The sequence below is a fragment of the Stenella coeruleoalba genome (assembly GCF_951394435.1).
Source record: "Stenella coeruleoalba genome assembly, chromosome: 1".
NCBI classification, from domain to species: domain Eukaryota; kingdom Metazoa; phylum Chordata; class Mammalia; order Artiodactyla; family Delphinidae; genus Stenella; species Stenella coeruleoalba.
This window is the reverse complement of record NC_137169.1, coordinates 19,229,537-19,370,985: the sequence shown is the minus strand read 5'-3', so window position 1 is coordinate 19,370,985 and position 141,449 is coordinate 19,229,537. Positions and strand designations below refer to the sequence as shown.

The window sequence follows — 141,449 nt, the reverse complement described above, 5'->3', positions numbered from 1 at the left end:
ATGAGGGCCAGCCTTGCTCAGGGGCCAAGGCTGTGAAGTCGAAGCTCCTGTTCCAGCCCTGGAGTCAGCGGGCTCTACAGCCCCTTCCCCAGAGAACGTGCTGGGGTCAAGCCTTTGCCAAGATGCGGCTGCCCTGGGGGATACCCAAACTGGGCAAAGGTTTCTATAAACACCCTCCTGATACCATGGGAGGTAGGTGGGCAGATCGGAGCCGAGCTGTGGCGGCTGCAGCAGAGGTGGGCGGAGAGTGGGAGCCAGCACTCTCCAGAAAGCATCCTGGATTGCCCCTCTGGTGTCAGTTGTGAAAAACAGGAAGTAGAAAAGAAGTAACCCCACACTGATTTCCAGGTAAAGAAAGGGGCTTGGGCAGGGCAAAGTCTTTACTGAGGTTGGCCTAAGAAGAAAATAATTTCTTCCTAAAACTGGGAACTGGCGTCCTCCAGGGAGCCTGTAGGCCAGGCTGATCACTTTCCCAAGCCTTCTGAAATGAGCTTCATGGTGAAACTGACCTCCCCAAAGAGAAAGCTCTTAGGAACATCTGGGCCTCACTCTCCTCATCTGTAAAATGGGCTGTCGTGAGCACGTACCACAGGGCCCAGCTCTCAGCACCAGACAGAACCCCGATCCTTTTCTCTTATAATAGCGCTTGAGGCAGAGGGGCCCGGGCTTGCCGCCACTCCCATTCCCTCCATTGTACAAAAGGAAAGGAGGCACAGAGAGAAGTGGCCTGGCAAAGATCACCCAGCAAGGCATTGGTACAGCTGAGACTGGTCATGGGACCCCTGCCCTCTGCCTGCCCCCATCCCTGACCCGTCTCTACCCTCACCCCTGGGGGCGAGGGCTGGTGTCAGCAGAGCAAAGCCTGCTCTGGGCCCACAGCAGTGGCCCTGGGGTACCTGGGAACCCGGCTCACACTCTCCCCCCACTGTCACCTCCACCGGCTCCCAGTCCCGGCTGGACCTGTGGTCGAGACCCCAAAGCCACAATCAGCTGGGCATATTGATTGGGGACAGTGCCTGAGCCCCCTGGGTGGGCAGGGCTCTGAGATGGGGTGGGAGGGGCTGGGCCGGCCCTCTGGGAAAGCAGTCAGTCTCCGCTGAGCCCTGCTGTCCGGTGCGCAGGGGCCTGGGGCTTTGGAAGGACAAGAGGAAGCAACTGGCCAGGTGCCTTGTGCTGGTGGTTAACAGTGACAATGGCCAACAGTCATCAGGCCCACACACTGCTCTCCACATTTCACCCGGGTTTCCTTATTGAATCCCCACAATTCTTGGACTAGGTAATACCATCCTCCCTTCTTTACAGGTGAAGAAACTGAGGCATGGATTGAGGGCCCTGCCCAAGGACACACAGAGAAGCAACAGCAGAGCCAGGATTTGAACCCAGGCTGCCAGTCTCCAGAGCCTGAGCTATTCGTGCCTACTGTAACGGGGAAATGAGGGCCCACTAGAGGCCTGTGTGTGGTGAGCAGAGGCAGCTTCTTGACCAGAGAGAATCAGAAGCCACCAGAATGGCGCAGTGGTTGAGAGTCCACCTGCCGTTGCAGGGGACGCGGGTTCGTGCCCCGGTCCGGGAAGATCCCACATGCCGCGGAGCGGCTGGGCCCGTCAGCCATGGCCGCTGAGCCTGCGCATCTGGAGCCTGTGCTCCGCAACAGGAGAGGCTACAGCGGTGAGAGGCCCGCGTACCACAAAAAAAAAAAAAAAAAGAGAGAAGCCACCAGAAGCCACCCGAGACCAATGTGGATTAGTGCCCACCGAAGGCCTGCCTCTCTGAAGGTGGTGACCTGAGCTGAGCCCCCAGGGACCCCACGCCGGGCAGTCCCTGTGGTGGTTGAACAGCTGGGCTTTGGGGCCAAATTGTGTGGGGCTGGACTGTGGTTCTGCCCCTCTGCGGAGTGAGCTGGGCTATGCGCCCTACCCTCCATTTGCTTAGAAACAAAATGAGAAGAACACAGACGCTTACGTGTATGGAGTGTGTGCTACGTGCCAGGCACTGCTGGAGTTGAGCACAGGCTAAAATCCCTGCCCTCGAGGAAACCGAGACAAAGCAGGAGGGAAGAGCTTTGCTAAGGGACTCAACTGCTTGATGAAACGTCCGGGATACAAATCCAGGTGTCCTGATCACTTTTCTGTTCTAGAAGGGTGAGGGCAGGATATGACTTCCCCAGCAGTTTAGGGACCAAAACTCCAGTAGACCTGTCCAGGGGGCTCTGCTGGCCCCTCTGACTGATGGCGGTCACACCCCACCCTAGGCCTGTTAGATCTAACTCTTCCCTCCTTCATTTCCCCATCCCTCCCTCCCCTTCCCTACCTTGCTCCCTCCTCTCTTCCCTCTTCCCTTCTCCCTCTCCCCTCTTTCTTTCTTCTCCTTCTTTTTCTTCCTCCCTCCCTCCCTCTTTCCTTCTTTCTTTCTTATTCTTTCTTTCTTTCTCCCTTTCTTCCTTCCTTCCTTTCTTTTTCTTTCTTTCTTTCTCTCTCTTTCTCGCTCTTTCTTTCTCTCTACAGTTGTGAACCATCATCACAAACAAGATATGGAATATTTCCATCACCCCACAAAGTTACCTCCCACCCTTTGCTATCAATCAAATCCCTCCTCTCCTCCCCACCCCCCCCCCCACACTGGCAATCATTGATCTGCTTTCTGTCACTCTAACTTTGTCCTTTCTGGAATCTCATATATGTTGAATCGCACACTATGCACTCTTTTGCGCCTGCTTTTTTACTTAGCAATACTTCTTTAGGTCTATAATTCATCTTGAGGTTATTTTTATATATGGTGTGAAGTCAGGTTTGAAGTTTTTATGTTTGTCTTCTTGTTGTTTCGCATGTGGAGGGCAGAACTGCAAACCGTAGAAGGTTTTTCCCAGGCCCTGACACCTAGTGGAGTTTGCCTCATTGGATTTCAAAATTGCTAGAGACTGCTGATTCTTTATTCCCTTCCATTTTCTCCCGTTTTGAATGGGAACGTCTATAACCTGAATCTTATGCCTGTACCACCTTTGTGTTTTGGAAGCAGAGGATTTCTTTTCTAGTTTTACAGATGGAGGGAATTTTGCCCCAGGAGGGATCCTGTCCAGGGTCTCACCCATACCTGAGACTTTGCAGATATGATTAGGGATCTCGAGGTGGGGAGATTATTCCAGATTATCCTTACAAGAGGGACACAGGAGGAGTCAAATTAGAGGAAAAGGTGATGTGATGACAGAAGCAGAAATTGAAGTGATGCACTTTGAAGATGGAGAAAGGGGCCACAAGCCAAGGAATACAGGTGGTCATTAGAACCTGAAAAATGCAAGAGATCAGATTCTCCCTCAGAGCCTCCAAAACGGAATGCAGTCCTGTTGACACCTTGCCTTCAGCCCAGTGAAACTGATTTCAGACTTCTGACCTCTGGGACTGTAAGAGAAGAAATTTGTGTTGTTTAAGACACTACATTTGTGGTAATTTGTTACATCAGCAATAGGAAACTAATGCACCAACACAATTTTGAAGAATGAAGGACTTGTTTTTTAAGATACCGTCACTTATTATAAAGCTATAGTAATTAAAGAAGAAGGATTAAACAATGGAAGAGGGAGCCTATAAATACATCCACTTACAAATGGGACTTAGCATATGGCAGAAATCAGCCTTTATGGAGCAAGCTATTTAATAAGGAAATGGTGTTAGGTCAACTGGCTATTCAGATAGAAAAGGTAAAGTGAGATCCCTACCCCATGCCAAACAGAAACATAAATTTCAAATGATTTAAAGCCCTAAATATGAAAGAACAAAATTTGAAATTTTTAGAAGAAAATGTTTATTCATGACTTTGGGTAAAGGTTTTCAAAACAACATACAAAAGCTCAAATCATAAAATAAAAGATTAATAGTTAAGAACACACCTGTGTTGAGCATATACTGTGTATCGAGCACTAGCCCCTTCATATTGCCACCAGAGCCACCCATCTGACCAGACCATGCTCCTGATTCAAGCCTCTGCTGGTCCTCTGGTGTCTTCTGAGCACTGTGGCACCCAGTTCACCACCTGTCGTGCAGGTCCCCACCCTGCAGCAAAGGTTCCTACCACTCCCCTGAATGCATCCCATTGCACGCAGCCCTGTTGCTTTTTGGCATTCTCTAAACATGACATCCTCCTCTGTGCCTCTGAGCCTTTGTGCATCCTCTTCCTTCTGCCTGGAGTGCATTCTCTTTTATCAGCCCCTAGAAAACTCTTATGCATCCTTCAACATCCGGCTCAAGTCTCATGTCCCCAGTGAAGCGTTCTCAGCTTGCTGAGGGACCATTACCGGTATGACAACACTGTCACCAGCACTTACCTCCATCTATACTGAGTCCGTGCTCCTCCTTCCACTATTAGGGAGGTCCCTGTGTAACATTGGAATTGAGTGTTGGCTCTGGAGACAGACAATCCTGGGGAGGAATCCCAGATCTGCCATTTATTTGCTTAAACTTTCCGAGCCTTGGTTTCTGTAGAATGGGGCAGCGAGACTGACCTCTCCGTGTATGTGATGTACTCACGCCTTAGGCTGGGCTGATCCAAACCGGGCTCTAAAACTAGGACGTGAGGTGGAGGTGGTTCCCGTGAGCCATGACCCAGGGAGATCTTTCAGGGGAGTCAGGAAGTGAGAGCGAGGGATTGTCACCAAGGAAGGCATCATCCAGAAAGTTACTGGTGTGGGTGACGGGACTCAGCCTGTGGGTGATGGGGAGTGTGGGGACAGTGCATGACAAGCCTTAGATTCACCCCACCAGGAGGCAGGAGATGGCTTTGCCAATCATCGATTGAGAACAACTCCCAGGGGAATGCTAACTGCCAGGCACTCTGGCTTGCCCCACACTTGTGACTTGGGGAAAGGTGTCAGGTGGGGACTTCCAGACTATCAGGTTGGCGTGCACAGAGAGTGGGGAAATGGATGAGGCACTGATGGTACCTGCCACAACTTCTACGCTGTGTGCTCAGTAACTATGTGTTGCCCACCTGTTTTCTCATATGATTCCCACAACAGTCCTTGGAAAGGGCATTCTGCCCATTTTACAGATGAGGAAATGAAGGACCAGGGAAGTTCTCTGCAGTTTTTATTTGTTGAGTAAGCCAATCAATGAACAAGCAAATAAACAGATCTCTCTGAAGTCACAGACTAAGTCAATCTATAAGAAGAAAACCTGAAGAGCTAATACCTATCCTTCTCAAACCCTTCCAAAATGTAGCAGAGGGAGGAACACTCCCAAAAATCTTTCTATGAGGCCACCATCACCCTGATACCAAAACCAGTAAAAGATGTCACAAAGGAAGAAAACTACAGGCCAATATCACTGATGAACATAGATGCAAAAATCCTCAACAAAATACTAGCAAACAGAATCCAACAGCACATTAAAAGGATCATACATCATGATCAAGTGGGGTTTATTCCAGGAATACAAGGATTCTTCAATATATGCAAATCAATCAACGTGATAAACCATATTAACAAATTGAAGAAGAAAAACCATATGATCATCTCAATAGATGCAGAGAAAGCTTTTGACAAAATTCAACACCCATTTATGATAAAAACCCTGCAGAAAGTAGGCATAGAGGGAACTTTCCTCAACATAATAAAGGCCATATATGACAAACCCACAGCCAACATCGTCCTCAATGGTGAAAAACTGAAACCATTCCCACTAAGATCAGGAACAAGACAAGGTTGCCCACTCTCACCACTCTTATTCAACATAGTTTTGGAAGTTTTAGCCACAGCAGTCAGAGAAGAAAAAGAAATAAAAGGAATCCAAATTGGAAAAGAAGAAGTAAAGCTGTCACTGTTTGCAGATGACATGATACTATACATAGAGAATCCTAAAGATGCTACCAGAAAACTACTAGAGCTAATCGATGAATTTGGTAAAGTAGCAGGATACAAAATTAATGCACAGAAATCTCTGGCATTCTTATACACTAATGATGAAAAATCTGAAAGTGAAATTAAGAAAACACTCCCATTTACCACTGCAACAAAAAGAATAAAATATCTAGGACTAAACCTACCTAAGGAGACAAAAGACCTGTATGCAGAAAAGTATAAGACACTGATGAAAGAAATTAAAGATGATACAAATAGATGGAGAGATATACCATGTTCTTGGATTGGAAGAATCAACATTGTGAAAATGACTATACTACCCAAAGCAATCTACAGATTCAAGGCAATCCCTATCAAACTACCACTGGCATTTTTCACAGAACTAGAACAAAAATTTTCACAATTTGTATGGAAACACAAAAGACCCCGAATAGCCAAAGCAATCTTGAGAACGAAAAATGGAGCTGGAGGCATCAGGCTCCCTGACTTCAGACTATACTACAAAGCTACAGTAATCAAGACAGTATGGTACTGGCACAAAAACAGAAATATAGATCAATGGAACAGGATAGAAAACCCAGAGATAAACCCACGCACATATGGTCAGCTTATGTTTGATAAAGGAGGCAAGAATATACAGTGGAGAAAAAACAGCCTCTTCAATAAGTGGTGCTGGGAAAACTGGACAGTTACATGTAAAAGTATGAAGTTAGAACACTCCCTAACACCATACACAAAAATAAACTCAAAATAGATTAAAGACCTAAATGTAAGGCCAGACACTATCAAACTCTTAGAGGAAAACATAGGCAGAACACTCTATGACATAAATCACAGCAAGATCCTTTTTGACCCACCTCCTAGAGAAATGGAAATAAAAACAAAAATAAACAAATGGGACCTAATGAAACTTAAAAGCTTCTGCACAGCAAAGGAAACCATAAACAAGACCAAAAGACAACTCTCAGAATGGGAGAAAATATTTGCAAATGAAGCAACTGACAAAGGATTAATCTCCAAAATTTACAAGCAGCTCATGCAGCTCAAAAACAAAAAAACAAACAACCCAATCCAAAAATGGGCAGAAGACCTAAATAGATATTTCTCCAAAGAAGATATACAGATTGTCAACAAACACATGAAAGAATGCTCAACATTATTAATCATTAGAGAAATGCAAATCAAAACTACAATGAGATATCCTCTCACACTGGTCAGAATGGCCATCATCACAAAATCTACAAACAATAAATGCTGGAGAGGGTGTGGAGAAAAGGGAACACTCTTGCACTGTTGGTGGGAATGTAAATTGATTCAGCCACTATTCAGCCAGTATGGAGGTTCCTTAAAAAACTACAAATAGAGCTACCATACGACCCAGCAATCCCACTACTGGGCATATACCCAGAGAAAACCATAATTCAAAAAGAGTCATGTACCAAAATGTCAATGCAGCTCTATTTACAATAGCCAGGACATGGAAGGAACCTAAGTGTCCATCAACAGATGAATGGATAAAGAAGATGTGACACATATATACAATGGAATATTACTCAGCCATAAAAAGAAACGAAATTGAATTATTTGTAGTGAGGTGGATGGACCTAGAGTCTGTCATACAGAGTGAAGCAAGTCAGAAAGAGAAAAACAAGTACTGTATGCTAACACATATATATGGAATCTAAGAAAAAAAAGAAAGGTCATGAAGGACCTAGGAGTAAGATGGGAATAAAGACACTGACCTACTAGAGCATGGACTTGAGGATATGGGGAGGGGGAAGAGTAAGCTGGGACAAAGTGAGAGAGTGGCATGGACATATATACACTACCAAACATAAAATAGATAGCTAGTGGGAAGCAGCCGCATAGCACAGGGAGATCAGCTAGGTGTTTGTAACCACCTAGAGGGGTGGGATAGGGAGGGTGGGAGGGATGGAGATGCAAGAGGGAAGAGATATGGGAACATATGTATATGTATAACTGATTCACTTTGTTATAAAGAAGAAACTAACACACCATTGTAAAGCAATTATAGTCCAATAAAGATGTTAAAGGAAAAAAAAGAAAATAAAAAAGAAGAGAACCCAAGAGCACCTGATTCCTAGATGTGGCTTTTGCTTTCCCCTTTTCTGCCCAGATGCCTCTCCACAAGGCCTGTGCAGTGACTCAAATCTCCCTCCCCGAGCAGTGACTGAGCAGGTGGTGACCCTATCTCAGGCTCAGATGAGGAAAGCCCAGGGATGTCAGGAGTGTCAGGTTCTGGTCCTTTTTGTACCCTCAGCCTCAGAATGACTTTGGACAGATCCTGGCTGTCTCTGGGCTTCATTTCTTCATCTGTTGGATGGGGTGTGTGTGTGTGTGTGCGTGTGCGTGTGTGTGTGTGTGTGTGTGTGTGTGTGTGTGTGAGATCAGTCAAGTCCCTCAAGTTGTTGGAAAAGGGGGAGGCTTTGGGCTAGACTGTCCAGACTTGCTAAGGCTGACATAGGGGATGGAGGGGACTGGTTTGTCCCCTCTGTCCAGCACTCTACTTGGCAGGGCTGGGGTTCAGTGGTTAGAACACCTGATGATTTGTCCCTGCCTGGCTCTGAGGTCAGACTTTGGCCCAGTGCAGCTCAGTTGGCAGCCTTTGTCCCACAGACCTACACTCCCAGCTCTGGCCATGACTGAGCCCTGACCTTGGCCCATCTGGTCTTTGACCTTGGTGATGAATGGAGTCCTGATTTGAACACAGACTGACACTGTCCCTGTCACAGTCTGACCCCTGAGCCAAACCGCATACTGACTCTTGACCTGGCCACAGACTGACTTTTTATCTCAGCCACAGACTGACCGACCCCTGGTCCAGCCACAAACTTCAGACCCAGGCTGAACTCTGATCCCAACCACAGACTGACCTCGGGTTTCTGGGCAGTGGCTGGTCAGGCTAAGATTAGTCACTGATATTCCTCAGCTACCCTCCCTGCCAAGTGGGTTTGAGGTACAACCGCATTCAAGTAGGAGAGCCTCTCCTTAGGATGGAGAAACAACGGAAAGGGTGGCAGGGAGGCAGGGCCTGTCTGACCCTGAGTCCCACTATCGCTGATCATGGCCACCAACTCCAGCTCTGCACCCATCAGGCTGGGATCCAGCTCCTACCGTTGGTTGATTAGCCCCTCCAGAGCCTGCATCCTGCCCTTGTTCTTTGGGGGCTGTGATCTCTGGGGTGCTGGATGTGATGTATCCCTTTAGACACTAGAGATACTCTAAAGAGCCTTGGTATGGGAGGCAGAAGACAGGGTTTGGATCCCCGCTCTGGCACTGACTCACTATGCGATGTTGGGCATGACCTTCCTGGCCTCAGTTGCTCCGTCCTGCCTCTTCCCTACCAGACTTGGAAAGTGTTCCCTAACCATGAAACGGGAACAGTGGTGGTTTATAACTCAAGGTTGATTGAGATGAATTAACGAGACAGTTGCCTCAGAGCCTTGGCACTCTGTTCCCTCTGCCTGGACACCCTTCCCTCAGACACCCCCATGGCTCACTTCCTCCTCTCCTTCAGCTTTCTGCTCGAATGTCATCTTGGGGGATTCCACCTCCCTCCCAAAATGCTCTCTATCCTTATTCCCTACTTAATTTTTCTCCAGAAGTTATCACCACCTGCCACACTATATATTTTAATTATATATATATTATAATGATTTATAATATATCTTTCTCCCTTGTCTGGAATACAAGTTTCACAAGGGCGGGGATTTCTCTATGCTTTGTTCACTGTTGTGATCCTGGTACCTAAAACATAGACGCATAGAAGATGTTTGATCAATATTTAAGTGAATGAATGAATGAATAACTGACTCATGGAAAGCACTTAAACCACAGCACCCAGCACTAAATCCTTAATTGATGATATTTTCTGTCATGGTGATTTTCATCATTATCGTTGGGTGATGTAGCCATAAGGAACTGGGTCTGGCCTTTGGGATGGTGGACCTCGCCTCCTCACAGGAGTATTCCAAGACCACTCCAGTCCAAGCTGACCGCACTTGCTCAGAGCTGCCGTGGTTATCACGTGGGGGAAGTTGAATAAGCCCTAGACTTGGAAACTGCCAGTTTGGGCTTCACTTCCCAGCTCCTCTATTCCTGGCTGTGTGGCTTCATACACAATTGTGTCCTGTCTCTGAGCCTCCGTTTCCTAACAGTCAATGGGAGACTATGAGTAGCTACCCTATGGGATGACGTGGAACTCCAAGGGATGGGGCATCCACGGTGCTGGGCGCACAGGTGGCCGTGGCTGTGATCCCTGGGACTCAGGCACACATGCTCTCTGCTCTGTTCCATGGGCCATCCTGCCTCATTTGTTGGACTGTAAGTCCCCGAAGGGACTAGAACCTGATCCTCTTGGTCTCTTGTCTTCCCAACAGCCTGAGGCCAGGCCGAGGGCCAGTAAGTTGGAGATGCAGCCCATTGGCTGATGGATTGACAAAATCGTGACTGCGCTTCTGGGTACATGACAGTTACAGCCACCAGGGGGCGGCCTGGCTATGTGCACAAAGAGCTGCCCCTGGTTGGTAACTTTTAACATCTGCTATTCTCCTGACAGACAAGGGGAGGCCTCGTCCATACTCCAACCTGTCAGCTATTTCTATCACTCTAGTGGAGAAAGAGCCAGGAGACCTGGATTTCAAGGTCTGCTGCTCACATGCTGTGTGATCTTGGGCAAGAAGCTCTCCCTCTCTGGACCTCAGTTTCCTCAGCTGTCAAATTAAGAACACCAGCCGTGGCATCCTATCATGTTGTGGGACCCAGGCTTTGTCTCAACTTGTTTTTAGTCAATAAGTGTGTTCCTGCCGGCCACAAAGTATTTCTTCCTTTTCCTCCTAATTCCTTCTTCCTGACACCTGGAAGAGGGTCTTGCCTTATTGTACATGCTGCCCTCTGTTTGCTGGAAAAAGAACTACAGCTTCAGGGACAGCCCTCAAGCGCAGTTCAGAGGAGGAAGAAGCAGAAGCTGGGGAAGGCTTGGGAGGCAAGTACTGTCAATTGACTCACTTAGCCAACACTTACTGAGCTCCTTCTGTATACCAGGCCTAGTGTCAGGCCCTGAGAACACAGCACTGAAAACAATATGGCCCATGCCTTCAAAGAGATCACAGTCATTTGCAGGGGTTGCACATCCGGGGTTTTCTTTGGCCTGCTCTGTACTTCTCTGATCTGATACTGTAGTGTAGTGGCTAAGAGTGTGTGAGGATGATTGGATTCAAATCTTGGCCTTGCCATTTACTAGGTGTCTGACCTTGGACTTCTTCAGTGCCTTTGTTTCCCCAGCTATAAGATAGGGATAATAATACTACCCACCTCATAGGGTTGCTGAAAGGGTTGAAGTAATTCATACATCTAAAGTACTCAGAGCAGTGCCCAGTCAGTTCTCGATAGGTGTCAGCTACAATAATAATGAAAACATATTTGTGGAAAGATGAAAGGAACAACACGCACATATTTCCAATCTTAATCGGATAAGAGCTTGCCTGTACAACCTGTCTCTAAGGGGGTCTTATATGAGGGTCAGATCAGTTGAGCTCATTTTGCAGTGGGCATCTTCAATTCAGAATGGCCCCACCCTTGTTTTCATCCTTGGGCTGGCCCCGCATGGCTCTAGATGAGGCCTGAGCTGGGCATCCCAACTGCCGTCAACAGAGGCAGGGTGATGGTGGAAACCAGGTGACTGGCCCGGCCTGTAAGGCAGATCCTGTGCTGGTGGTGATGCTGATAGCAGCGCTGTCAATAATACTGATGACGGTGCTGACGGCGGTGGTGCTGATGATGGTCTGATGGTGGTGCTGCTGGTGATATTGGTGGTGGTGCTGCTGGTGGTGGTGCTGGCAGGAGCTCTGGGGCTTGGCACAGGGAACCTGACCTAACTTTCCTCTCTCCCAATCTCCTCAAGCCTCAGCCACCCTCAAAGTCCTGGGACAAGGGCACGGGATACAGATTGCCTCTGAACTTCCTAGGAACTATTTTTGAGTCAGGAAAAGGAGGTCATAATCGAAGCACTAAGTACCCCACCTCATCCTGCTTATGAAGGCTGTGAGACACTTCATGTCTCTCTGCTTCAGTTTCTTCTTCTGTGAAATGGGAAAGGGGAGAAAGCACATTGGTCCTGACCTTTAAAATTTTGCTTTGAAAATTTAATGAAATCTGGACCACCCCCCTCAGGAAATGCAGACACACACACACACGCAACCAAAGCTACACACACACGTACACACAACCACACACACGCATACACACACAACCGCCCACATAACCACAAGTCTCTGTGTGATCTGGGGGTTTCCAGCTCTTCTTCAGATCCGTGGACCCCAGTTCTGTCCCCTGGATAGGCTAATCTCTAACCCCTCTGCCAGCCCCGTCATCCAGGACTCCCTGGTCTGAGGCCCTCTCTCCTGAAGCCCAAGCCGGGCCTGGGTGGCCTGTGCTAGGCGGCACCAGGGGGCTGCCCATGTCTGATCCAGCCTGCCCATTCTTCTGGCCCCCACCACAGAATCTGCTTGGGCTCAGGGTCCTAGGAGGGCCCTACAGGAAAGGAGGAGTTGGTGGGTAGGAGCCACAAGCTAAGGGGTGGATGTTGGTGGTAACAGCATCTCTGGTTACTGATGTGGGCAAAGTGAGTTCACACCTGGCCCCTCCCGGAGCACGGCCTCCAGTGACTCAGTGGAATCAGGGAAAGAGATTAGCTACCTATACCCAAGTGAGGGGAGAAAAGGGAATGAAGTCTTCTCCCCAGGCAGCTTCCTGGGGCCCAGACTGCACTCCCTGTACATGGAGCCTCGAGCAGGGGGCAGCAAAGAGCAGGAAACATGAGATCTGGGTTCCAGTCTGATTCCACCTTAGTTAGAAAGCTGTTCACGGTCGCAGGGCATTACATTCTGCAAAGCATCCCCACATGCATCGTTATAGGTGAGCCCCACCAGAGCCCTGAGAAGTAAGGCTAGTTCCGTCACTGCAGAAAACGGCTCAGAAAGGCTGATTGACTTGACCAAGGTCCCACCGCAAGGAAGGGGCTGAGTGAAGCCTTGGACCTCGTCCTGGCTCCCAATCCAGTGCTCTTTCCAAAACCTCAGAAACCCCTGCTACTCCCTGGCTGTGGGAAGAGGATCAATCCCCTTCCCTCTCCAGACTCAGCTTCCTCGTCCGTGAAAAGATATTGGACCAGAGGAGCCCTGGGGGACTTTCCAGCCCTGACCTTTTAGGACTGTCCATGTTTCTTCTCCGAGGCAGCAGGTGGGGGATTATCACCCCATTTCACAGATGGGGAACAGGTCCAGACAGGGAAGCAACTTGGCCAAGGCCTCAGCGCAAGGAAGTGGCAGAGCTGGGACGAGAAGCCAGGTCTGCAGACCCCCAGCCACAGAGTCAGTGGCCCCAGGCCGAGCTGGGTTTCTAAGAATAAAGCCGGCTCCCAGAACAGACCAGAGAACAGGGACTTTTGGGCCCAGCTGTTTCCCAAGTGTGAGCTCAGGCAGGACCGGCTTGGGGTGGAGGGTGGGAAGGGGTGACCACTTCCTGCTCGGGCTGATGCGGTCCCCGTGGGGTGGTCATCAGAGGCCGACCACTTCCCGGTCTGGGCCGCCTTCCCCTTTCTGAGCCTGGGAGGGGACGGGCGGCCTAGTGAGGCACCCCTCGCGTGCTGCGGCCTGGACGGCGTCTGGCCTCTTTTCATTTCCCCTGCTCACCGCGTCGCTCTCCACAGCCACCAACAGTCGGAAGTTGCGCAGGGCTGCCCGCCCGGTCCCCTGTCCACAGCTGAGCACCTCCCAGCCCTGCTGTGTGCTGGGCCCTCGGGGGAGCTGCCTACGGAGGGTCTGCCGCGAGGCCTTCTCACTCCCACTGAGGCTCAGAGAGGTTGTTGGTGGCCCAGGGTCACACAGCTAGGAAGTGGCAGAATGAGAATTAGAACTCAGATGTGTCTGACTCCAACTCTGCCTCCTTTGCACATTTAACATCCAGCGGCCCCCAGAGGAAGTCTGAGCCAGAGGAGGCTTGGACAAGGGAGGCATTGGAAGGATCCCACCAGACACTGAGCTCTGAGGTCAGCGTCCTGTTATATCCCAGGACGAGCCCCGCGCCTGCCCCAGAGCAGGTCCTCGGGACACACCAAAAGACAAACGCACCCTAACTGCTCCCAGCCAGCTGCATAGATAGGCCTGAGCCCTGGGCTTGGGGACATGGACCTGCGGGAGACACGGCGCCTTACTCCTTATCCCCTGACTCTTATACAGGAACGGTGCTCGAGATTTTTAAATACACCTCAAATCCCATGTGGGAGATCACAACACCCTTTAATCCTTTTAGCGGGGAAGCCAGAGGGTCACAGGGTCTCAGAGTGTTAAAGAGGCAGCAGAATGTAGGGATGAAGGACATGGAGCCAGAGAGGCCCAGGTTCAAACGCGAGCTCTGCCAAGCCTAGGGTGGCCTCGGGGAAATGACTTCCTGTACCTGTTTCCTCACCTGTAAACTAGGAACAAAACAGTTTAGACTGCCTTAACTGGCCTCCATTCAACGAATTCTCTGGATTTATAAACATTCTCCTTTCCTTTGAAAGGCAGACTAATGGGTGTCACAATGTTCCGAATGTTCCCAGGCTGGCCGGCTACTGCCCAGTGCTATCAAGGTCCTCCTGCTGGCCCGGTGAGGCCCGTCCCCGAACCCGTAGCTGCCAGTTGTAATTGCTAAACCAATGCGACATGAGTGAGAGTGGGACAGAGAGTTGGTGTGTCTCTGAAAGCTAAGAAAGGGCCTTGAAAAGATCCAATAAAGGAGAGCTGTCCTAAAAAGAGAACAACGCTGTTAGGTGTGGGCAAGACACATAGAAGACTGGAGAAAACAAGCGTTAAAAATCCACTGGAGGGCTTCCCTGGTGGCGCAGTGGTTGAGAGTCCGCCTGCCGATGCAGGGGACGCGGGTTCGTGCCCCGGCCCGGGAAGATCCCACATGCCGCGGAGCGGCTGGGCCCGTGAGCCACGGCCGCTGAGCCTGCGCATCCGGAGCCTGTGCTCCGCAATGGGAGAGGCCACAACAGTGAGAGGCCCGCGTACAGCAAAAAAAAAAAAAAAAAAAAAAAAAAAAAAAAAAAAAAAAAAAATCCACTGGAAACATGTTGAATTGGGCGTAGGTTAATACTTGGTGAGGGCTGCTTTTAAAAATCCAGAAGGATTCTGCTCACAGGTCGCTTGACAAGCATCTCTACGTCTCCCTCCACTTGAAAGAAACCCAAATGGGGACCATCAACTCTGCTGCACAGGTTTGTTTCATGCAAGAAAAATAAGGTAGGACTTTGGCCAGAGGCCCAGGTCTCAAAGAGCCTTGGCCCTTCAGCCAAAGATCATCTAATAAATATAACTTGTACACGAGTTATGTTTGCTATAATGCCTATTTTATGTATCATAAGATGTCCCGCTTTAAATATTTTTTTTCTAGTAACAGACCACTGGTTTTTCTCTCATTCGATAAGAGATTTCTTCTATTAAAAGTACTTACCTCATGGGGCGGATGTAAGAACTGAACGAGGTAACACATGCAAAGAATTTGGTGCAATGCCTGGTACACAGCAAATGTTCTGCAAATACTAGCTATTTTAATTATCTTCAAATCCAGTCCTCCACTTGGCAGATGAGAAAACTGAGGCTCAGGAGACAAGTGACGTGCACACAGTCACAAAGTAAGAGGGCTACAGATCAAGGCCTACAAATGGATCCTTGAATCCAAACCTGATTTCTGAATTGCGAGGGGCCTCTCCCTGGTCCGGAACTGTATAGGGATAATGCTTCCCAGAAGAACAGTGGAATGCTGGCGGCAGGAAGGAAGATCACAGGCAGAGGGTGGGGCCTTCGGCATCCCTCAGGGTCACACCCTGCCCTGGCCTTCCACCACCCACCCCACTCTGGGGGATACATGAGTCCTCCCTCTAGTTAAATTTACGTAAAACGCTAAGTTTCTCATCTCAGCGGCCCCTCTGTGTTCACTCACAGACCTCGTGTATTTTTATCTCAAAGAGTTTCATTATGTCTTTAATTACTTGTTTCCATGAATGTCTCCTCTAGCAGCCTGGGGGTCCCCGGGGAGCAGGCACCCGGTCTGATTCATCTCTCACCCCCGAGCCCAGCCCAGTACCTGGCACCGAGTGGGCACTTCGGAGATGTTTGTTGGACAAATGAGCACCTGAACAAATGTCAAATAACGGGGCGCCCTGGATTTCTTGCTGTCTCCACGCTAGACTTGGCAGGTGGGGCTGCAGCAGACAGAGATCTGGAAGACGCGGCGCCCTCCCGTTCCTTATCTCCTCCTCTATCCCTCCAGCCTCCTCTTCCCAGGGAGCCCGAGAGACACAGGCAGGGCAGGGTGGCCGCTGGGAAACCCAGCCCTGGGGCGAAGCTCCTCTCTTCAGGGATGGCTGGGGTGCGGTGTGGGGCTTTGCCTCCGCTGAGTCACCTCCGTGGTGCAGGGGCACTGACTCAGAAGGAGAGCGAGAAGGAGAACTTGGCCAGTCCTCCTGGCTTCCACGGGTCCTGGGCCAGGCCGGGCGGGAGGAGGGGAGGGGCCCGGCGCAGGGAAGATGTTAGGACGCACAGAATGGATCTCGGGTCTCCTGGAGCAGCAGAGCCCCACACCAGCTGCACGGGGAACTGAGGCTTGGAAGAGGCAGCTGGGTGTGGTGGGGGAGGAGTCCATCCTGTCTTTACCTCCTCGTCTCCCTGAACCTCAGATTCTTCACCTTCAGCAAGAGGGTTAGACCCTACTCCCCTGCAGCCAACTCCCAGCTGGGTGCCAGAGCTTTTCCCAAAAGCTGCTCAGACCTGGAAGAAAAGATCCATGACCAAGAGCTGCCAGTGCTTGAGCGCCTACTGTGTGCCAGGGACTGGCAGACCGTCTGTTTACAGATCTCATTTAGTCCTTATGCCAGCCCTCCAGAGCTTCATTTTGCAGATGAAGAAACTGAGGCTAACAGAGGCAATGACTTGCCCCAGCTAAAGCCCTGAGCCAAAGCCCTGCACCCGGGGTCTGCCTGCCCCAACGTCCTCCTCCTTGCCCACCAGCCCCCAAAACTATCACGTGTTCCCCCACCTCCCCACACCCCAAGATGCTCACGCTTGGGAGGCCGGCCGCTGGTCCTTGTCCCCTCTTGGGTGTGAAGCCAAATGGCCACCTCACTGGAGAACCTGTCTGGCCATCTGCAGCCGTCACAGCCCACCCCTCCCCGAAGTCCCCGAGCCCCAAGTCGGCTGGACAGCTCTGGGGTAGGCATCCGATTTCCCTTTTATCGTTTTTCTTCCAACGTCTTGCAGCAAATTTGGAGAATACAGATTTATGCAGAAAAGAAAAAGGAAATTCATTCTTTATCCCCTCCAATACTAACATTCGGGTACATTTTATTCCAGTATCTATTTTATGCACATGTACCCACAGTTTTGTTTTTATAAAAACAGGATCGTTGGTCAACAGACATTTCCTAAACCCTCACTGAGGGCAGGGGATGTGTGGTCTTCCTGGTCCACGGGCTCCTCTTCTGGTCTTGCTACCAGGTCCCGCTGGGCCGGGCAATGCTCCTGAGGCATTGCAGGTGCAGGAGAAGGTGGGCTCTGGGAGCCTGGCGCTCTGGGGCTTAGCAGTTCTGAGCTTGAGCTTTCGAGGGGGCAGATCTGGGTCACTGGCTGTGTGGCCATGGCTACGTCACTTGACATCTCTGAGGCTTGGCTTCCCCGCCTATAAAGTGAGAATCACAGCACCTGTCACGGCACAGGTTTGAGAACTAAACAGGCCAACGCATGTTTGGCACAAAGTCAGTGCTTGACGAAGGTTCTGTCACGTTCTCTGTAGGTGGCGGGGCCTCTGAGCTGGGGTATTTCTCTTCCTGATGTTCTCGGGTTACAAAGCTGGATCCAGGTCGTGGGAGACACTTAATGACAGTTCAGTGATTAAAATCTTGCCTGTTCAGCTTGAGGTCAGGGCCTGGAAAACCTTTCACCGCCCTGCGGTGTTTCCAGAGAACATAGAATCTGGCCCCAGTCATCTTCCTTCCCGCGGGTTGTGAATGTGGGTGTGATTCTCAACTGAAAAACCAAAGCTGACTTCACAGCTGAAGACCACCAGCCAGTCTCCCTTTTGGTGACAACCACGACCCCTTTGAGTTTCACTCCAGCTCCCCCCACACCCCCGGGCTCAGGTGGGGCACACTCCCATGGGAGACACGCTGGGATTCAGGTGGGCTCACAGGTGCCAGCAGCTCTTGTCAGCCGGCAGGTGCTCGTAAATGAGCGAACCAGCCAGATGAGGGGGTGGGTACTGGGAACAATCACGGGAAAAGAAATCTTTATCTTTTCTGCCCAAATTTCAAACCCCAGTGCTCACCCCAGAGCCTAGGGGTGCGTGAAGGACCCGGCAGGCTGGTGAGGTGCAGACCTCAGAACACCCTCAGTGACCCCTCCCTGGGCTCAGACTGCCTCATTCCTCACAGGACACCCCCCATTCCCTCCTTTTTTTAAAGATTTTTTTGATGTGGACCATTTTTAAAGTCTTTATTGAATCTGTTACAATATTGCTTCTGTTTTATGTTTGGTTTTTTCGGTGGGGAGGCATGTGGAATCCTAGCTCCCCGACCAGGGATCAAACCCGCACCCCCTGCATTGGAAGGCGAAGTCAGGGAAGTCCCCTCATTCCCTCTTAAGTATCCCAGCTACCCCCTTTCCTGGGAGAATTTACTAGTGCACCCCGGATACATATGCTTTGACCCCAAAGGATGGCTGGCTAGTGAGGGACTTTTTGGCATCAAGGGAAGGTAGAGAATCTCTTGTAGGCAACCAACTGCTCCACCTACAGATAAAGCCCACCTCAGGGGAGTGTCAAAGCAACGGGTCTGCTCAGCAGTCCCCAGCGCCCCAGCTACCCAGCATCTGGAGGCGGCTGACATGGAAGGTGCAGTAGGAATGGGGCTGGTGTCTCCACGTGCTGAGAGCCGCTGTGTGGTCCTGGGCACGTGGCTGAGTCAAATGCCTTCAGGAGGCCCTCCCAGCCCCCCACCCAGTGATGGGCATGGCCATGAGGAGTGGGGGACAGAGAGGGCAGAGGGAGTGTCCCAGATCAAGGCAGGTGGGCACTCCTCAGAGAAGCAGTGGGAGGTCATTTGGACTTAGGAATGGCATTGGCATTACCCAGGGAACATGGAGCAAGATGAACAGTAATAACAATATGATGATGAGAACTGTCACAGGTTAAGGACCACAAGTGAGGAAATTTGCTCAGATTATCTTGTCTAATCTGCACAATGAGCCCTCTTGTGTGGCAGGCATTAAAGACCATGGAATCTGGAGTCAATAGTTGGAGTTCAGATCCTGGCCCACCAAGCCTCGTTCCCTCATCGCCCACAAGATTTACAAAGAGCCCCTACCTTCTGGGTGATGGGGCGTGTCTGTGAGCGATCACTGGGCACCGCGGCAGAGAGGAAAAGCTCAAATCATGTGATAATTAGTACTGCGGATGCAGAGACGGAGGCTCAGAGAGACCACGTCACTTGCCCAAGACCACCCACCTAGTAAGTGGCAGAGTCAGAATTTGATCTTAGATCTCTGTGACTCAAAGCCCCACTCCCCCCCAGTGCCCCCTGCCTCAGTCTCTCTTGCGCCCCTTCTGTTCCTTCAGGAGAGTAAAGTACTCAAAACCACAGGTGCCCTAAAATGACATTCCTTTTAGAGGACCAGAGAGGAGTGGAATTTGCTGGAAGTCACAGCGAGTCTGCGGTCTGGCCAGAACTGGACCCTCGGTTGGCAGACTCTCATGCCAGTGCCCCACACATGTCTCTGTACAGCCTGACGGTGGGGTCACCCCCTTTCCGGAACCGTGCCCGACCCCGCCCTCACCTCCCTTGGGGCACAGGAAATGATGGCTACGATCCATTCCAAACCACAGGGGAAATTTTTGTCTGCGCTGGACTAGAATCCGGCCAGAGCCCCAGGTCAGACGTTTCCAGTCATATGCAAAGGGCGGGGGGCATGTAAGCAGGGTAGGAGGGCGCGTTACACTCCCACAACTGTCTGGCCTCGGGATTTCCCTCGCCTGGTGCGGGTGGCTCTGAATCAGGAGAGCTTCCGCGCTGCGGACAGAGGCTCCTGACCTCACCTGCACAGACCATCCTGGGGTCATGCACAAGCCGGGCCTTGGTCAGCTCAGCTCCAGCCTCAGATCAGAGCCAGTGCTGGGTCGGGGACAGCAGACAGACCTCCCCTGCTGGCTCAGCCCAAACTTTCTGTGCGACCCAGGACGGGTGACTTGTCCCCACCGACCTCCAGCTCCTCGCTGTCTCAAAATCTTTCCCAAACTCCTCTTCAGCGATTCACAGGGAGCTTTCTTTCAAGCATTTCTGCCTTTCTTACAAGCCCCAGCCTGCTGAACCCAGCACCAAGAGAAGAGCTGGGGGTAACTGGCTTTTCAGCCAAGCAGGTGCCTCTGGCTTCTCATCTGTTCACTCTCTGGGCTGGCATGAGGCAGTGAGCTCTCGAAGGAGCAAGCCTGGCTCTGCAGACGGCAAAGGGCTGGGAAAGAACTGCAGGTGGCCCATCCTTAGGTTGATCCAGAGGGCAGCTCTTGGCCCTGCCAAGGCCTAACAGGGCGCTGGCGCTCAGCTCTGGCCTGGTCTCTCCAGGGCTTTCCTAGGGGCTGCTTGGGTGGTAGCGGGCAGTGCCTGGGGCTGGCAGGGCTAAACCTACGGCAGGGGTGGAATTGAAGCCGGAATCAGGTCTGGCTGGAGACAGACCTGAGCAGCTCCAGACAGACCAGAGCTGACTTCCAGGGCCCTCGATAAATCCTTTTGTTTCTGGTGGTGGGGTGGGACACCAGGGCAGGGGACCACGAGTTAGGACACCTGGATTCTGGACGCTGCTCTGGCCTGACCTCCTCAGGCAGCGGGCACCTGGGATGAGTCCTTTGCCCTTGCTGGGCCTCAGCCTTCTTCTCTGTACAATGGGGAGATACCTATGATCCTGAAGACAGGGCAGGGAGTTGGGAACGGACAGAGTTTTCAATGAATTTGTGTCTTTCTGCATGAGGTGGGCTGCTGTGGCCTCAGGGAAGGCGGCTCTTCCTGTGTCTGAGCATTTCAGCAATAAGGCAGGCTGGGGGCGGGGCGGCTCAATTGCACAGTCTTCCGTCCATTTTCATGGTGCCTGGGTCCCCAGCACACACACCCCCACCCCAATCAAGTGAAGCTCCCCTCTCCCACCTTCCTGAGTTGCTGTGTGACCTTGCCTCAGTCACTCCACATCTCTGGCCTCCATTTGGGTAATGGAGCTGCAAAGTCCTCAGCGAGGAGCAGCCTGTTCTGGCCACATGCCACCCCTCCTGTGAGACCAACCAGCTAGGAGCGCCCTGGGGGATGGTGGAGGCCGAGTGCCTAGTCTCACAGATGCAGGAAACTGAGGCCCCAAGGGGGAGAGGCCGGCCATACCCACTCCTCATGCCCCGTTTTGCTCCCCATACACCCTTTCTCCCTCCCCTTCCAAGAGCATCCGAGTAATGGGGTAAATCTCACCCAAGTGGAGAGGCCTGTGGCGGCTGGGGCTTTGGGTCCCCGTGCCCCAGCTTTCAAGTTCCCAGATGTCCCTGAGCCCCCATGTTCCCATCTGTGCTCTGGGCAGAGTGAGGGTGACGGGGGGAGAGGGCTGACACCAATGTCCAAAATGGCCTCACTCTCTCTGGGGCCTGACCAGTGGCCCAGGCCCCTCTCCTGCCATCCTCCAGCTTCCTGGCTGCGGTGTCCCTCCTTTCAGCTCTCCTGGTGCCTCCACAGGCTCGTGCTGCCCCTCACAAGGCCCCCAAGGCAGCCAGGAAAGCCAGGGAAGGAGGCGGCAGAAATGGCAGGCAGTGGGCACCCAAGCCCCAAGCATCTGCAGAGGCATTCAGAGCATTTGGTGTCAGAGGGAATATTTGCGTCCGTGGTCAGCTGCGCTGCTCTTGCTGGCGTGGCCCCTCCGGTCCTCTGAACCATTCCTGCCTGGTGGGTGACGGCGTGACCTCTTCCATGGTCATCTGTCCTTTCTTCCCCTGCTCCCTGCTGGCATGGCCACACCCCCTGATCACTGCGTTGCCCTTGTCGGTATGCCTGCTGTGGCGGTGGCTCCTTCCACGAGCAGAAAGAGGGCCCCTTTGCCGGACAGCTACTCCTGTGGTCGGGTAAGCTGCCCCCACCCCACTGGCATGGCCGCTGGATCTGGGTGTGAGGTCACGGCTTTCTGCATTCACGGCAGTACTCAAGGCACCTGCCAGACATCTGCAGACGGGAACTGCGGCCCCTTCAACCAGGGCAGGACAGCCTTGCCTTCAGATCCATCCCCAAGGGGGCCTCAGCTCCCCCATGCCCTGGGGACCCAAGATTGTGTGCTCCCCTCTGCCCTGGAACCTCTCTCTGTCCCCAACGCCACCCTGTGATGAGCACCGTCCGCCCTGGCCCTGGCGACCTGTGGGCCCCCAACGACAGAGCTGAATGCCCCTCTCTCTTGGGACCTCAGCCACTGCCAGAATGGCAGGGAGTGGGGGGCACAGCACACGCTCCCTCTCTCTTACTCCCCCAAAGCTCCAGTGCCGTAAGCAAATAGCCAGGGACTCCCACATCCACGGAGGGGTAGCCACCTGCTGTCCTGGGAAAGTTGTCCTCTGCACGGCCCCTCTGGGACCCTCCTGTCAACTCTAACCCTCAGTGAGCAGCAGGTCCCAGGGCCTGCCTTTCCCAGAGGTCACCAAAGGGAAGCAGGGAGGTTCCTGGAAAACCTTCCGGGCAAATGCTGCTCTGTGCTTCTCTCAGCCTCTGGCTGCCTTGGTGGCCCTCCTTCAGTCCACAGCCTTGGAAACCTACTGTGTGCCAGGTACTGTGCTCGCCTGGGGATGCAGCCATGAGGGGCCAGACCCGTCCCTATCCCAGGGACAGTCACAGTCTGGGCAGGGACCCAGGCAGAAAACTGCACAAATCATGATTTAAGCAGTTATGATTAGTATGCAGAGAGGGGCTGTGTGCCGTGAGGGCACGTAACAGAGCCAATCCTGGAAGATTCCAGGAGGAAGTGACCTTCCAGCTGAGGTCTCAAGCTTGAGGAGGATATGGTCAGGCAAATGGGGGAACAGTCAGTGCTCAGGCAGAGGAAACAGCGTGTGCAAGGGCTCTGAGCAGAAGGGGCGTGCTCCTCATAGCTCCTGTGGTCCAGATCTCCATCAGCCACCGTCCGCCAAGCTCCTGGGACAGGCTGGCGCAGCAATTAACGGCTCGGGCTCTGGTGCCACGTCACATGGGTTTGAATCTCACTTTGCGCTTACTGGCTGTGAGATCATGTGGAAGTAACTTGACTCCCTGTGCCTCAGTTTCCTTATCTGTAAAATGGGAATAATACTAGTAAGCACTTCCTGGAGTTGTTAGGAAAACTGAATGCGATCATGCATGTAAAATAAGCACCCAACACACGTTAGCAACTCTCACGAATTATAAACCCCACCCACGGAGCCCTGCTGTGTGTCAGGCACTGTGCTACACATTCTGCAGGTAATTTTCCCACAGAGCTGCAAGCTTGGACTCACTGACCCTTTTCAGAGATGAGAAGACTGAGGGCAGAGGACCGAGTCACTAAGGTGGAGATTGGTCGAGGTTCTGGAGGACTCAGGGGTGGCTTCTTGGAGGAGGTGGTGGCTGTGATGAGTTTTGAGGACGGCATCCTCCCAGCCAGGCAGCCCCCCCGACCGCAGCAGAACGTTTCAGCCCTTGGGCTTCCTGGGTCTGGTGACAGGACAAAGGGGCCCCTCCAGGCACTTCCAAGGCCTTCCAGGAGTCCCAGCAAGGGAAGGCCCCAGCGAGCCAGGTTCTCAGACCGTAGAGCCTCGAGCGAGCACCAAACAAAAAGGCTTTTCTCACTCTGGATGACTCACCAGACCGAGAGAGCAGACGCCCGGTCTCTGTGCTGGAGAAGACGAAACCACACATCTAAAGAAGTTTCCCACGGCCACCACTTGCTTTAAATAGCTGCAGAGAAGTGGGGGAGGGTGGGTTGGGAGGCAGGGTTCTCCCCTCCGAGGCCCTGGCTGGGGTCTCCACACCCCGCCCGCACAGGACCCTGAGCTGAAGCCCCCTTGAGGCTGGTCATTGCTGGGAACGCAGCCCTCACGGGCACCATGGGAACCCAGCAGAGGTCCAGAACCCGCGGTGGGCCGGGAGATAGCGGACAGACAGACAGCTGGAGAGACATCCCACCAGGCAGCAGGCGTGGGGTGCAGGCCCGGGAAGGGGGAAGTTGACCTCACCCTGCACCCCGGTGCAGCCTCCAGGCCCACAGCCAAGCTGCCTCGCAGGTCACCTGACTCCCCCTCGCGCTCTGGCTGCCCCGCCTGCCCGCCCGGTTCGTGACTGAGCCCTGGGCGGCGTTTCCGGAGGCAGGCCAGGAGCCGGGGCTGCTGACGCACTTGCCGCCCCCCGGCAGGGCCGGGTGAGAAGAGCGAGCCCCCCATCCCCCTTTCCCGTAAATGAGCTCCCCCACCCAGGCCTCGCAGGGATTCTAAGAAGTGGAAGCTTCTGCACCTGCTCCTCGCCCACCATCTCGGCTTCCCCGTGGTGGGGGGAGGGGCCGGGGGTCCTCACTTCTCTCCAGCTGAGCCCTCAGGCGCAGGGGCTCCGGGGCTGGCAAAGTTTTCTCCCCTCAGGTGTGCAAGAACGCTGAGATCAGTTTAGCTCAGGGTGCCCCCATGGCTTGTGCCCATTTTTCAGAGGGTCAATGGGGGAAATCCAAAGATGCCTGGGCAATCAGTCTGGTTCCCTCCCAGGCTGGGAGTAACAGCTCCTCTCAGGGGGTGTTTGAGCAGCCCTTGGGGGCCAGTGGTGGCTCACTAAGTGTCAGCCCTTAGAGACCATCAGAGCCAAGGCCCAGAGAGGGCAGTGACCTGCTCAAGGTCACACAGCAGACCCGTGGAGCCCCAGGTGCACCCCTCCATGGGCCCACAACCCTGGGCAGCCCACCGGTATCACCGTCACACGTTTATTGCGTGTCCTTCGGAGGGTCCCAGGATGAAATAAGATGACATCCTGCTAGAGTCCGAAACATAACAACTAGCAGTCACCAGGGCCCTAGGCCAGGGGTTCTCAGTGCTGGCTTCTCGGACAGAGCTCTACGCTTTGCAAAAATACAGATTCTAGGATGCCAGCTCTGAGACTATGATTCAGCAGATTGGGAGCAGGCCCAGGAATCTGCATTTTATAAGATTCCTCAGACTGAGCAGATGACTGAGAGGCTCTGGGACAGACTGTGAGTGGCTCCAGGGCAGGAGCCACTCCTCCAGGAGGGTGATTTGCAAGGGCTTCTAATGGGAGGCTCACCCTGCGGCCTTCCCCTCCCACACCAACCTCAGCCTGCACACAAAGCCCAGCCCAGAGGGGCCCCAGAAATGATGCATCGCTGAGGGAGGAGCTGGATGAATGATGCCCCCCACACCTCCCTGCTGCGGGGAAAGGTGGGGGCCAGCGCCTCAGCCTCAAATGTCTTCTAACTCTTGATCTGGCGCTCAAGGAGCTTGGTTTTCTCAGGCCTGGTAGCACTTGGTGGCCTCTCTCTCGGTAATTTGGGAAGCAACGAGAAGCTCACAGGCTGGGCTGCCTAGTGGTTAGGGGCTGGCCGGACCCCTGGGGTGGGCTGAGGTCTGCCCCTTGTCCCACCCCTGTGCCCGGCACTATGTCCAGCCAGGGTGAGGGAGGGCTCCTTGACTGGCTGGGGGTCTGGGGCAGCTGGAGCCCTCGGGTGAGCAGGAGTTGCTCCCCTCTCTGAGCCTATGGCCTCAAGGGCCCCGGTCCTGCACGCAGTGCCCAGCTCTGCCACCTCCTAAGGTCACCTGTCCTCTCAGAGACTGTGTCCTCTTTGTTCAATGGGCAGAATCACTTCTTCCAGCAGGTGCAGACAGCGTGGGAAGAGTGGCTGGTCCAGCCCCCCAGCTGAGCTAACAGCAGGAGCCAGGCCCCTCTGCAAGCCCAGATGCCCCCCAGATGGGGTGTGTCCCCAGAGCCTCTCTGGTCTGTGTGTAGGTCACCGTGAGGAAGCAGAGGGCCCTGTCCCAACCTCCCCAAGGGAGGCTGCTGCTCACAAACTCCGGGACCTTAGGCAGGCCACGCCCCCTCCAGTCGGGCAGATACCCCAACTCTAGAAGGTCGTTGTGAGGATTAAATGAACAAAATCACCGATGTGAAGAGCAATCATTACTTCAACAAGCACTACTGATTTTTTTTTCTGACTAAGTGTGAGTTCCAGGAGTGGGGACTATGTCTCTGTGTCCAGGGCCTGACACAGTCCCTGCTGCATGGTAGATGCCCTGCCTGTGTTTCTGGAGGGAATAAAGGCTTAGAGAGAGAGCCCCCCTCTCACAGCACATGTGTATGCATGCGTGCACACTCGGTATGCAGGTGTGAGCCAGCATGGAAGTGTGTCTGTGCATGGGCCTGTCTGGGTCTGAATTTGCATGTGGGTCTAGCGTGTGTGTATTTGCATGTATGTCTTAGGCTGTATGCCTGGACACATGGACCTATGTGTATGAGTGTGCTCAGCCCACAGGTGTTCAGGCCTTATGTGGTTAATTCTTTGTGTTCAGGCCTATATGTTAATTCTTTGTGGGGCGTGGGGTGGGAGGGTGCCCCTTGCTCTCCTGACCTCGCCCTTCCCCAGAGACTCCAAGTTACGGGCCCACCTGCGAGGGCCAGACTATGCAAAACAGAGGCCAGGCTTGGGGAAGCCCCTGGAGAGCGGCCCCTGGGGACTGGCTGGCCCTCCTCTCCTGCTTAGGCTCCCCCTCCCCCCACACTCTCTCCATCCCCACCACCCTCACTACCCGCAGCAGAGCAGCCTGCCCCTTCCAGAGTCCTGTGACCCTCCGCTCCAGGGCCTTCACCCCGTCAGGAGCCGGGCGCTTAGATTTCCCTGCCCCCCTGGCCCTACCCGTCCTGCTCTCTGCCTCTGTTGACACTATGCCTGGCATCTCCTTCCTTCCTCTGCGAGGAAGGTGGCATCTCCTCTCCTTCCTCCCTTTCACTTCTGCACCTCCCTGAACTGCTTTTGCGAGCTGCACCGTGCAGCAGGTACTTGGCACTTTACCAAGAGAGAGGTCTGGCAAGCGCCCCATTTTACCAATGAGGAAATGGAAGCTCAGGGAAGTTAAGGAACTTGTCCAGGGTCACACAGCAAGTGACTGAGAGTCAGACACGAACCAGAGTCCACATCCAGATGTCTTACCCACTAGGCCACACTGCTGTCACATTTCAATTCACCTGAATGGCCAAGCCTTGCGGGGCTGACCTTGCGGACCTCCCCCCACCTCCAAAAGGGGCCTCAGGGGCCTGGGCACCATCTCATATGCCCACAGCCTAGGAGATGGAGACCCCGGACTCAGGAAAGAGCTCTTGTCCTCTCAATGGTGGAACTGTGGCCCATCCCTAGCTCTTGGTCTGAGCCACGTTTGGGCCTAGAAACTTCTGAGCCCACCCCAGTCAGGCCGACTTGAAGCACCCCAAGTCTTCCCATTGCCTGGTGGTCCCCACGGAGAGATCAGAATCCCCTTCAACAGGGTCGTTATTGTTTCCCCAGAACGCGCTTCCATTTGTCAAGGGGGTGTGTATCGGGGGAGCCATGTGGCTTTGATTTAAATTTCACCCTGGAAAGACAATGGTTTGGATTAAAGGAAGAAACAGTTGGTGACAAGTCATGAAAAGAAAGAAGGGGGGCCCTTGTAGCAAAAATGAGCCCCAAACTTTCAAACCGGCGTTCCAGAGGTTTCTCAAGGCCTGCCGTCCAGTCATAACCTCCCACCCCAGCAGGCTCCTGTCCCCTTCAGTAGTTGGGCGGGCAAAGCTGTGGGAGTGGAAGGTAGGGGGGTCCCACTGGTCCCCCTCCCTCCTCTTACAGAGGAGGAAACTGAGGCTCAGGGAGGTTGATGATGGATTCTGGTGGCTTCCACGGAGGGCAGAAGAAAGGTGGGGTAGGGGGACCACGAGCCTCTGCTGCTCCCACTCTGTTGGCAAGGAGCTTGCCCTCTCTAGGCCTCCATTACCCCACTGAGAAAGGGAAGAAAAGGGTGTTACAGTATCTTATCACCACTGGAGCTGAGTAAAGCCCAGGAGGCCCAGGCAAGGGTGATCTGCTTGGCTCTGACCTACTGGCCCTTTTCTCATGCCAGGCTCTGCACCGAAAGCTTTCCACACATCGCCTGCGTGAGTCTTCCCAACACCCGAAATCCCCATTTCACAGACGAACAGACTGAGGCTTCAAGAGGTTAAGAAACTTGCAGAGGTTCCCCAGTTAGGATGTGGTGAGTGGGTCTTGAGGCCAGGTCTGGGTGTCCCTGAGGGCTGTTTCTAACCACTGGGCTGTGAGACTGAGGCCAGGAAGGCAGAGTGGAGGGGAGTCAGCCTAGGGAAGTGAGAGTTGGGAAAAGTCTGGAAACACGCCCACAAGAGCATTTTGTGTCTCCTGAATCGCCAACCGTCAGAGCTGGGAAAGCCCTCAAAGATTATCCATTCCTGCCTCGTAGGGAAGAGGGGAAACTGAGGCCAAGGAGGGTGGGACGTGTCCAGGGTCACACGGGGGGGTGGTGCCAGGCCCAGTTACAACCACGTCTCCCGAGGACCAGCTGGGGGCTTCGTGGTGCATGTCCTGGAGCCGCGTGGATGGCCTTCACCTTCGGGGATGGCAACCCTGGCTCAGCAGGCCAGCCTCAGGCGGTGAGCAGCCTGGGCTGGTCCAGAGCCCACATCGACGTCTCTGACACGGCTGTTTGGGGTCAGGACCCTGTGGCTGTGGCTACGGGTTCATCTGAGGCCAAGGTCAGGGCATGTTGTGTGGCCAGCGCTGTGTGTCAGGAGTCAGAGCTTGGTCTGTGGCTGGGGTCAAGGCTGAGGAGTCCGAGGCAATGAACTGACTGTGGAAGACCAAAGGACTTCAAGCCCCAAAGACCAGGGCTGCTAATGGTGGAGTTGCAGGGGCTGTGATGGGCTGGGACAGAGGTGGGACGCTGGGCTCTGGAGTGTCTGGGGGCAGGAGATGGGGGCTCTCCACCCCATGCACTTCCCCTTCACACCCACCACTGCCTGGCCCCAGGTGTGTGCAGATGGCGGGCACACCTGGCTACCCCACCCCCACCCTCCCCCGGACAATGCCACCCTTCCCTCTGGAGAGAAGCAGCTGGCAGTCAGGCCTCTTCCCTCTCCTGATTTGCCTCCTATCGGACCAGAAGAGCCACTGCTCCTCAGTTCTGTGGTCACCTGTGCTCAGAGCCCAATCTTGCCCCCCGTGACAGGAGAAGAACCATCTGGAGGCCAGAAGGGCCGTTCTGCAGGGCTGGGTGTGGGGATGCTGAGCAAGGGACTGTGGAGGGCATCGTTCCAATTCAAGACGCTTCTGATCCCTAAACCCACCCCTGCCCCTGAACTATTCCTGTTACTGGGCACTTACCACCCATCCAAGCCATATGAGGTTGAGACAAATACCCCCATTTTATGGGTGGGTAAGTGGAGGCTCAGACAGGTGCCTTCACTTGCTCAAGGTCACCAGCTGACAGGGATGGGGCAGGGTTTGCCAGGCCCACCAGCTCTGAGACTGGGCCGTACCCACTCATCACACGACCTCCTCCAGCTCCTCTGCCCATCCTGGGCCCAAGGAAAGCACTCCCGGGCTGAACGGGACAGGGCGAGGCGAGCACACCCAGCCATGGAGACGCCAGACCTGCCTTCTCAGAATTTCAGGAGAAATGGTTTTCCCTGGCGGTGGGGAGCAAACCTCGGCTGATATGATCTACTTATCTACCTCCCTTGGGTTTCTGTGCCCGGTGTCGCCCCACCAATGCAATGATAATAATAAGGGCCAGCACTTCCTGAGGGCTTTGTACGTACCAGGTACCGTTCAAAGTAATTTCCATGCATTCACTCATGTTATCCTTCCAACTACCCCATGAAGTAGGAACTATTATTAATCCTATTTTTAAAAATAAGCTTTAGTTTTTTAGAACAGTTTCAGATTTACAGAAAAATTGAGAAGCTAATGCAGTGTTCCCGTATACCCTACACATATATCCCGTTTCCCTGTTATTCACATCTGACATTAGTCTGGTGCCTTTGTTACAGTGAACGAATTGATATTATTAACTAATGTTCATACTTTATTCAGATTTCCATCATTTTTACCTGATGCCCTTGTTCTGTTGCAGGATCCCACCCGGGAAACCACGTTACATTTAGCTGCCGTGTCTCCTTAGGCTCCTCTTGGTTCTGACAGATTCTCAGGCTTGCCTTTTCTTTTTTTTTTTTTTTTAAATGATCTTGACAGTTTCAAGAAGTGCTGGTACTGGTCAGGTGTTTTGTAGAATGTCCCTTTGCTGGAATCTCTCTGATGTTTTTGTCATGATTAGACTGGAGTTACAGGGTTTGGGGAGAAAGGCCGTGCAGGTAGAGTGGCGTATCCATCACATCATACAAAGGGTACATGCTATCCATATGACCTATCACTGTTGTTGTTGACCTTGACCACTGGCTGAGGTAGCATTTGTCAGGTTTCTCTACTGTAAGGTTACTCTCCCCACTCTCAAACCTCTCCCTTTCCATACTGTTCTCCTTGGAAGTAAGTCATTAACCCATTCTACAGGTGCAAACACTGGGGCCCAGAGAGGTTAAGTAACTTGCCCCGGGTCACACAGCAAAGGACAGAGCCAGGATTTGAACCCTGGCAGTTTGGCTCCTTAGCTCATGCTTCCAATCAAATGCCATAAACTTCCAAGAGCCTAGTGAGGCATTTATAAAAGGTCGCGTGCACACTGTTTTAGCAAAGCAGGGCAGTGTGGGGCAAAGGACAGAAACTCAGGGCCCCATGGGCCTGAGTGTCAGGCTCCATCCTGCCATCGAGACTTTGAGCAAGTCACCTCACATCATGGGGCCTGACATGTAGTAGGTGGTCAACAAACAGGAGTCTTAGACTCTCAGCTCCAGGCTCCGGGTCAGGGAGATACTGCATAGCAGGGGAAGGAGAAGCCGGCCTGAGCCTCCAACCTGTGTCCCAAGGGAAGGGGCCCCCTCCAGCCTTTCCTGCATGGGGGCAGTCGGCACCGCTGACCTGGGCTTTGCCAAAAGGATCAGGGTCAGATTCCAGGTGTTGCTCTCGACCATATCTACTCATGACTACCACATCTCTGAAGACAGTGAGAAAACAATCCCCAAGAACTGGGTAGGAAGGGACCCTGCATATCACCCTCTCCCCATTTTACAGAGCAGAGAATTGAGGCTTCAGGTTAGGAAGGGACTTGGCCGGGGTTGTACAGTGAGGTGCCAGCACATGCCTGGCCCGATAGGTGCCTCATGATAACAACGGGGCTATGCTTGCCTGCGGGCAGCCCTACTCCTCGTCCCCTGCACGTCCAGTCCCATCTAATCCTGTCGGGGCCGTACGACCACCAGCCCCATCTTGTTGGGGGGTGTACACTGGTGGGGGATAGTTTAAGGCTACGTCCACTCAACCAGCAAGTAAAAGAGGTGAGATTTGAGCCTGGCTGCCAGGCACCAAGCCATGTGTCCCCTCTGTGCCGCCAGCCTCACTCCCGGCAGCCCAGGCCAGGGGATGCCCAGGGTGTGGCAGCCTCATGCCCAGCCCTCCTCGCCCCTGCATCTTTGCGGAAGTCCGGGCCCTCTGCGTTCCACAAGGAACACTGTTCTCTTTACCCTCCAGCCTGTCTCATGAGAGGTAAGAGGAAGACAAACCCACAGACGCAGGCGAAGTGACCCCACACCCGCCATCATTTCCCCTGGTGGGTTTTTTCTCTGCCGCTGAATTCAGAGGAACCAGCCAACCTGGAGAAGAAATTAGGCTCGGGGCGAGGCAGCTGTGGCCAGGGGTGGGTGTGGGTAGATGGGGGTGGGCAGTACATTGACCAACCAAATGCAATTAGTTCATTTAGCGTTAACCTTGAACAGTGTCAGAGTCTTGCTGGGTTGAGGGACACCAAGGCCCAGTTCTAGTGCCACTGATTTGCTGTGTGACCTTAGACAAGTGACTTGGCCTCTCTGAGGCTTTGTCGCCCCCACCTATAAAGCGAGGGGCTTGAGTTCATCAGCTCGACTCCGGCTGCACTGGGGATCTTTTAGAACATGCACTTCGTTAAGGTTCTGGGGTGGTCCCCATTTAAGCCCACCCCAGGTGATTCAACCAAACAGCCAGGGTTGAGGGCCCTCGCCAGGTCGTGTGTGAGGGGCCCTCTGGCTCTGACATTCCACCAGAGCATAGGGTTTGGTGTCCAGCCCTGCCACGCACCGCTGTGTGCGCCTGGGTCTCTTCTCTGCTCTATGCCTCAGTTTCTCCTTTGAGGGCTCGTCCTAGCCTTCCCTGCATGAAGTTATTGGAAGATTAAATAACCTGGTTGTGTAAGTTGTGCCACGTGCAGAGGAAGGACTGGGTCAGCTGGTGTGGAGCGAGCAGGACAACAGTTCTGAGCAGAGGGCCTCAGCTGGCACATGTCCCTGGGTTGCAGGGCAGGATGCAGTGGGCTTTCCCGGAACGGATGCTTCTCTACCAGTCTGCCTAAGCCCCTGCGGCCGTGTTCTTGTATGATCCCCTGAGCCAGTGCCTCCCCAAGGTGCAGCGGGGGCCTCAGGAGGTGGCGAGCTCCCTATCGGTAGGGGTGTAAGCAGGGGCTGGAGGACCCATGGTTGACGGGGAGCAAGCTGGTTCGGGCCTATTCAAAGAGGGTTGGACAGAGCTGGGCGTCTGACCATCTCAAGAATGTCTGCTTCTCCTGTTCCAGGATCTGGGGAGTCTAGAACCCGTTTGGCCCATCTGGGCCTCTCCCTCTTGCAGCTGCAGCCTCTGGCTCCCCACGCCCTCCCCACTGCCCGCAGTGTCCCTGTGGGCCGGGTGTTCTAGCCGTGGCAGGAGGTGCCTGGTGTGAGGAGAGGATGGAGGCTGGAGGAGGGACCTGTCCGGGGGGCGCGGAGGAGGCTGCCGCTCCGGGGTCGGGGCTGGCGCTGGGGCCCCCTCAGAGCCAGCAGCCCTGGGCTCCTGCTTGAGCTCGCTGAATGCCAGAAATAGGGCTCTGGACAAATCACTGCCTTCGATAAGCCTCAGTTTCCTCACCTGCAAACTGTAGCTGATAAGTCCTAACCTGTGAAGCTGTGGCGAGGAGAAAATGAGGCCACGCTCGCGGCGGACATCTCGGAGATCACAAGGCGGGCGTCGGGCCCTGCATGGGGGATCATCAGCTCAGCTCACCCTGAGCTCCATCACTGTGCGCACCGTCCCCGTTCACAGAAGAGAAACGAGACCTGTTTCGTTCACTGAAGGCCTGCTCTATACTTGCCCCATTCCTGCATGCCTCCGCCCCGAGGCAAGGCTCAGAATGGTAAAGCCACTTGCTCCAAGCTCAGCAACAAGAAGCACCAAGCCTGGATCTGAGCTCAGGACCAGCAGGCTCCCCAGCTCTGAACCAGTCGACTGAAATGTGCAGAGAGGCCCTAGCAGGCGGTGGGTGCCACACGCTGACAGCTGTCGTATTGTTGCGTGGTACCCCTGGGCTCAGGCCTGGCTGTCAGGAAAGTGAAGGAGGTGGGGCTTCACTGCCTGTGCTGGACCAAGGCTTGTGGCAGGAGAGCTGGAAGTGTGCATCCTTGTGGCCAGAGAACATCTCAGGTCTGGTGTGGGTGACAGTGATGATATCGACACGGCCTGAGCACATGCTGTGTGCCAAGCCCTGCTCCAAGCACTTTCCACCCACTAACTCACAGCCATCCAAAAAGAAGAACCACCATGGGCCCCATTTCACAAAGAAGAAGCTGAGGCGCAGAGAGGTTGAGTAAGGTGCCCACGGTCACCGAGTTAGAAAGGAGCAGAGTCGAGGCTCAGGTCCAGACTCCATACGTGAACAGCTATGCCTTAAGACCTCAGTGTAGACACCTGTATAAATTCAAGAGGTCTCTGGATCAAGCACCCAGACTCTCCAGCCTGCCGCCTGGAATCGAATCCCAGCTCTGCCACTTACTGGCTGTGTGACCTTGGGCAACTTACTCAACCTCTCTGTGTGTTTCAGTTTCCCATCAATGAAATGTGGATGGAAACCAAGTACCCGCCTTATGGGGCTACTGTGACACTTAATTTATAAATCGGCCTGGTGCAGAGTCAGCCCCACGTAAGCTGTGATCATTACGATTATTTTACCCGTGTAGATGGTATGCACTTAGCTGTTAGCAGGGGTTACTTCTAGGAGTGGGATGGCAGCATTTCCACTTCGTACTCACCACACTTCAGTAGCATTTTACTTTTTTTTCAATGAGCATTTAGCCTCTATTTTGATATACACACCTTTTTTAAATAAAGAAAAACCTCGGGCTCAGCTGAGGTGTGAGTAGGCGTCAAGAGGTCTCTTGTGGCTAGTATGTTGCTCTCTTTAGATAAAAAAAGAGGGAGCATTTGATTGTACTTCATAGAACCTGAGTCACGGCTCGTGGGTGTGCAGGAGGCCAAGGCATTCCCATCGAGTTTAACAAGAAACAGTTTCACCCCCACTGCACACTCGGGGCTGCAGAAGGACCACTGGACCGTGAGCCCAGTGACTTAGGGTTAGCCTGGCATTCCGCCACCACGTATGATGAAACCTTTACTTATTTGCTCAGCAAATTCTCCCTAGTGCCTCCTCAGTGCCAGGTGCAGGGCCCCATGGGCTCTGAGGGTCCACTGCTCACCAGTCCTGGCATCAGTCCTGGGGGACAAAATATAGGACAAGGCGGAGGTGGTCCCCCTCCTTCTGTAACCGGCAGTCAAGCAGCGGAGGCCGGCACTATCAGATCATCCCACAAGCGAATGTCCAATGGCCACCTGATGCATGCTGGGGGAGAGGCGGGGCACAGGTGCTCTGAGAGCCTCTGTGGGGGCAGGGAAGGGTCAAGGCAAGGAGAAGATAAAGGATGTATTGCAGGGAGAGAGGACAGCATAAGCAAAGATCAGGTAGTGCAAAGGATCATAGTGAGCCTAAGGGAGTGAAAGTGTGCCTGGAATGAAGGGGGCAAAGCGGAGCTTGGTAGGAATCTTGGTACGAATAAGAGGGAAGTGGGGGCAGGGCCGGGCCATGCGGGGGGTCATGGTGGGGATTTGGCCTTCACCCCTGAAAGCCACAAGGCCATGAAAGAAAACCAGGGGAGAGGGGGAAGGTCTTACCTAGTAAGATCCCTCCAAAGCCTGGGGAGAAGAGATTAGGTAGAGGGTCAGAGTGGACCCCTGCCAATCTCCAGTTCCTCTGGCTGCATAGGTGTGGGCGCAGAGCAGCATCAGTAAATGGCTCTTCCCCCATATCCTTCTCCATCAACTCACAGTAGCAAAATTTAGATCTCAGTCTTTTTTTATTTAATAACTTCTTTTCCTGATTACAAAATATGCACTCTATAGTGCAGAACAATGGGAAATTAGCAAATATAAAGGGCTTCCATGGGAATTAGGGGCTGAGCTTACTTCCTGAGCCCCTATGAGGTTCTCATCAAATGGAAAACCAGGTCTATAGGATGTAGCTATAAGGATAAGGAAGAGTTCCTAAGCCTGTTCTAGGAAATATTCTAAGACTCCTGGGTTCCTTGATGGGTAGTGAGTTCCCCATTCCTGGTGGTATGTAAGCTGTCAGAGTTTAATCTTAAAAAAGAAGTATGACTCATTCAAATATAGATTGAACATACGTCAAAAATTTGTTTAAATCATGAATGAGAGAACCAGAAAGACGGTAATGCTGATTCCAAGGAGAACAAGAGGAACAGAGTTACAAGATATTAGAGAAAGAACATTGGAATAAAATGGCTCAGTTAAATACAAAACTGATTAATGTCCTAAAGGGCCAAAAATCCATAACCTTTTGGGGTTTTCTACTAGAGAGAAATCTATCAGCTAACATAAAACTTCTAAAGTCGGGTCTTTTGACATACCAAGTCAAATGTAAAATCCTCCAGATAATTAAGTACCCTTGGTGGGCCAGTTAAACAGTGCTCCAATATGAAGTTGAAAAAACATGTTGCCCTCTCTTTGTCTATTTTCAAGTTTTGGGTAATTTTTCTTACAAAGCTGTGCAAATGGCTCCAGTGAAAGGCTGCAGGAGAGCTCTGGTGGCAAGGGGTTGGCTGGTATATTATTTTTTGTGGTATAAAATATTACCCAAAACTTAGTGGCTTAAAACAATTGGCTTTTATTATGTTGCAATTTCTATGGGCCAGGAATGGGAGAGCAGCTTAGCTGGCATTTCTGGCTCAGGGTCTCTCATGAGGTTGCGATCATATGTCACCTTGGGCTGCACTGACCTGAAGGATTGACTGGGCCTGCAGGATCCCCTCCCAAGGTGACTCACGACTGGACAATTGGTGCAGGCTTTTGGCAGGGCTTGTCATGTTAGGCCTCTCCATGGTCGCTTGAGTACCCTCACAATATGGTGGCCAACTTCCCTCAGTGATCCCAGAGGGTAAGGCAGAAGTAGCAATGTCTTTTATGACCTAGGTTCAGAAATCATACTCCAACATTTCTCCAACAGGCTACTGGCTACACAAGTCAGCCCTGCCTGATGGGTGGGGACTTCACAAGGGGGTAAATACCAGAAGGTGAGGATCATTGTGGCCATCTTGGAAACTGGATCCACAGCTGGACACCCTTAGGGTCCTTTCAGCCAGAGGATGCGGCTGGTGCAGGTAGCAAGCAGAAGTTGCCTTCAGCTGTCCGACTGCCCAGGACCCTTCCTATTCAGCTCCTTAAAGCTGCTACACAGCAAAGGTCATGGGGCAGGTGGCTCTGCATCAAAATCTGTCATTGTAGCACCTAGTTGTGTCTTGAGAGCAAAAGCTGCTCTTCCCATCCCAGAATCTCAGCCCAGGACCTCTCTGGGAGCCTCTCTGGGAGAGCTAGGCTGGTCAGTCAGACACACCTTGGTATGAATGAGTAGAAGGAGAAAAAGAAGGAGATTTGGGATGGGAGCTGGTGGGAAGCAGAGTCAAGGTTGTAGGGAAGGTAAGCCAGGGGCACTTGGAGGGATTCTCTGGCAGGGAGCAGACTTTCTGAGGAGGGCCAGAAGGGACCATCTTGGGGGAAGCCTTAGAAGGCGGACACCTCATGCAGCACATGGGTGGGGCCCCTGAGGGGGTCAGGGAGGGAAGAACTTGGGATGGGAGCTGGTGCCCACTGCTCAGGGTCATCTGGGGATCAACAAATGCCCAGGTGAGGGCATCAGGAGAGGGCAGAAGGCATGCAGGGGGAAATGGCACAGCAAAGAGAAGCTTCTGGCCCAGATGGGTGGACCCTGGCTGGCCATTAAGATGTGATTGGCTGGCTGCCTGCCAGTGTGTCTGACTGAGGGGTGGGCCACAGCCCACTAGTGACCAGCAGAGGCAGACACTGCAGCTGGGCCACCCCAGGCCCTTGGAAGGCTCCCTTGAGGTCGTGGAGCAGGAAGGAGAATCCGTACCTTGCCCAATGGGCTGGCAAGGACCCAGGGTGGAAGGAGACCTCCTGGTTAGAGGCTGCATTCTCAGGAGTCCTGCCAGGCATCAAGCCCATGAGTAGAGGCCCACCCAAAGCTTCCAGGCGAGGCCGTTGGGACGAAGAGTCCAGGGTCCAGGGTCCAGTCTGGTCTCTGTCCTCCGCAGCACCGTGCCGAGACCTCCGGCACACTCCTTCCCCTGTCTGGTGCTCAGTTCCCTTCTGTGGGAATAGCCAGGGCACCATGATGGTGGAGCCAGCTCAGGGAGCTGCCACCCAGGCTTTGCCTCTTCCTTGGCCAGGCCTGGGGCACAACAAGACTCCCTTCTCCTTCCTCTCCTCCCAGGCCAGTCCTCACTGAAACAGGAGGTAGGCAACCAGGAGGGAGGGCAATGACCCCTGTGGACCCCATGCCCAGCTGATGCCCAGCATCTGATCTGAGGTGGGCAACTTCTGGGGGAGGTGAGGGGCAGATCCAGCTGGGATCTGAGGCCTGTGAAACTGTCCTAGAGGCCTTTATGCAAGGAGGGAGGGGGAGGGAGTCTGCCAGTTTAGGGGGTAATTATTTTGCAAAACTTTACTTCGGAAAATCTTGTTTCCCCCTTCACTGAAACCATTGTTTTTCAAGGGAAATTGAATTAGAAGGTGGTGGCTGCTGGAGGGGCTGGAGAGGGAAGAGTAAGCCACATGTTTTTCTAACTAACTGGGCAACTGTCCTGTGCCAGCAATTCCAGAAGCTCCTCATACTTTGCCTCTAGGACCACCAGGGCTGTGGCCGGGGCCGGGAGAGAGCTCCCAGCAGCTCTAGGGACAGTGGCAAGACTGGAGGTGCCCCTAAATCAGCCCCCTTCATCTGGGCTGGGAGACAGTAGGATGTAGCTGAGAAGGGGGGGTCAAGCCCTTGGTGCTGGGACGGAAGCCTGGGAGAGGCTTTTGCAGAAAGCTGGGTGGCCTTGTGCAAAGCCTCCCTGTCTCTCTGCAGCCAGTAAGAGCAATCAGAAAGCAAGGTGGGACTAAAGCTCTTCTGCAAGGTGAAAAGGGCTGCGGTCTTCATTGCAATTAGCATCACCGTCATCACCTTGTTGAGAGAGAGTCAACCAGTGCATCCTTTAGGCCAATTCCATGTGATCCCAGAGACTGGCTGGGGCGCTACAGAGCTGAAACTGAGCTCAAAGGGAGAAAGTGCAGGGATTGACTATTGATGCCTGCTACAGATGCAGACAGGGAAGTGACGTTGTGTGTGCCAGGTATTTACCATCTCTAAACTAGTCCAGTTCCCTCAATCTACTGATAAAGAAGCTGAGCTCTAAAGAAGAAAAGGGGCATTTCTTCCTGCTTCACAGGCTTATCGCCGTGTCCTCGCTCAAAACCCTTCATTGGCTCCTGCTGCTTAAAGAATAAAGTCCAAAATCTTTAGCTGGTCATTCAAGACCCACCCCAAGGACACTTTCCAAATGTCGTTTCCCTCCCTAGCAGCGTGTTCCAGCTGAGCAAGGCCACGCACGACCTCATAGCCCCACCGCCAGGCCTTTGTCCCTGTGGTGCCTGTACCTGGGATGCTCGCATGTCTCACCTGCTCAGCTTCCTCTCCCACCCCAAGCCCTACAGCACCCCCCCCTCTATTTTCCCTCCTGGTCCTGGTCAGACTTTATCTTTTACTGATATTCCCATATGTTCTCTTCCCTACTGAGCTGTGAGCTCCTGTCACTGAGAAGGCTGGCCACAGGCTGGCCACAGAAGGCTGGCCCTTTCCTAGCATGGGGCCAGGCACACAGATCCTCAGCAGACACTCAGCAAGTAAGTGAAATGAATGTCCAAGTTCACAGTGGAAACAGTGGCCTCCTCGCACTGGACCCTGGGCCCCTGACTCCCTGTCCAGTGCTCCTCTGGAGCCTCAGACGTCTTTCTGGGAGTCTGGCTCTCCAACATCAGCTCTCTAGTGGCTTCCGCAGACCAGATAAGCCTCCATTTTCTCTCTCCCTCCCTCCCTCCCGCCCACCCAACCTCCTCAGAGGTATCAGGAAGACCGCATTCAAGGCTGGCCTGATCGGGACCAATGCCTCGTGGTGTGAACCCCCAAATGAGGAAAGCCGGGTGGCGCAGCCTGAAACCCTACCGTTATCTCCCCGGCTCCTGGGCTCAGCACATGTCTCTCTCCTCCGATGACCCTTTATCCCTAGGCATGAAGGAAGCCCCAGTGCAGAGAAAGAGCCCTGGGTTGGAGGGTCTAAGTCACATCCTCTGACAGTGCGACCTTGGACAAGTCCCTCCCCCTCCTTGGGCCTCACCTGCGCAGGAAATCAGAGGACCCCCTCCAGCTCTAACAGGTGAGGCTTATTGGTGCCTCCCAGCAGAGTGGGGGGTGGGATGGGGGGACTGGGACTGCGGGGGTGGAGAAGGGACCCCACTATGCCCTGTCCTGAGCGCCTGGCCTCCTGGCCCCAGTGCTTGAGCCCTCTCCTCTGGGGCCGCGTGTCTCAGGCTGCCAGGGAGGCTGTCATTCATAAGGCCGACTGTCGCAAAGGCCTTCCTGGGCCAAAGTGATGATGAGCTGGAAACCAAAGACGGCTCCCGCTTCTCTAACCTTTGGCAAACTGAAATACCTCCTTTGCTGGGGGGTGGGAGCGGGTGGGGGGCAACTTTGACTAAAGACACTAACATTGGTTTAAAAAAGAAGTTTTACATGTAATATATATATATATATATATAATATACTTATTTACATTGAGAAAATACATTTCTACAAAGAAAGGGAGCCTCCAGGAGAGATAGAGAGAAAGAGAGGAACGGGAGGGAGGGGAGGGGTACGGGGAGAGGAGAAGCAGACTCTGATGATTCGGGCATCTCCGCACACATGACAGCCACACGCAGGCGTCCTGACTGGGCATTCAAGCCCTGTTCCACCTCCCACTTCTCCTCTTCGCCTTCCCCAGGCTCCAGGAAGCAACGTCCAGCCTCCGAGCCTTGCTCCTGCAGTTTCCCCATCTGGAGTGTCCTCTGTGCTTCCTCAGCCTTGCTGTCCCTTGGGCAGGCAGGACAGGGTGGTGGATTTGGTCTCTGGGCTCCGAAAAGCCTAGGTTCCAGCGCTTCTTCTGCCACCTTCCTGCAAGTTACCTCACCTCTCTGAGCCTCAATTCCCATTCTGAAAAGAGAGGTAATAGTAATAGCATCTGGTGGCTTTGAGGCGATTTCAACACTCTCCAATACTTAGAATGGTGTCTGGTATATATTAAGTGCTTAAGTCGTTAGCTATTAAATAATGATAAGGTCCATTAATGCCCTGCTGACAGCCTGCAGCAGGTTCTCAGCAAACGTCTATCCCTGGTGAGGCTGTGGGTGAAGAGGTCGGTGGAGAAGCTATGCTGCCTCTCATCAAAGCCCCCACCTCTGCGCAGGCCTCGTCCACAGCTGATCCCAGACAGTCTTGTACTTTTTGAGTTTGGAGCCGCAAGAATGTGTCACTAATTGTTCCAGTTGCTACTGCTGCATAACAAATTGCCTAAAATGCAAGAGCTTAAAGCAGCAATTTTATTTTGCTCGTGATGCTGTGGTCAGGAAGGGCTGGGCCGGGCCGGGCATCTCTCACTTGGGGTCTCTGATGCCGCTGCAGTCTGGTGCCAGCTGGGGCGGCATTCATCTGAGGGCTTGACTGGGCTGGACGTCCAAGCGGGCTGCCTCTCACAGCTGTCGACCCGGAGCTCAGCTGTGCCGCGGCCACTGGACCATCTACGTGGGGCCTCTCCAACACGGTAGCCGCAGGGTAGTCAGATGCCTTCCACGGAAGTTGGCTTCTCAAGCAACAGGGTCCCAAGAGAACCAGGCAGAAGCTGGAAGGCCTTTTACCACCTAACACTGCAGTCACATCACATCACTTTCATCATATTCTATTGATGGAAGCAGACACAGCCCTACCCAGATTCACGGGGAAGGGACGTAAAGCCCACTGCTTGATGATACGAGTGTCAAAGAATTTCGGCTACTTTTTGATCTGTCACGCTGATTTTTTAAATTGAATTAATTTAATTTTAAATTATATCTTATATCTCCACACTAAATAAAAACCAACATCAAGTAACTGCAAAAATAAATATAAGGAAAGCAAAATATTGTATTACTTTCCTGTTGCTGTTTAATAAATATATCGGCTTAACTCAGCTGCAATTTATGATCTCACGGTTCCCGTAGGTCAGGAGTCCAGGCACAGGTTAGCTGGATCCTCTGCTCAGGGTGTTGGCAGAACTAAAATCACACTGGGGCCCAGGCTCCTCTTCCAAACACACTGGTTGTGGCGGAATTCAGTTCATCGTAGCTGTGGGGCTGTCTGCTTTCTCGCTAGCAGACAGCCCTCGGCTCCTAGAGGCTGCCCGCAGTTCCTCACTGTGGGCCTCCCATGTGCTGTCAGCAGAAGTCACTTCTTGGTACTTCACCTTCTTTGAAAGTTTCCTCTGATTAGGTCAGGCCCACCCAACATAAACTTCCTTTGATTAAGTCACATTCACAGGTTCTGCTCTCACTCAAGAAGACTGGATTACACGGGGCATGTACAGGACTCTTGGGGGCCATCTGAGAAAGCTGCCTACCACAACCGTTCTGAAACTCCAGCGGGATACTACAGTCTGCTGAAGCCTCTGACTCTGAGACTCTCTGCCTAGATGGGAGTCTGGCAAGAACAAGACTGTTAAAGACCCTCCGGCACCTAACTGATGGGAATCAGAGGTATCGACATGAATAGAAAAGGGCAGTCCAGGCTCACTCTGGAGTCCGTGCCCATCAAGAGCCACCGAAGAGACCTCAGAGACCAGACAGCCCTTGGGCCTTTCCAGCAATAACGTTCTATGACTTTGACCATCCATCTCAGCCCCGTCCTTTTTGGTCACGTGGCCTTAGGCTGCCCACAGTGAGCCTAGGACTTGAGAATGGGCTCTGCCAACTGTAAAGTGCTGTGCCAATACAGCGGGTTATTATTATTCGTCCTGCTTCCTGAACAAAGCCAAGCCGGGCTTTGTAACTGTTCCGGGTACTCACAGCGGCTGTGCAGAATGGAGTTTGGCTCCCAATCAATTTTCATGACGTTAAGTAGCTTTCAGTGTTCCTGGTGCTGGGGGTGGCCCAGAAGGGGCCGGGCTGCGCCATCTCAAGGGTCTGATAAGAGCTGGGCTCGGGGATCCTCCATAGGGATAACCGTCCTCATTGCTCTCCGAGGACCGTGTTATGATGGTGCACCAACCAGTATTGGCTATTTTCATGGTTATTTCATATATTTTAGGGTGGAAAGTCTCTAGTCAATCAAACCTGTGATTCCACAGATAAGATTTCTCAGGATGAGGCTAAATGTAATTAAGTAAAAACAGTGAATACATTTTTTAAAACATACGAAGTAAGGAATATTATGTGCAATATGAATTTAGAGCAAGAAATGTCTTGAAGTTGTTACCGGAATGACTGAAGTTTGGAAAAAAAAGCATGTTTGGGAGGACAGTTCACCACAGAGCGGGGTGTGGCTCTGTTTCTTCCTGAGTCATCAAGCCAAAAGTCAGGGAGTTTAAGTTGGGTCCCTGCCACCAAGCCAAGTTAAGATGCTCTTCTCTAACAATGGCAGAAGCAGAGAAGCAGAGAGCATATCTTTGTGGATTGAGTTGCCTGGCTGGACCTGGCAGGACAGTGGCTCTGCTATGTTCCGTAAAGCTGACTGATGTGTAGTCTGTGGCCGTCCTAACCGGGACCAAAGGGTGACCTGGGCTGAGCCAGCTGCCTGTGGGTGCCAACTTCCTGCTAAGGAAGAACCTGAGGGGCTCTGGAGGCTCCTGAGTCTGGTTTCCAGTGACCAGGGAGAGGACCTGGAAGGAGAGCTCACGGCAAGGGTGGAGGGGGTCCGGGGTGGGGCGGCTAGCAGACATGCCAGACAGGGAAAACCCAGGCAGGAAACATGGTCAACCAGCAGGACTTCACCTCGGGGACAGAGAAACCAGCATCGGCAAAGAGTAAATAAACCCACCCTGCCCCGTCCAAGCCTGTGCAGAGAGGCTGGCCTTGTCTCCTGGTGGGCCCAACAGTCAGCGGCCATCGTGGGGTGTAGGGAGGGAGAACCAGGGCAGATGTCCTGGATGTCCTCGGTGGCCTCTTCGAGGTGCCGGAGGACAAGCCTATAGCCCCATCCTGATCCAGGGACCACGAGGGCTTAGAGCCGGGCCTCTGCTGGGATGCGGGAGTCTCCCTCTGTTGTTACGGAGAGCTTGGGGTGATGGGCAGATGGAAAAGGAAAGTTTGGCACCCTATCCTCAGAATTGTAAGAACAGAGTGGTGACACCCATTGGGCACTGACTGCGTGCGGGCCTTTTGCAGCGTTAGCTCATTGGAGCCTCCCGACTCCCCAGGGAGGGAGACACTCTCATAGCCCATTTTACAGATATGGAAACTGAGGCCCAGAGAACTTTAAAAACTTCCCCAAGTTTACACAGCAGAGAAGTGGCCAGGCCCTGCCAATATCACCTCTGCCCTCAAGAGCCAAAGTACATTTTTTTTTTTTTTTTTTTTTTTTTTTTTTTTAGTACGCAGGCCTCTCACTGTTGCGGCCTCTTCCGTTGCGGAGCACAGGCTCCGGACGTGCCGGCTCAGCCGCCATGGCTCACGGGCCCAGCCGCTCCGCGGCATGTGGGATCTTCCCGGACCGGGGCACGAACCCGTGTCCCCTGCATCGGCAGGCGGACTCTCAACCACTGCGCCACCAGGGAAGCCCCAAAGTGCATTTTTACATCAAGAAAACATGTCCTTCATATGAATGTAATTTACCAAGATGAGTTCACACCCACATACTGCTCTGTGATCAGCCTTTTCACTCAGTGTACTGAGAACCTCTTACCACATGATGACCTCAATCCTGACATTTCTCAAGGCTGAGAGAACCCAGGTCTGGGCTGGGCCTCAGCTGTGTCCCAGTCCTGTGCTCGGCGTGACGGGGAAAGGGGTGACAGGGAGAGAAGAGTCTCCAGGACTTGCAGACGGTGGAGCCTGGTACCTGGTGGAATATCTCCAGTGGACATTTGTCCCCTCTGTGCCAGGTCCTGAGCTGGACGTGGGGTGCAGACACGCCCGACACAGCCCTGCACGGGCGGGAGCTCTCTCTAGTTGGGGTGTGAGCAGGGAATCCATTAATTCCAGGGCAATGAGTTGAGCTACCTGGAAAGAAGAAAACCCTTGACCCTCAGAACACCTGACAGCTAACCTGATGCACAGTGCTCTGCTGCAAGGGACAGACAGTGAGTTGGCGGGAAGCCTGAGGAGGGAGCGTTCTCTATGGAGGGACCCGTCCGAGAGGCTTCCTGGAGGAGCTGAGCCTGGGCACCTTGGGAGGACGGGCCGGGTACAGAGTGCGTTAATGCCAGAGCAAAGTCCCGCAGGAGGAAGGAGCCTGGTAAGCAAACTGGGACAGTTGGTCACCACAGAACGGAGCTGCTCGACGTCAGCACTAATGACATTTGGGACCAGCTGCTTCTCTTGGTGAGGGGCTGTCCTGTGCTCCGGAGAATGTCTGTAAGTGTCCCTGGCCTCTGCCTGCTAGTGGTGACCCTCCAGTTGTGATGACCAAAAATGTCTCTAGACATTTCCAAATGTTCCCCTGAGGGGCAAAATCCCCCAGTGCTAAGAACCATCACCCTAGAGGAAAGAGAGGCTGAGAGACAAAGACACTTATCCAAGGCCACACCGTGGTAAACAGCAAGCCTAGGGCTGTTGGAATCGCAAACGTGTGGACTTTGCACTGAGCCATGTGGCTGCTCCTGGCGTGGGGAATCAGGACATCTGGACGGGGGCCTTCGTTCTGCCTCTGATGTGCTGTGTGTCCCAGGCAAGGCTCTCCCTGACTCTGGGCCCCAATTTCCTCATCTCTAGGTTTGACAGCCTCTGCGGCCCCTTGGGTTTAGATGCTCTACCTTCGGCTCAGCTGACATGGGTGGGGAGGTGAGGTGCGGTGCAAGAGCACGGGCAGGGAAGCTGGGGGGCAGGAGTGGTTACCGGGCAGTGAGTGCCAAGCCCTGCTGTCTGGGCTTGGCCACCATCGTGTGTCTGTCTGCCCACAGGCGCATCTCATCGGGGCACAGGAGGGCTCTGTGGTGCTCGCGGTGGGTGTCTGCAAAGGAGAACAGAGGGGGCTGAGCAGAGGGGGTAAGAGAACAGGGGTCAGCGGGGTGACCCCGTCATTCAGGAAGCCTAAGCCTGTCTTCGTAGCCATCACCCACACTCCTTCCTTTGACTCCTGCCTGCCAGGTCTTTGTACCTAGTGCTCAGGAAATAGTTTTTTGAATGAATGAATGAATGAATTCCAGCCCAACTCCCACTACGGCTGTGCAGGACCCAGTCCCAGGCACCCCTGAGATCTCCCAGGCCTGTAGTTTAACCATCACGCCATCTTGGCTCCTACCTCCCTGCAGTCCTTCTTGGTCTCACCCTCCCCTGCCAGGCCTGACACACACTGTGCAGGCCCCCTGTAGGGAGGGGATGCTGCCCACCATGGGGCCAATCTCCATCTCCCTGGCAGAAAGCAGCTGGCACGTGAGCTGGGGGATGCCTGGCAAGGAGGGGCTCGGAGCCCCCATGCTCCCCACCTCTCCCGCCCCCCACACTGCGGTTTGCTCACAGAGGAAGCAGCAGCTGGGCCTGAACACGAAGCCTAGAGGTGTGCTCGTTGGGCCGTGTGGAAAGTTACAGCCGACACCACTGAGGTCTTTGAAGACCAAACTGTTTGTGTTCCCCACAGCTATTTGTGGCCAAGGCGCCCACCCGCCCCCATCCCGCGCTGGCTCAGAACTGGAGACGAAGCAGAACTCACAGCACTGTGGCTATACCCCAGCCAGCTGGAACCCAGGCAAGACCAGGCCAGCCTACAACCCAGCCCACCACACCAACCTATCCCAAGCCAGACAAGCCAACCAACCCAATCTGTCTAAGGCAGCCCAGTTCTAGAAATCCAAGTAACCTATCCCATCCCACTAGCTCTACCCAGCTAACCTTGCCTGCACCAACCCAAAGCAATCACCCAACCAACTAACCCAACCCAAGTAATGAGCTCAACCCATGTCAACAAGCCTAATTCAGTCAACCGGACCAACTCAAGTAGCCCTGCTCCACCCACATAATCCATCTTACTCAACAGGTTAGCCCAACTCAGCTGACCCATCCCAAGTCAACCAACCCAACTTGCTATGGACTGAATGTTTGTGTCCCCCCTGAATTCATATTTTGATGCCTAAATCCCCAATGTGGTGGTATTTGGAGGTGAGGCCTTCCAGGGATAATTAGGTCATGAAGGTGGAGCCGTCATGATGGGATTAGTGCCCTTATAAAGGGATGAGGGGAGCAGAGCTCGCTCTCTACATTGTGAGGCTATAAAGAGAAAATGGCCATCTGTAAACCAGGAAGAGGGCCTTCACCAAGAATCTAACCATGCTGGCACTGTGGTCTTGGGCTTCCAGCCTCAGACCTGTGAGAAATAAATATTTGTTGTTTAAGCCACCCGGTCTGTGGCATTCTGTTATAGCAGCCCCAACTGACTAAGATTCAACTCAGCAGCCCAACACAGCTAACCTAGTTGAATCCAACTAACCAGCCAAATCCAACTAAATCAACACAACTCACCCAACCCAAATGAACTAACCCAAACAAAGCCAACACAATAGCCCAGCTCAACTAACTTAAACCAATTCAATTTACCCACATCAAGCCACCCCAGCTCTCCCAAACCAAGTAATCCGACACAATTCAACTAAACAGTCATGTTCCCAAACCTGTCCAGTCTAACAAAACCAGCCCCACTCTACTAACTGGCCCAATCCAATGAACTCAGTTTAATCCAACTGAGCCAAAATAACTCAGCTTCACCCAGCCTGGGTAGCCCATCTAACTCATTTGAAATCCACCTGGTTTAGGATAAATCCTCCCAATCGAGCTCATTCTGTTTAAGCAGTCCAGGTCCAGACAGACTACCCATGGTCTCCCTCCAAAGGCCACCCCAGCCCAGTTCCATGCAACATGTTGGTATTAAGAAGGTACTTTTCTTCGGAGTTAAACAAGCCCCTGAGGACGGGGATGAGAAGACGTAGGTCCTGTCTGCAGGGTCCTCACAGTCTCCCAGCATTTGGGAGGTAGCCTCCATGGCATGGAGGGATCCCCTGTTGTGGGAGCCACCTCAAAGCTGAGCCAGGCCTGCAGCATGGTAGAGGTTGTAGCCAGGGCATGGGAGCTCTAAACACCAGGAACCACGGCTGACATGACCTATGTACGGGTCCTGAAGAATGGGTGGGCTTTGACAGAAGGAAAAGGCAGGGAAGGGCGCGAGCAAAGGCTCAGAGGTGGGGAAGCTCTGGTCTTACTTGACAAGCAGGAGCAGTGTGTTATGGCTGGAGAGCTGGGGGCACGGTGGGGAGAGGGGGATGAGAACAGAAGGGAGGGCTGGGAGGAGAGCACAGAGCGCCCTGAGTGGACTTCTATGTCTTGGGCAACAAGGATCCAGGGAGGTTGCTGAGCAGGGTCTGATCAGACACGTGCTTTTGAAGGTTCACCTTAAAGGATAGAGTGGAACAGGGGAGAGAAGAGGCCATGAGGATGCTACAGGTGGGGTGCAGGAGAAGCGGAGTGGCAGCAGGGAGGGGAGAAAGGGGGGAAGGGAGGAGAGTCAAGAAAATGTGGAGAGAACAGAGAGAGACAGCAGCGTGTGAGATCAGACTGGAGGGGCCTCAGAGCTGCCCCAGCTCAGTGCACCCCTTTTGCAGGTGTGGGCACCGAGGGCCAGAAAACAGGGGGTATCCAAGGCTTAGACCATCAGCCCAGTGTTCCTTGACCAGCAAATCCTGAAGCACAGCTCTGGAAGCCATCGTAAAGACCCTGTCTGCAGGCCCAGCTCCTGAGGCCCCCTTCCTGGGGGCCAGTCCTACCCCCATAGAGAAACAAAAACACAGGGCCCACTCCCTGACCGCAGGGGAAGCTACGGCCTCCTTGGGAGACAGTGACAGGGGTGGGGCAGGAGGTGGGGGTGAGTATCATGAGGGCTTTTGAAGGGAACTTGCCAGGATAGGGTAGGAGTGGGTGGAAAGGGAACGATAATTGACATTCCGTCTAGTACGGCAGGGGCCAGGGTGTGAAGGGAGCCAGTTATGCATTTACAAGGACCATGCCCACTCCATGAGCCCTCCCTGGGTAATGCAACATTTCCAGACAGCAGGGAATATCGTCACCACCATCAGCAAGATCAGAGCTGGACTGTCCTTACTGATCATTGGTCTGACCTCCTCCTTTGATCCCTGGGAACCTGAGGCCCAGAGAGGGACAGAAACTTGCCCAAGGCTACACAGCAGGTCAATGTCAGAGCAGGGACTAGAACCAGATTGATGACTCCAGCCCAGAGCTGTCAAACACGCACCACCAGGTTATTCTTCAGGTTCAAAGTCTAGGGCTAGAGGGAAACAGCAATGAATTGAAGCACCAGAAAGTATCGAGGTTAACCCAGAGCCTGGAAGGAGGTACCCCATGGGCTAGGCCTTTTCATCCCCACAGGCTGGGGCTTCCCGGCATGCTCTGCAGTCCTGCCCATGCCAGCTGATCCTCCAAGCAAAGTGTTTCCGAAACTCAAGGAGAACTATTTCCTGGCTCCAAACCCTCTGCCCCCATCGATTTCAGATTTGGAGGAAAACAGCTGCTTTCCCCGCGCTGACAACACGGATCAGCAGAAACAGCCCTGCACTTGCCAGGCCAGACAGGCTTGCGTGGCTGGTGGGCAGTGGATCTATACCAACCCGGGACCATTGAATCCCACCTGTCCCAGCTGTCTGTCTCCCCCTGTTAGGGGAGGGAGGCCAGGAGATATATATTTACAACACACTGTTTCTAAGAGTGAGTTCCCAGAGGACGAACAGGGTTTGGGGGTGGGAGGAATGAATGGACCGCATGGGGCAGAGGTGGGAGGCAGAGAGGCGCTAAGAGCCCAGCCATTCCCAGAAGGTGGAAAGAGTGTGGAGCATCTTCTTTGAGAACACAGCTCACTGACAGAGGAAAAGTGAGGCTCCGAGAGGAGCCAGGACCCCATTGTCACAGGTGAGTGAGGTCAGAGCTGGGAGTCCCAGATCAGGGACATAGCCCATTCTGCCTCCTTGAAACCAGAACCAAACAGGAAACTGGAGAGAGGGTCCAAGAGCCATTACCCTTGTTCCATGAAGAACTGACAACTCCCCCTGGCTCGGCACAAGTGGTACAGTTAGTAGTTTAAGGGCATGGACCGTGAATCAGACCCCTGGACTCAAATCGCAGCTCTCCCACGAATCGCCTATGTGAGCTGTTGATGCCTCAGTTTTCCTACCTCTAAAATGGGAATAATAGCATTTCTCTCATCTGTAAAGCATTTAGACTAGCACTGGGAGCATAACAAGGGTTCAGTAAATGTTAGCAGTTTTATTTCCCAGCACTTGACACTTAACCGTTGAGTAAGTAAATGAGAGGACCTCCCCCAAGATCACACAGCGCGTCAGTGGCAGAACTAGGACCAGACGTCAGGCTTTTTGACTCCTGTTTCCATCTGTAAAAGGAGTAGAGAAATGCTGACAAGGGTCAACGAAAGCACGCACAAACTTGCTTGGGACAGTGCTGGGCACACGACAAAGGCCATCGGGATGGCTGTGATTCCTCTGCCCGGACTGAGGGTTGGGCCCTCATTGGCCCATCTTGGGTCACATGCCCAGCCACAAACCAATCAGGGAAACCCTGAGTGGCCAGGTGAGTCCCTTACCGGTCCTGGAGATGGGGGCGTGGCCACCAGCACACCAGGAGCTGGACCACAGGGTGATGATGCCGCACAGAGAGGCAATGCCCTCACGTCCAGAGCACGAGGGATCCGAGCCACCAGGAAGAGAAAGAGTCATACTCACCGCCATCATTTCCCAACACTGCCCACCCGGCGTGCACACCCGGCCTATGAGGTGGGGACGGTTATCACCTCGTGTAGCGTGTGAGGACGCTGGGGCAGCACAGACACTTTAAGAGCCCCTGAATGATGCTGCCTAGGAGGAAAATTACGGAGACTGTCCCGATCAGAAGCCTCCTTAAATTTAACTGAGAAATGTCACAGTGTTCTCCTGTCAAATGGCTGTTAGGAATGTGTAAATGAACAACAATAATAACAGCTGACTCTAATTAAGCACTTACTATACGCCAGGCATTGCTTTCGGCACTTCCCATGTGTTAACTCATCTAACCCATGTAATACTCCTATGTGGTGGGTCTTATCTGTAAACTCCACTTTACAGATTAGGAAACTGAGGCATGAGTAGGTTAGGTAACCTGCCTAGGGTCCCACAGCCAATTATTGGAAGTTTCAAGAGAATTTCAATTAACCATGGTTTTACCATATGCAGGGTAGAGATTTCAGTTAGCATCTGTATAGAACACCTCCCTTCCGCTTCCTCCCCACTGGACAGATAACTAATGTTACCTCAGCACCACCTACTTGCCAGACATTCTTCTGGGTGTATTACCTACATTTAGTCTCTCACTGCCAAGACCCCAAAGCTGGCCTCATCATCCCCATTTTACAGATGAGGACACTGAGGCTCAGAGAGGCAGAGTGACGTGCCCGGGGTCACACCCACATCAGGAAGAGCTGAAGCAGGGTCTGGACTGGCCGGGGCCCCTTCTTGCCCTGTGGTGAGGGCCTGGATGAATGGGGCGCAACGGCGGTGTGTAGTGGAATGTTCTGTGCCTGTCCCAGCGCATGTCCGGAAAATCTGTATCCAGAGAGGGTGGAAGTGGCCTGGCTACCCCCTGGGCTGCTCTGTCTGAGGCTTGATTCCAGGCAACCTTGGCATCAGCTCCTCCAGGACCACAGCCTGACCCTTGTTTTGCTCAGAAACCCCACACATCATTTCACACAGGAAATTCAACCTGGCCTTCTCACGTCCTGTTCTCAAGAACAGGGGAAAAAAACCTGTAAAGTGAGTCGCTGTGTTGTTTTTTAAGCCGACTTTGAAAAGTTTCCTGAGAGGGAGGGAGAGTCAAGAGAAGGAGAGAGAGAGAAACCTGCAGGTAGAAATGGGAGGGAAAATGTGTCAGAAGGACCTAGAATCAGAAAGGAAGAGAGATGGAGCAGAGAGGGCATCTGGGAGGGACCCCAGTGTGGAAAAGCACCAGGAGGCGCCTGCAGGTGATGGAGGGAGAGGAGAGGGAGGGAGAGTGGGCCAAGGGAGCCAGCGAGGCCCACAGAAGCACAGGGGAAATTTGAGCCTGGGGAGGATCCCTACCCCCACCTCCAGGGCCACCCTCACCCTCATGTCAGCTCCAGCAGCCTGTCCGCCCATCCAGGGCAGTGGGAGGGGGCCTCGCCTGGGGGTCAGACAGACCTTCAGTGGTGTGCTGGAGCCAGCTGGTGCTGGCTGCCGTGAGCTTGCAGGAGGCAATGGTGAAACATTTGGGAATTTTGCAGGCCAGTTGTTGGTAACTTGAAATTGGCCTTGGTGGGAGTATTTACACCATAGAAATTGGCCAGCACTACAAATCAGGGCTTTTTGGTTTTTGGTTTTTGTTTTTTTTGAGAACCAGTTTACACCGGAACACCAGTGCCTGGAGTCCAATTCTAGCCATGTCTCTTAACAGCTGTGTAACTGTGGTCTTGTCACTCTCTAATCCTGTTTCTCTTCCTATGCAATTAGAAGACTAATACCCAGCTCCCAGGGCTGCTGGGGAAATAAACTCAGAGTCTGTGTGAAGCACCTGCATACAGCAGACACCCAGCATATACCCCCTTCTTCCCTTGAAGAACTTGGAACCCTGTTTTCCTTCACCTTCTTCACTTCCCCTTTATGTCTGAGGTTCCCCTGCTAGAGAAAGATGGATTTAAGCCTTACCCTCTTTCAGTAGAAAAATACTCATCTTCCTGGTAGGGGAGGACCCTGGTATGTTTCTCAGGCCTTTAGTCATTTTAATTCAGTAGTTATTAAACCCTTTGTATGCCCCACATGCCAGGGAGGGCGTGGGAAGGGGATGGGGAGGCAAGAGGAAAAGATAGAGATTAAGACATATTTCCTGGACTCACAAGGAGAGATGAGGTGGCATATCCCGAAATGACTGATGCTAAGAGATAAATGATGTGTGGCTTTGAAACATGGAAATCAGGGGAGGCTCCCAAGGAAGGTCACATTTGAACAGCGTTGTCCTCCCTCCCTCCCTCCCCTCCTTCCTTCCTTCCTTCCTACCTTTCTTCCTTCTCTCCTTCCTTCCTCCCTCCATCCCTCACCCCTCCCTTTCATCATTCAATTATAATTTATTTGTTCATCATTCATTATTCAGCCAGCATTTCCTGCCTACCTGCCCAGCTGAGGTGACGAGGACGCTGGAAAGTGACACCTTCCTCCCGCCCTCCTGGGGCTTGCAGGCAAGTCAGGTAGGCAGGCCCACATGCAGCCCATTTCAGTGAGTTATGGTCCCCTTTGCAGGCTGGCAGCATTGCAACATGTGGAGATGGTAAGGAGGACATTCCAGGAAGAGGAAATGGCACGAGCAGAGGCCCAGAGGCTGGACTGGGTGGACATGCTCAGAAGCCGTGAGAAGCCTGAGTGGCTGGAGAGGGGGGCAGGAGAGCTGGAAAGAGAAATCAGTCCCTTGAGCGCCTGAGACAGGACCTTTTTGCATCATCTGGCAGGACTGTTTCCAAGGACTGGCAGCATAAAGAGAGGAGGAGGGTGGGGAAGTGTCCCCAGAGACCATGGTCCCTTCCACCAGCGCTGCCTTCCAGACAGCCCCTGTCCCACATGCCAGCCCTCCTCTGCAGAGCTGGGCAGCTGCAATGGACACCTTGTTTTGGGGCCCCCCAGCATCTGTCCTCTCTTCCTTTGAAAACAATATCTGTGTTTCCCTGTGAGGAACTCCCCGTCCTCCATGCTCCTTCCTTGTGGGTCTGCATCACCTGATCACAGTCAGATCAGGCCTCTCCTCTGCTCAAGATCCTCCCGTGGCTCCCACCGCCATGGAAAGACAAGGCAAAATCCTCCCAATGGGCTTCAGGCCCTACAGCTCTGGCCTGTGTTACTTTCCGACTCCTCCTCTCACACCCTCCCCCTCACTCACCTGCTCCAGTCACACTGGTCTCTTCACTTTCAAGCCTGCGGCCACCTCAGGGCCTTTGCACTTGCTGTTGCTCTGCCTGGAATACTCTTCCTCCACATAAGGGTGCAGCTCGCTCACTCATTTCATTCAGGCCTCTGCTCAAATATCCCCTCATCAGAGAGGCCTTTCCTGACACCCACGTAGCTTTCAGTCCTCTTCACCTGATACGGTTTCCTTCTTACTGCTCTTCGTCATCTGATATATTCCATTTTTGATTGTGCTTTGTGGTTTATTATCTCTCTCTGACTCCCCCGCTATAGTGTTGTCTGTAAGGGCAGGGATCTTTGTCCCTTCTGTTTGGCTGTGTCCCCAGTGCCTAGAACAATGCCTGATGTAGATCATCAGATCAGGGTTAGCCAGAGGGGAGAGGGGTTACTGCTGGGAGAGTCAGCACTGGGTGGCTGCAAAGAGCCCGGAATCAATCATGGCTTCAAATCCCAGCTGAGCCACTCGCTAGCATGTGACCTTGGGCATATCACTCAACTTCCCTGAGCCTCAGTTTCCTCATCAGTTAAATGGGATGTAATAACACCCACCCTGCAGAGCTGCTGTAAAGACTGAAATAAGATGACACATGTCAGACCCTTAGCGTGATGCTTGGCACCTGATAAATGCTCAGTATGAGTTTGCCATGATTGTTACTGGAAGCCATTTGGGATAGAGCTCCAGCCTTGTCCCTCTGTGTGGGTTCAAATCGTAGCTCTGCGTGCTCTGGCTGTGTGACCTTGGGTAAGTTGCATGACCCCTCTGAGCCCCTGTGCTCTGCATCTGACAAATAAGAACTTAGTACTGCCTCGTGGGGCTCTTGAGGAGATGGAAGATTGAGCAAAATGATGGGTGTGGAGTATGTGGCCTGTTCTCAGCACACGGTAGTTGCTGATATTCAACTGTGACGTGTGATCCAACAGGGAGGGACCAGGCTTACAGATACCGAAGCGGCGGGATTGGGGGCTTGCTAAGGTGTCTCAGCTGGCCGGAGCCGCAGGCTGATCTCATTCATTCGTTTCAACAAACATTCATCGAGTGTCTACATGGGCCAGGCCCTGTCCCAGGTGCTGGGAACACAACAGAGAAGACAGGCAAAGGCCCCAGCCTCTGTGGAGCTTTCATTCAAGTGTCGCAAGACAGTCAGAGGGATACATGTAAAAGTGCTGGACTTGGATCCAAAATACAGCAGGAAGAAGCTGGCCTGAGCCACAGTGTGGGGCTGGGGGCTTCGCACTTGGAGATGCATTGACTGGGTGACCTGGCTGCTGAAACTGATGCTGGGATTCTCGGCTGCATTAATGAAGGCAGGGCACCCAGAGGAAGGAGATGAGTCACCTTCTCCCCTGTAAGGTTCACACATCCCTCACAAGTCCCCAGCAATACGGAAGATTTGGTTCATGAGTGGACATCTGTGTCTGTGCCTGCTGCCCTCCCGTCTTACTTCTTCTTTAAGCAGCATCTTTATTCTCCTCCAAGGAACTCCCCTCACCACCTCCCCGCCCCCAAACACACACATAATTTCAGTCCATGTGGTTTGGGTGGAAATGATACTATTCCCCAGCGCCAGAGATTAGTATGTTGCCCAGGCCTAGCGAGTCAGATCACTGGATCCTGCAGCTAGCCCTCGGTGTGAGGGAGAGCACGTGATCCAAGCCAGGCCAATAAGGATCAGTCCTGGAGGGCTTCCCTGGTGGCGCGGTGGTTGGGAGTCAGCCTGCCGATGCAGGGGACGCGGGTTCGTGCCCCGGTCTGGGAGGATCCCACATGCCGCAGAGCGGCTGGGCCCGTGAGCCATGGCCGCTGAGCCTGCGCGTCCGGAGCCTGTGCTCCGCAGCGGGAGAGGCCACAACGGTGAGAGGCCCGCGTACCGCAAAAAAAAAAAAAAAAAAAAAAGCAGCCCTCCCTTTCTTTGCTTTGCTAAGCTTAGACAATAAGTTAGAACTTTGAGCAGGTTTCTTTGTACCTTGTGAGGAGAGCCTGCTCAGGAATGAAGCCAACACAGAGGAAAGCAGAACAGAGAGAGAGAGAGAGAGAGAGACAGATTTTAAGGAATGGGCTCACTCTGCTGAGGAGACTGGCAGGTGCACAGTCTGCAGAGAGGCCAGCAGCTGGAGACCTGTGGAAGAACTGGTGTGGCAGCTCCAGTCTGAAGGCCTATCTGCTGGCAGAAGTCCTTCTTCCTTGGGGAAGGTCAGTCTTTTTTCTCTGAAGGCCCTCAACCGATTGGACGAGGCCCACCCACATTAGGGAGGACAATGTGCTTTACTCAAAGATTATGGATTTAAGTGTTAATCTCATCTAAAAATACCTCCCCGAAAACGTTCATTAATGAAGAACTTGTCAAAGAAAAGGAAGTGGGCCTGGGTCTTACAGAGGCAGGTAAACAAGAGAGTCATCCACAAGTCTGATGGAAGCCATGAGGAAGGATGGAAAGGATGGAAGCTGTCTTATGTGGGAACATGCAAGGGCAGAGTGTTCTCTGCCATCAGCCTTAGTCCAGAACACAGGGTAGGAAGATTTTTAATTGTTTCTGCTTTCTGGGACGACAGAGCTTAGATAAAGTTCAGCAATGCCCATAGTGATGACAAAATAATGTTGAAAATGACTGAATCCTCATTCTGAAATGAGGTACTTACAACCTACTAGGCACACGGCTTGCACTGTGGATTGTAAATATATAAAACGCACACTGTGCTTCAGTTCCTCCTCGTCAGTGAACATCCTGCCTTAATGTCTGCGCCTGTGCAGTCTCACGGTGGCTTGTGTTCCACTATGTGCTGCTTCTGAAGTTTGCATCCCGGAATCCAAAGATACACAGAGCAGAGGCAACCAGCCCTCAGTTTACAGGTATAACAATAACTGTTTGCTGTTGTGAATCACTAAGATGTGTAGGTTATTTATTAAAGCAAATAAAAACTCTTCTCTTTTCCATCAAAAATAAATAAATAAATAAAAATACCTTCCTGGCAACATCTAGACTGGTGTTTGACCAAATATCTGGATACTAGCACTTAGCCAAGTTGACACATAATATTAACCCATCACAGTTGGATTTCTGTCACTTGTTATGGTCAAAAGAGTCCTGACCGGAGGCAGGGGAAAATGGTCCAGGTGAACTTTCTGTCTTTTTCTGGCTCAGGGACTCCACCTGGAACAGAGGCAATAGAGTGTCTTAGAAAGAGCACTGGATTTAAGAGTCAGACCTGAACACAAATACCTTTTGTTATAAGGAAAAACGTAATAAAGAAGAAAGAGAAGGTTGAAATAAATGTCAAGGTGAAAACAGCAGATCACTCCTCTCTGCTTCCTCCAAACCCATCTGATGGAAAATGTTCCAGATGGAAAGATAAAGCATGGAGTAGAAACACCCAGATTGTGAACTCAGGAAGGCCCCAGAGCAACCCCAACTCTGATACTTCCTGGCTGTGTGACTATGGGGTGTTCCTTAGCCTCTCTGAGCCTCGGTTTCCTAACATGGAAATGGAGGAGGTAGTACCAACATCCCCACACCATTAAGTAAATTTAAGGAGGCTGAGTTTGTGAAATTTAAGGCCTGCGTGTAGTAGGTGCTTAAAATATGTGAGCTAAACCTGAACGGGGTAGAAAGTCCAGTGGATGCAATCACTGATGCCCATGCCACACACCACACGGTGCCAGGCACTAAGGGGGCAAGCAGAAGCAGAAGCTGACCTCTTGGCTACAAAAAACACAGAAGAATAGTAGCATGAGGTTGGCAGCTGGGAACTTCCTGGAGGAGGGGCACGAAAGCCGGGTCATGAAGGGGGAGCAGGATTTAGACAGTGGCAGAAGGAAGGGAGGGACTTCCAGGAGGAAGAATCCCTGTGGACAGTGACCTGGATTTTTTTTTTTTTTAAGTGCAAAGTATACCCTATCCTGGCTAGTGCAAGATGCATGATTAGAAGCATAAAGAAGTTTACCTGGAAGGCCTCAAACTCCAGGCTGAGGAGTGTGGAGGTGCTGCTGCGGATCCCAGGGAACCATGGGAGGCTGTAGACAGGGACAGGACCAGGCATTTTGCATCCCCTGGGGCTGCCACGGGGCTGAGGAATCTACCCCAGCCCAGGCTCCAGGAGTGAGCGGCCTCTGCCCACGCCCTCCCTAAGCTTCCCGGAGGCCCATCTGAACAGTTAGAACCACCGAGGGAAGCAGACAGCAGCCGGGCCCGTCTGACACCTCGACCACATACAAGACAAGAGGCTTATCTGATGTGCCTTAATGCAGAGCTGACAGAGCAGGCAAGGGAAGTGTCTTGATTTCTCTCTTGCTTCTGGTTGCTCTGCCTTGGAAATACTATTGTAGCTTCAGTAGGAGCTGGGGGTTGTGTCCTGGGCTGTCCTTATTGGGCCACCAGGAGTGGCAGGGCCCAGGATTACATTGAGGCCAGGCCCCTAGTGCCAGTGTAGTCACTGGCCCGGTGATGCTGGGAAGAGCTTTCTCTCTCTTCTGCATCCCACTGCCTGAAATCCCACCGTCTCAGCTGCCTCCCTGCCGGCCTAATGCCTGCTCTATCCAGTTACCAGAATGCAGGGGAGGGGGAGCTAGGAAGGTGGCTCAGTGGTCCAGCCTCAGAGGGAAGGCATTTTGGTTGTTCTCTGGGAGTGGATTCTGATGCGGGGAGGATGGGAAGCACAGGGATTCTAGAGGTTGGCGGGGGCGGGAAGGATCAGGCAGGATAAGGGACAGGTGGGGGCCCTGGGACTTCTGAAGCCCATCTCTGCCTTCTTTGGCCCAGAGCTCCTATGCTGGTCACTTGCGCTTTCTGTGCCTCTCCATCCTCTCCCCACCACACCAAACCTCGCCACGGAGCCCCGGGGTCCCCCAGGCCATGGTTCACTTTAGGGAGTTTCTTTTCACCTCCCACCTGCCCGGAACCTGGCTCTTTCCAAAGTATGCCGCCTCCCTGCAGCCCTCCCTGAGAGGCTGCCCCTCCACCTTCTCCCCTCTGTCAAGGGGGTGCACCTCCCCACTGCTTCCAGATGCCACCCCAGAGAGTCCCCCCATCATCTCCCACGGAACCCTCTGGTCCTCTGGACCCTTTTTGTCCCCCGCCTCCCCAGTCCCCTGGCCACAGCCCTTCAGCCCTTCCAGCCCTAGGCCCCTGGAAGACCATTTTCCTCTTTGCCCCAAGCCTGAAATAGTGAATGAATTGATGAATGGATGAGTGAATCAATGAATATGGCCTGACTTCTGCTGCCCCCGCAACCCCCGCCCGCGCTCACCTGAAGTTGCACCTGGTTAATCACCAGCAACATCCTGCTCACTGAATCCGCGGTCACGTCTCAGGTTCTCTCCGCAGCATTCGCTCCCGTCAATAACATCTTCCTTCCAAACCCTCGCCTGAACCCGCTCTACCTCCCCAGTCACCTTTCCGAGCTCACCTCGCCCTCCTGATCCCTCAGACTGGTGTGTCCCAGCTTCCGGCCCTCTGTCTGGATCTCTTCACACCCACCCTTCCATGGCCATGTGTGAGCAGGTGATGCTCAAATTCCTTCTGGGCTCCAGAGCTGTACCTCTACCTGCCTGCTGGACACCTCCTCCAGGAGACCTCCTCAGATGCGGCAGGACCCGCCTGGAGCCTTCCCAACTCTGGACCTCACAAGCTCCGCCCCGTGTTCCTAAAGGCTCCACCCCATGGCCCCCACCAAACAGGCTCCGGCCTGGTGTTCCTCACCACCAACCACCCAGCCTCCAGGCCACAAACCCAGAGTCATTCTCAGCTCATTCTAGCCGGCTTCCTAAACGCCTCTTGAATCCATCTCACACCCTTCTTCTGGACACGCCTCCCGAGCTCCCCAAAGCCAATGGCGCCTCAGAAACCAGAGGGCACTTTTCAAACATTCTGCAGCACAGGCAGGTGGAAGTGGAGGGCTCTTTGGAGGGTTGTCGCGCGGGACTGGGTGGAAGCGGCTGCAGGCCTGGGAATCTGTACTTTGACAAACCCCAGATGCACGTAGGCCATAGACCTCTCCCCACAAACACCCGTGTAATCGAGCTCCTTCCCGCAGAGACAGCTCTGGCACTGCAGAGCCCACGGAGAGGGGACGGTCATCCCCCAGGGCACCCAAATGGCTAACCTTTCCCAGTCACAGCTCCCGCCTGTGACCTGGGCCAGTGGGCAGAAGAGGGGGTCTTAACCTTTATTTGGGCCCTGGCTTCCTTTGGGAATTTTATGAAAGCTAGGGACCCTCTCACCAGAAACGACATATTGTATGTGACTTTGTGTGTGGTTTCTTCCACACAAAGAGGGGCCCCCAGACTCTCCGGAGCTTGTTGTACTCAGGGGAAGAATGCCCACTGTGGAACATTATCTATCCAGGTGGGGAAAGATTCATGAAAATTCAGGTATGGTGATGACATCTTGGGAGGAGAAAGAAAAAGACAGACACTGACTCAAGAGAAAGATACACACCAAAAAAAAATTTTTTAACATCTGTATTGGAGTATAATTGCTTTACAATGGTGTGTTAGTTTCTGCTGTATAACAAAGTGAATCAGCTATACATGTACATATATCCCGTCCCTCTTGTGTCTCCCTCCCACCCTCCCTATCCCACCCCTCTGGGTGGTCACAAAGCACAGAGCTGATCTCCCTGTGCTATGCGGCTGCTTCCCACTAGCTATCTATTTTACGTTTGATAGTGTATGTTAGTCCACACACCAAAATATTGACCGAGTTTAATTCTAAGTAACAGGTGTGGGGTAATTATTAAATTTTTTTCTTTGGTCTTTTCAAGTGTTCAGCATTGAACGTGTTGCTTTTGTAATTAGAGAGGGAGATGAACGTAACTACAGGCAGGGGAGAAAGGCAGGAGGAGGAGGGGTCCAGCCCCCATCCGGGGCAGGCAGGCAGGCCTGGAGGGGCCCCCCGGGGGGCAGAGGCTGGCTCCACTCAGAGCTGTCAGGGACTTGCCTGGCCTGAGCCTCAGTTTCCCACGCTTCAAATGAGGACAGAGGGTCACCTTGGTCAGCAGGTGAGGGTGAAGACGAGGGGTAGCGTGTAACAGGTGAAGTGCAGGGCACAGCAGAGATGAACCCCCAGTCAGCTCTCCCCTCCTGCCCGCCCCCATCCTGAGGCAACTTCAGGCTCTTTGATCTGTTTCCTTGAAAGAGGGAACTCAAACATCTACGCATGAGGGGCAGGGGTGGGGTGGGAACTGGGGACGGGGGCGGGCAACTTCCTCTCAGACCCTCAAGAAACCTGGAGGGCCCGTTCCCCCCTCCCCAGGGACAGGACCGTTTCTGAGGGTCTTTGGCCCTGTGAGGGGCCACAGGCCAAGGAGGGGCCTCCTGGGGTGGGCTGATGGGCAAATCTGAGCCTGTGGGGCTGACCCTGGGGCCAAGGGGACCCGCAGAAAACGCCTGCCAATTGGTTGCCCCAATCCAGTTCCCTGATGCCTTCTTGACCCTCAGCTGGTAGTGAAAGTTCCGAGAGGTTGAGGCGCTGGCCCTGGGTGCACAGCAGCCTGTGGTAGAGCTGCAGGTTTAACCCGGGTCCTTTCCACTCTGCCTGGATGGGTGCTGCCATTGCCCCCGTTCACAGACACGAGAGTTGTGTCTCATGCCGTGAAGCAACTGGCAGAAGGGGGTTTGAACCCAGCTTGGCCTGGTTGGCAAGTCCATGCCTTTCCACGTGCAAAATTCACTTCGGTTCAGTTGAGGACTGTTTGGGGCACAATACAACGTGTGGCAAGCCCAAGCTGGGCCTTCTGGGCACACTGGCCCAGTCACGCCTCACGCGTGAGGCCTGTGCTATCGGACCCTTGGACAGTGCCCCAAGCCGCCAGTCCAGGATTCCAGGCAGCGAGGGCATCTCAGCTGCATGTTCGTTTTCTAGGTCTGCGGAAACACACAACCACACACTGGGCAGCTTGAAACAACAGAAGCGTATTCTCCCACAGATCTGAGGCCCAGGAGTCCCAGATCAGGTTGTGGGCAGGGCCGAGCTCCCTCCGAAGGCTCTAGAGGACAGTCCCTTCTTGGCCTCTTCCCGCTTCCAGTGGGGCCAACATTCCTTGACTTGTGGCTGCATCACTTTGGTCCCTGCCTCCTCTTTTCCGCGTGGCCTCCCTTTGCCTCTAAGACACATGAGACGGCACTTGAGGCCAACCTGGATAACCCAGATAGTCTCATCTCAAAAGCCTTAATTTAAGCACACCTGTTACAATATAAGGTAATATTCACTCTTTTGCCGTGTAAAGTAACATTCACAGGTTCCAGGATGTGGACATAATCTTCTGGGGATTCACCGCTCAACTCCTGAGAGGCAGGCAGGCCAAGGGTGGGATGTTGGGAGAGGCTGTCCCTTTCTCCAAAAATGTGGGGTTGCCGGGGAGACCCTCATGAAGGGTATTGGAGGGGGCAGGTTCAGAGCAGGCAGGCTTATCTCAGGGAGGTTGGGACAGGGGCCCCAGGGCTAACCTTAACAGGAAGCCACCGCAGACTGCGTGGGGAGGGAAGGAGGGTGGGGGTCACCCTGCCCCTCTGCCCTTGGTGACAGGGATTGCAGCCTGTGTGTGTGTATAGGACACCCCTGACCACAGCCCTCAGTCCCCCTTCAACTAGTTCTCTAGAGAAAACTTAGAACATGCAAACCTGATCATGTTACACCCCCAAGACTCACCAACACTATCTTCACCTCTGGTCACCTTTACATCCTTCCAGAGCTGGCCCCTGGGTACCTGTTCAGCCTCCCCTCTCCCCGGGCCCATGGCCTTCTTCTGCAGCTCCCAAACCAGGCCGACCTCCTGTCCTCCTCCGGTCACTGCCCATGCTGTGGCCTCCACCAGGCCCACTCCTCACAGGTCTCACCCTCACCCATGGGTCACAACGGCTCCTGACTCTGTAAAATGTCACTTCATCCATGACTAAAATTCAGTAATTATTTGTGAACTTACTTGTCAAATGTCGACTTCCCCCATCAGACTCTAAGTCCCACAAGAGGAGAGGTCACGCCTGTCGTTTTAACCGCTGTGTCCTCAGCACGAAGCATAGGATGTGACATGTAGTAAGTGCACAGTGCACAGCTGTTGAGTAAATGAAATGAAGTTCGAGCCCAGCTGCCCAAGCCCCCTCTTTTTCAGTATTTCAGAAAAGGAGGGGCATTCATTCAATTCCTTATTTGGTCATTCGATCATGGATTCATTCAACAAACATTCATGAGTGCTTCTTCCAGTATCTGGAGACACACTTCCTATTTTTGAAAACTCACAGAAGGTGGAGGGGACCAGACATAGGAATGACAGCAGCTAGAAATATGGAGAAGATGAGAAGCCTGTTTCACAGAGGAGTGAGTTGTCCGTGGACAGGAAGCAGGGGCAGGGAGCAGGCAGGCCTCTCGGGAGAGATTACAGCAGGGGCAAAGCCACAGACTTGTGAAGACACCACACCTGGCCTGGGAGGCTGGAGCTGGGAGGAACAGGGGGAGGGAAAGACCAGGGTTTTCTTGTAGAAAATGGGATGTTGTTGAAAGCGTAGGCAGGGTACTGACTGATTCTCCGCCTACCTGGCTGATAGGTGGAGGATGAGCTGTCATCCCACCAGGCAAGAAGCAGCATGGGTATTATTTTGCAGGTAAATTCAACAGTAAATGCAGAGAGGAGAGTGATCCAGGATCCAGCTTGGGGACAGGGCAGATGACCGTGCCATTCACGGAAGAAGGAGAAGGGGGTTCTGATGAAGTCCCTTTGGGAGCTGTGGCATTTGCCTTGTCTGTGGGACCTTTGCGTGGACTACCCGGGAGATGGTTGGCTATTTCCATTTGTATTGGTTTTTCTCCATTCCCCACGCTCAGATCTGCTTGTCACCTTTCTCTGCACTGTTCTGTGTACCCGGAGGCTACCATCTATGGCCTGCCTCACCTGGTCTCCATGCCCTCTGGCACTGTAGGAGGTGCTTCTTCCCTGCCTGGCCGGCCATGGTTTGGGCAGTGTCTGCGTTCCTTCTGTGAGTCACCTCCTGTCCCAGAGCTGTTGACTTCCCGAACCATCTCCCCTCCCTCGTCCCTACAGGCTGGGGTGATGGTTTCCCATTGCTGCTAGAATCTGGGACCATCAGCATCCCTTGCTGGCTCCCTTGATCCTGCCCATACCTCCATAAAGAGCTGCTTCCTTAATGCTCCTTAGTCAAGGCTTTGAGGGTAACATCTGTTTCCTCCAGGATCCTGACAGATGCACCCTTATAGGGGCATCGGTTTCTGGGTTCTTTATTCTATTTCACTGGCTTAATCGTGTCATCTCGTGCCAGTACCTCTCTGACTTCATGACTGTAACGTATCCTAGATCCTGATATCGGGCAGGGTGACCCTTCTAGCTCTCCTCTTACAGAATTGTCTTGGCTTTTCTTGGCCATTCTTCTTCCACATGAGCTTTAGAAATAGTTTGTCAAGTTTTACTGAAAAATCCTGTTGGAGTTTTTACCGGAATTGCTAATATAATTTATAAGTGAATTTGGAGGAGAACTCACATCTTTTAAAGTTGAGTCTTCCCAAGCGCAAACAAGATATATCTGGAATTCTTATTTCAATCAAAATCTTCCCCACACTCTAGAAAACAGAAAGGAGTGGATTGAAGACATGAGTTTACCTCTGCTTCCTATCTGTAGAGTGTTGTTGTCGGCTAGGTGGTTGGCGGTGTGTTTTTTGGTTTGGGGGGTTATTTTAGGTTATTTGACTACCAGGTCAGAGAGAACAGAGAAAAGATAACAGCAGCGAAGTGTAGGAACCTGTAAAGCATCTGTGGGAGAAGCCACTGACTTGGCAGACCTGAGCGACCTGAATCCCCACAGACATGCCGTGGGAAAGCAGAAAGCACTCAGCTTCTTACATGGCAAAACTGCCAAAGACTCAGGGATTGGGCACAAGAGATACATCCAGAAATGCAGGTGGGGAAGGGACTGAGAACAGGAGGAACGTTCGAAAGTCTGTAGGAAGCAGTTAGATCCCCAGATTCTCTCTCCCACCTCAGTAGGATATTTGAGGTTTATTTTTTGGAGAGAACAAAAATCAGAGGGTCTCTGGACAGGAGGGGACCAGCCACATAAAAGATAGAGGTTATGTATGGCATGAAGGATCATGAAGGATCAGGAGAATGTTACATATGTGCATTTATAACCCTCTTGGCCCAGAATATTGGCAGCCAGTCCAATACCCTCTAAAGACATCAAGAGAGTCTACCCCAAGGAATCTGAGCAGACCAAGGGGAAAGATCTAAAGATACTGACCAAGGAATTGACCTACTCAGACCCCTCTATGAAGTCCAGAGTCAGGCTGGACTCAATTACACGGAGCTTCCAATCAGAGTTTAGTGCCCCTCTATTAAACAAGGCAGACAGCCAAGGAACATCAGCCATATGAAGAAAGACTCTACCAGGAAAGACAAGACAAAATAAAATGGAAAAAATAAAGTAACTGAAAAGAAACACACTAGACAGGGAGATGAAATCTTTTTTCGAAAGTCTATCATTCATATCTTCAGAGGGATAAGGAGAAGGTACTGCATCTATGCAATAAGAAAAGAGATGAAATGTAATAATTAGAAAATCAAAAAGTATGAATTCAAATTATTATAACAAAAATTAGAAACGTAATAGAGACATGGAAAGAAAAATATGAAGATATCTCCCCCCAAAAGACTACAAAAACACAACACAAAGAAACAGAAGAGAGGATAAGAATTTTAGAAATTATGAGACTCTTAAATTATTTAGAACTTTAGAAGCCTCAACAGAAAGATAGAACAGTGAAAAGGGAAGGGGAAAAAATAATCAAAGAAATAATTCTTGAAAACTAGCCAGGATCGATCACCATAAAAGTCCAAGTCATAGGATTAATGGAATGTCCAGAACAACGGGTGAAAATAGAACCACACAAAGGCATATAATTGTGGAATTTTAGGACACTTGGGACAAAGCATATCTTCAAAGTTTTCAGAGAGAAAAAAAAATAAGCTATTTTCAGAGATTAAGAATCAGAATGTCTTCAGACTTATCAGTAGCAGCACAACAAGCAAGAAAACAATGGAGAAATACCTTTGAAGAGGGAAAATTATTTTAACTATGATTTTTATGCCCAGCCAAACTACCTGTGAAGTATGACTAAAGACGTCATCAAATGCTCATCAATAAATCTACCTCGCATGCATCCTTTCTTGGGAAGCTTACTGGAAGATGTGCTCCATCAAAACAAGGAAATAAACCAAGAAAGAGAAAGGATCCAGAAAACAGAGCTTCTGGTGTAAGAGGGGGCAAAGAGAACCCCAGGATATCAGTGTAGAAAGATCACAGGTTAATAGCTGAGTAGCAGACCTGGAGAGCAACCAGTTTAGACTGGAGTAGGTTAGGATATTCCAGGAGAGAGGACTCCATAAAGGAATCGATGCCATTGAATTTCATAATAGGAGATTTGGACAACTAGTGGAGAGTTTGGGAATAAATTTGTGGTAAGCACACAGAAAATTATGCAAATGAAAAGCTAAACAAACTATAACTCCAGGGAAAACAAAAGGCTATGCAAGCAAGGAAATGTGATCAGAGCATACTATATGACCCAGCCGGGAAGGCATTTACCCAGTTGAAAAAAGGAAATGCTAACAGCTCATCTAACCAAAATAACTACTATCCTAGGAGGATAGAAAGGTACATGGTTAAGGAGAAGGCCAGGTAAAAGGAGCTAAATCCTCTTTCATATGGAAAGTCAGTAGATAATATCTAAAACTGAAAAATCACAATGAATTTGGTAAACATATTATTTAGAGAAGTGGAGGAAATACTAAAAGAAACAGTTAGGGGTGTTGAACATGGTTTTCTCTGAGGAGTGGGAAGGAGCGCCTTATAGAAGTATTTGTTTAAATCATGAGCATAACTTTGAGGGAATAATAATAAAAATTTTTAATTAAAAATTGAAAGACAAAGCAGACTTCTTTGGCCAAAGTGATGGAGGACAGAGTCCCTCTCCCCCCATTCAGCCTACTCCCTGGTACCTTCCTCCTTGAGGGTCCGCTGAGACACTGACCCCGAGGGGTTTCAACAAACACTATTTAAAAAGTGTTTAAATATGCTGAAGCATGGATAGGGGAAGCTCAGGCTCTGGGACAGGCAGTGAGGGTATGACTTTGTACCTCATCTACTGTGCTAACACATTACTTCCCTAATGTCATGACAGCTCAGAAGGGTTGATAGGAAGGATACTGAGGAAGATGCCTATGAAATAAGAAATCCTTATCTATCAGAGCCAAGGGATGCCTTAGAAATCATACACCCTCCCCAAATAGACAGTTGCCCTAAAGAACAGGTCGGCCTGAGGACATTTTCTGGTCTTGAGTGAGCTTTGCCCAAGGGGAGCAGCAAGAATTGTTGGAGAGTCATTACTCTTAGAATAACCCTCAACTAATGAGAGATGGGAGTTAGTGGATACACTTCCCAGCTCCCTGGCCCTTGGGGAAGCAGTTCTGTGCGGGTTCCACCCACTTCCTCAGAGGGGTCCCGGGGGGGTAAAGCTCCAGGTGCCAGAGCGGCAAGCTGTGCCCTGTATGGGCTACCTTCCCTCCCCTGTGCCACTTCCCCCCCTTCACCCCTGCTTCCTGGGATCATTTCCCAAATAAACTGCTTACACTTAGTCCTTAGGTTCAAGGTTTGTCTTTGGAGGAGCCCAAACTAAGACAATGATCTCACCCTGTCCTTTTACATATAAGGAAAAACGACCCAGAGAGGGAAAAAGAACTTGTCTGATTTCACACAGCAAATTATTTGCAGAGCCTGGCAGCATGGAAAGAGCATCAGGCCACAAGTCGGGTGGTGCAGATTTGGGCATTAGCTGTGTGGCCTAGGGCAAGTTCCTGCCCCTCTCTGAGCCTCGGCCTGTAGCCTCACTGGCCAGGGCTTTCTCCTTACCCCAGGCAGCCCCTCTTCCTACAATGCTGCCACTTACGTGCAGATGCTCAGAGCATCCTATTTAAAGTCAAGAAAATGCACACACACAGTGAGGAGGAAGCCACAGCCCTGGATGGTAGCTAATTCTTTAATTTCCTTGAGGGCTGCAGAAATTCCTGGGATGCTAGATCGGTGGCATATGAAATGCCTCACCATTTCCCAACCACATAATGACACACACCCCCTTCCTTTTGCCTGGGTCAGCAAATTTGCTGGCCAGCACACCCTTGCAAACGGGGTCATTATGATTGAAGGAGAGAGAAAGGGATGGAGATGGGTGGGGGGGACATTAAGACCAAATCATTTTTTAAAAATTACAACCCTATCCAGGCTCCTCCTGGGGCCCAGCCTCCTCAGAGAAAGCAGCAGGGATTGGGGGATGGGTGGGGGTGGGGATTGAGACTGGCAGCTTCTAGCAAAGGCTTCAGGAATTCCAACAGATGAGGTTCAAATCCCGACTCCACCACTTCCTAGCTCTGCAAACTCAGGTGGGTCCCTTTTCTTGTCGGAGCCTCAGTTTCCTCAGGAAAATGGGAGGGGGGGAGAATAATAGTACCCACCACACACACACACACACACACACACACACACGCACACGCACACACACACACACACAAACACCATTTGTTGGGAGAATGAACCGAGGCCATAGGTGCCATGCCCTGGAAGCCCTGTCGTGAATCCTGGCCTCATCGTTTGCTGTCCAGGTGATTTTGAGCACATATATTCCTTTCTCTAAGGCTCTGTTTCCTCAGCTGAAACATGAGACTAACTAATGATAAAATAGACTGTCTGGGTTCAAATCCTGGCTCCATCCGTCCTGAGCCAAACTTGGGTAGGTCAGTTAACCTCTCTGAGACTCAGTCTCCTTGTCTAAGTGATTGGATTCTTGTGAGAATTGAGGTAATTTACCTAAAGCTCTTGGAAGAGTCCTTGGCATGCGGGGAGTGCTAGTTTATGATCATTGTTATGGTTATTAGTATTGTGTTTGCGGGGAGAAAGCACTGAGAGAAAATGGGGGGCGGGGGGGTTCCCTGAGCAGGAAAGGAAGGAGCCCTGAGCCTGCGTCTGCCACGTGTGGCCCTGGGGGTCGGGGCAGGGTGGGCTGGGGACACCCTTCCTTGCTGCCTTCCTTCCCCACCCCGCCCCGCTGAGGAGTGCCCACCTCCAGCAGGGTTTGTGGTCAGACCAAGCCTGTCCCTCAGAAGGTCTAAGCCCCTGGCAGCACTCTTTGATGCTAAAAATAGATTATTCCACCAAAAAACCCAGAGAGAGCTCGTTTTAGGAGCCCAAAGGGGCTACAGCTTGGAGTTTTCTTGCTTTCTCTGAGGGGCCTGGGACTCTGAGGGAGGAAGCGTCAGGGGCCAGTCTTTCCAGGTCTCAGAGGAGCACAGGAGAGGCCTCTGAGCTGGACCGGCGGCTCGGGAGGGATGCACTCTGGCCGGGGAGACCAGTCCTGCAGCCTGGGACTCGGGTTCGGGTGGCCCTCGACTGGGATCGGCCTTCCGAACCCAGGAGAGTCAGCGTTGCTGGAAGCAGGGCCTCGGTGGGACTGGATGGGAGGGCAGGAAGCTGCTGGGAGCACCAAGGAGCCTGGGAGAGTTGTGAGTCAGCCACACGCCCCCTCCTACCACCAGCCCTGCCCTCCATACAGGACACCCTCACCCCTTACATGCTGCCGCCCGGGCTCTCAGACCATCCGCCACAAAACAGCAACAGAAGAAGAGCTTACCCCAGCCAGCTGCCTACCTGTGTTCTTCCCAGGGGTTCCCTCCTCACCCGCCCACCCTGGGAGAAGACAGGGGCTTTTGATCTTCCCCATCTTACAGGTGAGGGCAGCGAGGTGGGGACAGGACCGGCTGACATCGCGTGGCCAGGAAGAGCCTGAGGGCACTCTCCGGACTCCAAGGCCCCAGCATGTCAACCTCCCTAGAGGGGACTTGAGGGAGAAAAGGGAAGTCAAGGGGCGCCCTGGGGATGGCTGGGTGTGGCGGCAGCAGACCTGCAGTTGACTCCCTCTTACCACACCTGCGACTGCACGTGAGGCCCTTTGCCTCTGCGAGCCTCAGTTTCCCCAGCTGTAAAGATGGAGAGAGGCATCTCTGCTCTGTCTGCCTGGGATGTTCGTGTGCAGGTGGCCGTGGGATGGGGGAGCACGTGGATCATTATTTTAAGCAGCAGGGAAACTCTGGCCAGAGAGAGAGGCAACAAGTCCATTTGGGGGGCAGCTGGGTAGAACCCAGCCTGTGTTCTTCCCCTGCAGGGGGCTCTGTTTACTCCTCCACCCGCTTCTACCTGCCTTTTTGACAGAGGGCTTATGGCCGAAATGTATCCAAATCCAAACGTGTACTGATGGTGGAATTTCAGGCAGGAAGAAAGGCCGTGAGTGGAGCTATCAGGGTCCCTGGTAAAGCAGATGCTGAGAGTGAAGATTGTTGCAAGATTGTCCTTAATGCCACCAAGCCTATGGCAGCTACACAGAGATGGCAGCGTGGGTTCCAGCAAAGGGAGGGCCTGGAGAAGGGGGCTGAGGCAGGAAGGGGGAGGAGAGGGAGGGGTTTGGTTCTGAAGGGGGCACCGTGAGCAGTTTTTTGAAACAAACAGCAGGAAAGAGAGAGGCGGGGGGCGGGGAGGGGAGAAGCCCAGAAAGCAGGCGGAGGGCAGGCTGAGTTTGATCCTGCTTCCTCCATCCACAAACAGGATGCCCTTGGGCAGGTCTCCTCACCTCTCTGACTGCCCCTGGAAATGGCAGGAAGACCAGTATGCATGGCTGGCTGTCCTGAGAGCCCACCATTGGAGACCCTGTGCATACAGCTCCTGGCATGTGCATCCCACCTGGTACCTTCTTAGCTAATGATCCCTGGCTTGGCCTGTGTATCCTGGCCCCTGGGTGGGCTGTGTGCTTGCAGGCCTCATCCTCTGACCTGAGCTCCCGATAGAGCAGGGGGTGGATCTGGCTGGGGGGATAAGGGGAGATGGGGGAAGAGACATCTTATCTTGATGTCTCTGTGCTGAGCTCTGAAGGTAGAGCCCCCCACCCCCGCTTCTCTGCCCTATCCCCCACCCCCCCACACACCCCCACCCCCGGGCAGCTTGCAGTAGATATCAAATATCATTCCAGTACCTTCCTTGGACCCAGTGCTGTGATTGGCTGGTTGAAAGCCAGGATTTGAACTCTAAGACCTTACCTCAAATCTGCTGCCTGTTTTGTCCAAGCTGGCTGTGCTGACTCCTAGAAGCTAAAACTCGGGATTAATTCCTGTGATTAGTCTTTTCCTCATCAGAAAAGTGAAGAGAGCCACACCTATCCCGCAGGTTGTTGGGAGGGTCCAGTGGGTTCAGAAGTGTGCCACCTTTGTAAACTGTAAGGTTCATCGACAGGCCCGGCAGCCAATGCTCATAATTCCCCAATCACAGTCACCCAAGGTTGTAGTGAAAGTATCAGCTCTGCACACAGGTTAAGAAAAAGGATTTCATCACCATTCACAGTAGGTGTTTTCTTAACTGACCCCAATGTAAATGGCCCATGGGGTTCACTGGTTCTTCTGGTGTATTATGCCAGTGGATGCCCTTGGCCAGCAGATCCCTCGCTGGTATCCACACCTTCTGGTCCCACCAACCCACTGAGCTGTCAACTTGCCAAACATCTGTTGGGTTTGTTCCCAAACCCGTTCGTTCCAGCTGGGTTTCCATGGTTACAGAGCTCCACTGAATACCATGCCAGTGTTGGGCCACTTTGCCCTCAGACCCATCTACTCCCTCCCCTCTTTGGCTCTATAATGCAGAGGTCTGATTCCACTACGTCAGCCGGCTCCAGCTCCATTCGACTGGTGGAAGGCACTAGAAGGAGGTGGAAGGACGGCAGGAAGAGAGGTTGCTTTATTCTTTGTCTCAGGGTCCCTCCATGGCAGCTGAGTCTCCTCTGCGGCTCCAGCAAATGCAAGACTGGCCATCATGCTCCTGCTTCCACTGGGGACCCTAGCGGCAACACTCCTCCTTGTGTCCCTCTTGCAGAATGGTGGCAGTGGCTTCCTGCCGTGGCTACTCTTGGGGCTCCTCCCCACCTCTGTTTGGCTTCTCAGCTCTTCCATCACCTGGGTTGCCAATGATCCCTGAACTAACTTCCTTCCCTCGGTGTCCATCACTCAAAGTGGCTTCTGTTTTCCTAATTGGACTCTCACTAGTGGTGATGTGATGTTGTTCACGGTATGAGGCAAAACGGGGGTGTCTGTCTCTGTGAAAACTTTCCAAGGTTGAACACCTTGGAAAGACTCGGTGAAGGCAAGTTGCTAAAAAATAAACTGAATTGGGTATGGGTGAAACGTAAAAGATTGGGCGAAGGAGTCAGGTCTAGATGCTACGGGGTGCTAATTGCTTTGTAAGCATCCTTACATTTGCATTCCACTTTAAAGAGGACAAATCTGGAAATTGTAGGAGACGCCTTCCGGGCTGGTTTGAGACAGAAGAACAAGAGGGAGGCCATTTATAAATTTAAAGGTAAAATAAAGGAACATTACTATTTTTTTTAATGATTTCCTTCTTCAACCAAAGTTTTGGATTAACCTGATCTAACGATTCAGAGGCTTCTAAGGTATCGGATTTTTTTTTTTCCAGTGGAGAACAAGAGGACACCTGACTGCCCAGAGCATGCCGAGAGGGTGTACGGTCAGAAGCGGCAGGAAAGGGAATCTCAGGAACTGGGCACCTACAGTGTGCCAGGCACACCCACAATATTTGTTTTCATTTAATCCTCTTTGCAGTTTTGAGAAGTGGGTCCTGCTGTTGGCCCCATCTCACAGGCGAGGAAGCAGGCTCAGAAGAAAAAAGCCTTTGGCCCACAATCTCACAGCTCATAGGAACAAAGTCAGGCTTCGGGAAGGTTCTTTCTGCTTCCCCAGGCAGCCTCCAGGAGTTCGAGCAAAGTCTGGTACATGCCTCTGAAGAGGCACATGGAGATTATAAGCCTCTTGAGGGAAAAACCAAACTTGTCACCCAGTAAGCATTTGCCACGTGGTCCCAGGAAAGCAGTAAACCACCTGCTGCACAGAAGTGCCCCTGGGCCCCCTTCCTGGGACTGAACTCAGCTTCCCAGGGAGGGGGAGTCCCTCAGAGTGACCAAAGTATAGGTGTTATGGGGGGGCCCACTCTTATGTGTGGAAAAAACAGACAAGTGCGTAGGGTGGTACGTTAGAAACTAGAGGTGGTATCGGCAGAGTGGAAACAACTCCTGGGCTGGGAAGCAGGGGCCCGGGTTCCACTGACTCACGGGTGAGGTAGGGTAAGTCTCTGCCCCTCTGGGGGGCCTCAGTTTCCACTTCTATTAAAGGGGGTCTTTCCAGTTGTGTTCATTTCTGATCTATTTCACAACGTGGCAGACTCCAAAACGCTCCAGATTTAGTCAGGAGGCCAAGACCCCTTGGCAGGCTCTGCTTGTGCCGCTGACCGCCCCTCCTTCCCCCCCCGCCACCCCCCGCCCTGGCCCTCCTCGGGCCAGGCCAGCTGATGAGTTTCCAGCAGGGGCAGTCTATCCTCCTATGTGACTGTGATGGTTCTTTTCCTGCACTTACTCATAACAGAGCCCAAATTACATCACCGAGCCTCAGACAAGGAAACCAACCTTCATGGTGCCCTCACCCAGTTGCCTGTCTCTTTGAGAAATGTGTTGTCCCCATTCTACAGGAAAGGAAACTGAGGCCCAGAGATGGCAAGTGACTTGGCCCATAGTCTTGCAGCTGGGATCCAGCAGAGCTGGACTGGAACTTGAATCTGACTCCAGAGCCCTGTGGCTTTCATTGTAAACCTGCTTCCTCTCTGGACAAATGAGAACCTCCACCCCCATCCCCTGCCTCCACCAACTTGCCAGTCAGGAAGAGGAGACTGAGCCTTCATGAGGATCTAGATGAGGCACAGACAACAAATTTCCTAGGGCATCCCGCTCCCGGGTGACCCAGTGAGGCTGGGGGCAGAAGCAAGTCTCCCTGGGACCTTGGACGAGCCCCTCCTCCCCCGGATGCCCCTTCTGCTCCGCGTTAGCTTACAGAGAAGAGCGTGAGTCCGAGGCTGGTGCCGGGGTCTGGCCCCAAGCTTGGGCTTCCTGGGAGGGGCCAGGTGGTGGTGCCCAGTCTGCAGAGGACTCTTGGAAACCTTGGGATTTAGCTTAGAGGATGCTGCAGAGCACTGTGGTGTCGATGCTGAGACCCAGGCTGCTGAGCCAGCGGCTGACATTCTAATTCCACTCCGAATACTGTGTGGCCTTGCACAAGCTGACGTCAGTATTCTGGGCCTCAGTGGTCTGGCCCATGAAATGGGAGAGTAGAACTTACGAGGGAAATGGTAAAACCGCCACCCTCCCCCACAACGCCTGACCTGGTTTCTGGGAACACGGAAGTGTGGCGTTGAATCATCCTCCATGTCTCTCCTACTTTGGAGTCTCCCTGGGAATGGAAGCCTTCAAACAGGGGCTGACAAAGGGCACTGGGAGCCGGGCGTGGGGGGAGCGGGGAGTGGGAGAGCGAGAGGAAAGACCCAGAAGCAGGAAAGCCCAGGCACATTAGGCTGGAACAGAGAACGCTACGGAGATGCACATGTAGGCAAGATGAGCAAAGAGCCTTGAACGACTGGCGCAGGCCTCAGAACCCGAGCTCTGCACAGGGCCCCTCGGCAAGGCCATGCCACCAGCTTTCCCTAGGAGGGCCTTTCTGAAGGCAGACAGGCCTCGGCGTGAGCGCCGCTGGCATCCCTTCATGTGTTTCCCTTTGTACTTAATCCCAACTCCCCTAAAATCGCCCTCAAGTGCTACCCAGCCACACATGTGGACGCCTCTCCCCAGCTGCAGTGGTGGACGATGACAGCGTGAGAGCCACACGCAGCCCAGGGTGGGGGGGCCTGGAGGGGATCCGGGCTCCCGGTACCCAATGCAGGGCCTGCAGGGCTCCCGGCTGCCCGGGCCAACACTGGCCTTAATTAAAAAGGGATCTCCCACAGGATCCAAACCGCCCCCCCCCAAAGCCACTCCCTCTCCAGCCGCTTCCAGTTCTGCTTCTGGGCCGCATGCTGAGGCTAGCTCCACAAATAAAAGCCATCCCTTTTTGTTCTCTCTTTCTCTTTCTTTCTTCTTCTTCTTCTTCTTTTTTTTTTTTTCTAAAAAGAGAGAGAGGCAGCCACAGGATCTTCTAAGAGGCTGTGACATCACGGCCCAGGTGACCGCCGCCCAGCCAATGGGCCAAGGCCGCGAGCTGACTTCTTGCATCCTGTGAGCTGAGGTCGGGTTGACACCGTGAAGGCCTGGTCCCTCAACCACAGAACCACAAGGCCAGGCCCTCAGCCGCCTTCAAGGCCCAGCGCCGGAGCTGGTTGGCTCCCCGTTCTCCCACCCCCGGGCCGCCCTCGCACCCACTGAGCTGAGCTGTGCCGGGGGCGAGCCTCATTCATTCATTCCCGTGGCGCTTGATGCTGGGCTGGCTCTGCTCTCACTGCCCTGCGACTCCTGCCCTGGCTGCCAAAGGCCCCTTCCCGTCATCTAATGATACACTCTGCATACGCTTCTGTTGAAAATTTGTGGCGAGACATTCCTGTGGGACCTGGAATCCAAATTCTTGGGTACAAACAGAAACTTACTTTCCTTGGGGATTTTTTTTCTCTCTCGCTCACACACACACTCTCGCGTTCTTTGCTTTTTTCTTTTTCATAGCAGTAGGGGGAATAAAGGGACAAAACGAAAAAAACAAACAAAAAGCAGGAGCACCCCCCCCCCTTTATTTTCAAAAGTAGCTAGGAAAAAATAAAACGACAGCCAACCAAGTCAATCCCAACCCAACCCCCCTGAAGGGCTGAAACCTCGCCTTCCTCAGAGCGGGGCATGGCATCCAACAGCATCTTCGATTCCTTCCCGACCTACTCGCCGACCTTCATCCGCGGTGAGTAATGATCCCCCTTTCGGGTGGGGAGCTGTGGCCAGTCCCCGGACCGCGACCCTCCACCGCCAGCCCAGGCTGCTTTCAAGTGCCCGGGCTGACTACCTAAATCCGCTGGCTTCTGAAAGCCTGAGGTGGGAAGAGGGCTTGGTGGCCTCCGTGGTCTCCTGCAGCGGAGCACCCTTGTGGACTTTCATCCTCAGCTGGTGGGGACTGTTCGTGGTGGGCGCCATGGATACCACAAGACCTCAAGACCTCAGAGGCCAGACCTCGGAGGGTCGTGGGGTGGAGCGGACACGGGGGTGTCCCTGTGACCCGAGGCTTCCCGCCTCACCATCAGGGCTCCTGAGCCCATCTGCCCCAGCCCCTGGGCCATCCAGAGAGCTCAGACCCTCTACCTGTGCTCAGGCAGACACTCAGATACTCCGGTCCCCCAGAGCCCAGCCAGCTTCTGAGCAGAGCCGTGGAGCAGGCAGGGGGCAAGTCTACGCCTTGGGATCCAGAGACCTTCCCGAGGACTTCTCCTGCATTGCATTTTCCGAATGATCCCTGGGGTAAGGGAAGCAGAGGGAGAAGGGGCTACAGGCTTTTGCTGGAACTCGTGCAGCTCTGTGTGGCCTTGAAACTGGATCGGAGTTGAGGGAGCAGGCCTCGGGAAGTCTTGTGGACTTGGTCCCGGGTAGACATAAGTGTTTCTGGGTGGCTTCTGCCTCTATTCGTGGCCTAGAGGAACCCGGAGGTCGAAGTTACGTGCCTCAGAAAGGATAGGGTCCCGGGATCCCCCGCTTGAAACCTCTGATTGAGGCTAGAACTCGGGGGGAGACTGTTCCTGCCTCTGTCTGGCCCCCCTGCTGCCTTCCTCCCCGCTAGCAGGAGCCCAGAGGGGGGCTGTGGCCCCTGAGACTGGAGGTCAAGAGGCCCTGAGTCTGAGTCCCAGCTCAGTGGCAACCTTGCTGAGCGGCCTTAGACAAGTTACTTAACCTCTCTGTGCCCCAAATGGAGGCCCCTCTGGCTGTGACATTCTAATTGCCTGAGGCTGGGAACGGACTGTGTATGAGGGCAGTGTCTCTGGGTTATACACGGGGATGAGTCCTCCTCCAGGATAGAAGGACTGAGTGGCATCCGGAACTCCAGGGTCTGGGGGTCTGGCGTTGCCTTTTCTCAGCTGAGGTGATCGGCTGAGACACAGAAGTCGGTCTGACTGTCCATCTGCCCTTCTGCCCATCTGCCTGTCCTGCTGTGGGCTAACACGTGACTCTGCGCCAGTCCTTGGGCAGCCAGCTCTGGGCAGGGACTGAGGCACATGTGGGTGCCTATTGTCCAGAGGTTTCTGCGAGGGCTTGTCTGAGAGCAGGACATATTCCTCCTCCCTGGAGAGAAGCTGAGGCAGGCTGTGTGGCCGCATGTGGGGGCTGAGTGGGGAGAGGCGGGGGCGCTCCCGTCAGACCTGCCTGTGGCTGGTGACCAGCAGCAGCCCGAGGTCTGGGAGCCGAGCGCCATGGGCTCCTTCCTTCAAGCGGCTCCTATTATAACGCTGTTCCCTTTGTAGTCCTCGGAGCTAATTAAAGGCAGTTCTGTGGCAAGAAAATAAGAGTTTATAAAAACCATTTGCTGGGTCTTTGTAATCTGTATTTCTCCCTCCATGAGCAAGATGGAGAAATGTCGAGTTTAAAACAAAGGAAACTTGGGAGACAGGACTAAAGGGCCACCCACCTAGGATGGGCTCCTGATGCCATGGGGCCCGAGAGATGGTAAACGGTGGCACAGAGGGAGAGGAAAAGGAGAGCTGGTGGCTCTGGACCGGCTGTGTGCACAGAGCGGGCTGATGCCTGGTGGGCAGGGATGCAGATGTGTCTTGTAAGACAGGGTCCGGGGGAGGCCTCAGGGTCTGGGGTCTGAGGCTTTCCCTGCAGCTCCGTGTTCTGTCCCATTGTCTGGTCCCCTCTCTCCTGCCCAGTTCTGTCCCCCACATTCTGCTCACTTCGGGGGATTCTGTCTCCGGAGGCTCAAAGGGCTGCAGATGCCAATTCTGTCCCCAAAGCGATCCAGCCTCTGGGTCCGCAGTGCTCGGCTACATGCTGTCCCATGCAGGGCCCTTAACCTGCCCTGAACCACAGACCTTTCTGGAGTCTCAGGAAGCCTACAGACTCCGCAGAATCGAATTTTTAAATGCATAAAACAAAATACAAGAGCTATGAAAAAACCCCAAATCTATGGAAATACAGTTATCCAACTATAAAAAAGCAAGTCTGTGACTCCGTGACCATGGGCCTCTCAGTGGAGGTAGTAATGGTCATAATACAGCAGGAACGGGCATACATGGTATTTCAAGAGAATCGTGACAGCCCTGATGAGACTGGAGGATATCTGTGATTTCCATGGGTGACAAAATCACTGTGGCAAAAGATGCTACATTTTAGTTAGAGGTCAGTGAAAGGAGAGCTGTCACGTGTTTCCCGCCTGAGTTCACGGACCCCCCTGAATGCAGGCCTGCGGTCCCAGCTCCTCAGCCGGAGGCAGTGGAGCCAGCAGGTCTCACAACATCACTGCCCCTCGAGAGCTTTTCAGGCTGGGTTCCCGATTCCAGAACTGCTCTCAGTTCCCTGTGACAGAGAGGTCTGGGGAGAGCGTGAAGAGGCATTTGATTTCCACACGAAGTAGAGGGTGAGGAGGAGACATGAAGAGGGCGGTGCCTACCCCACAGAGCTGCAGGCTGATGGCAGAATGCCAGGCACTGAGAGGCCAAAGGGGGCTCCTGGGGTGCCCTGTGCGCTGAGCAATTCACCACCTTCTCTCATCTCTTCTCCGGGACTCTCCCAGGTAGGAGAAGGGGTATGAATATTCTCTTTGACAAATGCGGAAGCTGAGGCCTAATGGTACACTGTGTGACTATGGGCGAGTCCCTTCCGGTCTCTGGACCTCAGTTTCCCCACCTGACAAATGTGGGCAATGGCCTTGATGCTGCCCAAGGGCCCGTCCACAACCCATGGAGGGCCAGCTCCACGAGGCCCTTCTCTGAACCCCTTGGGGGCGTCCCCCTTGCAGCAGGTCCCTCTCACAGCACCCTCAAACTGCACCCCCATGGACAACAGTACTCTCCCCAGGACACTGAGGGTGGGCACCCCTCCAGGGAGGGAACTGGAGGAAATGGGTCTAAGCTGCCACATGCAGGAATTGGGAGACTCAGGGAGACAAAGGTTTTCCTTTATTCAGTAATTCCACAAAAGCTTATCAAGGAGTAGATACTGAGATTCAAGCTGGACTCTGGAATCAGACTCTCCAGGCTCAAGTCCTGGCTCTGCCCTTCGCTAACTTTGTAGCCCGGGGCGAGCCACTTCACCACTCTGTGCGTCTGTTTCCCCATCTGTAAAATGGGAATGATGATTGCACCAAGTTCATGGGCTCTGGAGAGAATTAAATGAGCAGGTGCCTGGCATAGAGTAAGTGCTCAGTAAATGCCTTCCTTTTTGTAAACTATCAGGAGCCTGGCCTTGTGCTGGGAGCTCAGGTACAAGGGTGACTAGGTCAGGCTCTCCACCCTTGAAGTCACAATCTGGTGTGGAAAGAGACGGGTAAACTGAAAATTGCACTGGGGTGTGATAAATTTATAAGGCACAAAGAACAGGGGGCTGGGGGATCAGAGAGGGGGCACTGGTCAGCCTGGGGGAGGACAGTCCTCCTGGAGCGGGGCCTTGCAGGGTGAGGGGGTGACAGGCGGGGAAAGGATGTCCCAGGCAGAGGCAATGGCCTGCGTGGGCAAAGATGCAGAGGCAGGAAAGGATGAGATGACTGTGGGCACCTCCTGGGATGGCTGCGGGTACCATGTGCGGTGAGGTGCTGGAAGGGGACCGGGACGGGCCTGTCTGGCCAGAGTTCTCTGAGCAGCGGTGGGCAGCTGCACAGCTGAAGACACCTGGAAGGAGTGGGAAGTGGCCTCTCAGGTCTGAGGCAGGCCTCACAGAACGGCCCTGGGCAGGTCTAGCCAGGAAGGTCTGACTCAGAGGTCACTGGATGGCGGGAGAGCTGCCGCGACCAGAGAGGTCACTCACCGTGTCCTGTGCTCAGCTCTGGGCAGTGGCTAAACAACAGGGGACTCTCCCGAGTCCCGGGCACCCCAGGATGGTTGGTCACCCTGGGTAGAGCGCCCTTGGCCGCCTCCCCCCCACCCCGTGACCCTGGGAGATGAAGGTGCTGACCGCCAGCCGCCCACGGCCACTCTGGCGTTTGCCTGGCACCACCTCTGCCGGTGCCCTTTGACGGCGGCTCCTGAGGCCGCCCTGCACACGCCCATCTCCCCAGACCACCCTGCCAGTCCACAGTGCCCCCCCAGGCAGGAAGGGCATTCCTGGGAGTCCCCCACTGGCCACAGGGTCTGGGCGGGCATGAGCCGGCCCCACACAGTGGGACTGTGTGTCCAGGCCTCACCCGCGCCCACGACGGCGGCCGGCGGCCCCCAGCGGCCCCACTGGTCACATAGAGAGCCCATTGACGCCTCAGTCTTGAGGGGGTTGCATCAAAGCTGAGGCCCGCTCGGCTACCGGAGGGCGGCCAGGAGTTAGATGCCCCTGAGCAACAGGGCCTGCAAACCTGACCTTCGAGAAGCCTCCTAGGGAAGGGAGGCAGAAGCACCCCCTGACCCCAGCCTCGCCTCTGAGCCAGTCCAGACTCCTCCAAAGGCGGGGAACCTGTGCTCTGGGCTCAGGCTTCGGTGGGGCGGCCGCAACACCAGCTCCTACTTCCGTCTCCTGGGGACGCCTCATCTGCAGACCCTTCCTCAAATCCACCAAGCCGGGGGGGTACCCAGCGGGCAGCTGAGGAGTCTCACCCAATCTTCAAGACTGAGCTCAAACACCCCTCTGCCAGGGGTCTTCCCCGGGACTACCTGTGGCCACCAGGGAGCCCTGGCCTCCTGGGAGCTTCCGGGCCCAGGCCAGCCTGGGGGATCAGCCAGTTACTCCCGCCTTGGTGCCCAGTAGCCTCCCTTACGTGCTGGAAGGGGACGGAGGGAGGTAGGAAGGGAGGGCTTTATCCCTCAGTGGATTTGGAACATGAGCCCTCCATCACCCGCCTTGAAACAGCACTTCCTGGAGGGACACAGCTGGGCTGAGAGCGAGACTTGTCATGCCTGGAGACTCCACAAGAAGCAGGAGCAGTGTGTGAATCCAGGAGAACGCTGGAGCTGGCAGGCAGAGGGCCTCCGCGTCGGTTTATAGATGGGGAAGCTGAGGTCCAAAGAGATGTGTGGTCTTGTGTGAAGTCGAATTCCGTAGCAGGAACACCAACTTTTCTCAGCTGCTCGGGGACCAGGCTCGCATACAGTTTAAGAATCAAGCCAGGTTTAAGCTGTGAGATAGCTGGGTGACCCAACATGTTAATTCACCTCTTTGAGTCTCTTTCCTCCTCTATAAGATGGGACTAGGGTGGTTGCAGGGGAGAATGTGACCCTGCCCTGAAGCCCTGTGCACGGCACTGGTCTATAGCAAGTGCTCACTCAGCACGGCCACCTCTTTGAGCCCCTCGGCCCCGCCGCCTCCCCATGTTCATTCACTTGCCACCTGGCAGATGTTCCCACGTATCACCCCATTGCTCCATCTCCAGCATGAACCGCCTGGTGTTCTCAGTGCTGGAGAGAGGTAAGCATGGGGGAGACTGTAGCGGGACTGTCAGGCCCCTTGTCAATGGCTCCCAGAGATGGGGATGGAGAAGAGGGTGTCCTCTGGGGAAGAGGCCACATGAAATGCAGTTAGTTACAAGCCCAGGCTGCAGCCAGGCCCGTCATTTCCTCACTCTGTGGCCTCGGACAAAGTGCCTCGCCTCTCTGAACTCAGTTTTCTCATCTGTACAATCGGGAGAACAAACGGTAGCCATCTCAGGATGTGTTGGGTGGGTTAATGAGATCATGTATATTACGTGCTTAATATAGGGCTTGGTGCAGAGGCAAGACCTCCATAATTACGGAAATTATGACTATTTCATGGTCCCGCTCCTCCTGGGCAAAAGAGTCTGACTCTGAACAGGATGGGGAAGGTGAGAAACCTGCCTCTCTCCTCTCAAGACCCAGCCTAACATATATACAATGGAATATTACTCAGCCATAAAAAGAAACGAAATTGAGTTATTTGTAGTGAGGTGGATGGACCTAGAGTCTGTCATACAGAGTGAAGTAAGTCAGAAAGAGAAAAACAAATACCGTATGCTAACACATATATATGGAATCTAAAAAACAAACCAAAAAATGGTCATGAAGAACCTAGGGGCAAGACAGGAATAAAGACGCAGACCTACTAGAGAATGGACTTGAGGATACGGGGAGGGGGAATGGTAAGCTGGGACAAACTGAGAGAGTGGCATGGACATACATACACTACCAAATGCAAAATAGCTAGTGGGAAGCAGCCGCATAGCACAGGGAGATCAGCTCGGTGCTTTGTGACCACCTAGAGGGGTGGGATAGGGAGGGTGGGAGGGAGGGAGACGCAAGAGGGAAGAGATATGGGAACATATGTATATGTACAACTGATTCACTTTGTTATAAAGCAGAAACTAACACACCATTGTAAAGCAATTATACTCCAATAAAGATGTTTTTAAAAAAAAAAAGACCCAGCCTAAAGGTCGCCCCCTCTGGGGAGCCTTCCCGGGTTCCCCCCTTCTCCCCTCCAGGCCTCGGGAGAGCCCTGCCCCCGCCCTCACTCCCCCCACCCCCTCCTGTTGGGTGGGGTGCTCCCGGGAGCAGGTCAGGCTCAGTGCTTCTTGCTAAGAGGAGGGAGGAGACAGAGGGTGAAAGGACCAATGAATAGATGGACCAACACTGACCTCCAGGGAGGGTTCCAGCTTCTCCCCTCACTTCCCCTTTGCCGTCTGGCTCGTTCTTTGAAACGCTTGCTGGTGGGTGCCTGAGCTCTCACATCCAATTGGTGCAGCCGTGTGAAGGGTTAGGTTCCTCTTTGGGGTTTTCTTTCGCGTCTGGGAAAAGTGTTTTTGGCAAAAGGTTCAGACTTACGTGTGGGCGGAAAGGGCGGATGCCATAACTTATGATTCGCAGGGGTGACCGAAGTCAGCCCCCCAGAACATCCTTCACTGTGTGACACTGAAAGTGGACACTGGTGGACTTAAATTCCACCACGGCACTCGGCCCCTCTGGGGTGAAGCATTGCCGGCTGGGCTTTTTTTAGAACGCAGGGTCCAGTGCCCGTGAGTTCACTGATCTGCTCACCTTTGTTAAGAGAACAGCGGCTGGGTATACAGCAAGTAGAAGGTGTTAAGGGAAGGAAAACTTGGGGTACTCAAATGAAAGGGGCTGAAAAGAAAGGGCATGGGGAGGAGACGGGAGGTCCATTCTGGTCATGCCCCTGCCCCAGACTCAACTCGCCCGGGTGCCCAGTGGCTAAAGGCCAACACTGCATGTTCCCAAAAGTGCCCCCACCTTGAGGACTTCCATTCCATCCTCCCTCACTGAACCCTAGTTCTGCCCCCCCGTTACCCCCATGGAGGAAGCCCTGCTGAGGTCTCACCCACAGCTCTGGGCTCCCTCATATCTCAGGAAGAGGCATCAGGGCCAGCATGGTTGGAGCCCCATGTTAGGGGTGGGAGGGGCTCACGGCATTGAGCCTGGCTCTCCCCTGTACCGCAGGCATATCCCTTTCGGGGCAGGCAGAGGAAGCCGCCTCTGGGAACAAGGCCACCTTAGGAAAAAGACTGGAAGGACAACACGAAAATGTTGTAGTTAGTGCTATGTGATGCGGTGATGGCGGGGAGCCTTTATTTCTAATTCTCTTGGTGATTTTTGTAGGGTTTCCAAACTGCTAAACACTGAACATGTATTACTTGTAAATTTAGGGGAAACTTTTTTTTCAAAACAAGGAAGAGGAAGAGGCAGCCCCACACTCCCAGGAGCAGGTGAGCTGGGCCTCCCATCAGCCGGGGCTGCAGCAAGGGGTCGGCCTGCTCCTGCCCAGCCAGGGCCCCACCGGCCGCCCCTCGTCTCTCTTCCTCTTCCCAAATCGCTGTGTCAGTCATCTTCCTCCCCGGCGCTCCCTAGCTCTCCCTATCTGTCTGTGGAGCAAGGGTCTGCCCTGGGCTGGGCAGAGCCATGCCTACAGCAGGTGCTTGGGAAATGCTTGTGGCCTGTGTCATGGTCCCAATCTGAAGACAGTTTTCCCTGGAAAGGGCTGGTTTTCCTGGATTCTCCCATTCCCAGTGCCCAGGACTTGGGGTGTGATGTGGGCCCACTGGTGCTGCTGATCACTCAGTGGACATTTATTGAGCATCCCCTGCATGCCATGTCCTGGGCACTGAGGATTCAGGAGCAGACAAAACAGACACAGGTGCCTGACCTCCTGGAGCTGACAGCCTCGTGAGGTGCGGAAAGTTTGCCTCAGGAAAATGCCCCAGTGAGAAAGGCCAGCACCCCTTCGGCTTCTACCCTTCCTATCGATGTAGAATCTCAGGCTCCTGGGACTTCTGTAACTTCCCATCACCCCATAGAACCCTCATCACAGCTCCGTGTGCTGGGCACCACTACCTCCATTGCAGAGATGAATAAACAGACAGACCCAGAGCGATGGGCGATGGACACTAACATTTCACAGAAAGAAGACACTGAGGAAGGGAGAGGGAATCATGTTTGTTGATGACTTGCTGTGTGCCAGGCACTGTGGTGGTTCTAATTTCATTAATCAGTTAATCTCTAATCCATGTAGTAGGTGTTATCAATATTATCCCCACTTTACAGATGAGGAAACTGAGGCTCAGCAAAGGGAAGTAACTCACCCAATGTCATGTAGCTAGTAACCGGTGAAGCCCAAATTCATGTCAGAATCTGTCTGATATCAAAGCCAGCCTGACAAAACTCTCCTTTTTCTACCTGGCAGACATCTCTTCTTAAAGGCCCAGGCTCACCACCTCCTTGGAGCCCTCCCTGATTCCTCCAGGCAAGGTGATTCATATTTTCTTCTATGCAATTAGAGTACCTTCAGGCCCTTCTCAAATAATTCCAGAAGGCTTCCCAGAAAGGGTAGAATCTGAGACAAGTAGATCTGGGAAGGAAGGAACACTGGGGAGTCCAAGCAGAATTAATAGCATGGACAAAGGTATGGAAGAAGGACCACGTAGAGAGGATTGCTTAGAAATGGGAGGGCCTGTGGGTCCTGTGGCGACGTTGAGGGAGAAGAGACTGGAAGGCAGTTGAGCCAGGCCTAGAGGTTCAGCATGGCCTTCAAGGCAGTGGGGGTCCAGGCAGGATCCAAGCTGGGCAGTGATGTGGGGCAGAGCATCCTGTGACGAACCAGGCCGCTCTCTGAAACAGGCCAGTGTAGACGTGCGCCTTGAGTGCACGTAAGTGTGTGAACACAGACCACAGGGGCCTGCCCGCACCTGCCTGCGAGCCCTATTTTTATCACTCTCTAGACACATACCTCGGCAACGAAAGCAAACTTTTTCTCAGACACATAGAGTGCGCCATGGATGGGATCGTCTGTGGTCTGACGAGGACAAGTCAGAGCAGCCAAAACGAGACCCATCCCCGGGAGAACCCGGGACTAGTGCCGGCGACACAATTTGCAGGGCACAGTGCAGAAGGAAAATGCAGAGCCGCTTGGTCAAAAATCATTAGGAATTTCAAGATGGCAACTGCAGAGCGTGAAACCAAGCGTGGGACTCTTCTAAGCAAGGGATCCTGTGTGACTGCTTGGCCTGCAGGCCCGTGAAGCCAGCCCTGCCTAAAGCAGCCCTAGGCTGGAGGGGCCCCTGGCCTGAAAATGAACCTCTGTCTGCCTCTCCTTCTTGGGTGCTCCATTCCTTTGCCTTGTGCAGGCCTCCATTCTTCACGAGTCCACAATTTTAAAAACAATGATAATAAATGAAGCCTTGGGCAAGAGCATACCTTGAAGCTTTTAGAACCAGCAAGAACATTAGAGAAAACATAACTCCACCCGACATCCCCACCCCACCGGCATTTTAGGTTGTAGATCACCTGAAGGACCTAGGAAATTTAAAAATAAACTCTGTAATCTCAATACCCAGAGAAAACCACTAACACTCAGTGTATTTCTGCCTAGACTGTTTTTCCCTGTGTCTGGTTTTTGCCTCTAGAGGGTCTCTTCCCTTTATGGGTGAGGCCATACGGATACTTATGACATATCCAGGAACTTCACCAAAAATACTAACAATCGTTATGCATATATGTCGGGATATGTCTTGGGAGAGTCTGGAGCAATGCTGTCCAATAGAACTTTCTGTGATGATGAAAATGTTCTGTCTCTACTGCCCGATACTGTAGCCATTCACTGCGTGTGAATACTGAGTACTTGAAATGTGCCCACCCAGGTCCACAATGAGTGAGACTGAGAGACTGAATTTTTAATATTATTTTATTTTAATTATTTTAATTTAAATAGCACATGTTGGACCATGCAGATCTAGAAGAGTGTATGCCCAACTGTTTAACCCAGGTTATCTCTTGAGGTGAGGTTACAGAGCTTTTCATTTTCCAACTCAAAATGTTCGAAAAGTTTTATACCCAACCATCACGGATTGCTTTCGTAAGCAGAAAAAAGCTGCTGAAGATTTAAGTTTGTAATATATTCCGTGCTATAGGGGAAAAAAAGGCTTTAGATTTTTAAAAGCATATCACCAGGGAAGATTGATCCTGGCAGAATGAGATCTGTTTTTATTTTTCTTATCAACGTACAGAAGAAAGAATGTGGGGTTTAGAATCAGAAGTTGTGGGTTTGCCTCCCATATCTGCCACTTACTGGCTGTGTGGCCACTTAACCTCGTGACCTCAGTTTCCTCACCTGTGAGATGGGGATATTGACGCTACTGACCTCGCCAGGATGCTGTGGGGACTGAATCAGACAGTGATGATGAGAACGCAGGGAACCAGCTGAGCAATGGAAGCAAGTTACTGGAGATGATTTCTGTAGAGGTGGAACCACTCGTCTCTGTGAGGGGCGCCGCTCACAGCTCTGCCATTTCCTAGAAACCAGGAAATGAGTGGGGCATCTCCCAACGTGTGTTCAGCAGATGTTATCAGGTGTTGAGCAGAAATAAAGGGGGCTCATAAAAAGGAATGAAATAATGCCATTTGCAGCGACACGGATAGACCTAGAGATTGTCATACAGAGTGAAGTAGTCAGAAAGGGAGAGACAAATATCATATAATATTGCTTATATGTGGAATCTAGAAAAATGGAACAGATGAACTTATTTACAAAGCAGAAATAGAGTCACAGATGTAGAAAACAAGCTTAAGGTTACCAAGGGGGGAAGGGAGGGTGGAATGAATTGGGAGATTGGGATTGACATATACACACTACTATATATAAAATGGATAACTAGGGCTTCCCTGGTGGCGCAGTGGTTGAGAGTCCGCCTGCCGATGCAGGGGACATGGGTTCGTGCCCCGGTCCGGGAAGATCCCACATGCCGCAGAGCGGCTGGGCCCGTGAGCCATGGCCGCTGAGCCTGCACGTCCGGAGCCTGTGCTCCGCAACGGGAGAGGCCACAACAGTGAGAGGCCCATGTACCCCCCCAAAACAAACAAACAAACAAACAAGCAAAAAAAATGGATAACTAATGAGAACCTACTGTATAGCACAGAGAACTCTACTCAGTGCTCTGTGGTGTGACCTAAATGGGAAGGGAATCTAAAAAAGAGTGGATATATGTATATGTATAACTGATTCACTTTGCTGCACAGCAGAAACTAACACAATATTGTAAAGTACCTATACTCCAATAAAAATTAATTTAAAAAAGAGAAATAAAGGGGGCTCCGTGGCCAGATAAGATCAGGAATGACGGTATCAAGCAGTGTTCCACAGAGGGTTTTACTGCAGGACTTTTCAGAGCCTTTGATATGCTAATGAACACTGGCTTCTTGAAGGAGCTGGTGTGTTGAGAGCCCACTTTGGGAAAAGCTGCTCTAGGGAAAGCTATTAAATCCACCATAGCTGCAGGCCTGTGGGAGCAGAAATTGTATGAAACTTGAAAGGGAAATTTGCTGGATCCTAAATGCAAAAGGAAAAGTACAAAATTGGAATTAATAAGTGCATAATTATCTAGAAAATATAAATTATGACAATTCAACTCTTAAATAGTCACATTGGCAGTCAACACTTACGTGGCTCTTACTGTATGCCAGAAACTAAGTTCCTTACACATCTTTGCTCACTCGATCCTCACAACCCTACAAAATGAGTGCTATTATTAAGCCTGTTTTATCCATGAGAAAACTGAAGCCCAGAGAGGTTAAACCACCTGCCCAGGATCACCCACCTGAGGTTCAAACCTGCATCCGGAGCCTGTGCACCTCACCGCAGCACATTAGCTCTGAGTTAACTGAGGTTTTCCCAGATAAAGGAACATCCCTTGGCTTCCACTGGCCTCCTTCCTGGGAAGGGCTGGCGGCACTTCCACGAGCCTGGCCGGTCAGGATCAGCTCTGCTGCTTTCTTGCTGGGTGAGTCATTGCCATTTCTGGGCTTCAGTTTCCTCCTCTGAGAAATGGGCCAGTAACCATTTGAAGACCAAGAGAGGGAGGTTTGTAAAACACAGTGCACAGTTCAATTAGAAAGCACTTGATGTAGGGTGGTCCTCTCCTTCCTCGGTGCACAGTTGGGGAAACTGAGGCATGGAGCAGTGGGAGCGGGGAGGGGTGGGGTGGGGGGCGTAATTTGAGCCAAAGTTGAGCTCATAAAGCACTCCAAGGAGCCAAGCCCAAATCCCACAGCTGGCCCAGCCACGCGTGGCCCAAGCAAAGGGATCCTTTCTCATTTGGCAGGGAGGGTCCCCTGCTATCCCTCTCATAACAGCACTTTGAGCACTTTGGTGGGGGCCTCTCCCTCTGGGCTCCTCTCCCTGGGATACCCAGTTTTCCCAGGGGTCCCTCCCACCTAGTGTAGGTTCTGTGTGATCCAGTCCCACGCCCCAAGCCTACTGCCTGGGCATCCTGCAGCAGTCCTCTGGAATTCCCCTCCTGGATCCTCCATGTGGAGAGAGGGGCACACACAGACATGCCTCTGGCCCTATTCATGGACCCCCCTGCTTACCAGGGGGTATATTCCTCTGCCCTGGGTCACCTCTGAAATTGACTCGTGCCAGTACTGGGCTCAGCACTTGATATAATCACTACTAACTCGGACAAACCCAACCAGTTGGTACTTGTGTCCCCATTTTGCAGAGGAGGAAAGTGAGGCCCGGAGAAGTGAAGTCACTTGCCTAAGTTCCCAAAGTTTGTAGGTGGTGGAGCTGGGGTTCAATCCCAGGCTCTGCTCACCACTGCCACGGTGTCCCCCATGGGCACAGCCTAGTGCACAAAAGGCAGCTCCTAAGTATACGTGCTGGGCACACACACCCACGCTCCCCCTGCACCCCTGCATGTCAGGGGCTTTGTTGCTGGGGTGGAAGTTGGGTGACTGACCCTCCCATCTGAGCTGGGTCCCTCCCTCAGGCAGGCCAGCTTCGTGAGCTGTAACCCATGGGGTGCTGCAGGGCTCCAAGCTCAGAAGGTCCCCACACTCGCGTTTAATGCTCTGCGATTGCCTCTCGACATTCTTAATACCTTTATCTTTGGCTAAAAAGGGGCTGCAGGGGGGTGCACACCAGCTCAGACTCCGGGGTGGCCCCATGCTCTGAGTGGAGGCTTGCCTTTCGGCCAAGGCAAGAGGGGAGCTGGGCTTCTCTGCCCCCTGCCCGGGCAGGCCCCAGGCCAGCACGCAGCCCCCTGCCCCAAGGAGGCTTGGCCCAGAGTGGTGGGCCTGGGGCGGTAAGTGGGCTCCTGGGGGTCTCCCTGCCCGAGCAGACAGTGGCCTGGTGAGGCAGGCACCCGGTCTTGGCTTTTGAACACATTGTGGCCCATGAAAAGCTCGTAAAGGCCCCTGCTGACTGGGGGAGGCGGGACTACAGCTCGTAGGGGGTCAAGCTGTGGTCAGGGTTGGGGCTCAGTCTGTGACCATTTGGGGGCTCCGATTAGGGCCTGTCTGTCTTGTTCAAGGCCAAGTCCCCAGTGCTGAGCTAGATCTGACTCCTCAGAGTGCTCAGAAAATACCACTGGAGGAATGAATGAGTGAACACAGTTTTCCCAGGGGAGCCGAGTCCCGGACCCCGGGAGGATCTGCACTTGCAAATTAGCCAGACCTGGGTTCGAATCTTAGCTCCACCACTCACTCCCCGAGGGTCATATTTAAGCTCCCTTTCCCTCAGTTTCCTCATCTGTACAAGGGAGAGAACAACAGTTCAGACAATTAACTAAGACAGTATTTCAAGTGCTTAGCTCCGCCCCCGGCCCCAGTGAAATGCTCAGGGTTTGAGAATTAAGATGATTTATATCAAGAGGCTCTAGAGACACCTTCCTCCTCAAAGACGCATGGTATTCACTCTGGCTCTAAGATTTCAGGCGTCAACATTTTTTAGGTGTTTTTCTGTATTTGTACAAGTTTTTTCATTGTGCTCATTCTACTTGTATCACGGGCCAGGGGTGTGTTATGTGAGACCCTCAATTAATGTTATTTAGTAACAGTGTTGTTTTAAACAGACAGTAAAAAGGAGGCAAGTCAGAGTCAGCTCCCCTCAGACCTTCACTGGGGTCCCAGCTCCTGGAGGCCCCGACAGCACCGGGGCGCTGGGCCCAACGTGCCCCGCTCCCCCACATGATCCCCTCCCCCACATGCAAACCTCCCCCACATATACCCCCTCGTCACATGTGCCCCTCCCCCCCATACGCCTGCCCTGCATGCTCCCCTCCCCCACGTGCATTCCACCTTCAGGTTAGACCAGCCCCAGCCAAGGGGTTCTGGGGGGGACCTGTGGTTGTGGTAGGGCCTGACACAAGCTGCCCCTGTTCAGCAACCAAAGTCTGGTCCCCCCAGGCCCGTGTGCCCACTGGCCCCCATGTTCCTCCCACCCCCACCACGTACGTGTGAACACTCACAGAGGCAAACACACATCAGCGGCCGCACCCACTGTGACAGACACCCGACTTTTCAGGAACCCCTGTCTGTGGGGACCAGGTACACCTGGTGGTGTGGTCTGAGGGAGGCCGCAAGGGAAGCGGCTTTGCCCCTACCCAGGCTGGTCCCCGCTTCTCCGGCCAGGAATTTCCTCCTCTCCTGGGGGGCCCCCAGACACCTGCCCCTGGCCCCTGTCCACAGGGCTGACGCTTCTCGAGCCTCCCGGGAAACCCAGGACTGATGGGACAGAGTGGAGGCCCCAGCGCAGAAGGAGGTTCTCCAGCTGGGAGACGCTTCAGAGTTGCCCAGAGGGGACTCATGATCTGACAAGTGGGAAAACTGAGGCCGAGACAGGAGGGTCTTGCTTGCCCTGGGTCACCCCAGGAAGGTGGAGGCAGGGGAGGTGGAAGCACACAGCAGAGGGGGCGGTGAGGAAAGCAGGCCTAGTCCAACATCTCTGGGCTTCGGTTTCCCTGCCTATCACACAGGGACCTTCCAGCTCCAACAGTCTGATCTGCTGGGAGCTCTGGAAGGCTCCAGGGAGCTCCAGGTGAAGTCCACTCAGCTCCCTGGCTGGTGGGGGAAAGAGGATGCAAATAGGAGGGGTCCCCAGGGACCTGGGTTAACCCCCTGAACTCATTTCTGGCCTCTTCTTCCTGTGGGGTTGGTTAAAAAATAGCCTCCCATCTGCCGGGGCTGGGGGGGTGTGTGGTGAGTAGGCTCCATCTGGGGCTGTCAGGTCTAGGACTGAGACTTGCCCACTCCAACCCCGCAAGAACCAGGCTTGGCTGCCTCTGATGACGTGGCCCGTCTGACAAGAGTTCTCTCTTCCTTTGACTCAGCGGTGAGTATCACCACGGCTGTGCTCAGAGAAGCCGCATGCCCAGGAGGCTGTCATCTGAGTCCCTGCTCTCCCATCTTACAGATGGAGAGGGTGAGGGCACACACAGCATCAGGACAGCGGACAGAATCTGGCCCACCCAGCTTGTAGGCCAAAGCTCTCTCCTTACTTCCCAGTGATGCTGGGACCCTGCCCCGTCAGGTAGCAGGCAGCAGGGGCAGGCGGGCTAGGTCTTTGCACCCCCAGATTACAAGGCTCACAGCTCTTCAGCGTAGAATCAGGGGTCTACACGGGTGCAGCCCCTGGAGGACAGAAGAGTCAGCTTTACACTGAGTCAGGCCAACCTAGGGTGAATCCCAGATGCCCTGTTTCCCTGCTCTGTGAGCTCGGCCAAGCCACTTCGTTCTCAGACCCTCAGTGTTCTCATCTGTAAGATGGGAGATAGTCATCCCTACTTCCAAGGGTGATTGTGGGGACGCACAGAGATGCACAGGGCCTGGTATGAGGTAAGTTCAGTCACTGAATTATTAACACATGATGTCTATGCAGGCCTGAGGTCGTGAGCACCCTCAGAGATGTCTGAGGCTGTTTCAGTTAGAACCGAGTGTCTGAGATGGAAATCATGAGCCTTAGACTATAAAGCGGACAAATGGCTAAATAAATGGGTATCTTCAGCCTGGATGGAACCAGTGAGGCCTTGGATGTAGAGGGGGTTTTTCTTCCGAGGAGGTCAAATAACTCCCACAGTTTCCTGCCAAGCCCAGAAAGCCAAGGCGAATGGTAGGAGCGGGACTGGGGAGAAGCAGGCAGGTGGGGTCGAGAGCCCAAGAGTGTCCACACGGGGGTCCCCACCCTGGAACACGTTCCAAGGGAGGAACCAGGGACGAGGCTAAGACGTCCACACTGGGGTGTTCTAGCAGTGTCTGCATAACTGAGATCTACAAACACCTCAAAGGACTCACCACGAGGGAATACCACGGTGGTCCAGCTGGGACTGGGGGGTCTCTCCACACACTTACCCCCACCATGCCCGATCAGTGTAGTTTTGTTGCCTGCCGTCAGGGAGAGGATTAAGATCAAGGGGAAATGCACACTGTATGTTGGTGAGTTTCAAAAGCAGGTTCAAAACATGGACTACAGGTTCCCACTGTTAGAAAAGAAAAGAAGGAAAGACAGAGGGAGGGGGGAGGGAGAGAAGAAAAAAAATCTATACATATAGTAAGAATACCAGAAGGCCGAAAACCAAAATATTAACAATTGTTCTGGGTGGCAGGATTATGGGTGGTTTTAATTTTCTTCTGCATAATTTTATTATTTTCCAATTTTTCTTTAATGAATGTGTATTATTCTTATTATCAGCAAAAACTGTGTTTTGTTTCAAGAGATGAGGGGGTAGGGATTAGAGACTGTTCTTCCCCTTTCATAGACTCTAAAACTGAGGCCCAGAGTGGGAAAGATGTTCATTCATTCCCTCGTTCATTCATTCACCACTCATTCATTCATTCATTCACTGGTCCTTAAATGCTTCTGGAAAGCCCCTTGGAGCCATGCTCAGTTCTAAGTTCCTCGGCCAGAGAGCTGAAAATGACTCAGTTCTGTCCTCAGGGAGGTCCTAGTCTGGGGGAGTAAAGGACAAAACAGCAAGTCCTTACATACAGTGCATTCAGACAAGGGACCAAGTCCTCCTGGGAGCATCAGAGACAGTCTCACAATGAAGGGGAATTAGGACATGGCTTTGGTGTATGAGCAGGAGTTCTGCAGTCAGAGCAAAGGGGGAAGCCACCCCTCAGAGAGGCACCATGGTCTATTAGAGAGAAAGAATCCACTATGTGCAGGGAAGTGAATTAGGAGATAAAGCTAGAATGTTCTGTGAGCCAGGGTCTTCGAGGGCCCTGCACTGCCTGGCTCTGCCACTCGTGGGCCTCAGTTTCCTCATCTGTAAAGTGGGCTAATGACCCCATTCGGTTACTGCAAGAACTGAGTAAGTTAGTAATTGTAATGCACTCAGAACGGTACCTGGTATATAGGAAGGGCCATGAAACTGTTTGCTTTCATTATTTGCTGTTATTTATCCTGTAGGAATTCTGGAAGCCAAAAGGATTTTTAAGCTAGAATTTAATGTTTATTCATTCATTTATTTATTTCACTCATTCAACAGATATTTATTGAGATCCTAGTATGATCTCAAGCACTTTTTTAGGCACTGGGAGTAGAGTTGCCAGACAAAATACAGGACACCCAAATTAGTTGAATTTCAGATAAACAATGAATGACTGCAGTCGCTGGGACAACTTTACACTAAAACAGTATTTGTTGTTTATCTGAAATTCAATTTAACTTGGTGTTCTGTATTTTTATTTGCTAAATATGGCAACTCTAACTGGGACTGCGAAACCAAATGAAAAAAAAAATACCCTGCCCTCCTGGAGTTGGCATTCTGGTGCTGGGGGAGGGAAAAGACAATTCGTAAGTGAAAGTGTAATTTATCAGGCAATGATAACTGCGCTAAATAAGTATAAATCGGGGAAGAAGGATGCATTAGTTTCCTATTGCTGCTGTAATGAATCATCACAAATGCAGTAGCTTAAAGCAACATACATTTATCATCTTACAGATCCGGGGGGTCAGAAGGCCTACGTGAGTCTCACTAAGAGCAAGGTGCTGGCAGGGCTGTGTTTCTTTCTGGAGGCTACTGGAGCATCCATTTCCTCGTCTTGTCCGGCTTCTAAAGGCCATCTGCTTTCCTTGGTTAGGGGCCCCTTCCTCTGTCTTCACAACCAGCAACACTGGGCCAAGTCCTTCTCATGCTGCCATCTCTCTGGTTCCCCAGTCAGTTTTCTGTCTCAACTCTCCCTCTGACTGTCCTCTTCTGCCTCCCTCTTCCACTTGTAAGGACCCTTGCGATGTATTAGGCCCACCCAGGTAATCCAGAGTAATCTCCCCATCTCCAAGTTCTTAACCTTCATCATATCTGCAAAGTCCCTCTTGCCATGTGAGGTGACATATTCAGTTTCAGTGGTTGGGATGTGGGCATTTTGGGAGCCATTACTCTGCCTATTGCTGGGGCTCCAAGAAGGCCTCTCACTGGGGTGTCAGGGACCTGACTGAGGTGGGGAGTTGAGCCATGCAGACTGAATGTAAAGGCTTTCCAGGCAGAGGGAACAGCATGTGCAAGGGCACTGTGGTGGGGGTATAATTGTGTGTTTGAGGACCAGCGAGGAGGCCAGTGTGGCTGGAGTGGGATGAGGGAAGGAAAGAGTGGAAAGAGATGAGGACAGACAGATGGAAGAGTGGGGGGCAGTCGTGCAGAACCCCATAGGGCTGATTGGAAGGGGGAAATCAGTGATGGCCCTTCCCACTCCTGGCCCTCAACTGCCCTCAACCCCTGCCCCCAGTACCACCCTGTTCTGCTAAGCTGACACCCACTCACATCAAAGGCCAAACTCCCCTCAGAAGTATCGCAAGATGAGAAGGAAAAGGGATTCAAGGGAGTTGGGCTCAAGGATCTTCAAGGCCTTCCCAATATCAACCAGCTGTGATTTCCGCACTCCAAGACCCTCTGATTCTAGGGATCTTATATTCTAGGACAAAAGCCTCAGAACTGTGTGACCTTAGGTAGGTTACTTAACTCTGATGAGACTCAGTCTCCCCACCTGTAAGTGGGGGGGATCATAGAACCCAGGATGCACGGAGTTAAACCGTATAAAGTGCTCAGCACTGTGCCTGGCACACAGCGAACACTCAATAAATGCGAGTTCTGATGACAAAGATTCCGCCATTCTTGCAGTGTCTCAGAGTCTGGAGTCCGTGACCCTGTCCCTGGGAGCCTGACATTGGCCGGCTGTGGGGTTCCAAGTCTCCGGAAGGCCCCTACACTGTCAGCGTGCCCCCAATGCCCTGGCCTCCCCCACGTGCTGGGTGGCATGCCTACCCCACAGCCACATGAAAGGCCATTCCCCCTGGGTGTTCCCACACCTGGGAAAATCGGCAGCCTGCCCGGTGCCGGTCCCGCCCAGTGGCTAGAACACCAGGCAAGATCAGTGAAGCCCGGCTGGGCTCCCAGGGCCGCCACCTTGTTCCAATCAGGGCCGGGCGCATAGCCCCCAGCGCCGTCCCTCCCAGGCCCTGCCCAGCAGCCCACGTTTCTAGCCCCGTGACCCCTGAGGAGCGGTGCCCATGGCCTGACTCCACTCTGGCTGTCGCCTGCCTGGACTTGGAGGTTGAAGAACACGCTGGACAGTGGGGCCGGCCTGAGGAGCACCAGGCCGGGTATGGCGCCTGGTGGGGTCCTGGCACTGGGGCACAAAGGAATGCAGTACAAGCCCCTCTCATCTCCAGCCTCAGTTTCCTCAGCTCTAGGTCAGGCTACTTCAATTCGCCCCATCTGGTTCTCAGGGCTATTGTGGGAGAAGCAAAAAGGGAGAAAAGGGGAAACAAGTTTTAGAATCATGGACGTGCCTGGTGCAGAGGAGGTGGGAGAAGCTGCTTCCTGCCGTGCTGTGGGCCCTCCCACCAGCTCCCCTCTCCTTTCCTCCACCTGAGTCTCCTCAACCTTCAGGTCTCGGCGCAGATGCCACCTCGTCCGAGAGACCTTCACTGACCCGCCTGTCTAAGGAATTAGTGACCACCCACTGTCTATCTTCGTGTTCATGTATTTGCCTCCTTGTTTATCTTGTGCCTTCCCTGCTGGAGTCTAAGCTATCGTGTCCATTGCTGTGTCCTCAGCACCTAAAATAACCCCTGGCACATAGTACGTGCTCAAAAAATGTTTGTTGACTGAATGAATCTAGCTAGAGCCTCCTCCTTCCTTTGCTTATTTCCCCTTTTCCTTTCCATCCCAGCTCTTCCCCCATCAAGTGCAGTGCTCCCCGAGGATAGGACTGGGAACATTTCCCCCTGCGCTCCTAGGATGGGACCAGGCCTCTGTGAGCTAAGGACTTTCAGAGCATCAAGCCCACCCCTGATCTGACTGAGGTTCAGAGATGGGGCAGTAAGAGGGTGCAGCCCCCACCCAGGGTCTGAGCACACTTTATGATCCCATTCCAAAAGTCACTCAGGGGCACCCAGAGATGCACAGGTGATGAACATCACCTTCTTGCCAGGGACAAACTCATGCCAACAGCAAATGACAAAGAGTGCCCAGTGTCTGAGCCTGTGGCCCAGCTTGCTCTAGCCTCTGTTTGGTTCTGCCCACATCCTCAGCGCCTCCCCAAGGGCCACAGGCCCGCTAGGCGAAGAGGGACGGACACAGCTCATTGCATAGGGCTGGTGTCACTCTGGGAGCAGATCTCCCTGCTGCATACCCCAACCCCAGCCATCCATTCCTGCTGGCCTTCGGTTCCTGGGGGTCATCTGTGGACCCCAGGCCGCAGCTCTGTCGTGTGTCCGTGGCGTCTGTGCTCCCCATGGGCCTGGCAGGGCAGCACAGGCTGCCTAGGTTCAAAGCTCACCTCTGACATTCATCTGAGGTGTGAATCGGGGCAACTTATTAACCTTTCTGTGCCTCAGTTTTCCTAGTGCTATAATGGAAGTAATAATAAGGGTACTTAACACCTAAGGTGGCTGTGAGGATAAATGAAATAATACATGTGAAGTGTGGATCTCATTAGTTATTATATTGAAGGGCCTGGCCCCTGGGGTGGGGCTGCTGCATACAGCAGAGCACAATTTCAGCATCAAAAGATCTTGATTCAAATCCCAGCTCTGCCCCTTCCTAGCTGGGTCCAGGAGACTTACTCAATGAACTTCAGTCCCTCGTCTGTAAAGCAGGCCCGATGACATGTACCTAGAAAGCTGTTGGTAAGATTTAAGGAGCTCAGTAGGGAGCATGCTCAGCAGGGGCTGGGTACCCCAAAATGCTCCACATGGGGGGCTGCCATGGTGAGGATGGCTTCAAGGCCACCAGATGGTTCAGCTGAGTGAGCTGGTGGACAGGACAATCTGGTTGAAACAGTGATTTGGCCAAGAATACACACCCTCCAACTTTGATGCCCCATGGGCAGTTTTGCAACTCTATGCAAATTTCAGCATTTTTGTCAATCATTTTTTCAGAGGTTTCGGGGAGGGAGGGCTTTTTCGGGGAGGGAGGGCTTTTTTACCTTTTGCTTTTCTCCTAAAATATTTTATTGTAAAATATAGTAACAGGGAGTGTATATAAATATTGTTTAAATGATAATAATAAAACAGACATCCATAAACCCACCACCTAGCTTTTAAAAAACCCCACTAAGTAAGGTGGATGGACCTAGAGTCTGTCATACAGAGTGAAGTAAGTCAGATAGAGAAAAACAAATACCGTATGCTAACACATATATACGGAATCTAAAAATAAATGGTTCTGATGAACCTAGGGGCAGGACAGGCACAAAGACACAGATGTAGAGAATGGACTTGAGGGCACAGGGCGGGGGAAGGGTAAGCTGGGACGAAGTGAGAGGACAGTACTGACATATACACACTACCAAATGTAAAACAGACAGCTAGTGGGAAGCAGCTGCGTGCCACAGGGAGATCAGCTCGGTACTTTGCGACCACCTAGAGGGGTGGGAGAGGGAGGGTGGGAGGGAGGGAGACGCAAGAGGGAGGGGATATGGGGACATATGTATGCATACGGCTGATTCGCTTTGTTGTACTGCAGAACCTAACACAACACTGTGAAGCAATTATACTCCAGTAAAGATGTTAAAAAAAAAAACCCACTAAGTGGACCTTAGGGCTCCCACCAGTGTCCGCTTCCCAGTCACATCCCTCCTTCTCCCTGTCCCTGCCACGGCGGGGCAGTGGAACCACTCTCCTGTGTTAACCATCATCTTGCTTGTCTGTATGCTTTCCGCTTTCAGTGTCATTTTCTATTTATAAGAGCAGTCATTTTGGAATGAACTGAAAGGCAGCAATAAAGGATGTGAGCTATTGAACTACTAAAATGTATTTGGAGGGAAGATCATGGAAGGTGGTCAATTCTCCCCATTTTACAGATGAGGAGACTGAGGCTGGAGGAGGCCCAAGGTCACACACTAGCAGGTAAAGATGCCAGGGTGAGAACTCAGAGCTGGTAGACCCTGCATCACAGACTGTCAGGTCACGAATGGAACTTCGGTTTCACTCTATCATTTGTTCAATAAATGTTTACTATGAGCCAAACCTAGGCTAGACACTGATACCTGGTCCAGCCTCCAGCCCCATCCAACTTTTAAATTCCCTCTACAATATCCTGGCCTCAACTTGAATACCTCCCATGACGGGGAGCTCTCTACCTCTAGAGGAATGTCTCATTCTGTCTCTGCTTCTTTTCCTCATATGGAGCCCAACAGCCACTGGCCATAGTTCCATCCCCAGCACTCGTATGGTCCCCTGCCACGCATGGGCTCTTCAGAGATCTGAAAGCAGAGCTCTCAGCCCCAGGCTTGCTCTTCCCCAGGACAAAGTTCCCAGTTGCTTTAACAGTTCATCAAATGACATGGCGTCAATACTCTTCCCCGTGCTGAGGTTCCTGGGGGTGTCACCTAGGCCCTAAAAGAGGGGGCTCAGGGTGACGCACCCTGCAGGGGTTGTCAGGCTGTGGCAGCTGCTGTCTCTGAGCTCCCATGTGAGCCGGAAGCCCCTTCACGACACCCCTTGAGAAGCAGTAATTGGCCTGTTTTACAGGTGAGGGGGCTGAAGCTCAGGAAGGCGATGTGTCATGTCCGGGGCCTCTCAGCCCGAACCTGACCCCAGGGCTTTGGGGCCCCAGGCTCATGCTCTGCCCTCCAGCCCAGGCTGCCTCAGGGACCCTCCCTGCAACCCTCATATAACAGCCACCTTTTTCTGGACCAAGAGGGCAGGCTCCCCTCACCTCCATGGAGCATTTGGGAGGGAAGGAGGTTAACAGTCAGATACTGGGCAAGCGTCTGAAAGCCCTGGGCTCACAAAACACCTAGAGAGTCAATGCCCCTGAACTAAGAAGCAGCAGAAACTCCCACAGCCAGGGTTCAACTCCTCCCAGAGCTGAGCTAGAGAACAAACTCAAGCTCTAAGCCCTCACTCCACACCTGCCTCAAAGTTTGCGTGTAGCTCTGTCCACAGGATGGTCTGTGTCTACACGCACTTGACGTGTGCCTATGGAGGCCTATCTGCGTCTACATTAATGGGTCTGTGAGTGTTGACACAGACAGATGTGTCTCCTTGTGAGCGTCTTTGCACACACATACACTTAACTGTTTACATGTGTGGCTGTGACGTAGCAGTGTTGGCCTCCATGACGACTTGTCCACATAGATGTGTGAGTGTGAGCTGCGAGTGAGTGTGTGTGAGAGTGTGCGCATGAGTATGTGTGTTGCGTGTGAGTGTGCCCATGAGAAGAGGTGTGTGTGTGTGTGTGTGTGCGCACACGTACCCTGTGTGCCTTGGGTCCAGTAAGATCTTTCTTCTCCTGGCTTTCCAGCGCTCTATCCCTCACCTGCCCCTTGGGTCCTAGAGTTTGACCCTTCCTCCCCATTTTCTAGCCAAATTATAACACCTGGAATAGAGGCCTTTATTATGGAAACAATGACACAACCTAAACGTGAGTGGGGAAAAAAGGACATTACCATCACCAGGCACATTTTTTCCTAAAGAGGACCCTTAGCTGAGGCTTCCAGACCTGGGCACTTAAGGTGCCTGACAGGCCATGGTGACCTGTGGAAGACAAGACCAGAGTTGGTCCCTCCAAAGGTTTGTGCAGAGAAAAGCTAGGTTATCAGGCAGGAGCCTCAGAGTTGGGTCCGGCTGCCAGTGAGCATCCTGTGTGACCTTGAGCAAGTCTATGACCTTGCCTGGGCCTCAGTTTCCCCAGTCATAGATTAACATGGAATGCTAGAACATTGAAGATGGACAGTCCTCCTGTGGATCAAGTGTGGGCTAATACATTTCTCTCCCTGATGGGGTGTCTGAGGCCCAGAGAGGGAAGGGGCTTGCCTGAGGTTACCCAGCAAGGAATAAGGGGACGGCTCCCCTGGGGCCAGCAGCCAGGTCATAAGTCATGACCACCTTTAGGCTCCATTCAGCCCCAACTTTCTATGATTCATAGAGGATTGGAAGCCCTTTGAGTTTATCAAGGTATAAGGCACAACTGCTTCCCCAGCCAATGAGGGTAGCAGAGGAAAACTGGAGCATGAGAGAGTGAAGTCACAAACAAGGACTTCTAGATGTTTAGGACTGAGAGTGGGGGAGGGGGGCCAGGACTCCCACTACATCCAAGGCCAGACTCAAGGCAATGACCCACACAGAAGAGCTAAAAATGTACAAGTGCAACAAACAACTATAAAACTGGGACACCCCTCCCCCTCAGCCCTATGGGTCTGGGCCCAGGTCCACTGTTGCCCAGTCCAGGACCAAGGGACCCATTCCCCACTGACTGGGTATGACCATGAGTACCTTCACTTGTCAGGCCTCAATTATCCCTTCTGTTATTTGGAAATAAAAAAGCCTGACCGTGTGCATCACCATCCCCACTGGACATGATGAACATGAAAGACTGCAGAATGCGGAGGGACCTGACTCCAAATCTAGGCTTCCCTGCCGCATGGACGCCTCTTTGAGCCTCAGTTTCCACATCTGCCCAATTCACGAGGTTGCTTTAAAGTTCACCTCAGACAATATAGGTGCTCAAAAAACACTCTCCCCAGGCCTGGGCCCATGGAAGGGGCCAGGAGACATGAGGCAATGGGCTGATGGGGTGACCTGTGGGCAGGATCAGTCATATCATTTGAGGGGCCTGGTGTAAAATGAAAATGCATGCCCCTTCTTCAAAAAGTATTAAGAATGTCAAGGCAGTGACGGCAGAGCATGAATCCAGTTGCAAGGCCCTTTTGTGTGACTGCATGGGTCACGGGCCCAGGAAGCTGGCCCTGCCTGTGGGACATCTGGGGCAGCTCAAACTCAGTTCAGGTTGAGGGACTGAGGCCCTGCCACTGTGGCTTCTACCACCGCGCGGAGGGCTACCCCTGTCCCCCGGGGTTGCAGCTGGGATCACGACCGCTGGGCCCTGCCACTCTCGGTGGCCATTGGAGGCCACATAAAAGACCAACTGTTCTCCACCTCATTCTGCCCCGTTTTTATCTCATGCCATGCATACAGCACATAGTTGATTTCTTTCCGCAAAGGGCTGCGCTTTTTTTCTTTTCCAAGGGCGACGCTGGAAAGCCATGTGGCTTTTATTGCTGTCAGGAATGTCTGAGGCGTTCCTCTACTACCACATGAAATGGAGCCGTAATCTTCATCTGCGTAAGGCCAAAGCCCCCAGTCTCCTCAGAGCCATCGGCCTCTGAGATTAATTAAGGCTTCACAAGGACTGATAGTCATTAGGACCTATTTGGGGCGATGGAAAATCCCTAATGGGACTGGCTGGGCCCTGGAGGCACTGGGTGGGCAGGCATGGGGGGAGGTGGCATGGAGAGAAAGGCACCCTGGAGCACAGTCAGTGGGAGGCGGTGAGAGGGGGTTCCAGACTCTGCCCCTGGCCAAAGCTGCGACCTTGAGTGAGACCCTTCCCCTCCCTCGGCCTTGGTTCCACCATTCGATAGATAGGAGATTTGGATATGATACCTCAGAGCCCTGTGGAGTCTGACATGAAATTCTGAATCCTGCCCACAGTTCTCATGCCAGGATTCTAGTTCTATTCCATGACTGTAACTTCAAGCAACTGATTCTGGTCCATGAGAACAAGAGTGTGGTGGTCAGGAACGTGGGCTCCGGGGCCACGCTGCCTGGTTGGAATCGTAGCTCCACAGTTTCCCAGCTGTGTGTCCTTGGGCAAATTACTTAACCTCTCTGTCTTCGGTTTTCTCACCTGTAAAATGGGGGTGATAACTGTACCTCTCCCATAAAAATATTGTGAGGTTAGATGAACTTTAACTGTTGTCAGTAATGATTAATAAAGCTTAGCGTTCTAACCCTGTGGTTCCAATCCTATTCGAACATTGGTTTTTGGACTACCAATCTCTTGGACTCCTATTCTTGCCACCTGATTAAGGTTTGCAGGCATTTTGAACCTGAAAGCCCTCCTGTCTTTCCTCTACTATAGGGGATGCAAGAGGCAACAGCCACTCAGAAGAGCCCTTTCCTTAACTGCCAGAGTGGAGAGCTCCGTCCAGGGCCTGGGGAAAGGCCACGCCCTTCCCTGAAGCCCCCTTGGGCTCCAGGATACCCAGGCCCCTCTCCCCATTCTCCTGCTCTTCCCTGCCCCCCCACAGAGGAGTCCTCTGATTTGACGGCTCTGCCAGCAGGGAGCTTGGCACCCACCCAGTGTTGTGGATGGATGCACTGTGACCAGCCAGCAGAGCAGAGACAGAGCCCTGCTCTGTGTCAAGGAGTCATGTTAAAAGAAGGGCCCTCAAGGGACTTCCCTGGTGGTCCAGTGGCCAGCTGTGGCCCCAGGTTCAATCCCTGGTGGGGGAACTATGATCCTGCAAAAAAAAAAAAAAAAAAAAAAAGAAGAGCCCTCGAGACTTTCTTGTTTGAACCTCTCAGGTTCTGAGGCCCAAAGGGAAGAAGCTCTTTACTCTCTGAGCCTCAATTTTCCCACCTGTAAAGTGGAGAAAACAAAATCTCTACCCTGCGGAAGCCTCATAAGGGTTAGTGGTAATTGGCGTAGCACTCCCAGCACACAGCAGGAGTCCAACCAATTAGGGCAATTGTTAGTCATAGACCACAGCGCTCCGCCAGAATTATTTCCGTTTTATAGATGACCAAAGTGAGGAACGGTGAGGGTGGTAGGAAGACCAGACCCAGTGGTGGGAGCCAAAGCCAGAATCCACTTCCCTGGCTACTGCTGGGGCCGCCTCCCCTCCCCTGGCCACGCTTGTGCTGAGACCACCCCTCTATCCTTCGTCCTCCCTCTCGCATTCCCAAAACTGGGCACCCTCTCCCAGGGGAGCTACAGCAGGGTGGGAGTGGGAGTGGGGGGCTCCGCGGCTGCAGGGACAAGAGGGGAGCCGGCACGTCCTGAGGCTCCAACCCGGGGTCACAGTGAAAATCATCTGGGGTACTGCGGGGAGCCGGCCCAAAGCCTAGAAGGTTGGTGAAAGTGAGGCCTGCAGCCAGACGGGGCACTTCCCCTGGAGCGATGGGTCGCACCTGGCCGGGAGGGGGCGCTGGAGGGATGCCCTGCAGCCCTGGCTCGCGGCTCCGTCTGCGGGCTCCAGCAGGGTGGGCGGAAGTCAGGCCTTCCGGCTGTGGTGCTGCCTCCTGGCCTTGCAGGAGCTCCGTCCAAGTCTCCCTTCTTCCTTGGTGACTCAGGTCAAGTCTCTCCCCGTTCTGGACCTCAGTGTTCCTATCTGTATACTGGGGACTATAGCTGAGTCAGCCTCCTCCCAGGAGAGTCGGTTCCGAGATGAAAAGAGAGCAGGCTGTGGGAGCGGACAACCCCTGCACCCGCTTCCCGGAGTCTGCAGGGTCTGCTGATTTCCAAGTCCACCGTTGTTCAACAAATTGTATTGCCTCTAGCTCCCCTACCATCATCACAGCTAACCGTACTGAGCTCTTTCAATATCTGTACACTGGGCTCTTCCCATTTCTTCATTTAACCACTGGTGGGGGGAGGGAGGAGGAACGTATATAACCATTTGAGGTGCCTCCTCCCCGAATTTTGAGTCAGATTGAGCTTTTAATCTGGTGCTTGTCCTCCTTAGCCCAGAAAACCTTGAGCCATGTTTCTTTTCATTTAAATGGGCGTAACACCCACCACGTACACATGAGGATCGAAAGACGCACTTAAAGCCCAAACACAGTGCCTGGACGTGATAACACCTCAGCCAACATGGCTGTTACTTCTCTTCCTACTTTATCGTCCAGGGGACCAAGGCTCAGAGAGGTGCAGACCCTGGGCAAAAGTTACAGCCAGTTAACGGCAGAGGCTGTAGCTGTGTCCTACTCACCATGCTCTCCCCAGCTCCCTCTCCCGCCCCTCAGAGTCTGGCCCTTTCCAAAAGAGAAAAAAAAAAAAAAAAAACCCTGCAATTTGAGAAGCCACTTGTCCTCCTCCTCCAGCCCCATCAGCAGGAGCCTTCCTGAGAGGCTGCCCAGGAGGGACAGCCTCAGAGATGGATTCTCGGGGGTGAAGGCTCCCAACTCCGGAGGCAGCAACCCCTCAACCGTATTACTGTTTTTCATGACCCTTTCTCACTAATTATATATGTATGTTTTAATATATGATATATAGGTAGCATATATAATAAAACTTACATATGTATAAATATATATCTGAAATAAGGATGCAGACAAGTCCTAGTTTAAACAGCAGCATTCTCTTTCTTTTTCTTTCACATGGAACAATTGATGGTATTTTTCATATGGTGAAACACAATGCCCCTCCCCGCCAGATTGTGAAATGGAGCGATTAGAACGACCTCCATTCACAGAAGAGGAAACTGAGGCTCAGTGAGGGACAGGAATGTTCCACCTTGGGTTCCAGGGCACTAGGAAAGAAACAGCTTTCACCATGGGTCTCTCTGGAGTGGGTGTGCAGGTCGGGCTGGGAGAAACCATCAGCTTCTGCATGACTGTCCTCTGTCTATTCTCTGGACTGGGGCTCCCATGAGACTCAGGATAAAGGGAACAGCCGCCTCCTGGGGAGGGCGTGAGGGCTGACAGTGCTGGCTGAGGTCAGTTTCTACTTGGGAAAGTGTCTGTGGGGAGGCAGGGGGTGAGGCGAGTGGGTTTCCAGAGTGAGGGTCTGAGAGCCCAGGGGAAGGTGAGTCCTCAAGGTCCAGGCACCGGCAGCCCTGTGATGGTTGCTGGAAAACCCTCCTGCAAGCTGTCTCTGGCTGGACATTCCTTAGCTCCCCCAGGCCGCCCCCAGGAGAACCAAGGGGGACAGGATTGCCAAGGACTAGATTCCGAGTCTGGGGAAGCTTTGAATTTGGGAACTGGGTATTTCACAAATGGGAAACGTGAGGCCCAGAGAGGGGAAGGGACTTGCCAAAGGTCCCGGACAAGGGGTGATCAGGACTTATTTTTTTAGTATAAACAACAGTGCCAGCTAGAATGGATGGAGCACCACCTATGTGCCAGGCCTGTGCTAAGCACTTTACACACAATTCTATGAGGAGGCCACTGTTATTACCCCCACTATACAGATGAAACAGATGAAGCTCAGAGAGGTTTTAAGCAATTTTCCCTAGATCACAGTAGGTGGTGGAAGAACTCAGGCAGTGGAACCTCAGACCAAAGCTCCTTCCACAGCCAATGGACCTCTTAGGTTTTCCAGAGCATATACATCCACTATCTGGCACGGCTGGGGGGTCCTCACCCCTCCCCAAGCACTGGGACTCCCTAGGAATCAGACCTGCCCTCAGAAGCGCTCTCTCTGGTGGGAGGGGAGAGACGTGCAGGCACCTCACTACCGGGAGTGCGCTAGGAGCGCACTCCTAGACCTTCTCCTGCAGCAGGAGGAGGGTGCCCGACACAGGGTCATTCTGACCCCATGGATCCCCTTCCAGGGGTGGAGGACACTTGGCGGGAGGAGTGGCTCCCAGAACCCAGACTCTGCAGGCTCCAGGTTGTGTCCGTGTTTACCCAGCTCTGGGCCAAGGTAGGTCCAGACCTCCTGGCTTCCTCCCCCTGCTGTGGACAACTTGGCGTTCCCTTAGGTGGGCTGTTTGTCCATCGGTCCCAGAGAAGAAGGAGAGGAGATGACTGTCCACATAAGATGGGGAAGGGACAGGGTAACTGGGTGTCCCAGCTTGGGGACTGGGAGCTTTCCAACTGTAACTGTCCTTCGAAAAACGGGGAGAGAGGGGGTGGGAAGAGAAGGAGAGAGAGAGGTGTGACCCTAGGTCTGTCAGTCTGGGGTGGGGACAAAGCAGGTTTGCCTTAGGTTGAAATTGGGAAAGAGCTGGTCTGTTCCTCTGTGAGTGCTCCTCAACCCCGGCGCTCCGGAACAGGACAGGAAAGTACTGTGCATTTCTGCCAGAGGGAACGTTCTGCAGCGGGTCGGAGGGCGCAGGAGCCCTCCGGTGTCCGAGATGCGAAGGCAGAGAGCGTCCTTGTCCATTGGGGGCGGAGAGGGCAGCCTCTGGTCTACCACAAGGCCACTGGTTTGTCCGATACGTAGCGCACAGATAGTGAGGAATAGGGCGGGAGGTCTGTCCAGAAGGGGCAGCTTGCAGGAGGCGGCCGGCAGCGCCTGAACGCGGGACCGCAGCTGGCGCACATCTGTGCGCAGAGCCTGTCGGGGCATCTCCGCGGCTGGCAGAGTGCAGGCGTCAACTAGCGGTGGATCTCGGAACTGCTCCTCCCCCGGCGGCCCCGGCGACCTCCTACGTCTACAACCCAGGTTCCCTGGTTCTGGCGCCCACTGGCAGCGAGCGCCTTCCTTAGGGCTGGAGCCATGACGGGTCCTATGCCAGGTGCCAAGATCCACAGGAGTCCTATTCTCAGGAAACCCATTTGTAAACCAGCCGTAGGATGAGAGGGAGAAATCAGGCGGAGAGACAAGGAAGGGCATGGCTGCAAACCAAAACCATTCGACAAACCGGATTTACGAACCTCAGAGGCAGCGGGTCCTGGCCGCTCCAGGGCAGTGCGGCGTCGCCCGTCCTCCCTGGCCCCGGGCCCTACCTGGCAGGAAGCTCCCAGAGGTTGGATGCGCCAAGGTCCCGATTCCTCACTTTCTTCTAGTTCTGCGGCTAGTGTCTGTGCTCACGTGAGCGAGCGGGCCTGAGCCCCGGCGATCTGCAACTCCGACGTGTAGGCTCTATAAAAAGGTCCAGTGATGGACCTTCGTCGTCCCTGTTCTCTAAATGGCCCGAGGGACTGATGTGAGGCTCCGACAGGGGTGGGGATCAGCTCTCCAGGTGGTCGAGGTTGGGCCAGAGCCGGTCCACCCTGGAGCGGACGCAGGGCTTGATTTCGTTTGGTAACGACGAAATGGCACGCGATGGGCCGGGGTCAGATCCAGGGCGAGATCTTGCAGCCACCTTCAGATCCTATGCTTCTTTGCTCCCGAGGCTTGGAATCGGTCGTTTTGCACCTGTCGAGTGCCGGAAACAACGAATATCCAACCCGATCTCCAAAACGGCGGGGAGGCTCTGCACGCGTTCGTTCCCCAGACTCCAGGGAGCGCATCTGTGGCGATAATCCAGTGTGCATGGCGGCTTGATCTTTCCAGTTCCCCTCCTCGATGTAGCCTGTCCCTACGCCCGCTCGCCCGGCCTAGGAGGCGGGAAAGGGATTGTTTGCCTGCTTGCCGCCGGGGAATGGTTGGGCCACGCGGCCAGGAGTGGGAGCGAGGACCCAGGGCCGGCGAGCAGTGCCTCGGCAGAGCTGTCTTTGGTCCCTGCCCGCGTGGCCCAAGCGCACCGCCCGGGCAGAGGTGGGCGTGGACCCGCGGGAGCCAGTTTGCATCCACATGGTGGATGGAAAATTCCCTCCTTTGGAAGAAGGGGCCCTTAGCTTTGCAGCCATTCCTGCGTTATCTGCACAGTTTTCCTCTCACCAGGGACTCGCGTCCTCTTCCACGATGCAGGACAGTGTTTACATGCGCGCGGGGTCGGCGGGGGGCGGGAGTAAACACTCGCGTTTTTCAGGCCCCACCGCGTTTTTCGAAGACCCTCAGGCCGCCACAACGAAGAACGACACAGGCCTGCGCGATGCTGAAAGTTATTTTGAGGGGAGAGCGGAGAGAAATGGGGTTACTCGCCCCCAAGCCGATGAGGGCGCATAAGGGACACCCTTCCCTCTGTCCCCAGGTTGGCACCGGGGCCACCGGGGCCGGGAGAAAAGTCGCGCAGAGCTGGGAGCTGCAGAGGCCTCTGGCTCGCGCGTAATCTCGTATGCGGTGGAGGCTCTTGGGTCAAAATAATTTGCGGGACAGGTAGGGGCAGTGAGAAGCCACTTTGGGGCAGCTCCCCGCTGGATGTCACCGGCCTTGAGGCCCCCACGGCCCGCAGCTGAGAGTGCAAGCTTCACAGGCCGAAAGCAGCTGGAGTGGGGAGGCCTGGCTGCGGGCGGCCGGGAAGGGCGACAGAAGAGCAGCTGCAGCCCCCGGGTCAGGAGGCGGCGGCAAATGAGCCTCTGTAGGGACTAGACGTTTTAAACAAATTCTTAGCCTCGGCTCCGGCTCCTCAGAACTCTCAAGGAGCCCCGGGTCGTCGCGCTGGGGGCCCCCCAACCCCGGGCGTCCTCGGCGGGGCGGAGCCTGCCGCCCCTCCCCGTTGGGCGGCCTTCTGCGGTCCCCGTTCCTCCCCCGCGAGCGCCGCCGAGGTGCCCGCGATGGGGGCTCCGATTGGCTGCACGACGCGTCGCTCGGGCCGGCCCCGCCCCCTCGGGCCCCGGGGTACTAACCCCTCGCGGGCGGTTTCGGCACCGCCACTTGATTCTCGAGGATTTGCTCTGGGGCTGCGGCTGCGGAGTCGGTGGGGAGGCCGCTAGCGGGCTGCGGGGGCGGGAGGCGGCGGCGGCGGTGGCTGCACAGCCCGCGCGGGCCCCGCCGCGCTCAAGGCAACCGGGATCGCCGCGAGGGCGGCCACACGCGGGCCGCTCGCCCAGAATGCGGGACTAGCGGACAGGCTGCGCGGCCGTCGGGGCAGCGAGGCCTCGCGGCTGGCTGGCCCAGGGGAGGCGTCCCCGGGCGCCGCCCCCTGCGCCCTGAGGCCTCGGCCCGGCTGCTTCTGCTTTCCCGATTCTCGCGGCAGCGGCTGCCGAGGAGGCGCCCGCGCCAGCCACCCCCGGGGGAGCCGCGCCGCCGCCGCCCGCCCGGTGCCCTGACGGCCGCTGTTATGCGTATTCCTGTAGACCCGAGCACCAGCCGCCGCTTCACACCTCCCTCCACGGCCTTCCCCTGCGGCGGCGGCGGCGGCGGCAAGATGGGCGAGAACAGCGGCGCGCTGGGCGCGCAGGCGGCCGTGGGGCCCGGCGGGCGCGCCCGACCCGAGGTGCGCTCGATGGTGGACGTGCTGGCGGACCACGCGGGCGAACTCGTGCGCACCGACAGCCCCAACTTCCTCTGCTCCGTGCTGCCCTCGCACTGGCGCTGTAACAAGACGCTGCCCGTCGCCTTCAAGGTGAGTGCGGGGCCCTGGGCGGGAGGACACCGGCCCTGCGCCTTCGGGCGTCTCAGCTGCTGGAGCCAGGGCCCCAGAAAGGGAGGGGCGGGGACGTGCCCGCGACCCCGCGGCTAGAGCCCAGCAGCCGAGCCACGGGTGCTTGCGGTCTCTTTGCGCGCTCCGGCCGGGGACTTCGGCGTTCCTTCTTGGATGCACCCGACACGGACGACTTTTAGAGGATTTAGCCCCTCCACCCTTGGGGAGCCCTGCGGAGAGATGTTGATGCGGAAACGGGCGGATGGGGCTTCGCTCTTCCCCAGCCCGGATCCCTCGGACACAGCCCTGCGGGCAGCGGGGCAGAGGAGCCCCGGGACCAGGGCGAGGACACCGGAGGCGGGGTGCGGAGGGTGGAGAGGGCCTACCCTCCTCTCAGAGGAGCAGCACCCCTCCTTCTGCACTGCTTCAGAAACACTTCCTGCTCACACCGTCAACTCCCGGCTTCTGAAATTTTACACCGGGAGGCTCTGTGCCGGGATCGGGGGCCTAAACGAACCCTAAACGGTTGCGGCCGGGATCCCGAATGTCAGGCAGAGACTGGGGGCGCTCCCACCCCTGGCAACCCCCAGTCATTCAGAGGAGCTTTTTCTCTTTGCTGGGGAGTAGGCGACTGTTTCATTTTCATTTTTTTAAGGGGGCAGCGAGATGAAACGAAAACGCCTTGGTTTTCCCCTAAACCTCTCACAGCTGCCGTGAGAAAGGGCAAGGCAGGAAGGGCCAGCGGCTGGGGGTGGCGGGTGCCTGAGGTGGCTGGAAACAGCGGCTCCTGGCAGCTGAGGCCGCCCTTGGTCCCATTAAGACGACTCCAAATTGGAAAAAGGGATGAGTGGCTCTTTGAGGTCTCCCGGGTGACATCTTAAAATACCAGTGGGGAAAATCTCCCGGGGAGAAGGGGGAGGGGGAAGCCCGTGTGACTTTAATCCTCAGATCGGAGGTTTTACTGTCACTTGGAGCTTAAAAGGAATCTTTGAAATTAAAAGAAGACAGGATGTTGACAGGAAATCTGGCCTTTTTAATCAGACCCCAAACATTTTCTCCTTGAAATTTTTACCATCTGGATCCCTAGTCCCTGCACGCGGTGGCCACGTTTAAATGGCTGTGACTGCCTTTGCAGTCTGATTCCTTTTCAAAAGGCATCTGCCTCCCCATGCTCCTTGGGATGGGGTGTGGGGGAGACTGTATTAGGGGGGCATCTCCACCCCCATCCTGCAATTCCCAGCAGGTGCATCCTCCTGCTATCAAAAGCCCCTCTCTCACTTTAAAGGGGGTTTCTGGACAAACCCCTCTGAAAACACCAGTTTGTTTTGCATTTTGCATTTTCCCTGCATAACGAATTCAGGCTCTGCAGAGGCAGATAAACTGGGCCTGGGCTGCATTTCAGGGCCACATTTTGTACCCCAAAGGGCTCTGGCATTAATTGAATGTGGGGAGCAGTCCCGTTATTATTGATGATATTATTTTCATTTAGAGACTTGGTTGCTAGGAGCGTGTTGATTCCTCTTTTACTCAAGCCGAAGGGAAGAGAACTGCACCCCACAACATACTGCCTGCGCTCATTCACTGCTTTCGCTTAGATTAAATTTCATTGAAAGGATAAATTGTTCAGGACGTGACTTAGCCAGTTGATCTAGGATTTGGGTGTGGAAGGTAGAGATTTTGTCCTTTGATTTTTGTTGTATTGGGGGGCAGGTCGCTCTTGTTTTTAACCTCTTCTCCAACCCGCATTTGAAAAATCTGCAGTGCGCCTGGGACCTAGGGGAGCTGCCCGCCCAGCTCCTCCCCTTCTTTCCTTGGCCTCCTCTACCTTCCTAAGCTGTCCCCCTGCCCCCATGCCCTCAGGTGGTGGCTCTGGGGGACGTGCCAGATGGAACGGTGGTGACCGTGATGGCCGGCAACGATGAGAACTACTCCGCTGAGCTGCGCAACGCCTCAGCCGTCATGAAGAACCAGGTGGCCAGGTTCAACGACCTTCGCTTCGTGGGCCGCAGTGGGCGAGGTGAGCGGGAGGGAGACCCCGCCAGCCCAACTTTGGCAATGGCAAAGGCGGGGAGAAGGAAGCTGAGAGCGAGGTCTTGGGGTCCCTGTGGCAGCCCCAGAAACAGGTCTTCAGGGCCAGCTCTGTCGAAAACAGCGGTTTGGAACCCCTTAGGGTGTTACAGACCCTTTTGAGGATGTGAAGAACGTTAGGGTCTTTTGCCGGAAAAGACACAACTTTCTTCCCATTTCTGGGGTTTACTAACTTGTGAAGTCTTCCACACCTCCCCTCTTTCCCGGTTAAGCACCCTTGTCTCACAAAGGTGCTGGGAGAAGATAGTAGACTATCACTGTCTTCAGAATGGGGCCTCGTCAGTCTTTTTTGGCAGGATGCTTCGAGGCTGATTTAGACAAATCCTTGGTCTTTAGGTCCCCAGCGCCCCAGCCAGTCTCCCCACTGGGGTGGAATCTCCCCCACACTTTGAGGCTGCCTCTCCCCAGCTGCGGTCTCCTGAAGCCACAGTTTCACCAGTTCTTCGAGCCTTAAGGTGGTTTAGAAAAGAAACGAATGCAGTGCAGGATGCCGAATGTTGGAAAGCATAGCTTGAAGGCTGCCGTCTCCCACCCTAGAATCATGGCTGGTGTGCCACCCTGCCTGTCTGATCTTCCTCAGGCAATATGAAGGAAGGCGGGACCAGACGCCGCTGTGGCTGCTGCCAGGGGCTGTTGAGTGGGAGGCTGCTGGGACCTGAAACCCGTCATCACTTCTGGGTGGAGAAGTTCTAGAACCCCTGCCGGGGTGAAATGGAGACTTGAGGGCTCGCTGGCCCTTTAAGACCAGCCTGCTGAAAAGGGGGGAGTGTCCTTCCCAAGCACCAGCCGGCCCCTCCCGCTTAAGAAAGTGAGCTAGGTTCCCTCTGCTTCCAGTTGCGACAGAGGCGGAGGCAGAATGGTACTTTTCATCACCAATAAACAAGACCTGCTTAAGGTTTTAGTTCCCTCTGAGCCGCCAGTCCTGCTCGGAAAAGGGCATCTGGGCACCATTTTTTCCTCTCCAGCCGCTCAGTGTATACATACAAATGTCAAACATATTTTGACTTTTCAGCATTAATTAAAACCAGGGCATTATTTGCATGTAATAACTGTTTACTTGTTACTTTTTATGAAACTGAAATAGTTTACATTCTTTCAAACATTTCCTGTTCCTGTTGGCTCCCTTCCCCACGCCCAGATTTCTTTCAGACGTTGCCCTTAACTGGTTGCAGGTTGATAGATGGAAAATGTTTGCTTTTATGAATTAAGCTTTCATTGCTGCTCCTAATTAGTCTTCAAGCCCCTTTTGTCATCCCCAATCTCTCAAGCCTTTTGCAACTTAATCCCAGCCCCAGCCCTGAGTGGAGAGTCGCTCGCCGCTGGCTGGTGGTAGCTTGCTTGGATGCAGTTGGACGGCGGGGTGGTGGCCAGGTCCGCAGGCCCAGATGGCGGTGGCGAGGGAGGCCCCCTACAGCTGCAGCAGAAGGGGAGGTCGGTCTTGGGAGCCCAGTGAAGCACCTACACCCTCTTCTGGGAGGTGAACTCCGGAAAGCGAAGAGACGGTGATTCTGTGTTCCTGAGACCCTGCCTGGCCCTTCTGCTGCTGAAAACGATTTCTTTGTGGTATTTATACCCACAGACCCGCACCCACCCTGCAAGGCCCACCGGGAGGGAGATAGGTTTCCAAAGCATTGTGTAGCAGCGTGTTCCTGGAGCAGGCAAGGCTGAGGCTGGGGTCATGGCTCTGGGAGATGCAGGAGGCTGGGTCTATGAGGCATCCTCACAGCCATTCTCTTGCCAGTCTCAGTGGTCCTGGGAGGCAGAAGAGGCCTGAGTGGGCGCTCCGATGCCCGTGGAACTTGACGGGACTTTCAGACCTTGGAGGCTCATGGTCTTCAACAGCCTGGGCTCTACAAGCAGCCGACCTGGATTTCAGTTCCAGCTCTGCCAGTGACTTGCTGGATGATATTGGGCAAATGGCTTAACCTCTCTGTGTCTCTGTTTCATCGTCTGTAACATGGGGATGATAATGTTACCTACCTCGTGGGATTTTTGTGAGCATCAAGGAGACGGGTACTAGCATATCAGCTGGCACATGCTGAGAGCTGGATACAGGTCAGAGATTTTGTTACTTCAAATGCCTGGGACTGGAGGAGATCTTTGCAGTCCCTTTGAATGGTGACAGTCACTGATTTTCTGATTATGGTGTGGTTTGGGCGGGGGTGGGGGAAACCCAGAAAGTGTGAAGTGTCGAGTGGGAGAAGTGGAGGCGGCTGGCAGTGAGATAGGAGGACACAGGGGTCCTGTGGCATGCAGCTCCGCATCTGCCGTGCCCCTCCTGCCCACTGGGAAATTCCCTCTGAGGAACAGATCGGTGGTTGACACAGGCAGTTTGGGCCACTTTAGGAGGCAGGACAGGCTGGGGTTTTGGACTCAGAGCCTTTCCCTGGCTCTCTGACTTCTGCCAGAGCTAAGAAACCAGATGGAAACTTCTGCTTGTTTCCTTGCATTTTACTCCTTGAATCTGTCTTAATTCCAAGAAGGTAGCTTTCCGTAAAGGCGTACGCACGATACCACCCCAGAGCTCTCACGATAAGCCTGAAGGTGTAAACCAAGAGAAGGAAGGGAAGGAAACCAAGTCATTCTCCTGCAGTGATTAGGGCCAAGGTCCCCGCCCTGCCGGCCGCAGTGCCCCTTCTTACACCAAATTTTTGCAGCACGCCCTCTACCATCCTACAATTGAAACGCGCAAGATAACTTAATCTATCCACCTGTGTGCATATTCAAAATCTATATAATTCCATAGCTATAATGGAGAGAAAAAGGAAAAGTAACTTATAATGATGTATCTATTTGAATATGTAAATGTTGGGGTGAGATGACAGACACTGTGAGGTGGATGGGTGTTTGCACCTCTAGCTGAAGCCCCGTGACCCCTGCGGCCGACCCGACAGGCCAGGTGTACATGACTCAGTCTGAACGTGGCACTGCCGTCAATGACATGATTCGCTGAAGCTGTGAGCAATTCTTGGCAAAATTCTGAGCAAAATTTTAAAAAAAAAAGAATTGTCTTCCCTCCCAGAAAATTCAGTACATATCAAAAGAGTGTAAAAACTTTTTCCTTGTTTTATCTAAAACTGAGTTAGGCTCATGGCTCAGAGAATCTACATAAGCAAGTTTTTCCCACACGGGAAGAGTGAATAGTTGATTGCCCTGTGCAGTGCTAGACATTTGCATCCCCCCCCACTGCCTTCCACATCCCACCTCTTGAGGACCACGCAGCACACATCCCCAAAATGCTGTCTAGGAGGGGGCCACTGGCCTAGGTAAAGATGAAAACAACGTGACTTCCTGAACTGTCATGACCTGGTGAAAAAGAAACCGTAGTGTGTGGAGACAGATTTGGGAGCCAACGTGTAGGTGCAGGCTTAGGGGGACCACTGGTGGGGGAGGAGTGGATGGCTTCCTGGTCGACATTGAACAAATCCAGAGGCCCCCAGAGATGTCCCCTCCCGCTGTCCATGAGGCCCCAGTGAGTGGGGCTTGTCCCACAGGAACCCAGGCAAAGAGAGACAGGGACTTGCCCAAGGGCGCACTGCCAGACCCTGCTGTGTCTGCTGCTCCATCCAGGGACCCAGGTCCTGTGGGGACGCCTACGGCCACTCTCAGCCCCAAGGAGCAACTATTTCCAGACAGGACTTCTCCGCCTCCTACCAGGGCCGGTGGGAGCACCTTGATTTGCAATTCCTGGGCTCCCAGCTGATTGAGAGTTTGCCCGGGGATCCTGCACAGTTGTCCACCTCCTTTGTCCTCTCAGCTTCCTGTTCTAAGAGAGTGGAGAGGTGGGCGGATGGGTTTGCCGCCAGGTGGAGAGAGAGGTGATGGGCGCTCAGGGAGACAGCTTTCCCCACCTGTGGTTCGTGGGACCCCTGCCTCTTGTGGCACCTGACACTTGCCCCTCCCTCCCACTCCTGCTCCCAAGTGCCAGCCCCTCCCTTCCTCCCTCCCTGGTCTCTGTGGGTACCTGGGAGGGGTGGTGTCAGGCCTGGAAACTGGGAGGAAGCTGTTAAGGTGGGCTGGTGACCTCAGGGCAAGCCTGTGGTTTGCTGCCTGGTGGGGGCTCCTCACTCCCCAGGAGTAGGTGCTTAGGGTCGGTGCGAAGGGGCAGGCTCCAGTACATTCTAACCTTCCTGGGCACTCTGCCTGGATACTGTGTGACCTGGTCAACTCATTGCCCCTCTGTGAGTCTCAGTTTTCTAATCTGTAAAATGGGAGCAGTAACCTCTGCCCTTAATTCATTTAACAAACATTTATTGAGCACCTACTATATGCCAGATGCTGTCCTAGGGGACATAGCAGTGAACAAGACAAAAGTTCTGGCCCCCAGGGAGCTTATAATCTAGTAAAGGGAGACAAAATAAAATAAATAAGTAGGTAGATTATTAGAAGTAATAAGCATTAGGGGGAAACTCAAGCAGATTGAGTGGGAGTGGGAAGGTCTGTGACGCTTCAGAGTGAGCTTCTTAACCTTTCATTACCCCATGGACCCCTTTGACAGTCTCAGAATTGTGCTTTTAAAGAATGAAATAAAATACAAAGGATGGCAAGGAAAACCAATTATATTAAAACATAGCAAAACGTTTTTAAAAATTGTGATAAATGCGCTGCCTTGTTAGCTTGTTAAATAACAAGATCTAGCAACGGGTTTGATGACGACCGTGACTTTGAAGTTGTGACGAGCATGAAAGATATTTAAAGAAATCTGCAACGTCTGTAATGTGATATGTAAATATGTGTGACGTCTGTTGGTGACAAGGTCACAGGGGCCGCTGTAATGCCTCTGTGGTTTGTTGCCTACGTTCATACTTAAGAGAGATGCTAAATTTCAGCTAGAGGCTAGGGACAATACAGTTGTCATTTTTTTCTTTTCCTGTCCCAGTTTCTGAGCCCGCTCAATTCTAAGAGGGATGCCAAGTTAAAAATGCCTCCTTAAAAAAAAAAAAAAAAAAAAAGCCTCCTTTAGATAAAGTGAGCAGGGAGGGCCTCACTGGAAAGGTGACTTTTCAGTGATGACCTGAAGGAAGGAAGGTGAGAAATAGAGCACTCCAGGGAGCTGGCAAGTGCGGGGCACAGGGGCCCATCCAGCCCTGGGCTGTCAACCTCAACTACCCAGCGGCTTGGCACCCTGCGGTACCAAGGAGGTGACGGAAGGGTCAGAGGCCCAGGGACCCCTGGAGAGGGCCTGACTGGGGAAAGGATCCAGGAGGGAGAAGACCTCAGAGTGAGGGGAAGCAGTAGGGGGGAAGGAGGGTCCCAGGAGGAGTGGGGCCTGGAGCGGGAGGCCTCTGCACTTCCTGTTTCCAGAAAGCATGGAAAGCGCCCCTGTGGTCTGAGTGAGGGCCAGGTGGGTGTCTGGCCCAGAGCTCCAGGTCGGGAGTGGGTTGCATTTCCACCCCTGCCTCCAGCTGGCAGCTCTGGCAAATCCCTCCAGAGAGGCCCCACTCTTCCCCAGTTTGAGTCACACCTCAATTTAAACCCCTTCTGTCCCCCTACCCCCTTACATCCCCCCAGTCTCAGAAGCCCTTGGGTTCCTGGGTGTGGCCCCGGGAGCCTGGCTGGTTTTCTTTTGTGCTGGGTTGTCCTCTTCCTGAGGCTGGAGTTTTCCCTCCATCACCGATCAACGAGTACCAGCCATGCTAAGCTACCGTTTCTCACACCCCGCCGCCCCCCCCCCCACCCCCGAGCTTTCGTCTCCTACTTGTGAAGTGGGAATATGGAATCAGGCCTGCCTGCCCTGGCGAGGTGTTGGGAGGATGGGAACAGCCCTGGGGGGACACAGGTGCACAGGGCCATCAGCCCCTGCCCTCGGGGAGTCCCCAGGCCTGTAACTGGGGACCAGAGATAGGGGTGCTCGGGAGCAGGGCAGGAGGAGGCCAATCTGACTTGAGGATCAGCGAAGCTCCCCCCACACCCCTCCCCAGCCTCACACGCCTGGAGACTTTGATGCTGGTAGAGAACAGGGCGGGAGAGGGGGCTCTCACTTCAGTAAAGGTGCTGGGAAAATTGGGGTGCCCTTTGAAGAAAAACCCAACCAGTAAACCCCCAGAAGAATCAAAGGATTCAACGTGGAAGGTAGAGAGGATGGTGTTTATTGAAGGTAACCTTTCTAAAGACAAAATGACAGGAGAAATCACCAGCAAGAGGTAGAACTGAAAATGCAAATCAGCTTGTGTCAGAAAGCGAAATGTAAAGGCCAGTGGAGTGGGAAACCGACTGCCACAAACAGGACAGGAGAGTGTTAACAAGCTTGATAGAGTGATTTTTCCTTAAGGCATTGAAACCTTAATAGAAAAGTATGAAAGACCATGAAGCAATGATTTGTGTTGGATTAGGATAGATGATAAACATATAAAAAATTTCAGTCTCACTAGTAATAGAACAAAGGTGACAAAGTCAAGAGTGTTTAAGAGATCTTTCCACCTTGATAGATGAGGTCACGAAGATGCTGACAGCATCACGGTAGACTCGGGCCCACACCAATCACGACGATCCTCTCCAGAGAGTCATCTCACCGGAGAGATTAATGCCCCTGAATCCCTCCCAACCCTCTGACGCGATGAAATCACTCACCGCTTCTTGGAATCTATTCTAAGGAAGTAAGCAGAGATGTAGGCAAAGACTTTTATAAACAGAAGGCCATTTTCGTTTTATTTTAAATGGTAAAACAAAAATGATGATTTTAAAAGTTTTCTCCCGTCTCAGGAATTTTGAATGGAGACTTTGGAGCCAAATGTCTATCTAAAAATAGAACAGAGCTCTGGAAATAACAGTTGTGTCTACAAATGAAATGTCTGCAGTTCCCAAATCAGTCCTTTTTCAGCCCCAGCTGCACACGCCAATAAGAAATTAGCAGCAAGGTAACACCCAAGAGTAAGGAGGTGGATAAGTCAAAAGTGAGGCTTCCAGGAGTTGAAATGTTTTGCAGCCATTAAAAATGAAGTTTATGAAGAATTTTTAATGACGTAAGTGCTTATGACGTGATGTTAAGTGAACAAAAAAGAGGGTACGGAAATACTTATTTTAGTGTCATTGCAACTATGTAAAAACACACACTCGCCCAAAAAGGGTTGCAGGAAAGAACACCCAAATAAATGTTAATAGTGTTTATCTCTGGCAGTGGAACTGTGGGTGATTCTTTTTTCTTCTTTTTTATATGTTCTGTGTTCTCAAAGTCTTCTATAAAGATCACTAATTATTTTCATGAAAAAAAAATATGTACTCATCTGAGCTCCCCACCCCCAAATCGCAAGGGTCTCTAGGTAGAAGGAACAGCACAAACAAAGGCCAAGAAGCAGGGAGGAAGCAAGCCAGGGTGGCCAGAGCGTGGGGCAGGGGAATGTGGTAAAGTTGGTGCCAGACCTCCTGGGGCCTTGAATGCCAACCCCAGCAGCTTGAATTTTACCCAGAACCCTATCTTCTGCCCAGGTTCAAAGTAGAGAGACCTGCTCCTTCTGGAAGATGAGGGCTTCAGGGTGTTGTGAATAGCTCCAGGTGCCAACCTCTTCTTTATTCCCCACTCCCCCCAGGGAAGAGTTTCACACTGACCATCACCGTGTTCACCAACCCCACACAAGTGGCCACCTACCACCGAGCCATCAAGGTGACCGTGGATGGACCCCGGGAGCCCAGACGTAAGTGCCGGAGCCACTCAGCCCCCTGGGTCGGGGAGGAGGGCCCAGCGGGGGAAGGGCGGTCGCCGAGGTCAGACAGATGGCACTGGATCCTGGGAGCGGTGGCGGACGGCAGTCCTCCGCTCCACACCCCCGCCCCGACCGTGTGCCTGTGCTTAGCCCAGGCTGTAGGAAGCCATTCTGGGAAGAGGAGATGACTGAACCAACCTGACCCGCCCTTGGCTCCCTGTACCCCAAGGGATGACTGCCCACTGGGGGCCGGCTGGGGGAGCATGGATTTGCAACCTTTAAGGAAAGGAAAAGGATGGGTGTGTGTTGTGTGTGTGTGTGTCTGTGTGGTGTGTGTGTGTCTGTGTGGTGTGTGTGATGTGTGTGTGTGGTGTGTGTGGTGTGGTGTGTGTGGTGTGGTGTGTGTGTGTGTGTGTGGTGTGTGTGGTGTGTGTGGTGTGGTGTGTGTGTGGTGTGTGTGTGTCTGTGTGGTGTCTGTGTGGTGTGTGTGATGTGTGTGTGTGGTGTGTGTGGTGTGGTGTGTGTGTGTGTGTGTGGTGTGTGTGGTGTGTGGTGTGGTGTGTGTGTGGTGTGTGTGTGTGGTGTGTGTGGTGTGGTGTGTGTGTCTGTGTGGTGTGTGTGGTGTGTGTGGTGTGGTGTGTGTGTGGTGTGTGTGGTGTGGTGTGTGTGTGATGTGTGTGTGTGGTGTGTGTGGTGTGGTGTGTGTGGTGTGGTGTATGTGTGTGTGTGTGTGGTGTGTGTGGTGTGTGTGGTGTGGTGTGTGTGTGATGTGTGTGTGTGGTGTGTGTGGTGTGGTGTGTGTGGTGTGGTGTATGTGTGTGTGTGTGTGTGGTGTGTGTGGTGTGGTGTGTGTGTGGTGTGTGTGTGTGGTGTGTGTGGTGTGGTGTGTGTGTGTGTGTGTGGTGTGTGTGGTGTGTGTGGTGTGTGTGGTGTGGTGTATGTGTGTGTGTGTGGTGTGTGTGGTGTGTGTGGTGTGGTGTGTGTGTGGTGTGTGTGTGTGGTGTGTGTGGTGTGGTGTGTGTGTGTGTGTGTGGTGTGTGTGGTGTGGTGTGTGTGGTGTGGTGTATGTGTGTGTGTGTGTGGTGTGTGTGGTGTGGTGTGTGTGTGTGTGTGTGTGTGTGGTGTGTGTGGTGTGGTGTGTGTGTGGTGTGTGTGTGTGAGGGTGGAGGTTGGGCCAGCTTTGCTCTACTCCACCCCAGCTTCCTCTGCCAGTGGCGGAGGGAGGGAGCCATCAGAAGTAGGGGCTGCTCGGGCTGCAAGGCCAGATCCCCTCCTTGGAAACGTTCTTTGAGTCTTAGCATGTGACTTAAGTCACACAGAGCCCAGACACTCTGACCCCAGGACCCACATCTTGAGATCAGGAATGCAAATTTGATTCTGCAAATATTTATTGAGCACATATTCTGTGCAGGGAGCCCTGATCCATGCACTTTAGCATCAAAGAAAGTTTGTGTTTCATTGCTTCTGCCTGCTGAATGACCTAGAGCTTGCAGATTCAGACTGGGGAAACTGGAGGGGCAGCTGCCACAGTGGGCCTGAGGCCTGTGTTCCCTGAATGAATGAGTGAAACAAAGAAGCAGCTGGTCATCGCTGGACTGGCTGCTTCCTGAGCTCTGAGCAGAGCTCTTGTGTGGACTGGCCCCCACTCACGGCATGCTCATGCCTGGTGTATTGAGAGCTGCCGTGTCCTTCTCTTTGTAACTGTGGCCCTTTACAGTTTAGAAAACCCTCTCACATTTATTGTCTCATGGGATCCAGAACCAAAGGGTCACTAGTTCCAGGGAGGAGAGAATCCAGCCCTGGGGATGTTGAGAACCTGACCAGGGCGTCACACTGTCTCAGGTGCAGGGAGGCGCCAGTCTTCCCAGAGGCAGCCTTCAATTCCAGTTCCAGGGCTAAGTGGGCCTGAGGCAGGAGGCTGAGAATGGGGTGTGGCTGTACCAGGGCAGCGCCAGTGAGGGCCACCCAGGCCTGGCTCCCCATCTGTCCAGTTCCTGGGCCCACTCCAGTACCTGGCCACTTGGGAAAGGCTCAGAGCTGGGCCCGGTGGCCCTGGAAGAGTTTCCCTGTAGGCCTCTCAGGGCCACACCTCCTCCACCCTGCCTCGGGTTCCTGAACCTGGTGATCAGGCCCAAGTTACTCACCTCCCAGCTGGCACCTGCCCTGGCCAGATTCCTGCTGAGTCCTTCCTGCTGGGATTGGATGTGGATGGGTCCATGCCCCTGGTCTTGGACTTTGTGGCTCCCTTTTGGCCTCAGTTTTGTCATCTGTGAACCGGGTCAGTGACCCCAAGAGTCTCAAGGTGGTGATGGCTGGAAAGCCCTTGTGAGCCATAAGCCCTTGGTGCAGAGAGCAGATTCTGAACCAGCTTGCCTGGCTTGGAGACCTTGGGCAAGGTCTGATCTCTGTGGGCCTCAGCTGCCTCCTCCAGGAAGTGGGATGATACCACCCAGCCTGCAGGCCTGGAGATCAGTGATGGCTTGTGGATAGCATCTGGCTGTAGCAGAGGGTCCTTGTGAGTCTGTATCTGTGGTATTCTCTTATCCCTGGTACCTGGCACCCCCTCTGTACTCCCACCACTAGCACCGTTAGCCGATGGTGAACCTTTCTTGGTCGGCAGCAGGGCGGCTGCTGAGAAACGCAGGCCATAGTGATAGAGGTATCAGGTCTCCGTTGAGGGAGGTGGTATCGTACTCGAAGTCTCCAGGGGCAGAATCAGGATGAATGGGAGCCGCGGTTGGGCTCAACGTGATGATGAGCTGTTAGGAGCCACTCCACGAAAGAGTGAGCACCCACTGTGTAGAGGCAGAGGGCGCTGGGAGCTTGGGGGGAAGGCACCCAGGGACCGGCCAATGCCTGGAATCCCTCAGAACCCTCCACGTTCAGCCCTGCCCAGCCCAGAGCAGCTGCCCACCCTCCCCAGCCGAGGCCACTGGCTAAGGGTGGAGGCTCAGCCCTACCCTTGGAAGCCCCCGGTCAAGTCCTTGCCTGCTCGTCTCTCCTGAGGTCCCCCAGACATGAGACAGCCCCTTCTCGGGGTGAGCTGGTAGGGGAAGGGGTGGCATAGGTCGAGGCAGCAAGAGGAAGGGAAAGAAATCAGGAGCGGAGAGAAGCTGGAGTCAGAAGCAAGGCGGTACGGGCCAGATCAGTGACTGGAAACAAAATCTTAGCAGAGGCTCATTTACAGAAACGAGTAGATGTGGGAGGCGGCACATCTCCCAGTCTCCCATCTGAGCACCTGCTTGCTCTTCCCCCTGCCCGGCCCCCAGGGCGGGTCTCACCTGCACCCTGGGTTCCAGCCCCAACCTGCCCTTCACTCTGCGACCTTGGACAAATCTTCCTCCTTTCCCAACTTCCGTTTCCCCACCTATAAGTGGTCAGAGGGCAGCTCAGCTGCTGCTGGTCAACGAGCACTCCCTGTGTGCCAGGCCCTGTGCAGGGTCTCTTTTTTTTTTGGCCGTGCTGCACGGCATGTGGGATCTTAGTTCCCCAGCCAGGGATAGAACCTGCGTCCCCTGCATTGGAAGCGTAGAGTCTTAACCACTGGACCACCAGGGAAGTCCCCCGGAGTCTCTTAATTGATCCTCGACAACCCCAGGAGGAGACAGGCCAGGAGACCGAGCCACTTGCCCAAGGGTGAGCTTCGGTGCACCGCAGGGGCTCCAGCCTGGGGCTCAGGGAAACAAGGGCCGCTCAGAAGGGCCTCCCTAGCTCAGTGTGCTCGTCTGTAAGATGGGGATGGTATTAGCTTCTGCTCCGGGGAGTTGTGAGCTTTACGTGAATTACAGCTGCCTGGCCTGCAGGAGGCACCCAACAACCCTGATGGATTGTCACAGGGTTTCCCTTCGGGGCTTTTCTTCTGCTTTGTGACCCCCGACTCCGTGTGAGGGCTGAGCCTTCCGTGGGGAGGGGTGGGAGCAGAGGCTGGTCCCGGGAGCCGGGGAGAGGCGCCTGCAGATCCCCGAGGCCCGGCTGTGGGTTCTGTGGCCAGGTCGTTCCCCTCCGCTGCCCTGCAGAGCGTGCCCAGTCTGCAGCCAGGTGGCCGGCTGGGTTTGAAGGCTGGCTTGGTGGCTTCCTGCCTGTGTGGCCTTGGTTTCTGAGGTTCTCGGTGCTGGTGTCCCTCAGAGTCACCGGGGGCTGGTAAAGAAGCAGTGGAGCAGGATCCAATATACGGGGCAGCAGGCGGTGTAGCGCCTGGCGAGCCTGGGGTAGACTGCAGCGTGGGAACTGCTCACCCTGTCTCCCAGGCTTAGCAGGTGCCGTAGCTGAGAGGGCAGGACACAAGTTCTCCATGCTGCCTGAGGCCATGGGCCGGCGGCTGTTCTGACATCTTGCCTGAGGGCCCTTTCTTCCCCAAAGTGTACATGGGATGGTTTCAACAAATATTTTTCTGGGTACCGACCATGTATCAGGCACTATTCTAGAAGCTAGGGACACTGCAGTGAACCAACAGATGGGCTCTGGCCCTCTTGGGTCTCACACACTAGGGGTGGGGAGAAATGGTAAACCATGCTATGGTCACCATGGCCCACGAGGCCCAACCTGATCTGTGCCCTTTACCCCTTGCCTTCCTCTCTGACACCCTTCTCCTCACTTACCCAACTCTGGCCACCTTGGCCTCCTGACCAGTCTTCAAACTGGGCAGCTTCACACTTCTGCCTCTGGGCCTTTGCACTGCTGTTCCCTCTACCTGGGACACGCCTCCCCCAACAACCCCAGACGTGTGGCTCGCTGCTTCCCACCTTGAAGTCTTTGCTCACACTTCTCAGTGAGCCCTCCCCTGACCACGCTGTTTTAATCAAACACACAGGCATCCCCCTCTCGCCCTTACACTTCCCAGCTTTCATTTTACTTATCGCCTCCTAAGATGCTAAGTTCACTCATTTATTTCACATATTTTTCATCTCCCCTGACTACTATATATGCTCCATGGTGGGGGTTCTTTGCTTTGCCAGACATTGATGTAGACCCTGGAACACGGACGTGAGCACTTAGTAGGTGCTCAGTAAATATTTGTTGAATAAATAAACGAGGTAAACAGATGATTAGCTAGTTTAATTTCAGGTAGTGAGAAGCCCTGCAAAGAAAATCTAAGCTGGGGGTCGGGGGGGAGCGGTGGAGAGTGCAGGGCGGGGACCCACAGTGGGAGGGGGACAGGGGAGGCCTCCTGAAGAGGTGACATTTGAGCAGAGGCCTGAAGGAGGTGAGCAGACAGCCACTGGGGCTGCTGGGGGCGGGAGACGACGTGGGCAGGAAAAGTGACCCTGAGCCTGCAACTTTAGGACTGTGGCCGTCCTAAAGTTGCCACAGTTCTGTCCTCAGCTCCAGGTGGGATTGGAGGGATGCCCAGCTTGACGAGAGGCAACTGCTCCTGGCCCCTGGCTCCCAGGACCCCACGCCTCCAGGGGGAGTGCACCCAGCAGGAGGGAAGGGGTTAACCTTGGACCTCCCCGGTTCCCCTAATCAACTCCAGGCCACTGGAAGCCCCAGTTGTGCCCCTGGGAGAGCCGCTGGCCCCCCACCCGCCTGGTTCCTTGCCTAGCCACCGACTGGCTTTCATCTGCTCACAGGGGGCCAATTCACGGCAGACCACCTGGGGCTCAGCCCCCACCTACGACTCTGCTCGGCTGTTAGGAACCAGGGGTAAATCTCCTGACCGGCCGCAGAGCGGGCCTTGGGCCCGGGTGCCCCACCCCACGGCTGGACAGACAGTGGCTGCTGTGTATGGGATGTGGCCGCCCCAGGGCCAGGCCGGGCAGCCGAGGAGGTGGCCAAGTGGCTTCCGATGGGAGAAGGGCCCCATGGCTGGAGCCCACATTGTTGCCTGCAGACCACGCTGCTCCTGGGGCCCCGCCCAGCTCTGTTTCTCCCCGCTCCCTGCTCCCGTTGGCCTCCTGCCCCCCTCACCCCACCGCGGCAGGACACTGAGCTGGCCTCCTGCCAGTCGGGCCTCACTGCCAAGGAACCCAGCTCTGCTCTCTTGGAGGTCTTGGGAAGTCAAGACCTTAGCAGCTGAGCTCCATGCAACACGCTGACCAGTCCAGGTTTGACCTTGACCGTGTGCCTCCACTTTCCCATCTGTAAAATGGTTGTGATGATAGCGGCCTCTCGGAGGATCGTGGCCCTTGTAGACGACACGCGTGGCCTGCCTGGCACAGTGCTTGGCACGTCGTAGATGTCTGCTCAAGCGACTGCCACTCTCATCACGGGGGCTTGTGTCAGGCCAGTGTGAAGGCAAGGGCGTGGCCCTGATGGCCCCTGGATTTCCCCCTGAAGCACCAGGTACCTGGCAGGTGTGGGGACCTGGTGCTGGCCCGGTGCTGAGAGATGCCGGGTGAGTCACCCACCTGGCTGGGCCCCAGCGTTCCTCCCCCAACTTTTATCCTTCTCACACACCTGCGAGGCTGGGCCCTCCCACTGTCCAGATCCGTTGAGGAGGGGTTGTAAACCCGGAGTGCCTTCCTTGAGTGCCACGGCCAGGTGGGCTGTTTAATTCTCCCGGCCTGTCCCCAGACTCAGGAGTTAGAGTGTGAGCTCCACTTCACAGGTGACACAGCTGTGGCCCAGTGGGTAAGAGCTGCCTGGGACAGGCCTGGGCCGCTGGGTCCTGGAGGGTCATAAGTGAGGATCGGAGCAGGTGCCGTCCCACGGGCTGTCAGTGAGTTGAGCCCAGGCGCCGCAGGCGGACAGGCAGCCCAAGCGAGGTCCAGAGGGCCAAGGTGGGGCCGTCCCCAGGCAGTCCCCCTCCTCTGCACAAAGTGCTCTGCCTTGAAACACTTGGGGCCTGTCCTCTAGCTCATCCTCAACTCAGGGGTTAGACACTATGATAACCACTTGACAGCTGTGGAAACTGAGGCCCAGAGGAGCAGAGGGACTTGGTGGGTTAGAGCAGGGTGTGATTAGAGGGTTGGACGCTCAGCGCTGAGCTTCCGAGCAGGGCAGGGCTCCTGGTGGAGTCCACTGAGACCCTCTCATCTTCTTCTTTCCAGGCCTGTAATCCTGCACCTGCTCTGGGCCCTGGGCCCGGGCTGGGTCCTAACACCCATTGTTTGGAGCCCCTGACTTTCCAAACCCAGGCTCCTTTCCTACAAGATGGGCTCCGGGAAGACAAGGTGGCCAGGTGCCTCTATGTGACCTCGAGCATGTCCCTGGCCTTCACTGAGCCTCAGTTTTCTCACCTGTGAACTAGGGACAGTGGTAGACCCCCTCATGGGGATAATGCAGGTGAAACAAGGCAGAGCGTGTCAACCGCTTAGACAGTGGAGTGGAGGAAGCACTGAGTAAGTGTCGGCCACTGTTTTTCTTTCCGTTCCTGCTAGCTACTGCTCTTAGCCTGCAAGGTGCTGGGAGAAGGGGGCTTCCTGGAAGAGGCAGAGAATAAATACTAGAGAAACCCTGGGAGCAGCAGCAGCAGGAGGCGGTGATGGGGGTGCCCGTGGGGGGCTCATCCTGGCCAGTGGCTGAGTCTTGCAGTCTTAAGTCAGGGACTTTCAAAGCTAGAGGGGCCTCAGTGAGCAGTGTGTGCAGATGGGAAACTGAGTCCCAGCATGAAAGGGCTGGGCCCCTGGTGACCTAGTGAGCTGGGCCAGGGCTCCCCACCCAGCTCTCACTGTGGGCAGCCGAATGAAAGAGGTCTATTCTGAAGGCACATCTTCTTTCCTCAGGCACAGGGAGTTCCGCTCTGCTCCCAGTGTGAAGGCCCAGGCCCCGTGGCTCTGAGACTCTGTGGCGCCCTGGCCACGTGGAGTCACCTCAGCTCCCCTTGCCCCTCCTGGGCCGTGGCTCCAGCATTCCACAGCAACAAGGAAGCAGTTCCCCAAGTGCTGTTAAAACTCCTCCTCCAGGAAGTCTGCCCTGTGTGAAGGCAGAGCAGCATGTGGTGGGAGCGTGGGCTCTGGGACCACATTACCTGATTTATATCCCAGACCAACCGCTTAGTGTAGGGCTCATCTTGAAGCCTCAGTGGCCCCATCTGTACAATGGGACCAAAAGGGAAGTGTCAGGAGAAAGAGCACTGGACTTGGAGTCGGGGTCTGGGTGCCGACGCCAGCTCCACTGTCCTGGCTTTGTGTCCCGGACAGGACTTAGCAACCTGGCCTCCGTGTCCTGGTCTCTATGTGGGGATGATGATCCTGCGTCCCTTGGCACAGGCTGGGGTAGAAGTGACCGTGCAGATGGTGGGGCCCCAGGTGGGTGGAGAGCATCCGGTCACCTTATTTGGCCAGCACCACGACCTGCGAGGGCACCACGATGCAGACACCGTGGCTCGGGGTGGGTGGGGGAAAGGAGTGAGGCCACCAGGCGGCAGAGCCCATCCTCGGACCCAGGCTGGCTGCGAACCCCTCCCTCCTTCCACTGGCCCAGAGGAGTATCTCTAGACACATAGTGCACAGTGTGACTCAGAAACGGGACTTTATTAGCCAGTGGCGATAACGAGACCAGCTTTCGTGTAACCCCACTGGCTCACTTCAAGCTTGTGGTTGACTAAGACACCCAGATCCTCTGCACCTGAGCTGCTGTCAGGTCAGTCTGCGGTCTCCAGATCTATCCAGCCGGCTTCCTGCCTGTTGAGATTGTTCCGACTTCATTCATGCCCCAGCTCATCCACATTGCCTTGCCATTTTCAGTGGCCTCGGCAGCCAGGGCAACAGCATTTCCTCCAAGGCCGATCAGGACTGAGGCCAGGCCGTCCGGCACTTCCCTAGAGACGACGTCCTGAGGGGTATCCATGAGCCAGTCCTCGATGGCTAAGGTTTGGCTAAGGTTAGACAACCAACCAGCAAATGAAATCCCAAGCTTGGAGGATGCAAACCGGCAGCCCCTGAACAGGACATGTTCTACACAGTGGTCGAGTTATTTTGTTGTTGTTTTCAGTATTTGAATTGCCAACACATAAAATACGGGAGGCTTCACATAAAAGCAGGTTTATGGCTTCCGGTAAACTGGAAGCTCTGGCAACACTGGGTCCACCCCCACCAGGGCACCAGTCAGCTGGACTGGATGGCAACGGCCCCTTCTACGAGGCCCACCCTCTCCAGTCTGCCCCAGGCCCTACGCATCCCATGTGCCTCATTTATGCGACTTGCCCAGCCCCCATAGTCATCTAACCTGGTGGCCCCAGCTCCAGCCAAACTACCCCCAGCCCACGTTTTTCCTGTTGCCAAGGGTCCTGGGAGGCGCAGTGGGGGGCCCGGCTGGGAGCCAGGTGGTCTCATTTTGGCAGCTGGATGTCCCATGGGCTCAGGCCTGGGGCCTCCTCGGAGGGGAAATTGGGTCCCTGGTTCTTGGTGACTTGCTGAGCCCATTGAGGCTCCTGGGACAACCTGTTCCATTTCTAAGGGCTCTCACATGCCTGTTTGAGCTTGTGACAGTGGTGTGTAGCAAGACTAGGGGCCTGTGGGTACCAGAATGCATTGCATCCCCCTTTTGAAAATCAGAAGTCAGGCCCATTCTGAAGTCCCCACCTCTGTCCCCTCACTCCCAGTGGCAGTGAAGAGTCATCTCACACCTTCCAGGCCCCTAGGACACCATTTTCCAAGCCTCAGCAAGCCTGGTGAGGAGTTTTGTTTTACTTCCCGCTACCTTTCTCTCCTTCTTTCTCTGTCAATCTAGAAGATTCCTCGTGTCACTGAAGACCCCAGGACTCAGGCAAGCCTTCCCCTCTCCCTTAGCCCTTCCCCACACTTCTTTTCCAAGGATCCCAAGTCTAAGACATCCTCCCTCTTTCCTCGCTGTGTGACCTCGGGCAATCCTCTTCACCTCTCTGAACTGCAGTTCCCTTGTCTGTAAAAAGAGGACCAGGCCCACCTGTCTGCCTGGCCTCCTCCCTCAGGGTCAGGTGGAGCCCAACGGGCCAACCTCGGCTGACAGGCTGATCAGGAGAGCCCAGGAATATCCGGTCCTCTCAGTGAGGAGTCTGTTATAACACAGGGTCTGCCCTGGAGAAATCCCCCAACACAAGGAGGTGTGTGAACAGAGATATTCCTGGGAGTCCTGCATGCAGGGGGATCATTTGGAAGTGAGCTAAGTGTCCATCTGAGAGGAACGGCTGAGGGGACTGCGACCTCCAGGGGATGTGACGAGCAGGAACGAGGGACACCCACAGGCTTAGTGAGGCCGTCCCGCCCCCACCTGTTGCCCCTCACTGTGCCCCGGGGTGGGCTCCCAAGGTTTTGCGGGAGCTCTGTTGTTTCTCTGGGGCTGGGTTACTCTCTCCAGCTATCAGATAAGGAAACTGAGGTGGCCCCCCAGGTGTGCTACTGAAAGAGCAAGTTAGAGAATGATACAGCCAGGCTGAGACCATTCAAGAAAGTTCTGTGAGAAACTTGCTCTGTGTTTTGCATGCACGTGAAACCAAAAAACGGCTCGAAAGAAAGACCTCCAAACTGATCACGTGGGGATTTCTGGGCAGGGATTTAGGGTGGGTCAGAGGGGCCATTAGCCTTACCTGGAATGCTTTTATTTTTGTAGCTATTCATACTTTGCTTGTGAAATGTAAAATGAGTAATTGAAAAAGTGGTGTGTTTGTGTGTGTGTGTGTGTGTGTGTGTGTGTGTGTGTGAGAGAGAGAGAGAGAGAGAGAGAGAGAGAGAGAGGTGGTGGTCCCTGCAAGCCTGATGTCATTCGAGAAGCCTTGAGGGTGGCCTCGGCTGGCAGCTTCAAGGCAGGGGCATGGCCATCTTGACGAGGCTGGGGTCCTTCCTGTGTGGGCCGTGGCAGAGGGATACTGGGAAATGCTGGCGGTTTCTCCAAGTGTGATGCCCAAGCCAGGTGCCCTGGTCCCCTGTTCCCAGCTTCGGGACAGAGATGGGAGTCCAGCCCCTCACACAGCGCCCCACTCCACTTCCCAGCATCGTGGTGAATTTCCCCTCCTGTCTGAGACCCAGAGGGGAGAAGGCATGTGCTGGGGGTCCCAGGGTAGCTCTGGGCTGGAGGAGCCAGCATTCCCATTCCGGGGCCATCTCCCATTCCTCTTGCAGATGTGAATGGCAGGCAGGATGGATGCTGGGGGGCAGACAGTGGCAGCATGCCTGGGTTCTCTTCCTGCCTCCCATGGGAGCCTGCTTAAGCCCCTTTCCCGTGCCTGTTGCCTCAGAGTCCCCTTCTGCCAAAAAGCGTAACGTACAGGTGTAGGTCGCAGGCTTTGATTTGAATGCTGAGTTCAAATCTTGACTCCACAACTTACTGGCTCTGTGGCCTGGAACCTCTTTGAGCCTCACCTGTGGCATAAGAAGGTACGAGTGAGATGATGGCAGCCCCAGGGCAGCACGTACTGACCATTCTCTGTTCAGAAGAGACATCGGTAGTGGCCTTTGGGTTCTCCCTACAGAGGCCTAAGGGTAGACCTCAGGGAGAACTTCCCAGCAGAGCAAGGCATTTCTGCCTCCTGAGACTCACGGGGACCAGCTTCTCACGGGCTCTCATGCTCTGCAGGGCATCGACAGAAGCTGGAGGACCAGACCAAGGCGTTCCCCGACCGCTTCGGGGAGCTGGAGCGCCTGCGCATGCGGGTGACGCCGAGCGCGCCCAGCCCCCGAGGCTCGCTCAGCACCGCCGGCCCCTTCAGCAGCCAGGCCCAGACCCCCATCCAAGGTACGTCGCAGGGAGGGGGGCTGCGGTGGGAGAAGGGGACGGCGGCCTGGAAGCGGTCTCTCTGCTCCGGACCCAAAGCTCATCCCAGGGTCGCCGGCTGCACCACCCTGGTGTTTGGTATAAAGGAACGCGGCCTGCTCTGCCCGGTCCTGGGCTCAGCCCTTCCTTCATTCATTCAGCAAACATTTACTGTCACTCACCCTGTGCCGTCGTGGTGCCTGGCCCCAGGGATGAATAGACAGGCACAGTCCCTGCCCTCCACGGGCTCCCTGTGCCCGGCGGGAAATGGGTATTAGTCCCCCAGTGCACCCGTTACAGTTGGGCAGGCCTCGCCCCAGGAGCCTGAGACAGACACGTGTCTGTCAAGGACGTCACAGCCCCCCAGGCCTCAACTTTCTCATCTGAAAGCGGGGTGGTGGTGGATGCCTCTGCCTGGGCCTCGGGCGACATTCAGATGACGTTACTGCACTCAAACTTTGTAAACTGTGAAGTGAATTTGTCCCTGGAGAGAGACAGAGCATCTCCTGAGAAAGGTCCCCGCCTGGCCCAGAGACTCTTCCCAAACAGGAAGGAGGAGGGAGGCCTGTGGGCGGAGGCCAGGATGGAGTCTTTACCCCTTGGCCAGATGGACATGGCAGGCACGTGTGAGCCTGTCTCGGGCAGGCCGTCGGGTGTACAGGGCCTGGCACATAGCAGGTGCTCGGTAGGTGGTCAGATGGTGAACATCTACGCTGCTGTCCAGGTTCTCCTGGCTGGTGGGTTGGGGTGCAGGAGGCTGAGTGCGCAGCTGACCCTCAGGCCAGGCAGGGGTGGAGAGTGCTCGGCAGCAGTGCTGGACGCGGCCGGGAGGGCTGGCTGCGGCCGTCATGCACCGTGGGTGTCTGTTCTTTCTTGGTCCTCCAGGTCCTGGTTAGAACCCATTTGGCAGATGAGTGAATTGAGGCTTAAGAGGTTAAGGGCCACTCTTGGGTCACACAGCGCATCAATGACCAGGTTCAAAGTGTCCACAGCACCTGCCCCCAGGAACTTCCTGTACTTCTGAGGGCACAAGAGAGGGAGTCCCTGCTGGGTCTCTCCATTAAGGGAGGCCCTGCCCCCAGCCCTGGCCATGTGTGCCAGGCACAATGCCATGGCAGGGGGACTTGATGCAGCCCCGTGGTGTGAAGAGACGGTACCTCCCTTCTGGCCTGGGAAGCTGGGCCTTGGCCCTGCTGAGCCCCCAAGGTGGGGAGAGGCCCCAGGTCCAGGCTCTTAGCCACGGGCTGTCGAGTTTGAAACACTCAGCAACTCTTGAGCCAGGGGGGCTGCAGGGTAGAGGGGTCTGAGCTCAAGAGGCAGTAAGATGTCCTCTGGGCTCATGCCCACCCCTGCCCAGAAGCTGTCCACGCTCCCCTTCCTGGCAGGCCAGCCTTTGCGCAGGTACAGTGGTCTAACACTCCAGGCCTTTCCCTGACATGGGCAGAGCTGGGGCCCAGCCGGGGGGCCCTGGAACCCAGCAGGTGGGGGCTAACAGTGGCATCCTGTCCAGCAGCTCCCGTGGAAGGAGAACCCACCTCTCTTTCCATTTGTGTGGACATAGGTTGGGAATCAGCACCTGCTGGAGCCTGAGGCAGGCCTACCCACCCTCCGTCCAGCCCCAGAGGGCCAGGCCTAGCCCAGCAGCAGGCAGAGCCCCTGCCTCCCCCGAGGCTGGGAGGAGAGGAGGTCGGGCCTGTGTGGGATAGTGGCTGACCCAGTCCTTCCCCTTCTGCTGTATCCTGAGGCAGGGTGCTCGCTAGCCACCCACAGCATTGGACTTCAGGCAGCCTCTGTGGCCCTTCACACCAGCCAGGCCTCCCCGTCCTCAGGCCTGTCCCCTTTGGAGTGAGAGGAAGGGCTTTTGACAACCAAGACCAAGGAAGGAACGTGAACTTTGCAGTCAGGTGGACCTGGCTAGGAATTCGGGCTCTGCCAGGCGCTGGCTGTGTGATCTTAGGCAAGTCGCTTCACCTCTCTGAGCCTCAGTTTTCTCATCTGTAAAGTGGGAAGAAGGAGGTATCTGTCACAGGGGTGTTGGCAGGGCCAGGCTTGGGGAGTCCCTCTCACTGGCCCTCCCCTCCTGGTGGGACAAGCCTCTACTTTCAGACTCCATCCTGGGGTTCCCCCTCAGGATACCCCACCACCACTTCTCTTGGTTCCTGTTAATAGCTTTGACCCCCCAGCTTTGGTGACTGGCAAGCAGTGCCGAGGCCCCAACCCCTCCGTACCCCAGCCCCCAGCCCCCTGGCTGTGACCGCCCACAATGGGGGCTTCTCACAGCTCAAAGGCCTCATTCAGCCACCACACAGCAGCTGGGGCAATTTGGAGAAGAAAATAAACATTTCCTTCCAGTGTTGGGATTGGCTGCTCGACAGAGGCCTGGCCAGCTCGGGTTTCTTGGGGCTACTGGGCTGGAGGGGGCGGGGCTGGGGGCAGGAGCTGAGGGGGTGCTGAGGGCAGACACTCCCCCCACCCGGGGAGGGAGGCAGGAGAGGACGGTGAGAGGGCCGGGCAGGCCTGCCCGCAGCCCACGTGACCCCCGAGGGCCCACCTGGCACGGAGGCCCAGGCTACAGCCCTGCCATCGCATCCTGGGCTCCCTGTTTGGGCTCCCTCCTGTCAGGCGGCAGCGCTCGCTCCCCTGGGCTCAGGGCAAGTGTTAGCCTCATGCTTGGCTGTGCTCGGGGTGCCAGGCGCTGCCAACAAGGCTCTTCCCCTGGGGTTCAGAGATGAGGGCAGGAGCCAGGCTCCCCCGACCCCTAGGCCTCAGGGCAGCACTGACCAGCCAAGGGATCTGTGAGGGAGGGTCCAGATGGGCCAGAAGGCCCCCGTCTCCCGGCCCCTAGCCCCCACATCTCCCCACCTGGAGCCCGGAGCCTCATCCCGTATCATCCACATCCGGGACCAGAGCCTGCTGCTGAGGAAACACCCCCCCAGCTGAGCTGGGAAGACCCCAAAGTCCAGAGAAGTTACAAGTCTTATCTGAGGTCGCACAGCACCTCAAGCAGATCTGGGGAATGAGGCCTGAGGGCACCTGCAGCTCAGCCACGCCTCAGGCACGGCAGGCGGTGCACACCTGGAGCTGGCCAGGGGCAGAGGCTGGCCTCCTCCTCAGCCCGCTCTGGCCCCTAGTCTTTGGTGGACAGAGGGCTTGGGAACAGACAGACTTTAGACTGCTGCTGGGGGCTCATCCACCTCCCCACTGCTGCCCAGAGTCACCCCTTGGCCAGGGTACAAGGAAGGCCCAGGGTCAGGGGCTCAGCTTTGCAGGGCCCTGAATGAGCCGGTTCTCCTGAGTGCCCAGAACAGGAGGTGTCACAGCTGCAGTGGCAGCAGAAACCCTCATCAGGCCCCTGCTGTGTGCCCAGTGTAGGCACTTTACATGTATTAACTAATTTAATCCCTAGGAACTGTTATTGTCTCCATTTTTCATGTGGGACAACTTGATGCACAGAGAGGTTTAGTGACTTGCCCAAAGACACACAGCTAGTAAGTGTCAGAACTAAGATAAGTATCCAACCTCAGAGACCACACAGTTGTGCTGCCTCAAAGATGGGACAGTTACCCTTCAGGCACGTGTCAGAACTCAGGACTGAGAGCCCTAGGATTCTGTGTAGGTCCAATGTGCTGTGTGACACTTAGGCAAGTGCCTCACCCTCTCTGAGTCTCAGTCTTCCTACCAAGGGGTTTAGACTCAATCCTGAACCCCTTTGAGTGTTGAGGTTTGGGGGGGTCTGTGATTACAAAAGTACGGGGCAGAGGCTGGGATGCTTTTGTCTTGGAGCAAACTCCTGGGGGAGCCAGGGTGAGGCCTGGGCTGGACACTGGGTCTCTCTGTGACAAGGGCAGGGTCCAGGCCACCAAGCCCCTCTGGCTGCCATCTGTCTCGCTTTGCTGTGGAGGCGGGTGAGGGTGGCATCTGATCCTTGTCTGGCCACCAGTCAGCTCCAGCCTGCAGGGCAGCCCTGGAGACACAGGCCCAGGCTGAGGCCGGGGTGGGGGCGGGGGGGATGGACAGAGCTGCCGTGGACCCAGCTGCCACAGCACAGGCGGAAGCTCCCGTAACCTAACTGAGCCCCACGTGGGCAGGAGAGGTGCAGGCGCACACGCACGTACACCCCAGCGGGAGCAGAAAGCAGAGGCCTCGTGATGAGTTCCAGTCCTTTCTGTGCAGCATCAGGAGAAGCCACCTTTCTCTCTCTGCCTGGTTCCTCGTCTGCGAGAGCAGGGCCTGACTCCCAATCTCACGGGACCGTTGGAGACCCTCTTTACCAAGAGCGAGAGAGGGAGGGGAACCTGCCAGGCCAGGATGTTGGGCGGCCTGTGCTGGCCCCGCCCTTGGCTCCCCATGCACCCACAGCCCAGCGGGGAGCCCACCTGCCCCCTCGACAGGCCTCTGCATGGCTAGGCTGGGAAGAGGATGCCGGGAGGAGAGAAAAGCCCTCCCCCTCCTCTGCCTGCCCCGGCAGAGCCCGGGGCCACCCACAGCCCAGACCCCTGCTCGCACCTGCTTCCCAGGTGGGACCGGATTGGGAATCAGCAGGCTCCAGCCCCCGAGCAGCTCAGGGCGGTGGGAGCAGAGCCACATGTAGCACCAGGGATCCCCCTAGATGGGCCTGTAAACCAGAGCCCGAGGTCATTCTTGAAGAAAGGCCGCCGGAGTGGTGTTGGGCGGTGACTGACCATCCTCCTTGCTGTCCCCCAGGCACCTCCGACCTGAACCCTTTCTCCGACCCCCGCCAGTTTGACCGCTCCTTCGCAGCGCTGCCGACCCTCCCGGAGAGCCGCTTCCCCGACCCCCGGATGCATTACCCAGGGGCCATGTCGGCCGCCTTCCCCTACAGCGCCACACCCTCGGGCACGAGCATCGGCAGCCTCAGCGTGGCCAGCATGCCGGCCACCAGCCGCTTCCACCACACCTACCTCCCACCGCCCTACCCGGGGGCCCCGCAGAACCAGAGCGGGCCCTTCCAGGCCAGCCCTTCCCCCTACCACCTCTACTACGGCGCGTCCTCCGGCTCCTACCAGTTCTCCATGGTGGCCGGCAGCAGCAGCGCTGGCGACCGCTCGCCCACCCGCATGTTGGCCTCCTGCCCCAGCAGCGCCGCCTCTGTCGCCACCGGCAACCTCATGAACCCCAGCCTGGGTGGCCAGAGTGACGGCGTGGAGGCCGATGGCAGCCACAGCAACTCGCCTACCGCGCTGAGCACGCCCGGCCGCATGGACGAGGCCGTGTGGCGGCCCTACTGACCGCCCGGGTCCAAGTGGACTGCTCCCGCTGGTGGCGGGGACCCCAAGAACCTTCCAGACAAGTGGCGGGCCCAGCTCCAAGGCTCAGGGCACTCATGGGACTTAACGCTTCACGGCAGCTGTGGGCCCAGGGTCTGTGGTCCTGGGGCCCAGAGCTGGTAGCTGGCTCTGAGAGCATCTGGTCCAGCCACGTCTTTGTACAGAGGGGTCGGGACCTCCCCCAGGACCCCACCCCCAGCCCAGATCCTACTCATCTCATCCCACGTCCCCTTGGGAGAAGTAGCCTCCTCCTGCCACCTCCCCTGGAATGACCTGGCTGTCCCCAGCTATGCCCACTGCTGTCACGGGGCCCAGGCCTCCTGGGACAGAGACCATCTCTGTTCTAGAGCGAGGTGGCATTTGCCCACACGGTTTGGCCTCTTATCCTCGGGACCCTAGAAAGACCTCCCCACCCTTGCCTTCCTCAGAGACCCCGCACCCTGTGGGCCCAGCCCTCCCTCTGCATTTACACAAGTTGAGTCACAACTGGAAGGTCCCCCAGCCCTGAGAGGGGCTCACTTATGGTTTGGATGGGGAAGGAACCCCTCCAGAGGCCCCAGGGAATCGCTAGCAGAGATGGAATGAGGATACCCCCAGGCCCGCCCCTCAGCTCTGTTTCCCTACAACTCCTGGCAGCTAAGGGCCCCGACCCCATCCCAGCCGTCCATGGGTCCCAGGCCCCAGAGCAGACTGGCCTGCGGCAGCAGGCCCCTAAAACCAGGAAAGACACCTGCGGACAGGTCTTCCATGCACTTTACCAGTCCAAGGCATTCGCCCTCTGTTCTCTCAGTGGGGGCTGGGAAGGGTCCCTTTCCCCCTAGGCTGGTCTCAAAATTGCCATTTTTGGAGAGAGCACCAGGACCAGACAGGTCCTACCAGAAAGCCTTGGGGTAAGGGGTCATGGGGTCAGATGTCAGCATCCCTGGCCCATCTAGGTCCAGCCAAGCTGTGCACAGCCAAGCTGTGCCCCGGACCCACAGCCTCGTGGGAAGGCCCAGCCTAACCTTCCAGTCTCTGACACACAGCTCCCCGTCTTTAACCAGTCTGCTTCCAAAGCAGTCTTGAACAAAACACCAGTTTTTAAAGCTGATTTTAGAGAAAGAAGCTTGTCAAACATTTTCAGACACACGATCTCTTACAGAAAAAGCCCCCATGATAGTGAACGGTACCCCTCTGAGAGTGTGGAATTGTTAGGATCCCAAAACCTCCTCAAGGGGCCACAGTCCTTCAGCAGCATCCCACCAGCCTGCACCAAAGGCCAACCTGGTGCAGAACAAAGGGATCTCAAGTCTGTGGCTCTCTGGCATTTGTCCGAGAGGACGTGTGGGTGTCCCGGTAGAGGTGGGAGGATGTGGGGGAGTACGGTGGCTGCATGATGGCAGACACAAGAGCTGGGAAGGGCTTGGCAGCCTCAGCTCAGCCCCTGCTCTGCTCACAGGGGAAGTATTACAGTTTACAAATGGGAAAGCAGGCCTTGCCCAAGGGTTTAAGCATGTCCGAGTATTTTTCGTTCTAGAAAGGCATAAAAAACCCATGTCTGAATTTTTTAGTTCTCGAAAGGCGTAAGTGGAAAAGGACAAAACTCTTATAAGCATTGGGCAGCATGTGGCTTTTAGCCATCGTTTCAGCCCCATCCTCTGTGGATGTGGAAATCTCCCCTACAAAATGCTCCTTAGCGGTTGTCTCTGGAATAGCACGTGACCCGTCTGCCACCGCACCTGTGACAACCGCCAGATAGGCACATGGGATGCACGCTCAGACAGGTTAGGAGCTACAGCTTCTCTTGTCCTGCCCTCACTGGAAAAAGCAGTCCCCTGCTTTTATCTCTTCAAAATAGCTGCTGGGGGTATCCTGCTGACTCCCTTCAGCCGGGGGAGGGGCGGGGGGCTATCTCCACCCCTTCTCAGGAAGCAGCTACAAATCCATTGCCCTCGTGTCTCCTCCTCTCCTATTCTCTTTGGTTGTAGACTGGCCCCAGGCCCCAGTGGGAGGCACCCTTGGGTTCCCAGTGCCCAGCACTTTGTAGCCCCTCCCCAGATTACTCCCCCTTCCTGACATCCAAGCCCCGGTGGGGGCAGGGACAGGAAATAAATCGACCCCCTCCCCGAAACTCCCTGACTCAAAGTGATGGCAGCCGTGCTGAGTTTTTTAAGGCCCACAGTGGGTACAGACAGCTTGGGCTGGTAAAGATGGGTCCTTATCTACAAGGCTGCTTTGAAGTTGTACTAGGCAAACACACTGACTTAGAAAGCACAAGGAAACGAAGGGGTTTGGGCACCATGTTACTGTAAGCCTCTTGGTGGTGGGTACGGATACGTTGTGACATATTGTCATGCTGAGGAGTTAATACCTGCTATACTCATATCTTCCGTAAAACCGACCCAGGGCTGGGAAGAAGGTGGGGAGGGATGGAAACTGCTTTGCACTATAATTTGCTTGGTGTGTTTGTTTTTAATGCACAACTTCCATGTACAGTAAACTGTCTTCTATACTATTTAACAGTAAAATGGAATTTTGGCTGATTTGTTACAATAATATAACTCTGAGATGTGTTGAAGGATCTCAGTGCCAGACTTCTAGAGCTGTATGCAGGGGGGTGGGAGAGGATGGGAGTCCTCCCGCCATGGCCAGGGAGGAATGGGGCCGGGCCTGGGGACAGGAGCAGGACTGACCGCACTGCTCTGAAGATTCCCCAGCGCCTTGGCCTCCCTGCATCCGGCTCCATCCGGAAGGGCCGCAGAGACCACCCTGGGTAAGTACAGCTGGCGAGGGCCCTCCCATGTGTGGCTGGAACCCCAGAGGAATATCAGGGCTTCAAGGTGCCACCGTCCCTTCTCCCTTCGCAGGCGGCCCATGACTTTTCACAAGTCAACAGGATAGGCGGAACACCTGTTCCAGCTCATCGCCCAGGCTCTGAGTTGGGACATAGGCAGGTGGACCGTGAAGCAGCCTTGGTGAGAGCCCATCTCTGGGAACCGTTCGCTGCCATGCTGATAAACTAGCAGCAGTCAGCACTGCAAAGCAATCAGCCACGTCAGCTCCCCCATTTTGCAGATGAGGCGACTAAGGTGCAAAGAGGGGGTGTCACCTGGCCCCACAGCTCCGCGGAGGAGTTTGTGGCTGATGGTGAGGGCGACGGGTGTGAGGGTGTGGGCCCCTGGCTTGACAGCCTCCCCAAGCCTGCCAGCACGGAGGCTTGGCCCACCGTGCCTGTCCAGCTGGGGCTTGGGGACGGGAAATTTCATAGAACACCTTAGTTTTGAGTGAAAATACTTCAAAAGCTAATCCCAAGACTTTGCCCTGTTCAGTTAGGTTGGTCTGCCTGAAACCCAACACCCAACAGGAAGTTCCCCTTTCCCCGGCCTAAACCCTGATCCCCGCCCCTCTGCGCTGAAGCACGGCTTCTGCCCCAGGGCCAGCAGAGTCTTCTCTAGGCAGGATCCCGGCCAGAGCTGCAGAACTGCTCTGTGGGTGTGCTCTGAGTGCTGTCGCCCGGATGAGCAAGATGGTCCTGAAGCAGCATCTATAAGTCAACACTCTGCTTCCGTAATGTGTGTTTATTTGGGGGCCCTTTGTAGAGAATGATGGAGGTTATGAGGGAGCACAGTTCAAGATCCTCCCCGCTGGCCACACTTTGGTGCCACAGCTGATACAAGAGGAGGTGTGGCCTCCAGAGCCCCTGACTCAAAGCTCCATCACCTTAACCCTAGCAAGCACAGACCAGCACACCCAGGTTCCCAAAGGGAAACTGAGGCCCAGAGAAGTCCAGGACTTGCCTGAGGTCACACAGGCTGCTGGGGGAAGAGCTGCAGTAACCATATCAGCCTGCAGGTGGCAGCAGGTGGGGAGAGTGAACATGCCCCTCCAGAGAAGGGGGAAAAGGGACTTGCCTCAGTTATGGCCAGAATTCAGGTTAGGTGTTGGAAAGAACTTCCTAACCTCAGGGGGTTCATCCCAGAAGGGCCTGGAAAATATCTTGATGTGGAGGAAGGGTTTTCTTTCCTTCTTTAGCTATGTGCCTGTGGGAGGTCCCTGTCCCTCTCTGAGCCTCCCTTTTTATTCAGATATTACACGATCACCTACTGTATGCCAGGTATGTAGTATCAAGTCCCGTGATCCCCAAAGGCCCTGCTTTGGGACAGGGGTTTACTCGGCTTGAAGGAAAGGTTGACATCCCTGGCCCAGCATCCCCAGCCTGCTGGAGCCCAGGCCCGAGCCCCCCACCTCCTGCACCTCCCATCAAGGGTAAAAGGGCATTTTGTTCCAGAGTCTGGGAGCCCCTGGACTCTAGAATTCCATTTTGAGGCTCGAGGAACTGGTGCAGTTTGGGCAGTGCCTACAGGTTCACCAGCCGTGTCAGGCCACAGCCTGTGTCCGGCCTGGCCAGAGGCCGAGAGAGGTGGTCCAGGCCTTGGGACTCCAAGGGGTGGTCTCCCTGGGCACTGGACTGATCTTGGCACCTCCTGAGGGGTGAAGTGGTCCCAGACAGACTTGAAAGTGCTGGGCGTCTGGCCATGGGGATGGCTTTGGCTTTTGTAGTGAGAGGTGGATGTCCCGGCAGGGGTCTACAGGCCCCAGGTGATGATGTGTGACCAAGGGAAGAGCTGTGAGGGCCGAAGGAGGCTGCGGTGAGGAGCTGCCCGGTGCGGGGCCAGCACCGGTGCTCTGGGGAAGGGCCTCAGGCCTGCCTTACTCCCCCCTTTCCCCAGACTGCACCCCACAAACACAGCCAGCCAGGCCCCCCCAGCATGGCCCAGGGGGCAGCTCTCAGCTGCAGCAGACGCGCAGCTTGGCCACCGGGGAAGGCACCTCAGTGGGTCGGTTCATTCTGGGGTCGTAAATGAAATGAGCTGTCCAAAGGACGGGGGCGGGGGGGCACCGGAGTGAAAGAATGAACTGTTCCTTGCGGAAACTCAGGGTGCCCCCCGTTCCTCCCCACGAGGGCTGGGGAGCTGGGAGGGGGCGAGGGGCCGCATCCCCTCAACACCCACATCCACACCGATGTGGTCCAGCAGCTAGAGGAGCCCGGGGAGCCGGATTCCAGGCTTCCTATTTTTAGTTTTGCAGTTAACGGCACGCTGTTTGTTTTATATATTTATACTCACCCGCAGAGGGAGCCTGCCCTGAGCCAGCCCGGAGGAAGCCCTTGAGCGAAGGGGAGAGGAGCAGCCCCCGAGCTGGCTTTCTGGAGCCTCCCTTCCTTTGTGCCCATGCCAGCTGCTGGAAACCGTTGTGACCTCGTTGTCGTCCTAATGGGTGGCAGCTGTTTGGGCCACATACCCCACTCTGCTCTTTGGGCCTGGTGTCTGTGAGGCCTTGGCCAGAGTTCATTCACTCATTCACCAAACAGACCCAGGCCTCGATCCACCCTCATGTGCCAGACAGCAAGAAAAATGACCAATAAGACACAGCTGTGCTCCCGGGGAGCTCAGAGGACAGACAGGAAGACAGGAGGGCTAACCTGTGGGATACACGGTGCGGACGAGACAAGATGGAAAGATGAGTAGAAGTTCACCAGCAGAACTTCTACTCAGAGAAGCAGCAAGAGGGCCTCTAGGTGGAGGGAACCACACGTGCAGAGGCCTGGAGGACAGGAGTGTGTCTAAGCTGGGAGGACAGTGGGGAAGGTAGAGGAATGGCGAGGGGATATGGGAGACGAGCAGGC

General features: G+C 54.1%; 1 protein-coding gene across 1 annotated transcript; it reads left to right on the top strand.

Annotated features, from left to right (window-relative positions):
- The first annotated feature begins 75,262 nt into the window (after positions 1-75,262).
- On the top strand, positions 75,263-135,838 carry RUNX3 (RUNX family transcription factor 3). Its single transcript, XM_079900716.1, has 6 exons — positions 75,263-75,335; positions 108,872-109,140; positions 111,019-111,175; positions 118,773-118,877; positions 130,320-130,478; positions 135,201-135,838. Exons 1-6 carry the CDS (start codon positions 75,278-75,280, stop codon positions 135,743-135,745), a joined length of 1,293 nt encoding a protein of 430 aa, XP_079756842.1. The 5' UTR covers positions 75,263-75,277; the 3' UTR covers positions 135,746-135,838.
- Positions 135,839-141,449: the final 5,611 nt, after the last annotated feature.

Excerpts from the sequence above, each read along its gene's own strand:
- RUNX3 (XM_079900716.1), top strand. The coding sequence starts at position 75,278 with ATGGCATCCAACAGCATCTTCGATTCCTTCCCGACCTACTCGCCGACC. Across the intron at positions 75,336-108,871 it reads CTCGCCGACCTTCATCCGCG|ACCCGAGCACCAGCCGCCGC; the intron begins GTGAGTAATGAT and ends GTATTCCTGTAG. Across the intron at positions 109,141-111,018 it reads CGCTGCCCGTCGCCTTCAAG|GTGGTGGCTCTGGGGGACGT; the intron begins GTGAGTGCGGGG and ends CCATGCCCTCAG.